Here is a 144,179-nt window from a genome sequence, read left to right as displayed (position 1 = left end):
ACTCCTAGATACGCCCTCTAGACACATTCTAGCAGGAAGACAAGCAGACTGATAGGAAACTGTTCATTGAAGTAACAGCACAAACTTGCAACATCCTAAACGGCCACAGCAGAAAAATGAATACATAACTGGTGGTGTATTAACCCGCTGGAATACTTTGGACTTCAGACTTGAACTGACTGAACTGCAGTTCTCTGTATGAACACAGGCAAATCCCCAAAGCATAACCTTGAACAACAAAAAGGGTAAGTTGGCCAGGCGTGGTGGCTCATGCCTGTAATCCCAGCACTTTGAGAGGCCAAGGTGGGCTGATCACCTGAGATCAGGAGTTCGAGACCAGCCTGGCCAACATGGTGAAACCCTGTCTCTACTAAAAATACAAAAACAAATTATGTATGGCATGGTGGCAGGTGCCTGTAATCCCAGCTACTTGAGAGGCCGAGGAAGGAGAATCCCTTCAACCAGGGAGGCGGAGGTTGCAGTGAGCTGAGACTGGGCCATTACGCTCCAGCCTGGGCAACAGGAATGAAATTCCGTCTCAAAAAAAAAAGGGTAAGTTGCAGAAGGCTGTCTGTATAAGGACATAATAGTTTGTAATTTATATATATATATATACACACATATTATATATTATATAACAGCTTTATATTATACATTATACATGAACTTTAAGAATATATACAGTAATATAACTATTTATGGAGACAGTATTTGTAGTAATAAAATAAAAACATGCCTGGGAATAATAGCCATGTTCAGAGGGAGGGAAGAAAGAGAAAGAATTGGGGGGGGACACACAGGGGACTTCAATTGTGTCTATAACAGTTTCTATTTTTAGAAAATAAAATCTGAAGAAAATATGGCAAAGTGCTAAAATGTCCTAAACCTGGGCATCAGGTACATGGTGCTCACTACATTACTGGCTGAGCTTTTCTGCTTGCTAAAATCATGCGTCCATTTTCAAGGTCTCTAATATTTGATGAATTTCATTCCGGGACCCTTGGGTGCAATATTTTAAACCACCCTTTAATTAAGGAACTTGACTTGCTCGGCTCTAAACACTTTCCGCCTACTCTCAAATCCTGCCTGTCCGTCTGTAAGAAACACTCGTGGGGCTCTCATCCCACTTCCCTGAAATCTTGGAGAGTCCCCTTGGTCCTCGCCCCACTTTTCTGGAATGTTGGAGAGTCCACTGTGGTTCCATTGAGTGTCTGCTTCCGTTTGTTTTAGGAGTCATCTGACACCCAGCCCACCCCAGGAACACTTGGCATACTTCTCCCTCATCCCTGGAGAGGCTTTGAGTGTTGTCACTGGACCAGAGAAAATATTGTTTTCCTCACCAGGTGACTCTTCTCCATCACAGGTACCGGGAAGCCTGAGGACACTTGCCCAGAATCACAGGCTTTCCGGGTCATTGTTGCCAGGCCACACCCAGAAGGGGAGACACTGTGTCCGTCAACTGGGGGTCTGCTGGGGCCCCCGCCTCATCTGCACCCTCAGGAGGTTTCTGGGGGCTGCTGCCTGCCTTTCTCAATAGTGAAAACCAACTCCAGGGTTTTAAGAGCTGCACAAGTGGGGGCAGAGAGCAATCATCCCTCCAAGTTATTTCCCCAAATTCACACTAAGAAAGCACTTAAGGAAATATCTAATAGCTTGGTCTTTGGTCCTGATCAGAAAAAACAAAATCATCTTTCATTTTTCGATATCAGAGGTCCGCCCCACCCATGCCCACACGCATGCGGTTCTCCTCTGCCTCCTCAACTCCTTCTAAACATGACACGAGAACTCATTATCTCCACATGGAATTCTGGGAAGAATCAATGGAAAGGTAGGAGGGCGGGCAGGTGGCTGAGTCTGTCTTGGTCTTGCCACCTCTCAGCACTGGACTCCACTCACCATTCCAGAGGGCACCTTTGGAAGGGTGTTCCCCGCTCCTGGATTTCCACACTGAGCACCAACAGGGGCTACTCTAAGTGCTGGCCTGATGGCAGCAAGTCAGGCAAAGGACTCCTTGCCCTCACGGCGCTTACACTCTAGGGAGGAGAGAGATGATTTACTAAGCAAACAAATAATCACATCATATAGTCGCAGGGAGAGACATGTGCTAGGCAGAAAAGCAATGTGGGAGAATGAGAGAAAGTGGGCTTGGGTGAGGCGGCTAATGCCCCATCTGTAGGATTAGGAGGCCTCTAGGATGAGGCAGTTTTGAGTAGAGGGGACATTTCAGCACAGGGTGGAGGTGAGGCATGTCTAAGAAGAGGGACCTAGGAGGAGGTTGTAGGAGATGCGAGTGGCAAGACAACCAGGGTCAGACTGTGTCACACACCGTGCTGTGAGAGCGAGGCCATGGCTGCCATTTACAGCAGAAGCAGATGGTCTAGGTGGTTATCGGGTTCACCAAGACCACACTGCCAGTTTGTGCTAGCTGAGCCAGGTCATCTAACTCTGAGAGCTATGCTTTGAGTTACTCCATGCTGTCTCTTGGCCCAGGACACATGTAGGTCCATGTCCCTTATGCACAACCCAGCGTTGGCCATGGGCTGGAATCCAGGATGCTCACATTTCAGAAATTTCATACCGTCCAGGCACAGCATCATCTTCGACACTCCTGGGAGATCTGGGATACAGGGCACACCACAATTAAACATATTAATATTTAGGCAGCAAACATAACGATCTTTACACTCAGTATCCTCAATAAATAATAGCTCAGGACGGGTGGGCTTTGGTCACCAAATCCAGGGCACATGCCAAATTAGTTACTAAAACAAAATAACAACTTTTGGTTTCCTGAGCCTCCTGGATTTCCACTAAAAGCACTGGGGGGACACCATTTTAAATTCTGAAAATGACGGCTCTGAAAAGATAGCAGACGACAAATGATAGCACAGCCAACTGGAAACCAGGTCACACACATTTATATCTTGGCAAGGCCCAGACTATGGGAAAAGCCACCAAGGGGATAGAACGCCCAGATGCAAACTTCCTCCTTGGCAGGAGAGACAACAGCAACTGCAGAGCTGCCAGCAACACGCAATCGAAAGGTGACATGGAAGTCCAAGTCCAACAGCCAAGTGAGAAGGGCAACTAGTTAGAAAGGTGGAAGCCCAGCTCTACAAAGGAAGCTACCACATTTCATGTCAGCTCTTTGTCTTGTACTCTTGCTAGACCTGGGTTGGGTTTGAAAATGTGGCCAGAGGCAGAGAAATTATAGGTGGGAGAGATAGAAAAGCATCTCAATTTAAACTAAAAAAAAAAAAAAATCACCTTGGCCAGGCACAGTGGTTTACACCTGTAATCCTAGCACTTTGGGAGGCCGAAGTGGGCGAATCACTTGAGGTCAAGAATTCGAGACCAGCCTGGCCAAAAAGGTGTAACCCCATCTCTACTAAAAATACAAACATTAGCCGGGCATGGTGGCACGTGCCTGTAATCCCAGGTACTCAGGAGGCTGAGGCAGCAGAATCACTTGAACCTGGGAGGTGGAGGTTGCAGTGAGCCGAGACTGCACCATTGCACTCCAGCCTGGGTGACAGCGTGAGTCTCCAAAACAACAACAACAACAACAACAAAACAAAAAAAACCCCTTAGCGTCGGGGTGTTGGCGCCCCTCCTTGAAGTCTGAATTAATTTGCATTTTTCAAAAGTGTACATTTCTCCAACGCTTCTGAGAAACGCAAACCAATTCGGAGACTCCTGCCTGGGCTCTGCTTCTTCACTCTGCTTTACCCCTTTCTCCTCTGCTCCGTGGAAGAGCCAGAAACTGAGGGCAGTTCTGGCCAGATGGTGGCACTGTGGATGGGGAGTGGGGCATAAAATCTAGGAAATATTTCAAAAGTATAATCCAGACTGGATACAGTGGATAAGCAAGAGAAAGGAGAAAGTGAGCCTTAAGCTTACAACCAGGGCATTTGAACTGCGGTCTATCTTAACCAAATGCCAGAAAATTAACACACCAGCATTAACCCTCTTCAGATGACTCCCTCGAACCTCGTGCCAATGGTCATCTCCACCTGTTACACACCGCGATGTTCAGGGCCTGGGTCTACTCTGCCTGTGCTTCAATTCTGTCTCACTGATCAAACTGTGTGGTTTTCTTTTTGTTGTTGTGATTTTTTTCTTTTCTTTTTTTTAAATTTTGGTCACATCTACTACATAAACTTGCCATTTTAGCCATTTTTAAGTGTACTATTCAGTGGCATTAATTACATTCACAATGTTGTACGTGTCATGTTCCTTTTTTAACTTCAGAAAGCCCAGTCCTCTCATCTGTTATGTGGGGGTAACAATAGCACCCACTTTCGAGGGAAACTGCAGGATTATCCGGGATAATTCAAGTGAAATGGCACAGTGCTGGCATATAATTGACCCTCAACAAATATGAGCTATTTCGTTATTTTTGTTTTTGTTTGAGACGGAGTTTCACTCTGTCGCCCAGGCTGGAGTGCAGTGGCACAGTCTTGGCTCACTGCAACTTGCGTTTCCCGGGTACAAGCAATTCTCATGCCTCAGTCTCCTGAGCAGCTGGAATTACAGGCATGCACCACCACGCCCGGCTAGTTTTTGTATTTTTAGTAGAGATGGGGTTTCACCATGTTGGCCAGGCTGGTCTCGAACTCCTGACTGCAAGTGATCCACCCGCCTCAGCCTCCCCAAGTGCTGGGATTACAGGCATGAGCCACCACACCCAGCCAATATTTGCCGTTTTATGCTTTATTACCCACTTCCTCCTCCGTGTGCTCCCAGTTACACTGCCTATCTTGGTGCCCTCGTCACCTCCTACTGATGAACACCTCCCCCCGCGCACCCCCTACCTCCACAGTGACCCTGGGCTCACTCTCCTAATGGGTAAATTAGATCCAGTCCGGTTTCTGGCTCACAATCCCTCCCGCCTACTCATCCTCCTCAGTGGACATGGCCCTCTCACTTGAACGTGCACCCAAATCACCTGAAGGGTAGAACCACCTGGAGAGCGTGCTGACCACACATGGATTGCTGAGCAGGGCCCTGTGCCTGCCGTCTCTGATTCAACAGGTGTGGGTGAGCCTGAGATTTTGCATTCCTAACCCCTTCTCAGGTAAGGAGGATGCCGCTGTCCAGTGACCCCACTATGAGGGCCACTGAGCTGGAGAATGAGGTATGCAGAACCCGACGACCTCTCGTCACTCTGTGGCCACCACCCCTCCCTGTCAGGAGGCAGCTCCTGCTGGGTTATTGCAATAGGCTCCTCACCGGCTTCCCTTGTTCAGCCCTTTCTTCCCTACAGTGGATTCTTAACACAGCTGTGAGTGATTCTTTTACCACAGAAATAGGATCCTGTTCTTCCTCTGTTTAAAATGCTCCAGTGGTGGGCCAGACATGGTGGCTCATGCCTGTAATCCCAGCACTTTGGGAGGCTGAGGTTGGAGGCTCGCTTGAGCCCAGGAGTTCAAGACCAGCCTGGGCAACAAAACAAGACTCCATCTGTACAAAAAAAATAAAATAAATATAATTAGCCTGGTTGGTGGCACACACCAGCTACTCAAGAGGCTGAGATGGAGAATTGCTTGTGTCCAGGAGGTAGAGGCTGTAGTGAGCCGTGATTGTGCCACTGCACTCCAGCCTGGGAGGCAGAGCAAGACCCTGTCTCAAACAAACAAAAATCCTCCGGTGGTGTCCCATCTCATTTAGGATAAAACCTGCTGGCCTTACTATTTCCTCTGAGGTTTATTCATCTGGGCCCTGCATCTCTGTGCACCTTGGGGCCTTTGCTGTTGCTGTCCTCTGGCCCCGCCCACCTACCCCCCATAATCCCAGATATTCACCCAGCCTCCTCTCCCACCTCACTCAGATCTCTTCTCAAATGCCCTGTCTAACCTAAATAGTAACTTCTTCCCTCTTCCTTCCTTTTTCTCTAGCTCCTTAACCTGCCTCACCTTTCTTTGTAAGCTGTGCTGTTATGTGAAATTAGCTTGCTCATGTATTTGTGTACTTGATTATTGTCTATCCTTCCCTCGCCATTAGAATGTAAGACCATAAGGGCAAGGCTTGGGTGTTGATCCGCGCCCACAATGATGACGGCATGTCGGAGGCACACACTCAGTGTTTGTTGAATGAATAAATGACACCCTAACTTTCTAGTATGGCACATCATCTCTCCATGATCTCTGCCCACCTCTCTGGCCAGACTTCTTGTTCCTCTCCCTAAGAACACCCCAACCACACTCAACCTGACTTACAAGTCGGAGGGGTGACCCAATGATTGACACCTCCAAGCTTTTGCACACACTGTGCTTCTGTCTGAAATGCCCTTTCCTACTTTGTCAGTCTAGGGAACGACTTACCTATATTTTCAGTTGAACTTGAGCGCCACCTCCTGGTGAAGCCTTCCCAGGCTCCCACAGGCAGAGCGAAGCCCAACCCCTACACCTCTCAATCTCATCTAGGTGCTTGTCCATCTGTGTCCTCTCCAGCCGCTCAAGGGCAAGGGCAAAGTCTTCATCTTGCATCTGCGGGAGCTGGCACAGAGCCTGGTTCATGGCATATGCCCCGGGAATATTGGCTGAATAAAAGAAACAATCAGCAGAAATCAGCCAAATCTCCTGAGTTTTATTTCTCTTAATATTACCCTTAAAGTGACAGAAATGATAATGCTAATTATCTTTAAAGTAAATGCCTGAATATATGAAAGAAAGTGAAATTTTCTTTTTCTTCTTCTTCTTTTTTTTTTTTTTGAGGCAAAGTCTCACTGACTCTATCACCCAGGCTGGAGTGCAGTGGCATGATCTTGGTTCACTGCAACCTCCGCCTCCTGGATTCAAGTGATTCTTCTGCCCCAACCTCTGAGTAGCTGGGATTACAGGCACCCACCACCACGCCCAGCTAATTTTTGTATTTTTAGTAGAATTTGTGTTTCACCATGTTGGTCTGGCTGGTCTTGAACTCCTGACCTCAGGTGATCCGCCCGCCTCCCAATGTGCTGGGATTACAGGTGTGAGCCACCACACCAGGCCTGAAAAGTGAAATTTTCTAAACTTTCCAGGATGCTTTTGAGCTGCTCCTGACCCCTAAATACTTCCTCATAGCTTGTGGGAGCCCAGGCAGAGGGCCAGGAAGTCCAGGGAGTGGAGCAGGCACCAAGACCCCACCAGCTTCCTAGCAGGGCTCCACCTGGGTGTCAGGCAGAGGTGGGAGTGAAACCCACTGGAGGGGAGGTTTCAGGCTGATGACTCTAGGATTGAGCCCTTTCCTCTAGGAGAAACAGGCAACATCCTCTGCCTTGCCCTCCTCCAGGAATTGAGAAAATGTGTGGGGACACTGCTTTCTTATCACTGCGGAGTAATCTAAGTTGAATTTTCCCAGAGAAGTTAGCAGCATTAGTATCAGTAAAATGAATGTGCTGAATGTTCAGTTTTTTCTTTTTTTCTCTCTGTTTTTGGCCTTATCAGAAACTCCAAAAATAAGCATTCTTTCTCAGGCTTGACCCTCACATGGCCTTGGTGTTCCCCTTCTGAAGAAATCAAACGCAACAATGGAAGGGCTTTGCACAGCCCTGGCCACATGGCTCCCCTTCAAGGCAGGCCTGTCCTCTGGTGGACGTGGACGGGTCAGCCAACTTGTGATTTAAAAGTTGGCATTTCATGTAATCGCACTACAGAGAAAAGAGATCCTGGTGGGTAGACACAGGCTCTGGATTGCTAGAACATTACATTTCTCATTGTAAATTGTGATTTTAAAGGCAATTATTACACTCCTAAAAGAAGGCAAAGAGACAAGGCAAAGACTAGGATGATGATGGTAGTGGTGGTTACGTTGAGGAAGAAGATAATTTTTTAAAATCAAGAGACATAGTGTCAAGCTTAGTGCTTTTTTCAGACCTACAGATGTGAAATCAAAGCGGCAGGCACCATGAGGATCTTTGCTAAATATAATAGAGGCCCATCTGATGCCCAACCTGATGTATGGCTCCCTCTAGTGGTCAGAGAAATTTCTGCATTGGCTCCGTCACCAACAGACGCTCAGGCTCCAGCTTTTGATGCAAGCCAGCCAGGAGTTGAGACTTGGTCATTGGGTTTCCAGGGTGTAATTTTTCCCACTTTCACCTCCTTCTCTATCTTTCATGGCCTCTGGCTCCCAGCCCTACAATTTTCCAAGATCTTCTGTAGGTCCCAAACTAATATAAATAATAATATTGATTTGTCCAGGAACCTAAGGTTTACAGTTTGCTTTTGCATCAATTATCTGAATCTTAGCCTTGTAAGGTAGATGTACCCATTTTATAGGCAAGCAGATTAAGTCTCAAAAAGGTAAAGTGACTTACCCAAAATCACACAACTAGTTAAATTTAGCACTGGGAGTTAAACTGATATAGTCTGAGCCCAAATCATGAGCTTTTCCATTTACACTGCAGCAGCCTTCAAAAGGGGAAAATTATGTGGTTGATTTGAAATACAGAGAAGTAGAAAAGAGGTACTGAATTTCATCATTTTCATAAACATCACACGGGGAGAAAATGTACTTAAATGAGACTTGCCTCTAACCAAATATGTGACCTTGGCCCTGAGGGGCTGATTCATATAGGTTCAATAGTGCTATAATCTACAACTTGATTGCAAGGTTAAGGTCTACTAAAACTGGTGGTGGTAGCTGGGAACTCAAATGGCCTAGGAAAAGCAATAGCCTTTCTGTGAGCCGGGCTGGGACACACTCACTAACGTATTCCTTATGTGTTCTAGCATACCCAAGTAATAGAGAGCCTCCCTGCAGGCATCTTGTCATACAAGGGGATTTTTCAGCTATGGACATCCCAGAATCACATCACAGTGACTCCAGAATCATTACTTGCAGGTACCAAAAGTTTTCAGTAAAATGGTGAATCCCAAGTTCCCCCTGCTTTACCTTCGTCTCTCTCATCCTCTTCTTACTTCGCCAGGCAAGACCCTTAATTAGACTCTTTGAAAAAAGGATTTACAAGCCTGTAATCCCAGCACTTTGGGAGGCCGAGGCGGGTGGATCACGAGGTCAGGAGATCGAGACCATCCTGGCTAACATGGTGAAACCCCGTCTCTACTAAAAAATACAAAAAACTAGCCGGGCGAGGTGGCGGGCGCCTGTAGTCCCAGCTGCTCGGGAGGCTGAGGCAGGAGAATGGCGTGAAACTGCGAGGTGGAGATTGCAGTGAGCTGAGATCCGGCCACTGCACTCCAGCCCAGGCCACAGAGCGAGACTCCGTCTCAAAAAAAAAAAGAAAAAGAAAAAAGGATTTACAAATGGCCAATAAACATATGAAAACGTGCTCAACTTCATAAGTCATATGCAAATACAAGTAAAACCACAATGTGAACCCACTGCACACCAAATAGAATGGCTACAATGAAACAGGTAACACCAAGTCTTGGCAAATAGATGGTGCAGCTGAAACACTCAGACACTGCTAGTAGGAGTGTAAATGGCACAACAGTTTTGAAAAAAACTGTTGTCATACACCTTATGACCCACTCCTAGGTATATTCTCAACAGAAATACTTACACATATGAACCAAAATAAAGGTACAAGAATGTCATAGCAGTTTATTCCTAATAACCTAATAACGAAAACAACCCAGTACCCATCAACAGAATAGATAAAATTGTGGCATATTCAGGCAATGGAATACAGTAAGGCAATTCGAATAAATGGATGGTTGTCACACACAACACAGATGGATCTTACAAAGACAATGTTGAGAAAGAAAGTAAACACACAAACACAAAAATACATGTACAGTGTGGATAAGTCTACTTATAGGAAGTTCAAAGGCAGACGAAAGTAAGATATGGTCAGCATAGCAGTTATCTTTTGAGTGGGGGGCATAAAGCGGGCTTCTGGGATCCTGATAATATTCTGTTTCTTGACCTGAGGGTTGATCACCTGGGTGTTTTCACTTTATGATCATTTATCAAACAATATTGTGACAATTTGCTTCCTTTTCTTAATGTATGTAATCCTTTGATAAAAAATATTTTAAAACGCTATAATTTTAATAGAAATACAGGATGAGGATTTTAAAAATCATGGTGGATTGGAAATGTGTGGACAATGTGGCATATTTTCAGGTTGGCTGAGTAGTCTGGCTGCTGACTAGAGTCATTGATAGCTGGAAACAGCTATGGTACTGCAAATAGGAGTTGAAATAGGAGTCAAAACACAGTGCAGATGGCAAATGGCAGGAACAGCATGTGGCTGGCTGTTGGTCCAGACCATGCCTGCACCTGCAGATATGAATCACTGTTATGAGCCTCATCCAACAGAAAGGAAGACTTTCATAGACCCCAAGAAGTCTCTGCCAAAGCAGGTGCCTGCTGCCCATATTTATTCATTTGGTATCCATCTAGCAACCTATCCAATGCACTGTTTCTCACACTGGGGCCTGAGGATGTTCCAGATGTTCACTGATGGAAGATTCTTGGGGGTCTGTGAACTGTTTCCTGTAAAGGAGGCCATAAATAACTTAAGTTTGACAGTATGGAGATTCCTCAAGGAACTAACAATAGAACAACCCAGCAATGCCACCACTGAGTATCCACCGAAAGGAAAAGAAATCATTATACCAAAAAGATACCTGCACTTGCGTGTTTATACACTATTCACAATAGCAAAATCATTGAACCAACCTACATGTCCATCAGTGATTGACTGGACAAAGAACATGTCACACACACACACACACACACACATATACACACAAATACTATACAGCCATAAAAAATGAAATCATGTCTTTTGCAGCAACTTGGTTGGAGCTGGAGGCCATTATCCTAAGTGAAATAACTCAGAAACAGAAAATCAAATACCAAATGTTCTCACTTACAAGTGGGACCTAAACAGTATGCATGGACACAAGGGTGGAAATAATAGACACTGGGGTCTCCAAAAGAGAGGAGTGGGAGGGAGTGAAGTTTGCAAAGTTCAAGGGTACAATGTTCACTATTTGACTGAAGGGTACTCTAGGAGTCCAGTCCCCACCAGCACACAATATTCCCAAGTAACAATCCTTCACAGGTTCCTCCTGAAGCTAAAATGAAATCACTTTTATTTGAAAAAGAAGCTTAACAGTAAAAACATTATAATAATAACTGAAGATTGAGAAACCTTGAACAAGAGGGCAAAACTTTGCTCCAAAAATCAGCAAGAGATACAAAGATATCTAAGAGTCCCCTGAAAATCACATCACCATATACTGGGTTTTTGTTTGTTTGCTTGTCTTGTTTCATGGTTTTTGTTTTTGTTTTTGTTTTTGCGACGGCGTCTCGCTCTGTCGCCCAGGCTGGAGTGCAGTGGCGCGATCTGGGCTCACTGCAACCTCCGCCTCCCAGGTTCAAGTGATTCTTGTGTCTCATCCTCCCAAGTAGCTGGGACTACAGACACCTGCCACCACACCCAACTAATTTTTGTATTTTTAGTAGAGATGGGGTTTCAGCATGTTGGTCAGGCTGGTCTTTAACTCCTGGCCTCGGGTGATCCACTCACTTTGGCCTCCCAAAGTGCTGGGATTACAGGCATGAGCCACTGCACCCGGCCCTGAGGCCTACTGTTTTTATTCAATTTTTTGGGGGGTGGGAGGGGAATGGACAATGAGAATCTTGTGACGATAGCTGGGAAAGGAAGTGGAAGGAAAGGGAGAATTGAAGGTTCTCTTTAGCTCAGCCTCAAACTCAAAGATCCGTGACTGTTTAGCCTTGTGACAAACCCCTGCAGAGTTCCAGCAGGCCCGAGAATGCAAAGCACAAGACATTTCCTCTAAAAGCTGGACAGAAAATATCAGGCACTGTGATTCAAAGAAGCGATACTGAGATACTCCGCTGGAGTGAGACTCCATTGTCATCACTAATTACATGATCTAAATACAAAAATTAGCCGGGCACGGTGGCGTGTGCCTGTAATCCCAGCTACTTGGGAGGCTGAGGCAGGAAAATAGCTTGAGCCCAGGAGGCGGAGGTTGCGGTGAGCCGAGATCACGCCACTGCACTCCAGCTTAGGTGACAGAGAAAGACTCTGTCTCGAAAAAAAAAAAGGAAAATACAAAATCCTCAACCTGGCTGAAAAGTGCTGCATGATCTAGCCCATTACAAAGGACACTCAGGTTGTTCGGATATCTGGGGATACGATCCTGCAGAACCTCTCACCAGTCGTGCGACGTCAGGCAAGTCAGTTTTCCACTCAGCCTCAGTTTACTCAGCTGTGAAATGGTGATTGTAGTATTGTAGCAAGACATCAAGATGGTGTTCGCAAAGCGCCTGGCCCTGCAACTGTCACCGGAGACACAGTCCAGAAATAGTGTCAGCAGCAGCACAGTGATGGCATAAGGAAGGCTGCAGTGTCTGCACGCGGTTGGTGCTAGTAAGTCTAATGACCCAGAAGAGCCTGAGGCACATGAAAGCAAGGCGCACGCCAGCATAGAAATACTGTGACTTGGGAGGGAGAGCTTGACAGTCATGTCATGGCTAGAGGCAGAGACTTGGGTTTAAATGATGAGCCATAACCTGCCTGATGGGATTACTCACTGGGGAGTTTTCTCTCCCATCTTGCTGGGCCTCTCAGGGTCTCCTTGAAAACCCTATGTCCGGCTTCTCTGACACCCATGCTCCAGGCTTCCTCCTCCTTCCCCAGCTGCCCCTTCTGGGTTTTCTCTCCAGGGCTCATTCCTTTTCCAGAGTCCTGCATCTAGGGCGTCTATGGTCAGGTCTACAAAGACCCTATGTTCTCTTCCTACTCTCTGCTGTCTTGTCAGGAGACCTCATCACACTCCGGCTGATTTCCAAATTTAGATTCCAATTTAGATCCGTCTTCTGAGTGCCCCAGAGAGCAGATGCCTACCCTTGGATATGTCAAAGGCACCTCCAATTCAATGTGCCCACATTCAAGCTGGATATTTTTCTGTCCCCATCCCCACTACTAAACAAAACAAATCTCTGTCCACTATCCTGCCAACCTCTTCCAACCTGGGAGCCATAGAAATTGGGGGGAGGGAGGAGAGATAGCATTAGGAGATATACCTAATGTAAATGACGAGTTAATGGGTGCAGCACACCAACATGGCACATGTATACATATGTAACAAACCTGCACGTTGTGCACATGTACCCTAGAACTTAAAGTATAATAAAAAAAATTTTAAAAAAACTCTCTCCCCCAACCTCCTTACCCAATCACCTGTTCAATTCTGCTCCCTCCTTCACCTGAGTCCAAGCCACCATCTGTTGGCTAGACTCCTATAACAGCATCTAACAGGTGTCTCCATATCCACTCATGACTCTCCCAATTTAGTCTTCACAGCAGGCCCAGAGGTCTCTAGAGAATGCTGATCTGATCATCTCTCTGCTCCTCAAAAACTGCTTCAATAGCTTTCTAATGCCCTTAAAGGAAAATACAGTCCAGGCGCGGTAGCTCACACAGGTAATCCCAGCACTTTGGGAGGCCAAGGCGGGCGGATCACCTGAGGTCGGGAGTTTAAGACCAGCCTGGTCAAAATAGTGAAACCCCACCTCTACTAAAAATACAAAAATTAGCCGGGCACGGTGGCGTGTGCCTGTAATCCCAGCTACTTGGGAGGCTGAGGCAGGAAAATAGCTTGAGCTCAGGAGGCGGAGGTTGCGGTGAGCCGAGATCACGCCACTGCACTCCAGCTTAGGTGACAGAGAAAGACTCTGTCTCAAAAAAAAAAAAGGAAAATACAAAATCCTCAACCTGGCTGAAAAGTGCTGCATGATCTAGCCCTTGCCTACCTCATCACACGCCACTCTCCTCCCACACTTCTGCCTCCAACCACACAGTTCTCCTTTTAATTTCTTCAACCAGCCAGTTCCTCCCTGCTTGTTGTGATAAGAAAAAAAACAAAGTAATTGTAAGACTTCTAGTTAATTGTAATGATAGATTAGGCATACGTATTTACCTCTACCTCATGTAAAATCTCACTAAAATGAGGGTACAAGGATATTTTTTAAAGTACATAAATCCACAAGGCCAAATAGAACAAAGCCAAGATGTCCTAGGCAAAGCCATCCTAGAACACCCAGGCTCCAGCTAGCCAGCACCTGATGGCCAACACCTGAATGAGCACAGCTGAAATTAGACATGCGTGGGCCAGATCACAAGCCACCCAACCAACCTACAGACTTGAGAAATAATAAGCAGTTGTTGTTTGGACCCACTAAGGCTTGGAGCTGTTTGTTACACAGCAATAGCTAACTGATAAAGGACTTTCCCAACATAATGGTCCAGCCAGATTATACTACAGTGAGGCCCAAAGACAACAAGCCTCTTCACATGCAAAGAATATCCCAGTCAGATTTGTTGTACTTGCCTCTTAAAAATGAGCAAATATCACCAGATATCTGAAGTAAATGTCTTATATGAAAAGCAAAACAACTTGGAGGGGCCTGACGATGAATGAAAATAAAAACTAAACACAGCACACACACACACACAAGCCAATCCCCCATATTTTTAGGAATATGAAACAAGATACTGTATCCTTGAAACAAGAAAAAGATCTACAAGAAGGAAGAGGAAAATAGTAATGGTAATCAAGGAACAAGGAAAAGCTAGAAAACTAAAATATGCTAGAAAAAATGAAAATTAAAAGGTTAGAAGACAAAAGTTGAGGAAATCTTTCAGAAAATAGAATGAAAAGGCAAATAGAGCAAAAATAGGAGAGAAAAGATTATTTAAAAAGACAATCAGTTCACACAAATTCCAAAGAAAAAGAGCAGAGAAAACAAAGAAGAAAAAAATAAAAATAAAAAATCTCCAGTACGGAAGGGCTTAAGTTCCAGTAGGAGAGTGAAGCTGTCCTGTTCTGGCTCCTGGAGTCATTTTTTTTTTTTTTTTTTTGAGATTGACTTTTGCTCTTGCTGTGCAGGCTGGAGTACAATGGCACAATCTCTACTCACTGCAACCTCTGCCTCCTGAGTTCAAGTGATTCTCCTGCCTCAGCCTCCGAGTAGCTGGGATTACAGGCACCCACCATCATGCCCAGCTAATTTTTTTGTATTTTTAGTAGAGATGGGGTTTCACCATGTTGGCCAGGCTGATCTCGAACTTCTGACCTCATATGATCCACCTGCCTCGGCCTCCCAAAGTGCTGGGATGACAGGCTTGAGCCACCGCGCCCGGCCTCCTAGAGTCATTTTTTAAATTTTCAGATATAAACGTCATGCACATGTACCCTAGAACTTAAAGTATAATAAAAAAATAAAAATAAAAATAAAAAAAATTTTCAGATATTTTGCAACTCAGTTGTTAAATACAGCTACTATTAAAAAATTACATTCCAGGGCTGGGTGCAGTGGCTTATGCCAGGCAAAGGCATTTAGTGAGCACTTATTGTTTTTCTCTGGCTACTGTGAACCAAGGTGAACACCAAGTGTTTGCAAAAGTGGCGTGACTGCATTGTCCCATGCCTCACCCATATGGGTGCCAGCCAGGTTCAAGGGTCTTCAAACTGATGGCAGCATGGGGCTTCCCAGCAGGAAAGACACCGGGGGGCAGAGAGAGGTGTGGTGCACATGGCTGCTGGTTAGTGCTTGGCACCATCTATTGTGCCCATGGCCATGTCCCAACACTCTGCCTTAGAGCTGCCACTAGACAGCAAAGGGACTTTGTCCAAAACACTCCTTCAGAACTGTGCCTGCCAGTGAGCCCTTCCCCTTGCAAACAGCCACCTTGGGAGTCACACACGTACTCCAGCCTATATTACTGTTTTTCCAAAAGTTGCGGAAAGACATCCTTGGCAGCTGCCAATGGCCCCTGGGGAATATTCTCTCGCTTACACTCCGTGGAGAAAACTGTTCATTCTCTGAGAGTTTGGAGGAGATTCAAAGCCAGAGCTGATGTCAGAGATGATAGTTCAACAGGGAAACTTGCTTTGACCAAAAAGAAAAATTGAACCAAAGCAATGAGGTGTGAGGATGCCTATGGAGAGCTAACAAGGTGAGCGAGTGAGAGCATCAGCTGAGTTCCTGAATGTGAATCTGGGCCAGCACGTTACACAAACATTATCCCATTATCATCTCATTTAGCTCTCACCTGGATGCTACTCAGGGGAGGATCACTGTCACCATCTCACAGATGAGGAAAACCAGACTCGGAGACATTAAGTAGCCTGGTTAAGGTCTCATAGCGGCTAAGTGGCCTCAGAACCTGCTCTGTCTCCAGAGCTTTTGGTTGGGGCTGGGGTGTGGGGTAGAGCAATAGCCTTAGAGCAGGCAGGTGGCATGCACTGGCCAAGGGACTGGCCCAGAGGAGGGAAGGGAGGGAGCAAGTGCTGCAGGGAAGGCTGGGCACCCACATGTACTAGATTAACCTGGGAAGCCTAGGGAAGCAACGAGAAAAACAGAAGCACTTCAGTCTGAGGGATGCAAAAGCTCTGCTGCTTTTTGCAGGGACCCACAATGAGCAAATCACCATAAAAGGATTTGGTTGTCCTGCTTTTGAGTATTTCAGGGTGCCTTGACCAGGTTAAGTCTCCAAGTAGAGGGCTGGAAGAACCACTTCATAAACAGCAAAGAATGCACTGAAATTAGATTTTTATACTTAAGAGGCTTGTGTCACATGGTGCTCTGCAGGTCCTGGAAAGTTTTGCTCTTGACATTAAATATTGCTCGTCCCTGCAAACTTTTCACACAGGACATTTGATTAGCAAATCTTTTTTTATTTTTTCAAAAATAGATCAAAGTTTCCCTATGTAAAATGAATGGGATCTGAATTAGTGCGACGTGGCCCAAGAGAGACGTTGGCTTCAACCTGCACTGAATGCCCACATTGCCCAGAAGGCCCTGGTGGAGAAAACACAGCCCCTGCCTGCCCTGGAGGGGCATCAGGGTGCAGCTAGGAGGCCCTCAGTACTTGGTGACAAATAATCTCCCATTCTAAGTAAAAGCTTGAGAACTGCAGGCAGATCAGGTGTCTGCCCAAAGCCACAGTGTCAGGGAAGTTTCCTTGTTTATCAGTGTCAAGGTCAGCCCAGGAATGGCTGTCATTCGCAGGGCCCAGCTTAAAATGAAAATACAGGGCCCCCTGTTTAGAATTTCAAGACGGTGATAGCAGAGTGATACTGAGTATACACTGAGTATACAAATGGCCAATGGTCAGATCTTATGTAAAAACAGAGCTTTGATTCACAACTTGCCCAGGAAACCAATGCTTTATCTATAGTAATCAGCCCAGGAAGCCAGCCTGCTATACATCATTCTTTAGGAAGTCAGACTGTTATCTCTAGTAACAACCTAGGAAGCTAAACAACTTCTGTAATGATCATCCCATAATGTCCCTGACTTTAATAACTGACAGCTTTGCCAGGCGTGGTGGCTTACATCTGTAATCACAGCACTTTGGGAGGCCAAGGTGGGTGGAATACCTGAGGTCAGGATTTCAAGGCCAGCCTGGCCAACATGGCGAAACCCCATCTCTACTAAAAATACAAAAGTTAGCCGGGCGTGGTGGCAGGCAGCTGTAATCCCAGCTACTTGGGAGGCTGAGGCAGGAGAATCGCTTGAACCCGAGAGGCGGAGGTTGCAATGAGTCGAGATCCCGCCACTGCACTCCAGCCTGGGCGACAGAGCAAGACTCTGTCTCAAAAAAACAAAAAACTGAGATCTTCTTTTTTTTTTTTTTTTTTTGAGACAAGCTCTCTCTTTGTTGCCCAGGCTGGAGTGCAGGTGGTGTGATCACCGAGTACCTGGGACTTTTGGCACATGCCACCGCACTTGGCTAATGTTTTCAATTTTTTGTAGAGATGCGGTCTCACTATGTTGCCCAGGCTGGTCACAAACTCCTGGCCTCAAATGATCCTCCTGCATCAGCCTCTCAAAGGATTGGGATTACAAGTATGAGCCACTGCACCCAGCCATCCCTAAATTTTGTCCCTGCTTCCAACTTAAGACCAACTTGGAAAAAAGCCAATTACACACCCTGAAACAATATATAAGATGCCTCACTTCCAGTTAGAAGCCTCCTGCTTCCCCAGGCAAAGAGCCTCCCATCAGGGCACATCCGAAGCCTTTCCCCTTCCCCCATAAATCTTCCCCACTCCTCTGCCTGCCTTTGAGTCTCTGCCAAATGCAAGTGGTGGTGGCTGTCTCTTGCTATACGCAAGCTCGGAATAAAGAGCCCTTGCCTGTTCTCACTTGGTCTTCATTTATTTCCGAAGAGCATTTAACCAAGCATAGACCCTGATATGGTTTGCCTCTGCGTCCCCACCCAAATCTCATCTTGTAGCTCCCATAATTCCCATGTGTTGTGGGAGGGACGTGGTAGAAGACGACTGAATCATGGGGCGGGTCTTCCCTGTGCTGTTCCCATGATAGTGAATGGGTCTCACAAGAATCTGATGGTTTTAAAAAATGAGTTTCTCTGCACAAGCTCCTTTTTTTTTTGCCTGCCGCCACCCATGTAAGATGTGACTTGCTCCTCCTGCCTTCTGCCATGGTTTTGAGGTCTCCCCAACCATGTGGAGCTCTAAGTCCAATTAAACCTCCTTCTTTTGTAAATTGCCCAGTCTCAGGTACGTACGGACTAATACAGGCCCTCAGATATGGGCCCTCGAAGCCTGGGCCCTGCGTGACTGTACAGATCTTCCATCCAAGAAGCTGACCCTGCAATGAACAGCACCAACAAGCAAAATGCTGCCCTCTGCAAAGGGTTCCAACCACCCTCCAACCTTGCAAGCCAAAACCTCTGGAATCCCAGAGTCTCCTGATGGGGAGCCTCCCAGATGGCCTCCCTCTTTGGGATGTACACCTTCCCAGCTCCGCACCCCGACCTGTACCCCTGGGTCTGGCAGGGTAATGCCCGGCAACCCCCAGACTCAGCCGGGGAAGCCTGTGCTTCGCCTGGGTTTCCTGGATTGAGGCATTCTCCACTTCCACCACTTCAAAACCTGCCACCAACCTCTCCCACAAAGTACCCTCAGAATCCCACGTGGTCAAAGCTGTGGCAAGCAGCTCCCTCCTACTTTGGGTGGCTCAGCTCTGCTGACCTGACCCTAAGGGCTGGGAAGGCTGTGGCATTGGCCGGCTGAGGGATAAAGGTAGACTTCTTAGGCACCAGGGGGCACTAGAGCCTCCAAACAGGATGCAGGGTGTACAGACCTCATCAATTTCAGGGGCAGGGCTGCCCATAGGGCAGATATATTAGTGAGGATCCATAACCAGGCACCTCAGGGTGCCTGCCCTCAACTTAAGGAGTTCACCTGCCAAAAGGGAAATGTGCATTACCTATAATTAAAGGGAGCAGGTAGTAGATGTCAGAAATGTACAGCATGACTGAGAATTTGGACCCCACTCCTCCTAGCTGTGTGACCTTGGGCAAGTTACCTAACTTCTCTGTGCCTCTTTGTCCTCCTCTGCATAAAACGATCAATAATGCTTTCTTCCTCATGGGTGGTGGGGTGGGGGCAGCTAAACAAGCAGTAAACCTGGGGTGTATTCAGCCGAGGACCTTACCATCGTTAGGACTCTGAACACGTGGGTTACGTGAAAACTCCATTGAGGCACAGATGACAGCTAGTCAGGGGCTGAAGTTGGGGAGGTGCTTGGAGGAGTGAAGGGAGGCTGTGAAAAAAGCATTTGAATTGGACTCGGGGGCAGACAGGGAAGGCAATGACAACAAATTTTACTCTAGTTTAGATGGACACATTTCATACACTTCTGTCTTGTTTCAACCCAGAGAACATGAACCTTTTCTTTTGTAAAGATTTGCATAATGTCATCTACTCAAGCAGTTTCTGGCAGTAAGCCATCAGCCATCCCTCGGCTTCTGGAAGTGCAATGGACTAGGTAGTTTGTGTCACTTGCCAAATTGCCTAGTCCAGAGCAAATCTAGTTGTAAATTAGCATTACATTTAATTAAACACAAATGGACCCTTGCAATAACTTGGACACTTTAGAGTGAAAAGTACTGGACTAGAAATTTGAAAGATCTAAGGCTCATGTTTTAACTGCATTGCTAAGTTGATTTGCAAATTTGCTCCTTCAATTTCCGTCTCTCAGATGGAAACTAAAGTATTACATTTCCTGTTCCATCCCAAGACTGTCTCACCCCATCAAGCCCCTTTTATATCTTGGATGGATAACTAGGATATTTGGCTTGTGATGCTCTATTTGGTATAAAAACACTTATTTTCTTGACACTGCATTATCATAGTTCCTAGATCCCAATTAATGCACCAAATGTGTGCTTTGCTGATCTGTATTTCAGAGAGTCATACAGTATTCCTCAAAGTGTTCAGGGCTTAGCATTCTATGATTTTTTAATAGTTTCTCTATTGCAAACAACAAATTTGCCGTCTGTTTCACCCATGTATTCATTCTTAAGATGATTTCTCTCCCTCTTCCCAAGCGCACCATCTCCCCTGGAAGCTCTACCCAATAGAAGTCTGTAGACCAACAAAATGCAAAATCATCCCAAAAAATTGGGAAAGCGGACAGAAAACATGGCAAAAATACAGTAGGAGGCCGGGTGTGTTGGCTCTCACTTGTAATCCCAGCACTTTGGGAGGCCAAGGTGGGAGGACTGCTTGAGTCCATGAGTTCAAGACCATCCTAGGCAACAAGCAAGACGCCATCTCTACAATTAAAAAAAAAAAAAAAATTAGGCATAGTGACACACATGTAGTCCCAGCTACTCAGGAGGCTGAGGTGAAATGCTGTGATCATGCCTGGGTGACAGAGCAAGACCCTAAGACATACATACACACATACACATGCACGCACGCACACTCCGGAGTGGGAACTCTCCCTTCTTTTAGCCTAGAAAGCTGGTAGCCTCTCTGGGGAGAGTACAGTTCTGTCTCCGCGAGACCTGAAGACACAGAAGAGATCTCTTAAGGTGTCCAGCCTGGTCAACAGTGAAACCCCATCTCTAATAAAAATACAAAAATTAGCTTGGTGTGGTGGCAGGCACCTGTAATCCTAGCTACTTGGGAGGCTGAGGCACGAGAATTGCTTGAACCCAGAAGGCAGATGTTGTAGTGAGCTGAGATTGTGCCACTGCACTCCAGCCTGGGTGAAAGTGAGACTCTGTCAAAAAAAAACTCTCTTAAGGTGACAAAAGCATGCAAAAGTAACACTGGCTTTGCACAAGTGCTGTCTTGGAGGAAGGCACACTAAACTACAGGGTCAGAAGCCCAGGTTCTGGTCCGAGGTCTACCAGACATCATTCCCATGTCAGCAGGGAAAAAGCATGACTCCTCACGGCCTGTTTCCACAGAGCTGATGGTGGCTACAAAGGAAGGAGCTTTGAGAAAAACAAAGCTCATCACGAATGCAAGCCTGGCCATCACTGCTGGCCTGTGCCACAAAACCACTCAAGTAGTGCCACTGCAGGAAGACTGAGCTCAGTGAGTGCGGCCATGGGCAAGGCAGCTGGGGGCCAAAGGATCCAGGCCCCAGAAAGGCAACATGTGCAGTGGCTGAAGGCATGAGTCCTGCGGCCAGACTGCCTGGTTTCCCATCCCACTTCCACTCTGCTGCCCGTGTAATTCCTGTGGACAACTTAGTAACGTCTCTTGGTCTCAAGTTCTTCATCTGTGAAATGATGCTAATAATAATAGCACTTACCTTGTAGGACTGTGATGAGGTTTAGATAAGTTATCCATGGAATGTTCTTGGCATGATTTCTGACTCTTACTAAATAATCATGTTAGCAATTATTCTTATCTGGAGTCAGACCACCTGTTTTGCATCTGGGCCATTCCACCTACTAGCTGCGTGATTTGGGACATGTCAAACCAAATCTCTCAACTTTTCTGTAAAATAAGATGAACAATCCCTTTATTGCAGAGTTAGTTGTTCAGAGGATTCTGTGAGAATGTATATAAAAAGCACCTTGCAATCTCTCCCATGCTATTTCTCTTCCACAACCAACTCTGCATAGGAGAACCTGACAAAGCCAAATGCAGACAGGAATAATTTGGGGGAGGGGCAGAGGCAGGTGCAGGTAGTAACCCTTCGATCATGAACTTCTTGTATGGCCAAGCGCACAGGAATTTCATGTACAATTTGGCAGCTCAAGAGGCTCCCAGGTCCAGCTGGGTCTGGGCCCTCCTGGACCTGCTAAGTAGTGAGCTGAAGCCCAGAGCCAACTCCTAGGGGCCTGGGAACCAAGGCCAAGCCGAGACTTGCCTGCCTCATTCCCCAAATGGCCAGAGGTGCCTGGACTGGGCAGTTTCTCTTAAGAAAATCTTCAGACTATCCAGGAAAGGTTTGGCAATATGGACCACATCGGCGCAGAGCTGGGAAGGCCCTGGACTGAACCTTCACAGCGCAGGAGACTGATTGTTCAGTTCGTCCTGCCTCACCCAGCTTCCTGCCCTGGACTATGAGCAGGGACTCACACAGGCCCATTCTCCACGCAGTCATCTTGGGCTGTCTCCTTCCTGTGCCACACACATAATTGTGTCTGTGACCAGCAATGCACTAAAGACAAAATGAGGCAGGATACCAAGCATAAACACCCCCTTCCTAGAACACCTGGGGATTGCTACTGGTTCCAGATTTAAAATAATCAAAAACGACCACTTCTCCCTGCCTTGGGGTTAAAAAAAAAGAAAGAAAGAAGGCCAGGTGTGGTGGCTCACACCTGTAGTCCAAGCACTTTGCGAGGCTGAGGTGGGACAACTGCTTGAGCCCAGGGTTTCAAAACCAATCTGGCTGACATGGCAAGACCCCATCACTTAAAAAAAAAAAAAAAAAAAAGCCAGGCATGGTGGCACATGCTGCTAACCTGAGCTACTCAGGAGGATTGCTTGAACCCAGAAGGTCAAGTCTGCAGTGAGCTATGTTAATGCCACTGCACTTCAGCCTGAAACCTGGGTAACAGAGCAAGATCCTGTCTAAATAAAATAAAATAAAATTAAAAAGTCCACCACCATTAGAGCCCTTAGTCTTACCTCCCAGGTGTGGGGAGCACTAACCTATAGTAGACAGGGATTCAAAGGCAGTGGCCAGGCTTGCAGGTTGGCTTAGTGTTTTTATCCTGTTCCCATGTCCTTTCTAACCACAGGTGTCTGCTAGGAGATCCTCTAGGGCAGTCCAGTCCACCTGGGCTTAGATCCCAGCCTTACTACTAACTGACTAGGTAGGTGCCTGACCCTCCTCTGGGTCTTTCAAGGTACCAAGAGTCTTGGAAGCACAGTTTTTCCTTCCCCTCTCAAACCCCCACTGATGCCTCCTCATTCACTGGTGACCTCAGGATCCAACTCACTGTTATCGTCTCCATCTTTTTTGCAACTTTAACAGCCACACAGATGAGCCATACAAAATCCCGGTCACTCAGTTCTGAATCTACTTGGCTCGTGACTTTCTCCTTCACACCAGTAACAGCTGCCAACTGCCATGGTTATATCTGTCATCAGGGACTTCACCACCTCTCTAAGACTGGCAATTTTCCTTCTCTAGTCATAGCCTCTTTCTTTCTATCCCTCTAAAACTCCACAATTCTCTTTCCAATTTGAGACACCTATTTTCTACCTCTCCTCTCATCACTCTCCATAAAGACCTGAACACCTCTCTCTGAGGGAAAAATGCTACACCTGTCACCCAGTGCTGCACCTGCCAGCATCTGTCCCCAGACTCCCATTAGGGTGGAAGAAAGTCATATTTCACCACCCTACACCCGATCCCTGCATTGGTCACTGGGCCCTAGCCCTTTTAGCCTTCTCAAGAATCTTTCACACATCTTCTTTTACTCTAGAATGCTCAATTTCTCCTTCTTTGGTGGCTCATTCGTATTGATGAATAAAGATGCCTAGTATCCATCCTTTTTAAAAAAAAAAAAAAGTTCTCTGGTGCCATTTCCCTCCCCTGCCACCACTCCATTTCTGTGCCCCTGACAGGAAAATCCTCCAGAGTTGCCTCCACTGACTCACATGTATTCTACACCCATTTCAATAGGGCTCCTGTCAACATGCCTCCAAGTTTCTACCAGGGTCATAACTGATGGGCAGCTTTTCAGAAGTCACAGGCAATTTTCCATCCCGCTGTTTCTCCGCAGCATCTGACATGCCTGACTTCTCTAGCCTGAAAGGTGTCCGTTGAACTGGTCGCTTGGGTGTCCTCCTGCCACCTGGGCCATTTAGTCTCCTCCTTCTCCAGTGGAGAAAATAGGCCCCGCACCTTGCAGGGCCCCAGAACAATGGTCTCAGCCCCTCTGCTATCCACACTCTGCCACTAGATCTTAACCTTCCATCCCAAGAGAACAAGGAAATATATATATATCATACATATAATTTCTTTGAGACAAGGTCTCTGTCATCCAGGGTGGAGTGCAGTGACACAATCAGAGCTCACTGCAGTCTCCACCTCCTAGGCTCAATCACTCGCACCTCTGCCTCCTCAGTAGCTGGGACTGTAGGCATGCGCCACCATGCCCAGCTAATTTTTGTATGTTATAGACACGGGATTTGCCATATTGCCAAAACTCCTGAGCTCAAGCAATCCACTCGCCTCAGCTTCCCAAAATGTTGGGATTTTAGGCGTGAGCTACCATGCCAGGCCCATAAATATTTCTAATCCTTGAATCTCTTCCTGCAACAATTTGGCAGGACAGAGTAAGTGGTGGAAAGGAAAAAGGCAAGTAACATATTCTCAAGGTTAGAAAGTTTTGTAGTATCATGAAAATGTTGACAATCACGAGGCTCATTTATAGCAAGCGGGCCACTCTTCCAGTTTGGGCTCCACTCAGTTTTACTATCCAAACAGTGGACAGAAATATCACTTGAAAGAGTAATATTCACTCTGTAACAGGAATCAGGAACGCAGAAATGAAGAAAAACAGTCCCTAAAGTTTTCAGTCATAAATCTGATGGCAGGAAGCACAAACAACAAACTTGTCTTGTTTTACTGCTTAAAACATAACAAGCCGGTAAACGTAAGTTTCACTTATAGCCATGTTGTGGGACAGATTTATCATCCGTACCGTGGTAACTACACATTACACCTCATACCTCGAGCAGTTGAGTTCAGTCTGACTGCACATACCAGAGGAAAGATGACATTTATTAACTAGAATGGCTGATTACGAGCACAGCCCATACATACCCAACTATCTCCCACTTGGCTGAACATAATCTTGTTAGGGCTGAAATGTGGCCCTAAGGGATCCATTGCTACAATGCTGTAGTGCAGAGAGGGAGTTGGGGTACAATTATACTCACCATCATTTAAACAGATTTATTGAAGTGTGAGCAACTTGCATGTGTAATTAATCACCAGCTAGGGTCATTTTTAAAGAAAAAAAATACATCAATTTTCATTGCATCCAAGGGAACAGCTTATGAACCTACAACTAAGAAATTATAACCATCTAATTTCTAAAACACAGCTTTCATACAAAAATAATGCTTCTCAAGCTTGGTGGGTGTAAGAATGATCAAGTGAGTTGGTTAAAAATGTAGTCTTGGCCTCACCCTCAGCTTCTGATTGAGTAGGCTTAGGGTAAAATCCATACATTTTTAATCACTGGCCCTGGCACTTCTAATGTACTAGTGTGTGTTTCATGAGAGACGCTGTTCTAGAAATTTTCATTTCCTCAGAACAAGAAGTGGAAAGTAAACATTGGCTATCAACCACATTAATAAATCATTTCCCAGGCCCATTTAACAATCGAGTTTCTGAACTGAATATTCCCCATAAGAGATCATTTCTATGCTAATATATTATTTGCTCTCATATAAGGTTTTTGTGACCTTGACTTAGTATAATCCTAAGTACTATCTCCTTGTGCTCAGTGAGGACTCAAAATATTCTGCTGGATAGTCAACTGTACGTTCTAGTAAATGTAAACAGTCTGTAGATAATCACAACATTGCAACTTCAAGAGGTGTCAGAGAAACTGATTTGCTCCTGGTGAAATGCAACCCATGATTTCAATTATAGCATCCTTTAGAAAGAAATGTTTAGCGCATGTCTGCTTGCTGGACTTCCCTCAAGAATGGGAAAATATTTAGATCAACTCAGATATATATAAATTCCCCTAGTTACGGCATCATAAACTCAAGGCTATACCATAATAGTTTTCTTCACATTTACATTCAAATGTTCCAAATTAAGAAGACAGAATATTTTAGCATTTTGCTAAGTGTACAATTTTTACATTGGAAAAAAATCAAGAACAACAACAAAAAAAACCCTACTAAGCCAGAGAATTAGAATTCTATTATAGTTCTATCAAGTCTGGCCAAAAAAGAGGCTAGTTAAGTTTCTAAAAAAACAACACAATTTATGTCAGCAAAAAACAGAACAGAATATTGTAAATAGAAGTGCTAGTCTTTATTGGGTATCTCACATGCGCTAACCACAGTGTTCTACAAGTACCCCTCATGAGTCCTCAAACCCTGAGAGACACTCAATTACCCCACTTTATGGAGACAAAGTGCCAAGATCCACAAGAGCCAGGACCTGGAGGCTCCTCTTCCCAGGGGCCTCACATTCCCACCCTTCACTTGCTGCTCACTGAATTCAAAGCTCAAATTCGGCATCTGCAGGTAAACATACTAAAAGTAGTCAGTGTATAATGCTCAAATTGTTCTAAATATTAAAAGCAAAGTATCTATATTGTATGCTGTACCAAAATATCTCATGTACCCCATAAATATATACACCTACTATGTACCCACAAAAATTAAAAATTAAATTTCTTTTAAAAAAGCAAAATGTCTAATGGTGTCAAGAACTAGAGCATATATCTAAAAATACAATAAAATTCTCTGCTCTATGCATCTTATTAAAACTTAAAGAGATTCAGATGTCAATTTAAACTTTTTCACTTTAATACAATTCTAGTTCCTATTTGCTATACATATTAAAACCATTACTGAAAAACCAATTCTCCCATATTTTATGTCTACGCTGGAACCACAGAAAGCAAATGTGTATATATCAAAAAATCTTTATATCTGGCCGGGCACGGTGGCTCAAGCCTGTAATCCCAGCACTTTGGGAGGCCGAGACGGGTGGATCACGAGGTCAGAGATCGAGACCATCCTGGCTAACACGGTGAAACTCCGTCTCTACTAAAAAACACAAAAACTAGCTGGGCGAGGTGGCAGGCGCCTGTAGTCCCAGCTACTCGGGAGGCTGAGGCAGGAGAATGGCGTAAACCCGGGAGGCGGAGCTTGCAGTGAGCTGAGATCCGGCCACTGCACTCCAGTCCGGGCGACAGAGCGAGACTCCGCCTCAAAAAAAAAAAAAAAAAAAAAAAAATCTTTATATCTAATGCTGAGGTCACAAAGGACAAATTACTAACTAATAAATAACTCATTGCTGATTGTGAAATTGTCGTTCTTTCTAAGATCAGGCTATAATTATTGGTTCCTAAAATCCATTAAAGCTCTTTAAATGTTATATGGTAAATTTGCACAATGCATTCATTCTAAAAATGCTCTACATACCCACAACCTATAATTTTTCAGTAATGTCATATGACAGTTCACTTTTCTTGCTCACAAAAGCTAATTCAAGACATTCTGCACTATACCAGGAACAATGCTCAACCATCAGTAAACATTTACATACATTTGTTAATCGAGTTTAAGGCCTATCATATGCAAGGCTACAGACCAATATAGTCAGCCTCCTGATCACAGTCCTAAATACTGCGTCAACCAACAGTGGCTTCCATTCACAGAGGTACCCTGGAGTACTCAGAGACAGCTACCTATTAAATAGACAAATGACACAGCAACCCTGCAGTTACCCATTAACCTGGTTATAGTATATCCTCCTGCCTAAAGATACTTAAGCTTTAAAAAGTGACTATCAATGAACTGATAGTGGAATTCATCCATTAAATTAATCTCTTTGAAAGTCACACAAGACTACTATTGTACTTTAGGAATGAATGAGCATTAGGAAATCCACAGTAGCTTATCTGCACTACTGCTAGATAACATTTAGTTGCCCTGTTATTTCTCACACTCTCAAGGAGTCAACCAAACAGACAGCTACTGTATGTCCTTGACCGAGTCTGAAAAGGGAAAAGGGCACATCTAAGCACTGCTGATTCAAAGAACTCAGAGCTCAAATGCAGGGACAGAATGAGAAAAGATAACCATGTAGGTGTCAATCAGTGTTTATGTTATTTAAACCATAAAAGACAGGATCCATCCTTTGGTTTAGCATTACTGTAAATCAGTATAATTTATTCTGAAAACATAATTTTAAAATCATTCTGGAGACCCAAAATGAACTAGAAGGGGAGTTGGAAAAATAGGAATGTTGTCTATAGTTTTTAAATCCTAAATGCATTAAAATTTCCAGTGACGAACGACTATTTCAATGTAATTTCTTCCTGATACAGAAACAATTCCTGATACCCACCCTTCTGACAGAAAATATTAGACTTTTTCTTCACATTCAATTTGTTCACTTCCTTTCTTTTTTGAGACACAGTCTCACTCTGTCACCCAGGCTGGATGGAGTGCAATGGCATGATCTCAGCCCACTGCAACCTCTGGCTCCCGAGTTTAAGCGATTCTCATGCCTCAGCCTACCAAGTGGCTGGAATTACAGGTGTGTGCACCACGCGCAGCTCATTTCTGTATTTTCAGTAGAGATAGGGTTTTGCCATGTTGGCCAGGCTGGTCTTGAACTCCTGACTTCAAGTGAGCCACCCACCTCAGACTCCCCAAGTGCTGAGATTACAGGTGTGAGCCATGCCTGGCCCTGTTTTCTTTAAACACTAGTTCTGCACATAGCATTAAAGAGAAATCTCAGAAAAAATAAAGTCTATCATAGTGACTGTATCACTAAGAGAAGATGAAGCAGAATATGAAAAAATAAAATTTACTGTTTATTTCTTTGTTACACAAAGAAAATTAAAGGTGGTCCAAAACATCTTAGTCCATCTCCTATGTTCTTTTGGCCATAATTACACACACAATAATGGCAAGCTAGATTAAGAGTCTAGCTCAGGGTCAAGTTTTTCCACTTTAATGACTATCTCCGGAGCGAAAGCAGCAGCACCAGCTTGTTGGTTCTCTGTCTCTGACTCCGACAACACTTCTTCCTTTATTTTTACAGGCTTATTACTGGCCTCCTCCTCTTCATCTGAGGACTCATCGAGCTCCCATTCATCATCTATGTCCATTTCAAATACTCTCACATGACGAAGATTTGAGCTTAACTAAAAAAGAAAGGCCATAAAAGCACTTTTAAATTAATAGCTTAACTAACATATCATATATAAGGAATTAGAAATCAGAAGTCTGAATCAAAGAATGGTTTTATAGGAAAGACATTCCCATCAATTTACAACAAAATCAATAAACTCAGCCTTCATTTTGTATAAAAAGGTCTCCACATAACAACAGTGGCAATTTCGTGAGATTAAAATCTAGAATTATTATTAACTGCTTAGTAAGCTTCATTAGAGCGAGAGAACTAAAGAGCTAAGTCCACATGACCACAATCAATACAAGCTATAAATCACAGCAAAAATATTTGCACAAAAGGACCTTACATGTCATGTATTTGATGAAAGTTCCAAAGAAGCAATGTTACTTCTTATAATTTCTTAGTTGCTGAACGATCTGTAAACACTTACCACACAGGATACTTTTCGAAAACCATTCCCAGCAACATACTGTGCTTTCATACTTTCCAGTAATCTCCAATGCTTCTCGAAATGCATGGTACGGGTGGGAATAGCACTACATTGTTCATCTAGCCTAAAGAGGGAAAAAACCCACCCAGGAATGAAAAGGGGATCTTCTCCTCCCTCGTTTACTACAGGTGGTATTAGGGTCAATTATGGCTTTGACTTCTACTCATACTTCTACTTCCAATATAATTTTAGCAACTGTTGTATTAGAAAAAGAGCTGTGATATAATATTCTATAAAAATTCCATATTCTATATTCTGGCTGGGCACAGTGGCTCATGCCTGGAATCTCAGCACTTTGCGAGGCCAAGGTGGGAGGACTGCTTGAGTCCAGGAGTTCAAGGCCGGCCTGGGCAACAGAGTGAGACTCCATCTCTGTAAAAAATAAATTAGCCAGACAAGGTGGCACATGCCTGTAGTCCCAGCTATGAGAGGCTGAGGCAGGAGGGTCACTTGAGCCCATGAGTTTGAGGCTGCAATGAGCTATGATTGCATGACTGCACTCCAACCTGGGTGACAGAGAAAAGCTCTGTTTCAAAAAAAAAAAAAGAAAATACTGCAATTCCAAATAGGCAGAATATCATTTTAGCAAGGTTTTTGACTCCCTTTCAAGGAAAGCAAATGGATACATTTTTAAATTAGAGATCTGCTTACTTAAGTCTCAGTCAATTAAAGCCATCTCTTGGAACTGACAGTATACTTCCCACATGGGTGCTGAGGTCTTAATTCTGGAAGGAAAATACTGAAGGCAAATCAAAAATAACTAATTCCAACCAACTAGGGTTAATGCTTTCCTTGAAAACGTAACTAAAAGAAGTCCCATTCTCCACTCCAAATAATTCCCCACCTTGATTCCAGCAAATACTTCCTGATTTACTAGTAAAGCGAAGGGATAAAAAAAGCTATTAAGGCCAGCATATTTTGAATGAAAAATTGGAGCATTTCTGCTCAGCTACCTCTGTGGTTACCCCTAGTAATGAAATAATCATTATCTAGTATACCTGAAAGGTTGGAATTTATAATGTGCATTAAAAAATATTTAACTGTAATATCAAAAAGACAATTTTACTAGTTACCTTGTAGAATAAGTCCCAGTGAACTGATATTCTGCAGAATCTTCACTGTTATATACTAAAGACAATGGCAGCTGGACCAAGAGTCTATCTCTTCCTTCACGTCCTACAGTGTCTTTAAGAACTACTGTTACAGTTTCATCATCATAAAACTGTGCATCTAAACAACTGTAGATGCTAGAATTAAAGTAAGTTTTGTTATATAAAAGATGATCATGACTACTGAGAAAATACTGTATGCATGTCATACTGGCAGCAAGCAGAAAAAAATTTAAAAATTAAGTGACATTCTGTACAGTAACATTTAAAACATACCATTGGTTTGTATTAAAATCAGTTACTTTTTGTACTGATTATTCACATATATAACTAAATCTTAAAAATGGGTAATCATGACCCCCAAAATCTGTGAAGTTGTTTCAGTTCTAGAAAACCCTGGCCATCGATGGTTAGGCCTTAAGCCTGTAGAAATTCTATGAATGACACCTTATATACACATTCAGCAAACAGAGTTGACTAGACTGAGAAATAAAAATAAGATACTACACATGAAAAATAGGCACAGCAACTCCAAAGACTTTATCATAAAAAAACTTCTTTTATGTGAGGAAACAAGTGAGAAAAAGATCAACCTGTGATTAGTCACTTCTTTCCCTTGCGAAGCCTCAGGGATGGCTTAGGTACTGTTACCCTTTTGAATCCTAAGAAAATCTCCCATCGCTGAGAATGGCATCACCTCATTATTTTTTTGGTCATAATAAGAACTTCAGCGCCGCAGGCCATCTGCCCACGGGAACCACATTACTTTCTTTGCTAACAGGGAGCTCGGGAGTAATTATACGAAACCATATGACATAAACTGCAGGGCAGTAAGGTTCTATTCAATCACAAGTCAAATCATTCTCTATGGATAAATACACAAAGAATCCTGCCCTCGATGTGGGACGTGACAAAGCCCCTTTACCTATATTATCACCGTAACTGAGTCTGGCCCTATTCCTAAATATATACACACATCACCCAAACAAGACTCAAGACTTACCTTCTTCTGACTTTTTCCGTTGTGGCATATGTAAAGCTCCCAAATTTAATAGCAATTAGTCCACTACTCACAGATCTCCAAGAAAGAAGGGGGGAAAAAAAAGACTCTGTGGAACAACCTGGATAGTCAATAATCTAAACACTTAAAAGAACATGATTGTCAGGGTCAGTACATTTACTTCTCTAGAACACTGAGAACTGGTTTAAACGCCTAGATAGATAAACCAACTTGGTTTAAAATCATACAGTCACCAAAGCAAATAGATTTAGCCAAAGACATTTGGAATAGAAATAACCAAATTCTTTCTTTTTGGTTACATCTTAGTCTCAACATTTTCTTCAAATTCGGATTTAAAACCATTTTTAAGATACCAATGGAATTCTAAATATGATTTATTTTTCAGAACTTCTACTTTGAATTTCAGAGTAAGTCTCTGTTAGGCAAGGCCTCTTGTTTAATGAAAAGTATACTTAACCCTAGGCAAAAATCATTTCTATAAAGCAGTCACTTTTAGAAGTTTTTAACTACTAAAAAGTTAAAACTTCTTTAACTTTTAACTTTCTATAAGCTTTTAACTTCTAAAAAATGAGATATAATATCCTGAGCTGTCATATTTTTCCTAACTCTAAAAAAAAGTCCTACATACAATGATTATACGCCAATAAAAATTAAATAATCTAGAACAAGATCATATAACTTCCTAATTCAGTGTCACTCTTAATGACATGAAAACTAACAATTAAATGACAAATCTAAAAGTCACAAGGTAGTTTAAAATCTGAAATGCTGGAAGGCTGTATGCTTTATTCTTAAAAATAATAAACTCTTCTGATTCAAACTTCAGATTAATACTTACTGGGAAATATCAGTATGTCTCCTTAAGATGCACATTTTATAAAGTGAATCTTCTAGAATAGTAAAAAGAAGATAATGTAGATTTGAAGTTTTATTATTCCACCTAAGAAAAAAAAATTGTCATAATATTTTTTAACTATTGATGGATAAAACAAAATTGTACTGTTCACTCAAGATAGAAAAGAAATATACGTACAGAAAAGGAAATTTGAACAATCTACGTGTAGAATCCTCACTAAAATAAAAGGGAAAAAGAAATGAGAAAAATTTAAACTGGCTGCTGAATTATACCACCCAATAGGTAAACAGAATTACCTTCTGGTATCTCTATACAATGGAATACAGATTGCTTGATTCATCGATTTTCCAATTACATCCTATATAAAATAAGATTTTAAAATATAATTAGAGCATTAATATGCACACAGATAACTCTACAGAAAGTGACTGACCATCACTGTTCGAATGTAGTAAAAAATCGCCTATATCACCAAACCTTGTACATAAAAAACTTTAATGACTATTGTAACAGTAGGGAAAAAGAGAGAAAATTCTGAGCTAAAAAAGACGTTGGTGCTAAGCACATGGCAGGTTTAAGACCACCTCCCTCTGGTCTCATAACAACCATTCATTCACATCCTTCGGTAGTAAACAGAGACATATCAGCTCTGTAACTAAGACTGTTTACAATGAATTTCTTCTGGGAACAAATAAAATACTCAAGATGTCAACACCTTTAGTAATCTTTATACACACACACACACACACACACACACGTGTGTGTAAGAAACTTAAGTTGGAGTATTAGGTTGAACCATATGAAATTGTTATTTTTCTTAACCAAAAACAGTTGAATATCAACATTTTCATAGTTCATTCTAAAAATTAAGATTGTTTACATAAGTGAGCCACATACTGTAGACACTATTGCTCCTACATAAAGACATGCATTTCTGTTAAACTTACTGCTGGCTTTTGCAAACACTGATCAATAATATTCTCCATCCGCCTTTTCACAAAATGCAATGATTTTCGAGGATAATAAGGAAACAGCAAAGGACTTTCTGGTTTCAAACAAAAACAGAAACAAAAATAAAAGAAGCTATAGCAAACTTATAATTAGAAGAAAATAATCTAACATTAGAGCCAGTCTGCACAGTTTATCTCAAGGTAGAATTTCCACTGACCACTTCATTGGATTTTCACACAACCTCATTAAAAACGACCATGGCCTTCTGCCTTTCATTAATCCCCACTGACAGCTCACTAAAAACAATCTCTCTCACTACAAGCTTAGACTCATCAAAATCCAACTGTAGGTCTCTGCTGACTCTAAGAAGAAAGGAATGATTTGGGAACCATCAAATATATGATGAAATACAGTTCATTCTTCTATTCTTTGCCACAGTGAAACAACAGCAGTCCAGTACTGCTCAGTACTGTTTTTTAAGAGTCTCAAAAACAAGAGACTGGAAACTAGCTCTATATAAATAAGCTCTTACTTTTTAAAAGGTTACTTTATCAGGAGAAAGTAATATATAATTTAGCACTTACCCCCGCTGTGCTAGGTTTCTAAAATACTTTTTTTTTAATTGCTTACAATAGCCACATGACGTAAACACCATATTCTCCAATTTACAGAAGAAAAAAAAAAAAAAAAAATGAAGCTCAACAGGTTTAGGCAATTGCCCAGTGTGAAAATAACTAAGTATCTAGATCTATCAATCAAACCCAAGTCTGACTCTAATGCCCACCCTCTTCCACTGTGCTTTGTAGGCCCTCCCTTAAAGTCATGCTGGATAAAATGAATTATAATCACATTAACATTTTAAGTTCTCAAAGTGACAGATGCTATGGTATCACAGAAAGACATTGATCTTTGTTTCCAGTTCCTAGAACAGAGCTTCCAAAACCCTTGGAATTTCCTGAGTGATAAAGGTGACAGGAACATTTTTTTTTTTTTTTAAGACGGAGTCTCATTCTGTTGCCCAGGCTGGAGTGCAATGGTGCAATCTCAGCTCACTGAAACCTCTGCCTCCCGGATTCAAGCGATTCTCCTGTCTCAGCCTCCCGAGTAAAGGGACGACAGGTGCATACCACCACACCCAGCTAATTTTTAGTAGAGACAGGGTTTCACCATGTTGCTCAGGTCTGGAACTCCTGATCTCAAGTGATCTGTCCACCTCACCCTCCCAAAGTGCTAGGACTACTATGTTTTGTTTTAATGAAGCAACTCTTGGCTGACACCTAGACAGCTTTAGGATAGGGGCTGGCCATCCAAAAGACCAAGCCTTGATTAGAAGTTTGGAACTTTCAGCTCCACCTGCTGGCCTCCAGGGAGGAGAGAGGGGCTTGGAGGTTGAGTTCAATCACCAATGGTCAATGACTTCATCAATCATGACTACATAATGAAACCTCCATAAATACACTGGGACAATGAGGTTCAGAGAACTTTCTCGGTGGTGAATATGTCCAGGTGCTGGGAGAGCATGGAAGCTCTGCACCTTTCCCTCTATACCCTGCCTGATACAGCACTTCTATGTGGCTGTTCCTGAGTCATATTCTTTACAACACACTGGTAAACAAAAATTAAATGTTTCCCTGAGTTTTGTGAGTCATTCTAGCAAAATTATCCAACCTGGAAGGGAGGAAGGTTCTGGGAACTCTTGACCTTATAGCCAAGTCTGACAACAAGCATGGCTACCCAAGAGATGTGGGTGATCTAGAGACCTGACATCTGACTCGAGGGCAGTCTTCTGGGACTGCACCCTTATCCTGTGACGTCTGCACTGTCTGTAATTAGTGTTGGGATTGAATTGTAGGACACCCCATTGGTGTCAAAATTGGTTGGTGTCAGGAGGAAAAAAATTTCTCTCATTTTGTTGTCAGAAACACTGAGTAAAAACCACTCAGACGCAAAGCTACAGACTGCTTCTGTGCTAAGTGCCGGGCCATTAGTCTGAGTGCTTATGCAGATTAATTTATTTAATCTCCACACCAGTTTTCTGAGGGAGGCATTATTATCATCTTCTTTTTACAGATGAGAAACTATGGCACAGGGAGGTTAGGCAACTTGCTCTCAGCCGCATTACTAGGAAGCAGTAGACCAGATTCCAACCCAGACAATCCAGCTTCCAGAGCACCAGCTTTTACCCATTACACAATACTGACCCATGTACCCTAAAGAAAGTACACAGATCAAGTATTTAGCACTTGATTTTTGCAGTGTAAGAAAACAGTTGCACTGATATTTCCTCACTGGAATTCATTATGGAACTCAATAGTGAGTTCCATTAGGTCTGTAGCTAAGATCAGGCCTTTCTTATTCAGACACATAAGATGTAGGGGGAAAAAAAGAGGGTAGGACCTATTTTCAGCCTGGCAAAGTTCCCTAGATCAATAATAGCCAAAACAGCAACAGGGTCCAGGTGCCACTACTCTTGACACACCGCCACTGCCTTCCACAGACATCCTGCCTTATTCCCTGGGCATCCTGATTAAATACAGTAAATGAGTAGCATCTCCTGTACTTGTATCCTCCCTCCATTCAATAGCCAACTTGCACCAATGCATCTCCCTACTGACCTGAAGACTCTCCGGCAATACAAAATAGGTTCTGCTTTGAAAAAGAATTTGGACCATATGCAAAGTTCTGGGCATCAAAGAATTCTTTCCCTCATTCATTCATTCATTCATTCACAGAAGCAGCAACCAAATAGAAGTGGCAGAAATTACTATAGGTTGAGTTTCACGTATCCAAAATGCTTAGGTCCGGAAGTGTTTTGGATTTTTTTGGAATTTGGAGTATTTGCATATACATAATGAGATATCTTGGGGATGGAACTCAAGTCTAAACACGAAATTCACTTACGCTTCATGTACATCTTATACAATATAATTAACAATTCTGTGCTTGAAACAAAGTCTTGACTGCACTTTGACTGGGACCCATCATATGAGGTCAGCTAGGGAATTTTCCATTTGTGATGTCATGTCGGTGCTCAAGAAGTTTTAGGTTTTGGATTTTTGGATTAAGATGCTCAACCTGTACTGCTAGTCTAGTTAAAACCTCAGGCTTTCACATGAACAGAATCCTAGCTCCATCACTAACCAGCTTGTGTGATCCCAGGCTTCTCTAACCACCTGTTTCCTCATTAGTAAACGGGGATACCAAGTACCTACCCACAGAATCCTGTGAAGACTGAAGCAGGTATTGTGTGTATATACGGCAGACTAAGCAACACATACATGTTAGTTACTACCTTAAAGATCTAAGAAATTGCTAAATCTGGTCAGATTATTCTTTCAGACAGCAAAGAAATACAAGATTTAAAATATTTTCATCTAAAATAGTAAGATGTGCTGGCATATTTAATGGTTGCTATTATGTGCTGCATCCCTCATAATGCTGGATAGCTTTACTGTATTAACATTCTGACATCCTAGAAAATGAAAGGCATAACAGTACACATGCACACACACACGCGCACACACACACACACACACACACACATGAAACTACAACCCGACTATACAGTTGAGCATCACTGTGCTTTTAGAAGATAATAAACTGGAATTGGTAAAAAAGACTTTTCTCACTAGTTGGCTCTATAGTTTCTCCTCAAAATCCTATTTTTTACAGGGTGCAAAACACTTAAATAAGAATACTTAGGAATAAGCAATCTTGCTACAGCATAGTTAACTTCAGAGTGTCTATCTATCATGATGATGTCATACACGATTGGTTATTTTGCTGTTCCTATAATTAAATAAAAATAAGTCTAATAAACTTAGATAAGTGTTCAGCAAGTTTTCAGCAAAACTGTTAGCAGAACTATTCAAGACCTAGTCTTAAATAAAAATAAACATGGCCCAAATCTGGTTGGTTCATGAAATACCTTTAAGGTGGCTGCTATTTTGAAGAAAGTCATACCACTGGTTTCCTTCTGTGTTAGGGGGTGACACAAGATCATCATCTTCATCTTTCAAGTACTAGAAATACAGAATTAGAAATTTAAGTTTATTTCTAATAAACTTATTTCCCTTCCATACTAGAAGGAAAAATGGAAAAAGAAAAAAAGTAAAAGACAAAAAAAAAGTTAAGTTTAGTAAATCGAAGAACTGCGGTCTAAAATCTGTTTATATTTAACACTCTTTAATTTAACAAGCTACTTTGTTTTCCTGCCAAGTCCTCTGAAAGTGCATTACTATTATTCAAGGGAGGTAGCCAAAATCTGCTATGTGTATGTGGCAGAATTAAGCCAGCCATAAATGTTACCTAGCTACTATCTTAAAAATTAAAGAAATTGCTAAACAGTCTGTAGTTCGTTTAGTCAAGCAACTAAACAAACTGCAATATATTAAGATTACTGTGTTGTAGATGTAGAGAACACAAATCGAACTTAAATTGTGTTTCTTTTTCATGAACGTATTTTAGTTGTATATACGCAAGTTATTAATTAGCTTCATAAGTTATCAACTGTCAATACACTGTCAATATACTCTATGGCAGTTGTTCTCCAAATGAGGTCTACAGGCCCCTGGGAATCCCCAAGATGCTTTTGGGGATCCACAAAGTCAATATTAGTTTTATAAAAATGTAGATGTCACCTGCCCTTTACACTGGGCTAACATCTGCACTGATGGTGGGGAAAACTGTGTCGCAGTCAAGAATCACAGTAGCGGTTCCAAATCATACCAGCAGTCACTGTATTCTTTTTCTGTCACATACTCATACTTTCATTTATCTTTAACGAAGTCATTAAATTATTATTTTATTTATGAAAATCAAGTTGAACTTTATTTTCAACTTTTGAGTACAAATCTTTACTATTCTGTGTGACAGAACTGAGAGTTATACATAGGCACTTTTGCTACACAAAAACATGGTGGTTATCTTGAGGAAAAGCACTTATGTTAAAAGCAAAAATAGGCTGGGCACGGTGGTTCAGGCCTGTAATCCCTGCACTTTAGGAGGCCATGGCAGGCGTATCACTTGAGCCCAGGAGCTCAAGACCAGCCTGGGCAACATGCTGGGTCTCTACGAAATAAAGACAAAAATTAGCCAGGCATAGTGGTATGTGCTACATTGTAGCCCCAGCTACAAGAGGCCAGTGGGAGAGGTGGAAGCTGCAGTGAGCCATGATTGCACCACTGTACTCAGAGGAAATACCCTGTCTTAAAAACAAAAAACAAAAAAAAAATAAAATTTTTTTTTTTGGAAAACCTGCATCTGCCCCTGTGTGCTTCACAACACAAAGACTTTTCTGATTAAATTGGTGGTGCTATTTATAGGTGGCAGCATTTAGAACAGCTGCATGACTCAGGGAACCAATATTTCCAAAATGACCAAAGCATGTTACAAAATTATGCATGGGCAAAAGATCCGTTCAAAGTGTGAGGGAGATGAATAAATTTTAATGTAAACAATGTTCACTGATGCAATCTTAGATTCCACGCTGAAACGAACCTTTAAGATATTATCACTTGTCCAGATTTGATGTAATAAAGCAAAGTCGCAATTATCTGAAAAAGCTAATAGAATACTTCTTATACACACCTGTGTGAGGCCAGACTTTTTCATATATACTGATACGATAGAAACAACATATCAAAACAAACTGAATGTAGCAGCAGATATGAGAACCCACCTGTTTTCTATTAGGCTGGACATCAAAGAGGTTTGCAAGAATATGAAACATTACCACTCTTCACTAAATTATTTTTATTTTGTAAAATATCCTTTTTCACTAAAAGTATTTATATTAACATGTAACAGTAAGTGGGTATATTCTTTTTTTTTTCTTCTTTTTCTTTTCAGACTGAGTCTCACTCTGTTGCCCAGGCTGGAGTGCAGTGATGCAATCTTGGCTCACTGCAACCTCCGCCTCCTGGGTTCAAGTGATTCTCATGCCTCACCCTCTCGAGTAGCTGGCAAGTAGCTGGGATTACAAGTGTGAGCTTCAATGCCCGGCTGTTATATTCTATTTTTGAGTGAATTAAGGAATAATTTTTTATTATGTTTAATTTTTAATACCTAATAATGCCTATCAGCAATAGATAACTTGCATAAACAAAAGCTCTTTTCTAGTCCTCAATAATTTTTTTTTTTGAGACGTAGTCTTGTTCTGTCACCCAGGGTGGAGTGCAGTGGCTTCATCTTGGCTTACTAAAACCTCCACCTCCTGGGTTCAAGTGATTCTCCTGCCTCAGCCTCCCAAGTAGCTGGGATTACAGGTGTGCACCACCACACCCAGCTAGTTTTTGTATTTTTAGTCCTCAATAATTTTTAAGAATGTAAAAGGGTTCTCAGATCAAAATGTTTAAAAACTGCTGCTCTTTGGTAATTTTACTAAAAGGACAGAGCTCCTGTATTACTTGGTATCGTGTTACTTTCCAGAAACTTTGGATAACAAAGACGAACACTGCTAAGGTTTTAAAATGAGTTCAAAGCCCACACCTGACCAACTCTTTCAACGTTGAAGTATTTTCCTTTTCGATTATAAAGGTCTGGAGCCTGGAAAAAATAAACATAGTTTAATTCTTAAGTCAACTCACAAAGAAAAATATCTTAAATTTAAACCCCAAACTTTCCTTTTCAAGAGAGCTGTGAGTGGCAGTTATTATTTTCTTTTGTAGATTATAAGACACACAAACAAAAGTCTGGTTTATTGACTATGTTTAGAAACATAATTAGTTCAACAGTTTAAAAAAAGTAATTGCTACGGACTTCAATTAAATTGGGTTAAATTTAATTATGTCTTGTCATTACCCAGGTTTACTACAATTTTTTTTAAACTGCATTACGGAAATATCAACTTCTTACCTCATTGAAATGTTCAGTAAGAAATTCAGCAACAAATGTGATATCTTTCTGAGTCATCTATCAACAAAAGGAACAAAAAGAAAACAAATCAAGATAAAAGAAAGCTGCTCAATAAAAGAAATGGTACATAATAATAAATGTGACATTTTCACCATCTACTAAAGGCCATGGGAAAACCGGCAAACTTCTTTCAAAGAAATATAGATTATGCGACTGTGAAAATATGAACGTCTGGGGTTCCAAGAATGTAATTAAACATGTGAACTCATCTTCCAATCAGTTAATCCAATAGTTACAAAACTCTTTATGGCCTAAGGTTATTTATTATTTCAGGCCTTGTGCTAAGACCACATGTGCTGAGGTTCCTCCTTTGGGAATGGGCACTGGACCCCAGATAAGATGTGTCACCCTTAGTTAAGGGCTGCAGGCAAACAGTGCTGTCTGCTTCAGTGCAGGCCCCTGCTTCTTGTGATGACCTGCATTTATCCCAATTTAGTTCTTCAGCCCTCAGAAAATTATACCTTAGGATCCCTTCCAACACCTGACATATTTTACCTCCCAAAATAAAGCTAACAGTGATGTCAGAAAAACAACTATTGTGAAACTTTCCTGGTTTGCAAGGCCAGTCCCCCTCATCTACTTAGCAAATGAGTTGTAGACAGTGGAGAATCCCTTTCTCATCTAGTTCACAAGCCTAATTTTAATGCTGTCCATTTTTTCAGGCTCAAAACTACCTAACCTATCTAAACAGTTTCAGCGGGGGTGAAGAAGAGTGAGCTGCAGGAATCAAGTGGAAATTCCGCCCTATTCTGTAAGACGTCCCTGAAAGGAGATTCCACCACCACTTGTCACAGTCCTTACAGGAACCCTTCCTTTCTTTCTTAAGAAAGAAACTGTTGCTTACCAGACTTCAACACAGGGACTAATATCTAAGCAGCTGATTTCCAAGGAAAATAAGAAGCATTTAAAATTTAAGGAAGTCAAAGTAAGGAATACAAGAATGCTGTCTTACATGGATTATAAAACCTTATCCAAACATGAAGACTATAAATTTAGAAAGTCGTAATAAAGGTATTCTATGAGATGAAACAATACACAAAACATGCACATTTCTTTTTTAAAAAGGTGGTGCTTAAGGGATCTAATGTCTACATCCTGACATCCTGTTAACTAATAACTGAAGAAGAGTACCAAAATGACAGCACAGCTGAGTTCAAACAGGACAATGCGAACACTGTGAAAATGCACTAGTACATACTACCTTGTTCAGCTCGGGAAGCACATGGTCTTCTGTCATTCTCAACATTGCTGGAAATACAAAGTTAAAAAACTATCTTTAAAAGCAAACTACAGACATAATTTTAATTTTAAATACATTTCAAAGACAAGGTGTTTGACTGAACTAAATCTTCAATTTTACACAGCTTTTCACCAACAAAAACATTTTTCTTCTAAAAACTAAGGGGTGCCAGAACTTTAATTTGCTTCATATTTTCAGGTTCAAAATTGTTGGTCTAACCATTCTAAACTATTCTTTTTCTTCTTCAATTCAACCTGTTGCCTCTCCAGACAAATCTAACTGCTGTCTGGGCTAAGACTACGTGTGTAAGGATCCCTCCTTTTAACCTGGTGATGTTTCTGCTCTTAAAATCTGCAAGCCATCCTTTCCTCCAAAGTCTTACGATACCAAAGAAATCTGTTTATTTCCCTTGGTCTTTTCTGCTATGCACTTACAGTATATTTATGTACTTTTCTTTGATCTAGTATCTGTAGTTGACTTTGTCCTTTCACAGGATTGTCCTCATCAGTACTATGTGTTTTGTATTATGTTCCACCTCAGTCAAGACAAAGTACGTTTCATGTACTTCTGCATGGTATTCGAACATGGTTCCTAATTGCAGTTGGTCAGTAACAAGCAAGTCAGAAGTACTTTTGCAAATACATAACTGTTTTTAATTAATTTAAACGTCTAAGTTATCTGAAAGGGAAGCTAAAATCTAGTTCCACTCATTCTTTCCATCCAAAAACACTACTTGAGGTGCTAGCGATACATCAGTATAAAAGATATCCCTGCCTTCATGGAGATCACATTTTACAAAAAAGAAAACCAAGGTTATACAGCTACTGGGGACAGAGCCAGGATTACAAGTAGATCTCCACTTCTCCAATCCAGTGTGCTTTCTACAACATCCTGCTCTAACGAGGACTGAGCGGTAAGTCATTTCTCTTCTAATCCTGATTCTTACTACAGTTAGAATGTGTAGTAAGGATAGACACTGCCTAAATTACATCCAATAATTATAAGTAAAACCAAACTACCTCTGCAAAAAAAAAAGTCTTCTAAGTTCTCATTCAGTTTTAATATTGTAATTTATTTTAATTAACAACATAGATCTTAAACAGGCCCACCTGATAAGCACTCTGGTTCCTCATTCTGGTTAGTATTGGTACCGTTTTCAGAAACATCAAAAAGTATGCAGATCACATTCAGTTTTTAAACAAAAGCAATTATGTTAGGTTGAAAAATATAAAGTCTGTTTTTACAATACTAGAACTGAAGATCTGGACATTTGTTTAAAGGATATCAGCACATTACAGGTAATTTACATTCTATTTTACTCTTTAGAGTTTCAACAGGTGCGAGATAAACTACATTAAAACTAAATTTTGCGTATGTTGGAGGGAAATATATGCTGGATTATTTTAAGGATATTGAGAGTTCACAAAAATAGCAATATAAATGGACCTAAATAAAATATGCATATACTGCAGAGTGAATACAAAACATTTAATATCAAGTCAACAAATACTTATTAACTACCTGCCCAAATGTAAAGACACTGTGAAGATACAAAGACAGGCTATAAGTGGTCTGCATTCTATTTAGCTGGAGCATCAATACACAATAGAAGTGGTCATGGAAATGTTCTACTTCTATGCAGTCAATAACCATCTGTGGCTGCTGAGAACCTCAAATGTGGACAGTATGGCTAAGGAACCAAATATACAGTTGCACAGGATTTCAATCCACTTAAATAGCCACATGTGGCTAGTGGCTACCATAGTGGACAGTAGAGATCTAAAGATAGAAGACCAAATAATCAAACAGAAGATAAGCTACCCAAGGACAGAGACTCACATTTTTTTCTTTTTTACTTTTAAAATCTAGCACCTAACAGTGCCTGATACTCACAAAAATTTTTAAAATGTTATTTTAACCTATGGAGACATTACAAAGTTAAAAGATGTGAACTATCAGTGAGCAAACAGGGATAACACAGGCTACAAGTTAGCTTTAATAGTTCTGTGAGGAATGTTTCCAGCACAGGGAAAAATGTTTAAGGTGACACATATTCCAATTATACTGATTTGATCTTTACAAATTATATGAATGTATTAAATTATCACGAGTACTCCAAAAATATGTGTACTTATTATATACTAATAAAAAAATAAATATTTCTGTGGGGAGGTGGGTGTATGAATAAAGTAAGACTGGCCATGTGTTGATAACTGCTGAAGCTACGTGAAAGGTATAACAGGGATCATTATACAATTCTCTCAAAGTATTTGAAATTGTACTAGATTTATTGAAACTATCTAAGATAATACTCCTATAGTTTTTTTAAAGTATTAAAATAAAAATGCTTTACTCAACTTACCCACATACAGCCACCGAAAAAATGCTTTGAAGTTTTTCATACTACTGTCTATAACTCTAAAGAGATAAAAACAAAAAAATCAGAAATAAGATTATTATGTGGGGGGTTCATATATCACTGCTCAACTATCATGAAATATCATAATCCTTACTGTTCTATTTTATCCTATCCGGGTGACATTTAAGTCTTTAGAACAGCAGATGTTACAAATCGAACACATACCTAAAAATAAAATTTCAAAAAAGAAAACACTGATTCTAAAAATAAAGCAAATAACTTAGATTCTAACTGGTTACAACAGCCTTGCCACAAACTGTGTAACAGTCTTTCTTGTTATTCAGTAAAGCATGAACTCCTTTTCTAACTTTGCAAATAAAAGAAATCAGAAAAAAACAGTTTTCAGCATTATTCTCATTTTAAAAGAAAATACTCATTGGTCAATAAGAAGAAAAAACATCAACTTCAACAGAAAACCATTATTACAAATTTGTGCTATGTCATTACCTCTGATATCAATGGACCATTATTTTTGGAAGCTGATTTTTTATTCTAACAATTGAGATCTCAAAAGTTGAATTTCCCTTGGCTTTACACAAATGTACCCCCAAAATTAAGTGTTATAAATGGAAGTCATCTTCATTTTGATAAAACTGTTTCTGAATAGACAGATGGGTTATCGCTTTTTAAACTATCTCTTTAAGCTCACATGTGTAAGGTAATTACTCTAGACAAAAACCTATGCTTTTCATTCCCAAATCTCAAAGCCCTTTCCACGCATTAAGTTTCATAATACCACTGGAGAGGTAGGTCAGTATCATTAACCTTTTGGTACAAAGTAAAACGCCCGGAATAAAAGACTGAAACATCTCTTATGTTACTAACCAATATAATCAAAACCCTCTTGCAGCAATGATAAAAGAAAGAAAAAAGTTCCTTTGTGCAGTCAGTATGTTCAACCCTATCCCAGGCCACCAGACCAACATCGAAATGCTCAATGCCTCAGTTTCTCCATCTGGAACCTGTAATAATTCTACTTACCTGAAAGAACAATAAGTTAAACTACCTTTCACTCATATGAGAAGTGATCACAGAAAGCATAATATTTTACATTTGCTCTCTGCAAATATGGTGAACCAAAAAATACTTCAAAACACAGGAAAAGCAATGCCATTTTTCCTTGTGTTTTTTTGTCTTCTGAGCACACACATCTACAGCCTCTACCTTCTAAAATACCATGAAAATGGCCATAGGAGGAGGGGGGTACATGTGTTAGAAACTCACAAAAACAAAAAGAACAATAAAAAAGAAATTAAATTTCAGAAACGTCAAAAGTGACAGAGGACTGATGCAGCTCAACAGAAAAAGTGACTGATGCAGATTAAGAGCGGAGGCCCCGTGCCAGGCAGTGCACGGAGAGGGCACCTGGGAAGGAGCCCCCGCCCTGGAGAAGCCCAGGGATGCTCAGACCTTAGCAATGTCAGCTCTAACAGAAGACTTCAGGGTGATGTGTGGGGCTGGACACAGGGGGACAAACTGGAAATACAACACAGAGTGGTCAATATGTTCTTTCCTCCAACGCACGAAGAATGCTTACGGGGCCACTCTCCGGAAGACCTAAGGCACTTTCACGTGGGCACCAGTAGCCTGAAGCAAAGCTCCATATACTCTGGAACCTGCTCCCTGCTGCCCCAACCTACAGAGATTCCAAGCAACTTTAAACTGCCTCCTGAATAAACATGAGTAAGCAACCAAGCATCTGGTATTTAAAGAAACCTTGCAAGGAGAGACTAAGATAAACAGAAAAGTGACCCATCAAGGGAAGATAATTCAGGGAACAGCAATCTAATTAATACCCTCAGAAAGATGTGAGACGTCACATCCACAAAACAAAAGCAAAGTTTTGAACGAGGATTAAAGAAACAGAACACTTTGAGAAATTAAAAGAAAGGACTGCTATAATAAGAAATTGAAGACAATGGTTCAGTTTAATGATCCTGTCCTCCAACCCGACCTTAGACATTTACTCCAAAGTTCACACCCCAGACCCCATCATCACCAACTGCAACCCTTCTAAGTCTCAATTTCAAGCATCCCGCTGACCAAACACCCCCTCCTATCTGTCCAGTCTCTCTCCAGGGGCCCCACCTTCCTCCCACCAGGACGCATCATCTACTGGTTCTACTGCCTTTCACCGTCTCTCGGCCCCTACATGTCCTCACTTCCTTCCTAAAGTAGTTCAGATTCAAGGGCCATCATTTTAATCTGGTACTTGCTTCAATTCCCTTGCTACTCTTGCTTCATTTTGCTCATGAAGACTGGTAAATCTAACTGCTCCCCTGCTCTATGCCCCACTCCTGCAGCAGACCTGCAGTCACGCTGGCCAGCTTCACTTTCCCACTCCCAGAGCCCTCCTGTTCCATTAGTGCCCTTGACCTCCTGCTGGACTAGACAGCTGCCTCACAGCTCTCTTTGTATTCTTAAACCTCCAACACTGCCTCCCCATCCTTGCTCTTAGCTGATGACAGATGTCCTGTTAAGATAATAAAAGCACCTTGAAGGGAATGTCCCCCAGCTCCCATCTGCTCATACACTGGCCTCTGTGACCCTCCTCTCTCAGCCTTTCCTCCCACAACTGATGAGCTCCTGCCTCTGCTTTTCCAACCCTTCCCCTTCTGCATTAGGTCCCACCTCTCTCATACTCTTCAGAGCCTCTCCTCTCTCATCTCAATTTTTTACCTTCTAGATCATTCCATCCATAAACATGCTCCAGTTCTTCCCAAGATAAAAAGAAGAAAAAACCCCAACAATTCTGCTTCCATCTACTGGCCACTCCCTTTACAGCAAAACTCCTCAAGAGGCTATACTTGCTGTCTTCTCTGCATCTGCTTATTCTGTATCAGTTCCCATCACTCCCCAAGGTGACTCTTATCAAGGTCACTATCCTAATAATATTCTAAGACTCTATTCTATTCTTGGTGTTTTCCTTGCTTGACTTAGCATCTGTCAACCAATCCCTCATTCCTTCTTGCAATGCCTTCTTTGCTCAGCCTGCAGGACGCCTACTCCTCTCGTTGTTCTGTCTCTCCCATCTCCTTTGCTAGTTCTTCATTGTCCCCATTCTGAAATCAGGTCGCTCCTGCTCTCTACGCACACTCATTACCTCATCCAGTCCCAGTCGGCTTTAAATAACACCAATGTGCTGATGGCTTCCAAATGCACATTTCCAGCCTGGACCCCTCCCCCTTGAACGTTAGTCTCACATAACTAACACTGTGCCGGACGGCTCCACCTGCAGATCTAATGGGAATTTCAAATTCCACACGCCTAACACACTGACAGGGTGGCCAAAATTAACATCACTGAGAGGGGTGGACGACGGACACTGTGTGTGCTGCTGGATATGGTAACTTGAGAAGGACATACCAATTATGTAGTATTTCTGGCCAGGGATGCATAACCTAAATATAATCATTTAAAAAAAAAATCAGATAACGCTAAAATGAGAAACATAAAATAAAGATATACAGACATACATATACATACATACACCATGGGCTTCTTAAAGAAATGTCAACTTTTATAAAAGACCAAAAAAGTTTGAGAAACTGCTGAAAATTAAAAAGATACAGCAACTAAAACGAATACGTGATCCTGAACTGCATCTTATCATACTGGACATGTTGGGATAATTGCTAAAGGGAAATTGAACCATAGGCTAATATATTGTATTAATGTTAAAATTCCTAAATTCGTTAATTGTACTATGGTTATGTAAGAAAATAATTTTGGCCGGGCGCAGTGGCTCAAGCCTGTAATCCCAGCACTTTGGGAGGCCAAGATGGGCGGATCACGAGGTCAGGAGATCGAGACCATCCTGGCTAACACGGTGAAACCCCGTCTCCACTAAAAAATACAAAAAAAAAAAAAAAATAGCCGGGCGAGGTGGCGGGCATCTGTAGTCCCAGCTACTCGGGAGGCTGAGGCAGGAGAATGGCGTGAACCCGGGAAGCGGAGCTTGCAGTGAGCCGAGATAGCGCCACTGCACTCCAGCCTGGGCGACAGAGCGAGACTCCGTCTCAGAAAAAAAAAGAAAATAATTTTATCCTTAGAAAATATGCACTAAAGTATTCCAAGGAAAAGGCACCTGATAGAAACAACATATTCTCACATGTTTCAGAAAACAAAGTATATGATAAATATACTATAATATTTTTAAATGATGAATTAAGGAGTACGACCAGAGTTGTCTTTATTATTCTTGTAATTTTTATGTAAAATTACTTCAAAATGCTAACTCTAAAGAAGAATCCAGTATGTCCAAACCAAACTCTTGATCTTATTCCACACTCCCCCTCCTAAACCTGCCCTCACATTTGTTCCCCCTTTCAGTAAATGTCAATTCTACTCTTTCAAGTACCAAGGCCCTACACTCATAATTATCTATGACTCCCTTATTATCACCTTCTACAAATAAGCATTGAGAAAATCTTGTTAATTATTCTCTCAAAATATATCCCAATCCTGACCACTTCAGATTCTGACCACCATATTTCTCTCTTGGCTTCTGTCCTTGCCTATCTATGAGCTTTTCTCAACTGTGAGTAGCAAGAGGGATCTTTCTGAAGCCTAAATCATATCCTTTCCACGACTCCTAACTCCCCAAGGGCTTCTCTTTATATCCAGAGTAAAGGCCAAAGTCCTAACAACTGCCCCACAGGCTCTATGCAACCTGGCCACCCTCTATCACCTGTCCATCTACCCTCTACCTTACTCTCATTCAATCCACTTCAGCTACAGTGCCCTTGTCCCTGCAACATGCCAGCCATGCTCCAAACTCAGGGCCTTCACACTTGCTGCCCCTTCCACCCGCAAACATCTTGCTCCCTCCTGTCTCCTTCCCTCTCAGTGAGGCCTCCCTGACCACTTGTATGAAGTTGAATCCCCTACCTTATCATGCTCTAGGTCCTTGTTTCTTGCTTGGTTTTTCTCAACATTACTTATCACTGTATTTAAAATATAGTTAAGTGCTCAACAAATATTTACTGACATTTGACAATAGTCAAAAAACTCAGAAAATAAAAAAGACAAAGATATGAAAAATATAAGAGAAAAAGAAGAGACACAGAAATCAATCCACCACAAATTCTAATATTTGACCAAACAAATTTCTAGAACAAAAATCTAGTTTAAAACAAAGAGAAAGCTTGGCGTAAAGGCATACTCCTGTGGTCCCAATTACTCGGGAGGCTGAGGCAAGAGGATCACTCGAGCCCAGGAGCTCAAGTCTAGCCCAGGCAACACAGAGAGACCCTGCCACAAAAATAAATAAATAACAATAAAGTAAATAAACGAGGAAGGAGGAAATTATTAAAAGAATAATACAAGAGAATTCAGGTTAAAATGGCTTATTATGGCACAATGAATTAAAAGGCCCACACCTAAAAACAGTTATGACAGTTCAACAGATCAAAAATAAACAGTAATGCTTTTACAGCTTTTTCAAAAGGAAAAAAAACAACTATAAAGGGCTAAGAATCAGAAGCACCAGACCTTCCATCAGCAACAAAAAGCACAGAATCCTATGGAACTCTGCTTTTGAAGTTCTATGTGAAAATCAATAACCCTCAGGGAATCCTAAACCCAGCTGTCAATTAAGTGTGAGGGTAGGAGAAAAAACACAAAAGGAGATAAAGTTTACCTTCTATGTCTGCTTTTTGAGAAAGTTACTAGAGGATGTTTTCCAGCAAAATGATTAAATAAGCCAAGAAACAAAGGCAATCCTGGCAGTTCTGGGTCTAACCCAGGAGAGTAATGAAGAAAATGCCTGGGTAGTAGCTGTGCTGGAGAACTGGAGCACAACTGCGGGCTGAGGCAGAGGGGCGGGAGGCTAAAGAAGGCATCTGGAACAGGGGACTCCAGAGGTACTATACCACCCTTCAGAAGGGAAAGGACAGAAGGATGCAGAAAAGACAGACAATGCAAGAAAAAAAGCAAGCCAAACAGTCTAAGAAAAACAAAACAAACAGTTAATTTCTAAAAACTGACAAAAGAAATGTGGCACAGTCATACAATTTAGAAATATGGAGGTAACCCATAGAAGAACTAAAAATAGAAGAGTTAAAATGATTCCCTCTGGGGAGAAGACCTGAGGTGAGGATGACCAGGACAGGAAAATATAGCTTTACTTTATAAAATCTCTGTGCTGCTGGCTTATTGGAATCATATAAAGACATAATTGTGATAAAAATTTAAAAAGTGATTTTAAGAGACTCATAATAGCTTACAAGGTTCTTATTTAGGTCAAAAGTGATGTATTCTTAGGTCAATGATTCCAGGTACTCCCAATACTTACTGAAGAAGTTCATTTGCCTTGAGTATAAAAGAACCCACAGCAGTTATAGCATCTAAAGGGAAAAAATAAATAAATGTCATTTGTCAAATTAAGTAAACTGTGTTTAATGTATTCCACTGAGAAATTACATCACTACCTTCGATTCCTGCAGCATCTAGTCCAAGAGGTTCATATTTTTGCTTCCATGAAGCCATTCCTTTCAATTCACTTAAATGGTATAATAAAGACTCCGAGCCACTATCCAAACAGAGCAGAAATAAATTAGTATCACGACAATCATCAAGTGACTACCTTGCCTGAATACTTCTAAATTTTCAGAAATAAAAACTGAAAAGTAACTTTCATTTTCTTTCCATGAGAAATAATTATTTCTCAAAACTGTTCCTAAAAAGTGCAGCAGAACCATCTGGTCAATGTGACTACAGAGATAAACAAATGACAAGATCAAATTTAGTAAGATGATCAGATTGTGTTCCACAGTTAGTCCTGACCCTTTTAAGATAGTCGTATGGCCATCTTGTTCACCCAACTACTACGCAGTCAATGTTCAATAAATATTTCTTAAGTTCCCATTTTAGGTCAGGTACTGTGCTAGATACCGGGGACATAACGGTGAGCACAATCAAAGGGTCTCATGGCACTGACAGTATAACAGGGAAGACAGTCATGACCACACAGTCATGCAGTGTACCATTCCAACTACCATAAATGCCTTGAAGGAAACACACAGGGTGCAGGCATAATAGAAGAACCTGAGCTAATCTGGGATTCAGAAAGGCTTTTCTGAAGGAATGAATGTGAGCTGAGAGCTGAAGAATGCATGTGAAGAACAAGGTGGGACAAGAGGAATATACAAAAGCCCTAGGTGGGAGACAAAACGTCAAGCTGGAGAAACTAAAAGGCCACCAGTGTGGGCGAGGCAGAGAGGCAGGTATGCTAAAGGCCACACAAAGTTCTCCATTCTAGGGGAAGGCGTTAGAAGTTTTTAGGCAAGAGAGAAATATGTTTAGCTCCAGTGGGGAAAACATTCAAAGGACAATGTGTACTGAAGGAGCCCAACTAGACCAGAGGATGCTACAGTGGTCCAAGGGAGGGGTGATGTAGTTACGGCCAAGGAAGGACTCAGCATATAGGAATTTATCAAAATTTAAACCAACCACCACCTGGTGTGCTGGCTCACGCCTGTAATCCCAGCACTTTGGGAGGCCGAGGCAGGTGGATCACTTGAGGTCAGGAGCTCAAGACCAGTCTGGCCAACATGGTGAAACCCCCTCTCTACTAAAAGTACAAAAATTAGCCAGGCATAGTGGTTCGCGCCTGTAATCCCAGCTACTTGAGAGGCTGAGGCAGGAGAATCGCTTGAACCCAGGAAGCGGAAGTTGTAGTGAGGTGAGATCACACCACTGCACTCCAGCCTGGGCAAGACTCCATCTTGAAAAAACAAAAAACCAAAAATCAAACAAAATAAATCAAACGCTCAGCATCCACTTGTAAACTGCTTCAATGAAGTAGCTATGGATAGAAAAAGCATGAGATCTGAAAATCTAGGATGAAGTCTTGGCTCCGACACTTAGTAACTGGGCCAGCCATATAACCGATTCTAAACTTCTGCTTCCTCTTGTGTAAAATCACCAACACCTTGCCAAGATATTAAATACATAAATATACAATATTCTTGGTAAACTGTAAAATGTTAATCTCACTGTTCAAAAAAGGGATATATGCCTTATTTCAAAATATACTTCATGCTTAGCTGATTAAGAAAAAACCCAGATAGGGTCTAGCCTGGTGAAAAGATGTTGGAAAATTACTTCAAAAAGCAGAATTATTATTGACTCTTTCAATCTTGGGTACAGGAAGATTCTTCTCAAATGCCATGCAACAATTTTAGCTAGAAGATGCTTAAAAGGAGAACGATAGATGAAGAGAAGGCGGCAGAAAGAAGGCCAATGCCAGGTACGTGTGGATACAATATCAAAAAATTCTACGTCACCTTCATACCTCTGTAAGTGACTTATGACCAATTTTTGTATACTGGAGTATGATGACTCTATAGACTGGCCAAGCTTTTTTAAGCCCTAATTAAAAGAAGAAAACATATTTAGCATAAAATCAGGATATTATATGCCACTCGAAAAAAAAATTAAGAATGTGTTCATAGCCATTTAAATACATAGATACGTTAACTGCACCTTTACTGTTAACTGATTCATCAAGAGAGTCTGAAGTTCAGCACTACAATGAAAAACAAAGTATTTTTAGTCACTTCTCTACTGGAAATCCGAATGCATCACTTACAACTTTTAAATGTCAAAACACAAACAAGAAACAAAATAAATAGCCCAACAAAAACTTCTATGCATGTAACATGACATACACCCCATAAATATGTAAAACATTATATATCAATTAAAATATTATGTATCAATAAAAAAATCACATGCTATGACTATCAACTACTTTTCAAATAAATAATTACTGTCAAAAAAAAGCAGAAGCAGGAGCACCTAATCTGAGTTTACTACCTTGCTTTCCCCCATAATAGCAAGTGCATGAACTCATCTTGCACTGATGTGGTGGTGGTCTTTTCCTAGAAAAAAGTGAAAAAAAAATTGTGATATATGTATTTCTTAAATTATAAGCATATTTATTCAAAATTATAGGAGCATGACTCCCTTTCCTTGCCTTAAACTTTCATCAAATCCATAAAGTGATCATCTGAACATCAGTGACTAGAAGACAGCCAATCAGCTGTTCTAACACCTGCCCTTATTGTCAAAGCCCCGCCAGCTCCACTTCACAATCCTGTCCCCACTTAAGTTGTACCAATGGGAAAAGAGCTCTTTTTGCAAATCTGAGAAAGCAGTTTGAAGTTAGACGAAGCCATTTGAAAGAAATCATGATCTTAACCTTTTATGAATCAAACATTTTTCTCATGTACCTCAAAGTAAATACATACATAATGCATAATGCATTAACTCTCTCCATGGGAAACTTCAGCAGCTTTACCTGCACAAACTTGGTGAGACGAGAATCCATCTGCATTAGTATTTCTTCCCATGCTTCACACATACATGTTAGTGACAAATTTATATACTATTAGCAAAAAAGAAAAAAAATTGAAATGGTAAAAAATATTTAAACCAACTTGCTATCTAAATAATATGTACTTATGATCAAGTGTTTCAAAGAAATCTAGAATTTTACTTTCAATCAGTTTTATTTTTATTTATTTATTTATTGAGACAGTCTTGCTCTGTTGTTTAGGCTGGAGTGCACTGACGCCATCTTGGGTCACTACAACCTCTACTTCCCAGGTTCAAGCGATTCTCCTGCCTCAGCCTCCCAAGTAGCTGGTATTATATGTGCGCGTCACCATGCCCAGCTAATTTTTGTATTTTTAGTAGAGACGGGGCTTCCCTATGTTGGCCAGGCTGGTCTTGAACTCCTGGCCTCAAGTGATCCGCCTGTCTCAGCCTCCCAAAGTGCTCGGATTATAGGTGTGTGCCACTGTGCTCAGCCTCAATCACTCTTTTAACTCAGTTAAGATGAAGACAAAGACTATAGCTTGGTCATCACTTAACAATGAAACATTCCACTGATTCTTAGAATTTCATAATAAAACATTCTTAAATTTTTATCTGTTAAAACAAGTATCTCCAAAGCTTTTTATATAAGATATGTCTCATCTACACTAACTGTCAAAATACTGGTTTGGTCAACTATTCAATTTTCAAATAGGATCCTTAAAAAAATACTGATCTCTAGAAACCTTTAATATCAAATAAATTAATGACTGTGGTAGAATGAAAAACACGGCCACAATTTTTTGTAGCTCCTCCAGTCAGATGTAGTAGAGTCAATTTCTTCAGCCCTTGAGTCTTGCTTTGACTAACAGAATGCAGCAGAAATAACACTGTTGACTCCAGGGCCTGAAACGTTTTTGTAGGCTTTGACTTGTACCCTCGATGCTCCATTAACCACCACCATGTGGACAAGCCTGTGCTGGCTTGCTGGAGTATGAAGGATGTGGAGTAGAGACAAGACATCATAGCCAAGGGACACATATCAGCTGGCATGACCAAGTCTACTCAAGAGCAGCTGAACCCTCCCCAGGTCACCCAAACATCTTGGCTGAGCTCAGTCTAAATCACCAATCTACAGAATTGGGAGGTAATTTGGGGTGAGATTATCATGAACAAATGTAAACTCATGTGAAGACTGTTTTTCCCACAATACTTTATAATGTAAATGGTATTTTATTTACAGGAATATTTTAAAAGATTTAAACTCTTTTGGAGGTGGAAAATAGGGTGGAGTGGAAGTAGGTTCTCAATTAAACGTCTTTTTCCTGCTTTAATAGACCTTATAAGATTATCTATCAGACTAGACACCCCTACTTCAGAGAGCTTTACAAAACAAAATTTTGAAGTGTTTTACTTACAGAACCTTAGAAGCCAATAATACATATTCACATAAAACAAGCTCTAAATAAATACCTGTAACAGAGCTGAAATATGAGTAAACTTTCTAGCCATCCGAGTTACTTCAGGTAAGAAAGAGTATAACAGATTGGTTTCAAGCTGTAAAATCAAGAGAGTAAAGTGAGTTATCATCAGATGCACTTGCTGCAAAGTATATAATTTAAAGAATGTAGGTCAAACTATATATCAGAAAGACTATGTCAAAATTGTGCCCTCTTCAAGCAGAACGGTTTGGAAACTAACAGCACATAGCCTTAGGATTTCCTAACCTACACACAACCATACACAAATCACTCTCTCTGGGTCATCAACCCCTTCCGTGTAGAGAGAATAAATGTAATATAACATATTTTGCAACAGTATTACAAAGAAATTTTTTAATTACAAATATATGTAAACACTTAAAGGAAGTATAAGGAATTAAAGGCTACTGATAAATATTGGGAAAATATCAATGGTATATGAATTGTATCTCAATAAATTTGTCATCAAAAATTATCTGTTACCAACTTCACAGTAGTAGTGAATCATTTTATTATAAGCCAAATGCAATCCTGGTGGTCATAGTTTCACATAACCTTAAGATGATGAGCAAATATGAACAACCATTGCTATAGTGAACAGTAAATCAAGAGTTCTCTGATGCTCTGAACACAAAGAGAATGTTGGAAGGCATCACACACACTGCATCTTGCATCTTTTTTCTTCTACTTTTGTTTGAGAGTTCACACATACTTAAGTGGCTGGGATATTTAAGATGAAAACTTTGAAACGATTTCTTGGCAAGGCTATGATCCTCTATGGGAGCCCAATTAGTTTCCTCAGCCTACAATGCAGATAGCACACAATAAAGTGTTTTCCCAATATTAAGTGATCATTTTACACAAGATGCAATGTGCTAGTTAAGAGTACAGACTATGCAGCCAGATTGCCTAGCATCACTTTCCCATCCTGTGCCATCAAGCAAGTTCTGAAGTATTTGTGTGTCCAGATACTTACTTATAAAATGGGGATAACAACAGTATCTGCCTATTACAATGCTGTAAAGATTCAAATCAATTGTTCTGAAGCATTCAGTATATGACACATATTAAACAATCAATAAATATTAGCTTTTATTATTATCAGGGACAGTAGTCCTAAGCAAACACTTGGTACGAAGTCAAACTGGAATAGCAACAAATTAATATGGTCATTAATAGACCATCAAAACACTTTTTATGAAAACTGTATTGGAGCATGGGGAGAATAATATGGTATTCACTATAATAACTTATATTCAATATATTAGGATGTAGAAATTCCAAGTCGATATTTTTGTATTATTTTAATGATCATTAAAATACAGTGAGATGTGGATAAAAACCTATATAAAACCTGTTAAATACATATTTACTCTCTACTGTTATCAAGTTCCAATACTCACCTGGAAGTATGAAACTTCTGAAGCACCACTGGTAGAGACTTCTGTGACCACTGATAATGATTTCAAATCACTTGATAAACATAATGCAAGACAAGTTCCAGCAATCTGTAAAAGAGTCAAACCCCTTAGTATATTATCATTGCTAGGTTGAATCTGATTATCATGCAGAAAGCAAAAACGCAGAGCTTTAAAAAGCAGAAGCATACACTCCGAGCTCCAGCCACACACATGGAGCAGATGAAGGTAGGTGTCTGCCTGCATGGACCTTTCTAGTTACAAGGCAACAAAAACAACCTGGTTCCCTCACCCCTACCCGAGTCTCAAATCAAGTGCTGGAGAAACAACATATTCCACAGAGCCTGCAATCTTTTCTACCCCTTTTCGGAGTGGTAAGAGTCAGATGAAAAAGCTATGGAGAAGACCGAGACGTAGCAACTCTAGTAGATTCAGTACTGGACTTAAGAATGCTTCTGAAGATTTACATTCCAATCACAAATTGAAGCTCTTTTACATCTCACACTAGAAAAACATTAAATCATAATCAAGTGCATCATACTAATCTTTCTGTTAAAAGAAAAAAAAAAACAAACTTGACTAATTACACAAATAGCTCCCAATCTTTATAGACATATCACAATTATTTTATCTTCCTAAGAAAATTATTCTCTGAACATTTAATTCTAAAAACCGAGACTGAAAAAAAACCTGGTGTTTTATTCTTTTTCCATAAGTACCTAGTATATTCTAAGAGAAATAATTTAGAAAGAGAAAATTTTAAAGAAATCTTACCCCCGTGACTCGAGCAATTTTAAACATTCCATAAGCATAAAGCTCAATAAATCCAGAGCTTCCTCCAAGGACAAGAATATTAAGCCTAATTAAAAATAATGCAACAAGCTGAGAACGAATCAACAACACAGATGATTACATTCTTAAACCAAGATATAAATTATTACTGCTTTCATATAATCTACATGCTAAAGCTCCCCTGCAGAGGGAAGTGAAACATCAAACCCACTAACACTCAATACTCAATCGTATCAGGTTTATTCCTTTTTTCAAAGAACATAAATTTTCTCTAGCCTAAAAAAAATCAGCTTATGGTAAAATAAGAATATGTTATTTTAATAACAACTAGATTTATGCACCATCAATAACAAAACAATCCTTTTACCAACTAATACAAAGTGTCATCAGTTTTATCATCGTTATGATGCTAAATACATTAAATGGGCTTTAAAAACATGAATACTTAAATTTTAGAAACTCTAGTACTTATATCCTTTTATTTATTAAACATATGTGCATATTATTATTAGAACTTGATAAAACGAAAGGCCACACAATAAAAACAATAATAGATATTAAAATCTATATATTGTTTGAAGGTATTAATGTCAACAATGAGGCCAGGTGTGGTGGCTCATGCCTGTAATCCCAACACTTTGGGAGGCCAAGGTGGGTGGATCTTCTGAGGTCGGGAGTGTGAGACCAGCCTGGCCAACATGGTGAAACCCTGCCTCCACTAACAATACAAAAATTAGGCCGGGCACAGTGGCTCACGCCTATAATCCCAGCACTTTTGGAGGCCAAGGCAGGTGGATCACAAGGTTGAGAGATCAAGACCATCCTGGCCAACATGGTGAAACCCCGATCCTACTAAAAATACAAAAATTAGAGAGGCCTGGTGGCGGGCGCCTGTAGTCCCAGCTACTCGGGAGGCTGAGGCAGAAGAATCACTTGAACCAGGAAGGCGGAGGTTGCAGTGAGCCGAGATCGCACCACTGCACTCCAGCCTGGGTGACAGAGACTCCATCTCAAAACAAAAAAAAACAAAGAAATAAAATAGCATATAAAGGATTTGCTCTTAAAGCTTCTGAAAACTGCCTCAAACATGAAATAACTTTAAGAAATTAGACTTATTTATCTGTAAGACTTACCTGACGTCTCCCAAGAGCTTAATAATTTCATCAGAATTTTCTTCACTAAAATATACAAATAAATTGGGTCATCTTTCAATTCTATCTTTCAAATAACAACAGATTATCTTACTTAAAAACAAGAAAAGGCATTATCTTACCTAAATATTTTTGAGGTGTTGCTATAGCTAGAAGGAAACAGAGATTAAGGTAAAAAATACTCTTAGCAAAAATACGTATTTTAAAATGTATGAGAAAATTGTCAGTGTTAAAAGCAGAAGAAAGAGAAATCTGCGAGATTAATTTCAAAGACACCAGTGATACATACTTTTTTGGCAGTGTAGGTAGTTTAGGTAAGAGGAGATTTGACTCATCCTCAGCATTATAAAATGATGTGAGAACACTAAAAAGGAAAACATGAAGGTATTATAAAAACGCCAAAGATTTTACTTCTCTTACCATTAAAAATGCCAATTTTTTAAAAAGATACCCAGTTTTACAACATTATCAAGTAAATAGATGCCACAAATACTATACAGTTATAGTCAGTTTAACAGTCCCAAACGAGAAATTGAAAAGTAGGAATTTCTTTGTTATTTTAGGGGAAAAAAAAATCAGCCTGCACGATAATAAACATTTTTCTTAGCATATCAAATGCATTCATACTCAGATACTGAGAATTTACGATTTCTTAACTCTCATTTAAGAACTCACACTAAACCTATGACTACTAAGAGTAATTTTAAAGAACACTGCAATTACTCTATCTTTTATTTATGAGACAGGGTCTCACCCAGGCCGGACTGCAGTGATGTGATCATGGTTCACTGCAGCCTCCACCTCCTGAACTAAAGTCATCGTCCTGTCCCAGCCTCCTGAATAGCTGGGGCTACAGGTGCAAGCCATCACACCGAGCTAATATTTTTTATTTTTTTGTAGACGTGGGGGTCTCATTACGTTGCCCAGACTGGTCTGAAACTCCTGGTCTCAGGCAATCCTCCTGCCTCAGCCTCTCAAAGTGCTAGGATTACAGGCATGAATCACTGTACATGGCCTACCGTATGATTTAATTATCGGTTCTATGACTTATATACACTTGTGGATTTAAGACTCCAACAGGTATATGAGACTACACCATGCCTTTTGAAATAGTCTTATTTTCCCCCTTTTCCTTCCCAATTCTAACTCCAAATAAGGTTGGAAATAAATGAGTGAGCAAGTAAAAAAGTGGTGATTTAGCAAGTATTTTTTCCTACTTTAACAAAAAGGAGCTGTCTTAAGAGACCCTGGAATCTCCACATAACATTTCTAAACTGTCAGTAGAAAGTATGTTGGGAATACACATAGCAGATAACTGGGCTGGAAGAGGACTTACATGGTATGCTCTGACCCTCTAACCTTCTATAGATTCACATAACCATTTGTAATCCTTCATGATCTGATGATGGATTTATCACTCTGGGTTATCTGCAGTGAATTTCAAACCCCAGGTCAAACCCTTGTCATCCAATTCTTTCAGGCTTCCCTTAGGAAAGCTGGCAATTAATATTCAGGATTTACAAATTCATTTGTTACTAACTTAGTATAACTTAATTAGAAAGGAAAAGTTTATACAAAGAAAATTACCATATTTCCCCAAAAAAGAAAAACAATTTTTGTTTTCAATATCAGCCAAAACCACTGATTCCTCCAGTCTTCTTCACTGTAACCCTGGTGTATTACTTGACTATACAGATTAAGGCAGAATTATTTTTATGAAACAAGGAAACTATCAGGACCATGGACAAAGAAAAAACCTGTCCAGCATTAGAACAGAAGGCTCAACTTAGCACTTTTCATATTCTAAGAATACTTACTGAGACAAAAAAAAGTTCAGATGATATAAATCATGAAATGGAAATTAATATATATTAATTAACATAACTTTAAAATTACTGATTGGCAAATTGAGGTTGTTTTCCATTTCACCATTTTATGGAGCTTTGTTTTTTGTCTCAGTAACTATTTTTGGAGTATGAAATGACTAGAAAGAGGAGAAAACTCTTAGCTATTCAGGTTTACCGCTCCAATAAGAAAATACAGGCCTATCTCCTTCAACTGTGCTTCCCTTCATCCTGCTTCCCAGATACTGCATTTTGCACAAATTAAAAGCTTGTGGCAACCCTATGTCAAACAAGTCTATCAGCCAAGCAAGTCTACTGGAGTCCTTTCTCCAGCAGCCATGTCCTCACATGTGCTTCTGTGTCACATTTTGAAATATTTGCAATACTGCAATTTTTTTCATTATTATAGTATTTGTTATGGTGATTTGAGGTCAGTAATCTTTGATGTTACTATTGCAATTGTTTTGGGGGTACCACAAACCAAGGCCATATAAAGTGGTGAGCTTTGGCCGGGTGTGGTGGCTCACACCTGTAATCCCAGAGCTTTGGAAGGCTGAGGAGGGCAAATCACTTGACAGGAGTTCGAGACCAGCCTGGCCAACATGGTGAAACCCTGTCTCTACTAAAAATATAAAAATTAGTTGGGCGTGGTGGCGCACACCTCTAATTCCAATTACTCAGGAGGCTGAGGCAGGAGAATCACTTGAACCCTGCAGGCAGAGACTGCAGTCAACCAAGATTGCACCACTGCACTCTGGCCTGGATGACAGAATGATAACCGTGTCTCAAAAAATAAATAAATAAGGCCAGGCGCTGAGGCTCATGCCTGTAATCCCAACACTTTAGGAGGTCGAAGCGTGCGGATTACCTGAGGTCAGGAGTTCAAGACTAGCCTGACCAACAAGGAGAAACCCCATCTCTACTAAAAATACAAAATTAGCTGGGCATGGTGGCGCATGCCTGTAAACCCAGCTACTCACGAGGCTGAGGCAGAAAAATCACTTGAACCTGGGAGGCGGAGGTTGTGGTGAGCTGGCATGGCGCCACTGCACTCCAGCCTGGGCAATAAGAGCGAAACTCCAACTCAAAAATAAATAATAAATAAAAATAAATTTTTAAAAATGGAGAAATGTGAGTGTTCTGACTGCTTTACTGACTGGCCGTTCCCTCTCTCCCTTCCTTTGCACAAGACTCCCTATTCCTTGAGACACAATATTGAAACCAGACCAGTTAATATCCCTACAATGACCTCTAAGTGTTCCACTGTCTCACTTTAAATCAAAAGCTAGAAATGATTAGGCTTAGAGAGGAAGACACGTCGAAAGCCAAGATTAGGCCAAAAGCTAGGCCTCTTCTGCCAGTCTGCCAAGTTGTGAATCCAAAGGAAAAGTTCTTAAAGGAAATTAAAAGTGCTACTCCAGTAAATCCAAAAATAATAAGAACGTGAAAGAGCCTTACTGCTGATATGGAGAAAGTTTTAGTGATCTGGACAGATGATCCAACCAGCCACAGCATTCTGTTAAGCCAAAACCTAATCTAGAGTAAGGCCCCGACTCTCTTCAATTCTATGAAAGTGCTGAGAAGAAGCTGCAACAAGTTATCCAGAACATCCAGCTAAATGACTGAAGAAGGCGGTTACATTCAGCAGCAGATTTTCAATGGAGAAGAACAGCCTTTTATTGGAAGATGCCATTGAGGATTTTCTATTTATTTATTAAAATATATAGATATCTCATATATGCACATATGACATACATGCATATATATGTATATATATGATATATATATGCATATATGTGTATCTGTGTGTTTATATATACGTATTTTAAAGCCAGTGAAATATAGCACCATCTAGGACTTTCATAGCTAGAGAGGAGTCAATGACTGGCTTCAAAGCTTCAAAGGTATAAGCTGATTCTTTTGTTAGGGGTTAACACAGCTGGTAACTTTCAGTTGAATCCAAAACTCATTTACTGTTCTGAAAATCCTATAGTGCTTAACAATTATGCTAAATCTATCCCATCTGTGTTTTATAAATGGAACAACAAAGCCTAGACGACAGCATATATATATGTTTACAGCATGGTTCACTAAATGTTTTAATCCACTACTGAGGCCTACTGCTCTGAAAAAAGGTTCCTTTCAAAATATTACTGCTCATTCATGACTGGTCACCCAAGAGCTCTGATAGAGAGATATAAGTTAATGTTGTTTTCATGCCTGTTAACACAAAAATCCATTCTGCATCACATGGGTTAAGTAGACTGTCAAGTCTTGTTTTTTTTTGAGACAGGTCACTCTGTCACCCAGGTTGGAGCGCAGTGGTCCACTTACGGCTCACTGCAGCCTCAACCTCCTCAGGGTCAGGTGATCCTCCCTCCTCAGCTTCCTGAGCAGCTGGGACTATAGCTACTATGCCTGGCTAATTTTTAAGAGGGTTTCACCATGTTGCCCAGGGTGGTCTTGAACTCCTGAGTTCAACTGATCTGCCCATCTTGGCCTCCCAAAGTGCTGGGATTACAGGCATGAGCTGCCATGCCTGGTCACCTTTCAAGTCTTATTATTTCAGAAAAACATTTCATAAAGCTAGAGCTGACATAGATAGTGATCACTCTGATGGACCTGGGCAAAGCAAATTGAAAACCTTCTAGAAAGGATTCACCATTCTGGATGCCATTAAGAACATTCACAATTCATGGGAAGAAGTCAAAATATCAACATTAACATGAGTTTGGAAGAAGTTGATTCCAACACTCATGGATGACTTTGGGGGTTCAAGACTTCACTGGAGGAAGTAACTGCAGATCTGGTGGAAATAGCAAGAGAACCAGAATTAGAAGTGGAGGCTGAAGATGGGACTGAATTGCTGCAATCTCATGACAAAACTTGAACGGATAAGGAGTTTTCTTATGGATGAGCAAACAAAGCGCTTTGTTGAGATGGAATTTAGTCCTGGTAAACATGCTATGAGCAATGTTCAAATGACAAAGGATTTAGAATATTCCATAAACTTAGTTGACAAAGCAGCAGTAGAGTTGGAGAGAGCTGACTCTAATTTTGAAAGAAGTTCTACCTTGGGTGAAATGCTATCAAATAGCATCTCATGCTACAGAGAAATCTTTCCTGAAAGAGCCAACTGATGTGACAAATTCCACCGTTGTCGATGTTAAGAAATTGCCACAGCCACCTTAACCTTCGGCTGCCACCACCCTGATCAGTCAGCAGCCATCAGCACCAAGGCAAAACCCTCCACTTCCAGTGAGATCACCACTCACTAAAAGTTCAGATGATCATTAGCATTTTTTAGCAATAAAGTATATTTTAACTAAGGTACATACTTAATTTTTTTAGACATGATGTCATTGCACACTTAAAATGTACCATAGCATAGTACAAACATAACTTTTACATGCACTGAGAAACCAAGAAATTCAAATGACTTGCTTTTATCGCAATGTTCATTTTATTGCAGTGGTCTGGAACCAAGCCCACAGTATCTCTGAGGTATGCCTATAGATGTTTATCAGAAGGAAAAAAAAATCTAAGAAAGCATTAAAAAATTTCATCTTGATAAACTGAAACCAAAATTTAAATGCAACACACATACACTTAATACTCAGATACTCCTAAGTTTCCATTTAAAAAAATTAAAATCTCATGAATATCCTATGCCTACATACGTTTTTCTAATTACCTGCTTTCTACTGTCACTTCCATCCAATGCATACAGGAAACTGGAGCCTCCACGGAAAAAGAGTGTAAGCTCTCAGGTTTTTCTACATCACACAAAACAATTTTCTTGGTATCAGCAAGAGCAAAGGCCAAAACTAAAATAAGAAAAAACAATCAGAATAAATTAGTGTAACATCTGAGAAAAATAAATGGGTATTTCACTTATTGCCCAGTTTTACTCTTTTAAGTTCATCTTAATCATGGCAATTTTTGACCTAAACATCCTTCAATATTTTAAAAACTAAAAAAGAAATATTTGCATATATTGTAGTTACATTATTATCTAAGCTTATTTTCAAGTGCTCAAACTTTATAGGATATCTACTACTTTCTCACGTATCACACTTAGCGTCTTACACATCAAAGTCTCCAGACTGAAACCCTGTTGTCAGGCAGAAAATACAAAAGAGGCTTCCACAAATACACAATTGTATCTTATCACATGTCTAAAAGGTAAGCGGTGATTCCATCTGCTTTGTTCTTGGAATGCTTTTTATTCCTCTTTTATGTTTCTAAACCATGGTGGGAAACGAGGCCATTAAACACACATAAATCTTCCTTTGAGTGTGGCTGAATTTTCTAGTATGGTTTCTGTACGCAAGTCATTATTTCTTCCTAATGTGCAATTTAAGAATTTAAGAATTTCCAAAAAGAGGGCAGTGAGTTTCACCGCATATCACCATCACATGCAACTCTGCCAGATGTGAACCAATCCCAGCCTTCTTAAAAACAATTTAAAATAAACTTGATCATTATCTAACAAAAAACATATTTTACTGTCCAAAAACATGAGATTTTTAAAAAATGAATAACACAACTACTTAAATACATTTTAACACACACTTTTATGATTTATCTTTGAGATTCCATGTTTTTGAATGATTTAGAGCAAGATCTCATAACTTTACTTATAAAAGTCTAATCTTACACATATTCTACATATACTCCAAGCAAAATGACTACAGAATGCGCATAGAATGTTTAAGACATTCCTGGAAATTCCATTTTGGGACTTAATCTAAGGAGCTACTGGCAAAGTTCTTCCCAGTGTTCAGAATGTTTACACAGCATTGTTTATCAAAGCTAAAAACTGAAAACCATCTAGACATCTGGAACAGGTTTAGTAAATTTAGTAAATTTAGTAATTTAGTAGATAAATACAGTGGGTTAGTATGCAATTAACATTAATGTGGTAAATCTATCCACACTGACATGGGAAAAAGTGAGTGGGAAAAAGAAAAAGAAAAAGCTATACAACAAAATGGCATGCACCAAATAACCGTCTTTTGATGAAACTACATACAGATCTCTACATGTATGTATTTTATCGGGAAATATTGGAAAAGATGTTCACCAAAACAGAACAATTGTCATCTCTAAGTGATCTGCTTTCAGGGATTTTTTTTTTTGAAACGGAGTCTTACTCTTGTAGCCCACGCTGGAGTGCAGTGGTGTGATCTCGGCTCACTGCAAACTCCACCACCTGGGTTCAAGCAATTCTCTGCCTCAGCCTCCTGAGAAGCTGGGATTACAGGCGCCTGCCACCACGCCTGGCTAATTTTTGTATTATTAATAGAGATGGGGTTTCACCATATTGGCCAGGCTGGTCTTGAACTACTGACTTCATGATCCACTTCCCTCAGCCTCCCAAAGTGCTGGTATTACAGGCATGAGCCACCACACTCAGCCTAGGGAATTTTTAAGTACTTATTTATATTTATCTAGGGACAAAATTAAGCAATGAGGGCCAGGTGCAGTGGTTCACACCTGTAATCCCCAAAGTCTGGTAGGCCAAGGTGGGCGAATCACTTGAGGCCAAGAGTTCGAGACCAGCCTGGCCAACACAGTGAAATCTTGTCTCTACTAAAAAACACAAAAATTAGCCAGGGATGACAGTGCACACCTGTAGTCTCAGTTACTCAGGAGGCTGAGGGGGGAGAACTGCTTGAACCCAGGAGGTGGAGATTTCAGTAAGCCCAATGTTGCAGCGAGCCAAGATCGCACCACTGCACTGCACTCTAGCCTGGGCAACAGAGTGAGACACTGCCTGGGGGAGGAAAAAAAAAAAGCAATGAGGAGCACATATGTTACAAAAACAATTCACTTTTTTCTTAAAGCACCAATAAAATTTTTAAATAGTTTATATTTATCTACAGAAAAATTAAGCAAAGAACAACACATATTTTACAAAAACAATTCGCTTTTTTCTTAAAGTACCAATGATACAAATGAACTTTAAATTGTAATTTACAGCATTTTACTGCACTGATCGTATGTGTACAACAGTTCCAATACAGACTGTCATTGTAAAAACATTACATGAAGGAGAGTTCAGTCACCAGAGCCATAACAGGCTATAACATAAGAGGGTGCCAGAAGAAAGATCACACACAGAAATGGAAGGTATGGGGCCAAAGTTGATAGTGCCTCAGGTGAGGCAAACACACATGCACCAAGGGAATATGTGCCACCCATTTCATGCGAAAATATATTGTGAAAGAAAAAGGCCATGATGGCTTTGAACTAACTCACTGGCGAGTGGCAAGTGGTGCTTGGGCCAAATAATACAGGACAAGATGACAGTGGAAAGAACAAAACCAAAACATTTTGTATATTTCATCAGATTTCACTTTGGGGTTATCTCTGCCGAGAAGCTAGATTTTATTTAAGAAATATCTTTGCCAAGAAACAAGATAGCAGAATTACTCTGAGTTCTATAAAAATATTTTAAGGCTTTTTTTTTTTTTAAAGTTCTCAAACTGATATTTATAACTAACATATACTAAGAACAATAAATCCTTTCTGAAAATGGGCTTTACAGAATACTCTTTGTGAAAATAAAAACATATTTTTTGTAATATTATCATTACGTTTGCCATCTGGTCTCCATGCCAGACATGTCACCTCCTTTCCTGTATTTTCATTTGGCGGAAAACTCCAAACTCGATGAAAACTGGCCAGTCGATGAAGTAAAACCTAAGACAAAGCAGATATAATGGCAGGAAATTAAAAATCCATTTCCAAAAATAAAATAAACTTAGATCCTTACTAAACATTTTTTTTAAATGACCATCTCTCACTTAGGTATCAGAAGAATAGACAAAGACAACAGTGTCTGAGGAACACAAGGTCTTTTAAAACAAACGGGTGAAACAAGGTCTAATTTAATCCTGTATCGAATCTTTTTTTGTTTTGTTTTCTTTTGAGACAGAGTTTCGCTCTTGTTGCCCAGGCTGGAGTGCAGTGGCGCAATCTCAGCTCACCCCAACCTCCACCTCCTGGGTTCAAGCAATTCTCCTACCTCATCCTCCCGAGTAGCTGGGATTACATGCATACGCCACCACACCCGCCTAATATTTTATTTTTAGTAGAGATGGGGTTTCTCTATGTTGGCCAGGCTGGTCTTGAACTCCTGACCTCAGGTGATCCACCTGCCTCGGCCTCCCAAAGTGCTGGGATTACAGACGTTAGCCACCGCGCCTGGCCCTGTACCTAATCTTTTATGTCAACGGGAGACTTACCTTTTATAAAGAAGAAGGCTGTCCAAGGTGACAACCAAAAAAGAAATAAAAGAACACAAACACCACTAAAAAGGTAGCTAGCTGTAATATAGTCAAATTATACTAAGTTTGGAATTCATCCACGTGGCACCTAATTTCAGCTGTGTCACTCACTAGCCATAGATCTTAGACAAATCACTTAACCATTCTAAATCTCCATTTCCACACCAGTAAATTCCCACCTTGGAAGGTCAACATGTTGCCCAAGAGCTCTACGACTGCCCCTGTAGCAGCTTCTATACAACCACTGACAGTAAGGAAGAAAAGGCCTCACAAAATGCACATGCTCCTCCAAGACCCCTCCCCATCTCCACACTCAGCTTCACCACCATGACCCTGCCTTATCTCACAGCTCATAGCACCCTTCACTCCGGGTTACATCATCTCCTGGACTTGACCCTCTCTTTTCTGAAACCATTCCTGCCATACTTACTTCTGAAACTCTTCCTCTGTGCTTTCTATAGGTCACGGTGAGGTGTCATCATGAAATTAATATCTTCATACTTTTCTCTGAAATGTGCCTCTCACCTGAGGACAATGCTTCCCTGCAGCCTTGCTAGATGGTAGCCATTTTGTATCCCACAGCCCCTGTACTGCTACTCTTGGGCAGATGAAGTAGGTGTCTTCCTTGATGCCTGATGCCATTTCTTCTCTTCTTGAAAATATCCTAACTTTGAATCACATGTAATCACACCCTACCACCGCTATCCCTCTTAACTGCAGTCCTCTACAGACCCCTAGGCCATTCCCCTCATTCCTTGAAGATCTGGATACCTGGCTCGCTCATGCTTTCTAGCAACATACTCATCCTCATTTTTGGTGATTTCAAGAGCTATGATGTCCTAGCTCTCAATTACCTGTCCTCCAGTGATCACATCTTCTACTGCACTCAGCCACTCTCAGGGTCACACCCCTAGCCTGGTCATTACCAGCAACTGCAGGGCCACCAAAATCTCCATTTCAAACTTCCCACTTTCCATCCACCGCCCCTCTTTCCAGCTCATCTCTACAACACTCAACTCCAATTCTTTGACCTCACCAGGATACAGTCTATTGATTCTACCACCTATTTACTGTTCCTCTCCCCTGCCTTCGCTTCCCTCCTTCATCAGGTTAGAACCCAAAGTTCAGAAACACAATCACTCCCCTTACACATAACTTCAACTCTCTTTCATCTTTCTCTTGCTTTGTCATACTTGCAAAGCAACAACCCTGATTAAACCCAACGATGCCTGCACCCACACAGCCAAAGAGAACGGAGAGAGACACATACAACCTCATTCAACCAGTGTCTCTCAAATAACAACCCCGATCTTGTGTGGCTCTTAACACTGACGAGCAATCCTATTAGGCTTCCCAAGTCCACCTGCCTTGTTAGCTTTTTCATACCTCTTCTTTCTCAAACTTCCAATATATTCTTCTCCATCTTCACCCATAGACAATACCCTTGCTTCTTTCTTCACTGAGAAAATGGATATAATAGTGCCCTCTATCACACCTACCCATCTGATTGCACGGATGTGCCTCCTGTCTACCTTCCCTCCTACTTCTGTGGCTGTACCACCTGCTGCTCTCTAGAGCCACAACAGAGTTTCAAAGCATTCCGGCAGTGGAGGGAGACGAGATTTCATGGAGGGCCCTGAAAAATTAGTCATCAATACCCCGGCGACTGGATCATGGTAGATAACATGGTGCTGTAGTCTGCAGGGTGCTACGATTTCCTTATCACCTAGTTTCCAAATTTGGCTCTATACAACTCTCACCTGGCCAGATAACTCTCAAGCCAGAGATGGAAAGATGCACAGGTGAAGGTTTCCTTACAAAATGGCTGGCAGGTAATAACTCTCAGCAGAAAGTTGGGTACAACTGGCTTATACTCGATGAAGTTTAATGTGAACAAGAAATGGTGATAACACTCATGCACGTTCTCTCTGGAATCCAATGTATCCCTTCCTTGTCCAACTTTAAGGTATTTTTAGTGGTGGTTATCCAACCCGTAGTATAAAACGTGGACAAGAGAAGCCAGATTCTTAAATATATCCTCTGTGGCAGCTACATGCATGCACTTCTGCAGCTGAAGTCTGATAATAACTCTTCCTTCTGCCATTAAAACTGTAAGCAAACTTAGGGCAGGGTCCCTGGATCTACCACTATGTTAGCTCATGAGTGGCACATCGTGGGCTTTTTTAAAAGTTCATTTAATTAATAAACCAATGAGTGAAGACGACTTGGGGAAGTAGGATTGCGTGAGGTGTTAAGCTGTGTGAAAACTGTTACTTTAGCCATGAAAGTACCGAAAATATCACAGACATCACCTTTTGCATATATACTTAAAGTTTGCTGCCGACCTGGGAGGCAAGGGAGTGGTAGCAGGTGGCCCGCCATGTCTGCAGAAGGAGAAACTGAGGCTCCGGCCGCCTGTGGCCCGAAAGAACAGGCTCGGGCTCGGTGTTCTTGGGACCCCGGGAGCAGACCCAGCACAGGCGGGCTCCCGCCGGCTCACTCACCTCGCCCGCTGTGTTGGCCAAAGCAATGAGATCCCGCTTGGGCGACCAGACCAGGAAAATAATCTCCTGTGGGAGCTGCTTCTCTCCCACCACCCGGAAGGACGGGAAACAGGTCGGAAAACGCAACATGGGGACGGCCCTGCAACGACACCCCAGTAAGAGGCCGGCAGGAGCTCCCGGCCCTCCACGAGGAGCCCCGACCGCGGATGTACCTGCAAGAGTCCCCACCGGCGACTAACACACCCCCGGCGACCTCACCCCTCCCTCTGCCGGCCGCGCGCCACAGCCTCCAGACCGCCCCGCCCCGCCGCTGTCGCGCGCTCCAGGCACTTCCGGCGTCGAGACTGCCTCGCGAGAGGAGGAGGCGGGGCGGGGCGCGCACCGGCCTTGGCGGGGCTGAGCCAGACGGGGCGGACGGGGACGGGGCGCGGTGGGCGAGGCAGGGAGCAGCGAGGGGCGGAGCGAGGTGGGGGTAGGATGGAGCCCGTGGGCGGGGCAGGGAGCAGCGAGGGGCGGAGCGAGGGAGGGTGGGGCACGTGGGCGGGGCAGGGAGCCCCCGAGTGCCGCGGAGAGGGAGGGAGCGGAGCGCCCGACCCAGGTGCAGGTGGGATATCTGGGCGCCGGGACCCGGAAGGGCCCGGGAAGGGCGGGGCGGGCCCCTGCGGCCACACGCGGGGCTTTTGGGAACGCGTTTGTGCACGTGTGTGGGCATGCTTGCATAGGTTTCCCGTTTTCCCGGAAATTCGCTGCTGTGGGCGACGGGACGTTAGGGGTTTATGGGGTAGGCTTCAGCAACAACGGGGAGATGATAAAGAATAAGAACTTTAGGCCCTGATGAGCTGGAGCCTCCTCTGACAGTTACTAAGCAAGTAGTTCTCATGTCATTCCTGGTGGGTCAGTATAGAATTTTAAAAGTCCCCCTCTCCAAGCAGCACCCCAAACCAATTAGAAGAAAACCCTGGATGGGCCCAGTATTTACTAAAACTCTTCGGGTGATTCCAGTTTGAAGAGAGAAGAAGCGCCTGCCCTAAAACCTCCCTAACAGGAAAATAATACTGTGACACCTCATCCCTCTTAACCCTCAAAACGTATTGATAGTTGTAGCCCCATCATAACGAATAAAGAGTGTAGGCTCACATAACGATTTCTTCTTGGCATTTACTATGTGGAGGAACTGAGGCTACACGAATGCATGGGACAGGAACTCTGCCCGGAGGCTCACAGGTCAGCCTGGCAGACTTGTACATCAGAATTCATCTGATGTTGCTTTATGTAGGACACATTTAAGTGAGTCAACATGTTCACAGTTCCCACAGCTATGACCTCCCTAAGAGAATGTGACAGTGTCATCCTAGGGTTCTTAAACTTAAACCCTGTGGTAGAAAGTCTACTTTTCACTACCTTTGACTTGTTCAAAGAAGAAAGAGACCGCAGGACCTTTAACTTTGAACAGGCCCCATCTTCTAGACCTCTGTCTAGATCTAGCCCCTGGGAAGTAGATGACGGAGGGAGACTCATTCAGCATCAAGTAACTATTTTGTGCCAAGTACTGTTCTTAGCCCTTGAGTTTATACCTACCCTGTTTCCTTTCAGGGGCTTTGCAACCCTTGCCTTTGCCGCAGACGACTTAGCGTGTGCCCCCAACTCTTCCAGAATCAACATTTCTAAGGTAAAAATGCATCTGCCTTTGTTTTTCACAAAACGCATTTTCAGGTGTTCATGTTTTGGGGCAGTTATAATGGATCACCTGGTGGGGTCCAGTATCTATGCACTTGATATTCTAATGGAAATTGAGTGTCCATTTTCCTGGAACTTACCTGAATACAAACACCCACACAGTACGTGAAAATGACTGTTCCCAGAGGCATAAACACCCTACTGCAAAGGACTGAGTATAACCACCTGCACATTAAGTCTTCACAGAATATGAATTTCCTAAGCCTTACAGCAAAATAAACAGCATAGGTGTGGAGTTCCAGGTGTGGGCAGGAAACAGCAGAGTTTTATGCTGCTATAGACCAGGGGTGTCCAATCTTTTGTCTTCCCACATTAGAAGAATTGTCTTGGGCCACACATAAAATACATTAACACTAATGACAGCTGATGAGCTAAAAAAAAGTCACACAAAAAACTCACGTTTTAAGAAAGCTTATGACTTTGTGTTGGGCTGCATTCAAAGCCCTCCTGTGCCGCAGGCTGCGAGTTAGACAAGCTTGCTATAGACCCTCATGTGTGTTGGTAGGCAGTAGGGGGCAGGAATTGTTCTTGGAAATGATCCAAAGTAGCCGTAAGGCAAGAAATATTAACACATCGTGTTTCCAGCCTTTTCTTCTTCCCACTGCCCCATAAAGATTTTAGCTTTACCTCCTCTGTTTTTTTGCCTCCCCCATCCTTAGGAAAATACTGCTTTGTCAAACTGGCTCATTTGTGCATTGGTGACACAGAATAAAGAGAAAAAGGGAAGAAGGCTCAGGGATCAGGCATCAGTGCTTTTTAAGGAGGCAAGCGCAGGAGAAATAAATATTTGCTTAAGTATATTCATTATAAGGTTATTTACGAAAGTGAAAAAATGCAACCACCTAGATGTCCCATCATAGATTTTTGAAAAATATATCTATCCTGAAGAATACTATGCAGACATAAATCGATGTTCACAATATACTTATGAAAAAGCATGGGACATAAAACAGTATGTAATTAAAATTCCATTTTCTTGAGGGAAATTTGTGCATGTGTCTGTAAACCTATTTATGCAAGAACCTATCTTTGGAAGAGTAGACAGGGAAGTTATAAGAGTGGTTATCTCTGGGTGGTAGGGTTAGAGATGCTTCTATTTTTCCTTGATTTACCTGGCTCATGTATTAACTGTAAAGTTAACAAGCAGCAACATTTGTTTTCCTGTTTTTTGTTTGTTTGTTTGTTTGAGACGGACTCTTGCTCTTGCTGCCCAGGCTGGAGTACGATGGCGTGATCTCGGCTCACTGCAACCTCTGCCTCCCAGGTTCAAGCGATTCTCCTGCCCCGAGTGGCTGGGATTACAGGCACCCGCCACCATGCCCAGCTACTTTTTTTGCATTTATAATAGAGACGGGGTTTCACCATGTTGGCCAGGCTGGTCTCGAACTGCTGACCTCAGGTGATCCACTCCCCCCGACCCCCCTTAGCCTCCCAAAGTGCTGGGATTACAGGCGTGAGCCACTGCACCTGGCCTGTCTTAAGCATGTGGAATGTTTGGGCTGACTTCCTCTAGTGTTCTCCCACTCCTCCTCTCCACACTTGCAGACGAAGAAAAGTGGCCCATCTATGCAGGCCTACCATCTTAGAGATCACCGGCTGTTTCACCTCTTCTAGTATCCAGTGGTATCAAGCAGCTAAACCAGGGATCTTGTAACTAACTGTCCCGCCAAAGACAATTGAGATAAAACTCAACCTCTCAGAGCTCTGAGATCTTGTTGCTCAGTGTTGGTGCCATTTGCCTCATCTTGCTGAGTTAACATTTATACTATTGCCTGAAATCAAATAGCAGAGATCTTATCTTTACTTTATTGCAATGACCTTCTTAGCTGACCCTCAAGTAATTTCAACCCAGGCCCTCATGGTCCAATTAAAATCACATAAAATAAGTAAAACTGGATTTTCCTTTCGATTTTGTGGAAGCTGTCCTACCTAGACAGCTTAAAGTGTCCCTGCTTCTTACATAGCATAGTTAGGGTGTGAGGCATAAAGCAGGATATTAAATGGCATTTCCATTCACTCAGTTGGTATTTATGAACACCTACTACCTAGAGGGTGAAGAAATGTGTTAGCTTGGCTGTCTGCTTCCCATTAACTGAGGTCACAGGTGATGCGGCTGGTAATCTCTATCACTGTAGAAAAGGCACAGTTCTCGTGCCTAGTAAGCAAACACAATGATGTCCACAGCCACTGCCATCAGTGAGCTTCTAATCTGTACAGGGCTAAACAAGTATGTAAAGTCATTCTTATACAGGGCATGATTTAAGTACCATAAAAGAAGTATAAAAACAACACACAAACACACACATTTTTACTTCTCTGGCAACAGATGTACCACTTCAGTGGAGAGACCAACAGGGACATTGTGAAGGCAGTGGCAGCAGACCAGGACCCTATGTAGGTTGTGATTTTGTATTTCAAGATTCTTGATGATTTTGTATTTCAAGATTCAAACTTCTCCCAGATGCCTAGTATTTTGCAGATTACTTTGAAGGGGCCTTGCAGATAAGGCTACTCATCTTCACACAGCACATCTTCACGTTTAAAACTTCAGTGTTAGGGTGGTCCTCATATTGACTCTAAGTCCCTCCTAATATAAATCTGTTTTCTTTTTCAGTCCCTAGAAGAAACATAATAGAGTGGGTCCAGTTCGTATTTCAGGCATGCCTACCACTTCAGAGACTCTAGAAAATTCCATTCTTACATCAAATTTTTATTGAGCACCAACAAGGCACAAGATACACAAGAGCAGATGAAATGGGTGCTGACATTAAGAGACCTAAATCTTTGAGGGAAATAAAATCTGTAAAAATAATCACAGAATAATATGTGAAAGGCCTTAAATGTGGTATAGAACGCCAAGGGGCCAAAGAAGATTTCAGTATCAGGGACTCATGGAAGATTCCCAGACGAGAACGGACTGGCCACATGGAGGAACATATTCCAAGCAGAAAGAACAGTATCGGATGAAAAGAACGGGGCATATGGAGTAATAAACTAGTCTAGATACTGGACTAATGTAGGAAAAAAAACATGAAATCGGGCCTACAAAAAGACTTTGTATCTGATTAAATTTCATAATACAAGAAGAAGAATGAAATTTAGCTGTAATTATTTATTAAAAGTATCCTTTTAAAAAGCTTAGAAAATGTTATCTGTCAAATGTCAGGGATTTTCTTCTATTGCTATTTTGAGAAGGTATCTTAATGTTCAGATGTTCAGATTTCTATTAAGAATAAATGACCTCATCCTGCTTCACATTCTACCTCCCAGACACGTTTTTACAGCCTACTAATTAGTTTATTCTCTGAAAAAGGAATCGAGATTAAGTCCTTAAAATTAGTATTAACTGAATGTAAGTGTAAAATCACCAGATTTCCTATTTTTAACTTTCTAAGACAGTAATAAAGTTTTAAAGTACATTATTCCTGGCTGGGTGCGGTGGCTCACGTCTGTAATCCCAGGACTTTGGGAGGCCAAGACGGGCAGATCACCTGAGATGAGGAGTTCGAGACTCGCCTGACCAACATGGCAAAACCCAGTCTCTACAAAAATACAAAAATTACCCGGGTGTGGTGGCGGGCACCTGTAATCCCAGCTACTCGGGAGGCTGAGGCATGAAAATTGCTTGAACCCGGGAGGCAGAGGTTGCAGTGAGCCAAGATCCCACCATTGCATTCCAGCCTGTCTGACAGAGCAAGACTCTGTCTCAAAATAAATAAGTAAGTAAGTACATTATTCCTGATTATAACTATTTCCTCAATTCTAAGATGTGTTTTTTTTTTTTTTTTGCATTTCAGTATTTCTGAAATCAGATAATCTAAAAATTAATTAATGAAGTATTATTTCTCTTCTCCCCCTGAAAAGCTATGATAAAATCAGTGGTGTATTTTACAACTGATGGTATCTTAAAACTAAGGAAATATAGTGATGAGAATAACTTTGGCCTTCAGAACTCAATTTTTCAGTAGTCACAGTCCCTCAGGTGTCTTAGTTTTAGAGGAGATTTCAATAGATTTTATCATGGAATGGTGAACACCATAAAGTCAGGCAATGTCCCTATCCTTGCTTGAATCAGAGAGGGGAACTCTCACAATGGTTTTACAAAGTTCATATCTCACCCAGTCACCTCCAAATGTGCCTCTCCTATCATAGCACTCCATGTAACAAAGGGGAGAAGAGCTTTCTGATGCTTATGAAGTCCAGGGGTATAACTCATCTATTGATGTCAACTGAGGTACACCACTGCCACACTGATCTGGGCCACACTTGAGTATTCTACACCAGGCATCAGTCCTAACTTACCTGGAATTTAAATACCAGGTAGAATGCGGTTCCTCTACCCTTCTTTACAGGGCTCTGGCTAACTCCAAACAAAGATGCCTCCAAATCTGCTTTATAGCAGTTGTTTGGAAACAAGAGAAAAGTCATTATGCAAATATAAGTCATTCAAAACAATTCAGTCTTAAGGAGATAATAACTAGCAGAGAAATGGGGAGATGAACTGTTTGTTCTGGGAGTTCAAATTACTGCCTTAAGTGCTTTGTTTTCAGGCCAAAAGATAATCACCATTAGACCCCAGTAACAATCTTCATTGTTAACATAACTCACCAATGACAGAGGAGAACTGAGAGCCAAGCACTTGGGTCTCATTTAAAATTTAATCACAAAACAAACCTCAGGTATAACTGTTATTCTCCCCATTATAATAATGAAGAAACCAGGGCTTTTAGAGAGAGAGTGGCCTGGCCAAGATCACACAGCCAGGAAATGTTAAGGGTAGGAATGAGGAGTTTCATTACTAAACTATCCTGACTTCTGTTCCGAACTACTTTTACAAAGAGAGAAACTTACTGCATAGGTTAAAAGACACTGGAATGACAGAGCAAGTCTTAGTTCTAAACATCTCACTCATTCAACAAGCATTTAAGTGATTCTAGACCATCAAAGGACAACTGCAAAAAGTACATGGAAAATAAATATTTAAGAATAATGTAATTATAATTACAATCTCTATAGCTATACAGTGCCTTTGTAAAAACTCTCCATCATCTTCAAATTCAGTCTAAAAATAATTGTACACGTACTTTTCAAGTGGGGTTTAAACTATTGTTTCATATTTAACATAAAATATTTTCCTATTTAAATGAACATACTTTTATGTTCAAGGTAGACAAACTTCATAGGTTTTCACTTTCGTTTTCTTCTGACATCTTCTGCAAAAGAATGCTGTCTGCATTTTCTGGATTAAAGAGGCTAGAATAATGTGACAGGATCTGGGTGAGGTGGCTCATGCCTGTAATCCCAGCACTTTGGGAGGCCAAAGCAGGCAGATCCCTTGAGGCCAGGAGTTCGAGATCAGCCTGGCCAACATGGTGAAACCCCGTCTCTACTAAACATACAAAAATTAGCCAGTCACGGTGGCATGTGCCTGTGATCCCAGCTACTCAGGAGACTAAGGCAGGAGAATCGCTTGAACCCGGGAGGCAGAGGTTGCAGTGAGCTGAGGTCATGCCATTGCACTCTAGCCTGGGAGACAGAGCAGGACTCCATTTCAAAAAGAATAAAAATAGAATAATGCGACTGGGAGAGACTTAAAGCGAGGAAAAATGAATGCTGAAAGAACTAGTAAACCGGCTGAAGATGGAACAACTCCCAAGTCCCCAGAGAGGCAGATAAGGGACTGTAAGCCAGCAAATGCCACCTGCCTGTTATCTAGCTCAGAAAGGTGCATACCTCTGGAAGCGGCTGAATTTAAGTCCAGTGTGGCACTTTCAGAAAATGGCATCAAAGGTTGGACCATAAATCTTTCTTATTCTCGAGTCACTGGACATTTAAGAGCCAAGATATTGATGGGCTCTTTCCCTCCTTTTCTTTCTCCTTGTAGCAGATGTATGATTCATGGATTGTCCTTTCGTGGTCTCCATTTTCATCTTATTACTTTTTCTTTGCTTCTGCTTTCTGACAGCTCTGGAAAACAAGGTGCTAAATTATTTCACAGAATGAGTACAGTGAATTATGTAATTATGTTGCAGTTTAATTAACTAGCTGACCAAATAAGAAAATAGAAGAAGGGAAAGAATCTACTGTATTGCAAGCATAAATCCTCATTCTCTTAACCACAACAACAAGGAAAGAGTCAGAGGCCTGACCAAGCAAAATGTTTGAGAAAAAAAATTCTTTAAAAGATGGTTACTATGGATTTAGAACAAGCTGTCTGGGGCAAACACACCACAGAGGTAAATGCAAAGGCAGTGAGATTGGACTTTTTTAAAAAGTTTTTTGTACATCTGTGCTGCTCAACTCAGCACTTCAATCTCCAAATCCTTGAGTGCCGTTTTTTTCCGAGAGGAGCTGATACATGGGGCAGTTAGCAGTGGTAGAAGAATGAAACAGCACAATGGAAAAAACCGACAAGCCTTGAAAGGGCCCGTTTCCTAAGTCCTACAGATTTTCCTTTCCTCAGCGGATCTAAAAGTCCTGACAAGTGCCACGCAGAGTATCAGCATTTTGTGGTCCTTATCTTGAAGATTAGCTTCAAAATAAACAAGCTGGAACTCACCCTCTGAAAACACTGACCCACACCAGACAAAACAGATTCTTTGTTTCTGGTGTTCTCCGCACTAAGTTACAGGCGACCTGTGGCTAAAAAAATTACTGGCCATTCACTTTCTCCAAGCTAGCTGAATCATGTCATGACGCTCATCACATCGAGAACCAAGGAAGGGGCCAGAGCTATAGCACCACCAAACCAGGACTCTTCCCCCGATTACCCAGAAATATCAATGGTTAGGTTCACCTCTCATAAGCTTCTCCATAGGAAAAGCTTATTCGTGATCTTGTCAGGAATAAACCAGGGAAAAGAGCTTCATGAACAATGTATCCCCCAGTGGGTTCAATTTATGCCTCACTTTTTGTTTACTCAGCATATATGTTACCTGTTGAGAATACAAAAATGAATGGGCATAATCTTTGACTTCAAGGAGCTGGCAGACAGAGATATAAGGGGGAGGATAGTCACCCCCCCTCTATCCCTACTTTTTTAGGTGAAGATATTGAGGCTATGAAATCAATGAACATTCCATGAGGAACTGGCAGAACCAGCTTGATTCCAGGACCTGTGCTGTACTATATACTCTAAATTATTTATATATATGCAAACTGCTAACCATATAATAATCACTCAATAAATATTAGCCATTATTAGTTCCACGTGACTATTACGCAGAATTTTGCTTGACAACCTTAAATTTTTTCATATTTAAATTTTGCACTGTGGACTAGGGATACCTTATCAGTTCAAAATAGAACAGTCTACAGAAGAAGTAGGATTGAAAACTTAAACAAAAAAGTTATCTTTATAGTATTATACTGATTAATGCATACTATATAAATCTACTTCCCCACTTTTTTAAAGTAGAATAATTTCTTGGTAAGTGATGATTTAGCAAACTTAATGAAATACAGTATAATCTCTAATGGCAAAGTCAATGAAGCCATGTGTGCCTGTACACAAAATTTAAGTTTCTCTTTGGGTCATCCACTTATAAGCAGGACTAAAAATGAATGAAATTTCACTAGGGGATACGGTAGACAAAAACAGGAGGAAAATATTCGTTTGTAATATGAATATACAAAACTTTCCAGAGATAAAGTCTTTGAATGGTGATGAACTGACTATAAGTCAGTTTTATTTTGTCTTAAAATTAAATTGACCTAGTATTTGTCCTTTAAATTATAGATATTTATGTAACTGATAAAATGAGCTTTAACCACAAGAGGGAGCCAGCATCATTCCAGTTAGCAACTAAAGAAAAATTAACACCAAGGAAAAATAAACTAATATAAGACAGCTGTAAAAAGCCTGAGATGGAAAGACCTTTTATGTCATGTATGCTAAAAAGGTTGTTATTTTTCACTATTGTAAAGAAAAAAATAATTTTGCTTTGTCAATTTCAAAATAATTTTTTTTAAAGCAGTAACTATTAATAGGAGTTTAGATGTCTTCTCTGAGAAAAAAAGTCATATTATTTAAGAATTATCAGGCATCCACATCTCAGAGGATTTGCTCTTGGAATTAAACTTGATAAGATCTAGTACTGAAAGATACTAGATGATTTCCCCTAATGAAATAGTATATTAGTGCCCAATATTTAGGAAGCAATGAAGGGCCTACAATAGAGTATCAAAATGCAAATTCAGTTTCCATGTAAGTTCACAGAATTAAAGGCTGAGCATGTTACTGACTACCACCCAGAATCACACTGACAATGGTACAGCAATCCCAGACCAATATGATTATGAAGTTGTATTCAATTTTTGAAGGTTTATTCTAAGGGAAATATTTTCTAAGATTCTTCAGTAAGCTTCTTTAATTAAGTTTTTAAAACTTTACTTTATCCTGGATTACTCAGTGGAAATAATTATTTAAAGTAGAGTAAATGTAGGAACGAGGCAGTTGTAATGGTAGCCAGAATTCAAGTGGCTGGACCACAATGGAAAAAAAAAAAATTTCACTGACCACAAATAAACAAAACACATGGGAAAGAATTCTAATATTATCATAAATAATTACTAAAGTATCAGATATTTCTAATAAGAATCAATTTTTCTTTAATTACAAGTCATAGTCATATGGTAGCCCAATCTGAAATTTCATATAATGTCATATAATGTCAAATTTAGCTATCTGGTAATCTCCAATTAATAACTGTGTGACATTAGTTTTTTAGCAATAAAGCAAGAGCACTTAATCGCTATCATTCCTTTTAGTTAGGAAAAAAGTATAATCATTCAAATTAGCCTGGTTAAAATAGCAGTGTTTTTCTTTTTTTGTTTTGTTTTGTTTTATTTCGGGGATAACTATTCCAGAAGCAATGCCTTTTCTAAATATGCTATTGTCATTGCTCTCCCTTTACTCTGAGTTGTAATCCATAACTGTAACCAAATATTGGTGAGAGATGTGAAAATAATCACAGGAAAAAAGTAATAAAAATTTCAAATATTTAAGTATTAAGCCTGTCTAAATATTTTTCTTAAAATTTGATATAAAGAAATAGCTTTCTTACAATTTGCCTACTGTGGAATTACTTGCTATTCAATCTGAAGTGCCTTCTCCAGCCTTTCCTGCCATCGTGTGTCTAGATCTGATCTGTTCCTCAAAGCCTGACTTAAATATCATGTCCTTCAATAAAGCATGAACTGTCATGCCCTATAACTTTACACATGAGACGTAAAGCTAAGGAGAGGTAAAGTTAACCACTTTCTACCTCATATTTTGGTTATTTTCATGTCTAAGCTGTAGTACTGTAAGCTCTTTGAAAGCAAGCTCTTCGAATCATCTTTCTCTCCTCTCTCCATCCATCTATGCAACCAGTACATAATAGTGAAAGTGACAATTAACTTGGCACTTTAAGATCCTCCGAATGTTGCATGCTTTTATGGATTACCCTGTATAAAACACAGATGGAATACATTTTTCTAGTTAGGTATTCGACTGACTTGTTAGCTCTTTTAGATGTAGCAATGTTAGGACAAGTACTGCGTTTATGATCCAATTCACCACAAATAAAGCAGCCATCTTTGGGGCCCTCGCAAGAATGATCTGGAACAGCACAGTGATTGCAAATGCTACAGTGGATCCAGGCTGTAAAATAAAAATTAAGTTTTAAAAGAAGTTCATGTAACGTAATTTTTCATCGTATTAACTTTTAAGGTAGGATATATGAACAGTGTTTACTTGAAATATTGTGGCTAGTTTGCACAGCTAGTTTTAGTTTGGCTAAAGAGACCAGGGAGAAGAGGTTAGAATTCCACATAAACTAGCTAACTTCTTTCTGTTACATGCAACAAATTCAGCCCTTCTCCAGTAAGTTATGAGCTGACAGCTACTGTCACAATGGAGGCTGGATGAGTGACACAATGCCTTATTAAAATAAGTCAAACCAAACACCACACTGAAACAGGTTAGCAATCATCTCTCCTGCAAGGCAGAACAAGGCAGAACATACATGTTGATAACTATAAAATTAAAAAGCAAATAAATTACAAGTCTCTACCCTGATTATTTTTTCCCTTATAAATCCAATGAAAAATCCTACTTAGATGGAGAAAAACTCTAAAATGTGTTCATAGGATCTCAAACATTAAGTCTCAATACTTACAAGGCTTTACACACTTTTTACAGAGAAAGCAATGGTTCCATTTCCTGCCATCCTATCAAAAAAAAACAATTTTTAAATTATATTTAATTTGTTATTAAAAATCAAGTTCTACAATTAAAAATTAAAATGTCTTATTAAAATCTGTGTAAATTATTCATTCCTTATTTCTGCCTTTTCTGGGCTTCACAATTAAATACTTTGATTTTAATTTATGCATTTCTCCACTCAACTCAAATGCCTCCTTGATGGGCCTCAATTTCCTTAACTGTAAAACTAGGAGATTTATCTAAATGATCTTGAAAATCCACTCCAGTTCAAGCAACCCAATCTGCACAAAGAAGGACTCAAATGAAAATTTCAAGAGAATTAATGATTCATAATTTTATGTGTCTATACTGCATAATCCTTAATGAAATTCATATTTGAGAACTTTACATAATTTGGAAAGATAGATTATAGGTTAGTGTTTGATTAATTTTAAAACTATGAAATAAAAATATCTAGAAAAGTGCATAAAATATATCCAATTTAATGAGTATTGTAAAGTAAACACGGATAAAACCCACGAGGTCAAGAAAGAATATCACTAGCCCTCTGGAAACTGCCCCATACCCCTACTCAGTTACAGGATTCCTCCCGCCCCTCCAAATAACACCTCTTCAATTTGTGTGATTGTCATTTCCTAGCTCGTGCTTCCTTTTACCACCTTTGTGTGCATCTCTAAATAATAAGTTTGTTTTCCTCAACTTTAAACTATACAATCTGGGCATAATTTTTTTTAAATGAAGAATACACATCATGTCTCAACTAATAAAAACTAAATATAAACAATCAGATGTATTAACATTGTTAAAAACAAGTATAACCAGTAATACCATTCTATAATCATGAAAAATGTACTTTCTAATGTTTATATAAATGCAGCCTCTTCTTTATAGAATAATTTGTGCTTATGAGCCAAACTAAACTTCACATGCCCTTTCTGACCAGATTTAGTTAAAATAAACAAAACAACTTAAGGGTCACCCTGCCTTCCTAAAAAATTAGGTGGTTTATTTATAATTGCCAAAACTTGGAAACAACCAAGATGTCCGTCAGTAGGTGAATGAATAAACAAGTTGTGGTACATCAAAGGAATATCATTCAGAGCTAACAAAAAATGAGCTATCAAACCATGAAAAGACATGAAGGAACCTTCAATGCCTATTACTAAGTGAAAGAAGCCAATCTGAAAGGCTATATACTATATAATTCCAACTGTGTGACATTCTGGAAAAGGAAAAACTATAGAGGCAATAAAAAGATAGTGGTAGCCAGAGACACCCTTCAGGAAGAAGGATGAATAGAGAGAACACAAAAGATTTTTAGTGAAAACAGTGAAACCACTCTGTATGACACTGTAATGGTGAAAACATGTCATTATACATTTTTCATTACATTCCCACAGAATGTAAAACACCAAGAGTGAACCTAATGTCAACTATAGGCTCAGAGTGTTAATGATGTGTCAGTGCAGGTCCATCAGCTGTAACAAATGCACCCCTCTGGTGGAAGATGCTGACAGTTGGGGAGAATGTGCATCTGTCAGGACAGGGGACATATGGGGAATCTTTGTACCTTCTGCTCGATTTTGCTGTGAACCTAAAACTCCTCTAAAGAACCAAGTCTATTAAGAAATAATACCTAAATAAATAAATAGGTATGTCCCTTTGCAGTCCTTCATCTGTAAAAAATCAAGGAGTCACTGTACCTAATAAGGCTGTTGTGAGGATTAAATGAGTTCATCCATGTGAAGCTCTTAGGAAAGTGTCTGGCATATTAAAAGTGCACAGTACATGTTATTAACTATTTCACCAGAATGATGATGGTACCTAATAGGTCAGTGCCTTATTTGAAACACCATAATTTTTCCCTCAACATACACATAATTGAGCATGCATTTAATGCCTTATTTGAAACACTGATAATTTTAGCAGTCCCAAGTACCATTTGAAGATGAAGTCAAATGACTGTTGGTGATGATGAAGGCAGTTAAGTATTTTTAAAAGCTGTTGTACTCTATAATTTAAAATATTGTATTATAGCATAATTAATAAATGATAATACATATTAATACAAATCATATTAACAAAATAACATTTAAAGGGTAATAAAACTAGTAAGCTAAAAATGAAAATATTTAAATAAAAATACATTCTATAAGAACACCATACCTTGGATGTGCAAGAATTACAGTGCTCACAGTGTTGATTCTCTAAAGAAACATATCGTTGACACAGAGAGCAAAATCTACAGAGTAAAGGACAGAGAAATCAGCTGCATGCATTTATTGAGATTTACAGAGTAGATAAAACTTTTCAAAGCACTCATTACAAAAACTGAGTGCAATCTGAATTTAATTCAGTATCAAATTATGGACCTAATTTAAAAGTAATAAAAGAATAACATGATTCAACACTGAAAGCATTTGACTGATAGATATATGTAACTTTATTTTCAGTGACTTGTGTACTTCAAAGTTCCACTTTGATCTTACCTGTACCCTTCTTCAGTAGGAAGGATTATTTTGTTGGGCGGAATGTTGGTGAAAATACGCACGGGAGACTGTTTTCGACCTGTCTTTCCGTGTTTATAAAGTGCATGATTATCATAATCTACCTAGAAAGTTAAAAATTAAAGCAGAAAGAAAATTTACTCAAATTAGTCAACATTAAGATTCTTTAACCAATAAATGAACAAACTGATGCCAATATATGAGTTAAAGTATTTGTCATGCCAAGTGTCAGGTTCCAGTCTAAGCTGAGGACCGAGGGGAGTAGGTGGACCAGTGGTGGGTAGCTGGAATAACACTCAAGGATCATAGACAATTTCGACATGGCTTTTACTCTCTCTCTGGGCATAAGCAAGACTGGGCACAAGCCATGGGTGCAAGCTGGCCTGGGTGAAGGCTGTATGTACAGCGTTAGCAGGTAATTATACCTTTTACAGACAACAATGGCTCCAAGCCAAGCACGAGCGCATGTGGGTGATCACCTAATGAGCCTCACGTGGCATGGTTACATAACGTGTGGAGTTGTGCAACTGCACTCCAAACCTGCTAAGTCACGCTGTGCCAGAAAGCCGCCTCAGCCTACTCCTGACTAAAGCGCAGCCATCTCTCTTACACTCCACCCCCTAGGCCGAGGGTGTCCTCTGGGCAGGGACACGTGCCCATAGGGTGGAGCCCTGAATTCATAACACACAATACCACAGAAAGCAATAGCTCCAGGTTATGGCAGGCAACCACCTCATGGTGACATCACCCCAATGTTGCTTTATACATTAAGCCAGGTTTTTGTTCCCCTACCTTTAAAGGCATTGGGGCAGGCAACAACAGATTACCTTTTGTCCCCATACTTGGTCAGAGGAGGTCATCCTTCCTCCTAGAGGGTCTTGCCACATGGCCTGGCCCCACAGGGGCTGGTGACCAACTAGTCACCTTTGTAACTTCTAGGTAGTGAACCACAAGGTTAACCCTTGATAGACCACCCAGGTATCAGTACAGATTACCATAGGTGTCACCTCCTTGGTGATCACCATCCACAGTGCTCTAAGTTCAGCCCATTGGCTACTTTGCCCATGCCCAGTTCCAAACCATATAGTATCAGTACTAGGTTGGACTGCAACAGCAGTCCAGGCAGCAGTAGCACCTTGGCTAGACCCATCTGTGTATCATGCCCCCCATCAGGAATGGGGGGATGCCCTTCCTTAAACAGCAATGGCTCAAGGTGTAGGGTTGCGTCAGGCTATGCCTTAGGCCCCATGGCCTTATCTTGCATTAGGACTACAGGTCCCAAGACATCTTGCAACTAAGATGCTAAGGGACTTGTACTCAGCATACTCTGCTGCTCCAAGTAGGTGCCCCACTTTGCCAAAGGGGATGTCTGCGCTGTCTCAGTTTGGGAGGTTGTTATCCACCAACACACCCATCACACTATCAGGCAAGTCATACGCACAATGTCTGTAGCCTGTCCTGCCACGCTCTCGTGAATCTGAAGGGCAGCATATGAGTTACTAACTGCTTCTTTATCAATCAACAACGGGGCTCAGCTCCCTTCCACAGCTGGGACCAAAAGCCCACTGGTGTTCTCAAGTGCTCCATGCACTGATATTGGCCCCAGCCAAAACTATCTGTGGTCACATGTACATCCAGTTCAAATGGGCGCCCCTGTCAACGACCTATAGGGCTTATGCCTGCTAAATGGCCCACTTGGCTGCCAGGAAGGCGGTCTCAGCCGCACCATCTTAATTCTAGGCAAGGGGAGTGTTGCTGCTTCTAAATCTGCAAGAGAATCAGAGGTGGGCATAATATCATTAACAAGACCATGGCTAATGGTGGGGCTATGCAAAAAGCCCTGCGGCAACCTGTGAAAGTCCAATGTCATCCTCCCATGAAGGCAAACTGTTCCTGGCTCTCTGGAAAACAATGCATTAGCCAACTCCACTATATAGTGATACTATCCCAGTTCCATCAAGTCGTGTAAAATATCCAACCCCAGAATGTATCTGCGCTGGTGTCCACCAGCACCAGCACTTGCAGTACATTGGTGGGAGACCAGTGGATTGCTAATTTCACATGTGGCCTCCTCGGGAGGGGCACCTCGGCCAGTTCCCTCATCAAACAGAAGACTTTACACCCCCACCTGGCTGCAGCACAGTCTTTGGGCTGGAGTGCCAGGGTGGCACCAGGTCACGCAGAAACGTTCTTCTCCTGCTTGGGTATTTTCTAGAATTGTTGCTCTGGAAACAGCTGTCTCCACGAAGTTCACTGGGCTGCTTATCAATTTTCTCTTGCTCCACCCTAGCCAAAATCAAATCTATCCACATCTGTGAGCATGTCACTCACTGGGACCCCGTTTTCTCCCATTGGGGGCACCCCTGCAGGCGGGGCATCTTTCCCTTCTTTTTTTGAGACGGAGTCTCGCTCTGTCGCCCAGGCTGGAGTGCAGTGGCTGGATCTCAGCTCAATGCAAGCTCCGCCTCCCGGGTTCACGCCATTCTCCTGCCTCAGCCTCCCGAGTAGCTGGGACTACAGGCACCCGCCACCTCGCCCAGCTAGATTTTTTGTATTTTTTAGTAGAGACGGGGTTTCACCGTGTTCGCCAGGATGGTCTCGATCTCCTGACCTCGTGATCCGCCTGTCTCGGCCTCCCAAAGTGCTGGGATTCCAGGCTTGAGCCACCGCGCCCGGCCCATCTTTCCCTTCTTTATGGCACAGACCCCTCGATCCCGCCAACAGCCTCCTTGGTATCAGACCAGGTGGGGGTCTCTGGCCAAGACAACAGACCCAGGCCTGCATCCAGAGCAGCCCCTAATTCCTTTTCCAAGCTCTGTAGCCAGGCCTCCAGGCGCCCTGCCTGTGCCTGGAGGTCCCCATTCATGGCAGCTTCTAACTCTTTTTCTGAGTTGTGCAGCCAGGCCTCCAGGTGCCCCATCTGTACCTGGAGGGCCCTTACCTCTACTGCATCCCTCAGGGACTGGGTGTGTACTTCTTGTAGCACAGTCAAAAATGCCCATCCAACTCTGCTGGCAAAAGCTCATTCCTTCTCAGTGCTCTGCATTTCTAGCTGCTTCAGTGCCTTCTCCATGCTTGCAGGGGACCCATCTACCGCTGCCCAGGTTTCCACTGGAGCCCATTCAAGCAGTACAGCTGACACCGGGCACCAAAACCCATGTTGTGGCCACATGGCTGACCCAGAATCACCAGGGAATAAAGGCTCACTCTCCTCAGTATCCTGTTCATGATGTCAATTGTCACGCCAAGTGTCAGGTCTCAGCCCAAGCTGAGGACCAAGGGGAGTAGGTAGACCAGTGGCAGGTAACTGGAAAAACACTCGAATTGTAGACAGTTTCAACATGGCTTTACTCTCTCTCTGAGTGCAAGTGAGCCCGGGCATGAGCCAACCCAGGCACAGGCCATATGTACAGCGTTAGCAGGTTAATTATACCTTTTACAGACAATAGTGGCTCCAGGCCAAGCACGAGCTCACATGAGTGATCACCTAACACACCTGCAGTGTGGTTACATAACATGCAGAGTTGTGCACCTGCACTCCAAACCCGCTGAGTCATGCTGCACTGGAAAGCTGCCTTGACCTACTCCTGACTAAAGCACAACCATCTCCCTTATAGTATTTAACAAGAAATTCTTAAGAGCAAGAATTTACTTACAAACCAACAGCTTCTGTAGCAGTAAAATTTCATTATTAAAAAGATCTGTTATGGCAAATTTACATTGTCTAGTATTAAAGGAACAACTCTAAGCTTTTATCTAATACAACAGACTTTACAAGAAAGTCTATCATGTATTCAAGAACTTAGCTTTTGGCATTAAAAAATTCAGCCTTTGAAAATGTGTGCTCATTTGGTCAGGGCTTCCCATTTTGTGTGTGAAATTTGCTCTGTGTCATCTTATGTAAGAAGAGGTACTTAAAGTTGCTGTGAAGGTTAGATGAGATAATGTCTGTAAAACACTTGTTCAAGGCCTGGCATAAGGCAGAAAAATGGAGATGAAGACACAGGCTCACAATTATAGTTGTTCTCCCCACAGTGACTATTTCAAACATGTACCTCTCTCCTCAAGGTCCCTAACTCAACTTTTAGTTTCAGCAGATTATCTTGAAAGCAAACCAAAGTGAATAAGTATGACTTCTATTAGCCTCTTGCTTCAGTCTCCTCCTGCAACCTATTATCCACAAGCATTCTCAATTTGGTTTTAAGACTGCTATGAATCCACCTGGTCATTAAATCCATCTTTCTTTACATCAGTAGCTCTCAAAGTGTGGTGTCTGGATCAGCAATATCAGTGTCACCTGGGATCTCATTAGGAATGCACATTCTCACCTCACCTAGGGCCTAATAAATCAGAAACTCTGGGAGTAGGGCCTGGCAATCTGTGTTTTATCAAGTCCTCCTGGCACACTAAAGTTTAAGAACCACTGCTTTAGATTATCCACGAGAATACCATGAGGTTTTTTATGAGGTCAGTACAGGTAAGCCTGATATTCAAATAAGTTATGTACTGAATTGTTTCTATTATAAACAAGAATACGAAAGAACTTACAACAAAACTGGCTTATAAGCTAGCTATTTAATAAGTGAATCACAAAAATGTAAGAAATTGAGGACAAGGGAAAGAGAGGCCTTTAAGGGGAGACTCCCAGGCTTGTTCTCCAGCCCTGTCTAGTTTAAGGCTAAGCTTCAGCAGTGGGAAAAACTACGTACACTGTAGCACAGGATGAGGAGAGCCAAGGGACAGTGTGGAAAAGCCCCTAAGGGTTTCTGGCTGTCAGTATGGTGAGTCTGCAGTCCAGCATAAACTGTGTAAAAGCTGGCACGGACTCACAGTTGGCCTATTTGGAAGTACAGTACCACAACAAGGAAACTTTCAGGTCAGATCACATTTGAAGCCCCGTGTTCAGTCACTACATTTCAAGAGAGACGTTGATAAAACTAGTTCGTTTCTTTGAAAAATAATGGGAATGAACAGAATTTACAGCTTAACACACTGGGGATGTGTATCCAGAAAAGAGACGACTGGGAGGATCGGATAGCTATTCTCTAACTGAAGGGGTGTCATAGGGAATAGAAATTGGACTTATCCTTTATTGCTTCAGAGAACAGAACTAAGACCAATGGTTGGAAGTTAATGGGGAGCATATTTTATCTTCATATGAGAAAATTTTCTAACGATTAAAGCTATTAAATAAATTGCATTGCCTTCTAAGGCTGTAGGCCTCTGCTCACTGGAAGCATTCAAGTGAAGCTGGATGACGGCTGGTCATGAATTTAGTGGAGAGGATTATTACGTTGGGAAGTCAGCCTAGGTTACCTCTGTTTCTTTCCAACTTTGAAAACTCTATGAATATATGTTATCTATTAGAGGCTGGGATACAAAAATAGATTTTACTACAAAATCACCTTAAAATAGTACCGTAAGTCATTTTCTTTTAAAATCATTTAAATTCATAATGTTTCCCCTAATGCACTCCTCTGTGTACTCAATAAATATATGGTACCTTATTAAACCAACAAAGACATTTTGAACATTTATGAGTGTCATAAGAAAAAAATTCTTCCCAAGAGATTCATATGAAGCTTTTCAAATATTGGAGAATAATATTTTAGAAAGATTTCTAGTACATGGAATATTCTATGCAACAAACTAGATAGCAGATGGAAGAGAGGGAAAAAAAAGAACAATTTCTTTATGGTTACCCAAGGAGTCAGAGAATGTATGTGTCAGGAAGGTGGTTGATTGCTTGATTTTGCATAACCTAATTGAGATTATTATTATTTTTAAATGCGGGTTTGTTGTGCTAATTAACTATAAACATATGGTATGTAAAATGCATGCTGCTACAGTAAATTAACGTACCTCTAACATACATCCATATTTCATAGCTTCAGCCACACAAATAAACCTCCTATGGAAGTGCTGTAAAGCAAACACAATTTTGCAAATTGCCTATCACTAGTAGTAGAGCTGATACACCATTTTCCCATCATTATCCCTGACATTTCACTCACAATGATGATGAGAGGCATTTTCAAATAGAAAATTTCTCTCATGGAACTGATTAATGTGATGAAGTACTGTATAGAAATGAGGGAAAGCACAAAATCTCTGCAATTCCTAATTTTTAATTTTATCTATACGCAAATGTCTTCTGTAACATGAGACTGAAACTAGTTAAATGGAGACCAAGACATCCAAGTCAACATTTATTTTGTGCCTACTATGTTCCAGGTATCAGGTCAGGAAAGAAAGATTAAATAAGACAGAGTACTTGCATTTCCGTAACTCCCTAAGGATTGTCTTCTATTGTCAGCACACACAAAAGGTCCCCAGTACCTTCTTCTGCTCCAGCAACCAGCTTCTACCACAGCAGTAAAGTCTATCGTAATCCCCATATCCCATTACCTCTTATTTAAAAGTAACATGTGGACATCTTATACCCCTTTTTACTTCAAACCCACTACATGTTTTATGTTTATTATAGATTAAATTTTAGGAATTTTGGTAGCCATCTTTTAATTTGCAATAATTTTCCAGAAATTGCTGCCAAAATATCTTCATTTCTGACTGTGAAACTAATCTTGAAAAACACAGTGTCCTAACAGGCTGATGTTTAAAAAGGATAGCTTTGACAAAAGCAAAGAGCTATACTTTTAACACCCCAGACAAGTGTCCCATATTAAGTACAGACAAGAGACAACAGAATGTCCCAGGTGGAAAGGAGGTGAGATCATCTAATTCAGACACAAAAAATTCAGGACATGAACACCACCACTCCCTGACCCCACCCCCATGGCGGACACCACTAATCACATTACTGTTTGCTACTGAACCTGGTATTCTCAACAAAGTCTCCAGAAAATCACTAGCAATTTATCAGGCTTAGTACCAAAAGAGAAACTTAACTGCCATCTCTTTTCTGGTTCAATCATTTTATTTTATAGGTAAGGAAACAGAACCTGGAGAGATAAAGTGACTTCTCCCAAGATTAAGTAGCCTCTAAAAGGCAGTGCCAGGACTCAGACTTCTGACTCAAAATCAGAGTTTCCTTTCATCATCACATCCTTCCTTTCTAATCTGTTGTTAATAGAACTCTTGGTTTTCTAGGTCTTGGATGACTGTTTTATTCTGTATTCATCAAGTGTTTGATCACTGAAGAGTCTACATAATTTATGTTTTATGAAGATTTGCAGCATTTCTGCCTTCCTCTTACCTGGGAAGTATTTCCAAAAAAATAGATTTAGTGATTTGGGGATTTTTACTGCATTGTGGTTTGAGGGCTTATAATCATCTCAGGTGATGTCCCCCCTAACCACCCACCAAAAGAAAAGGCCTAATCAAGGTCTATGGGAAAAGATCTGTGAAGGAGGAGAGGGGACTCAAAGTTTTCATTCAATGAAGGCTAATATAAAAGAAAAAAAGTACCACAAAATGAAGTTAGGCCAGGCATGGTGGCTCACACTTGTAATCCCAGCACTTTGGGAGGCTGAGGTGAAAGGATTGCTTGAGCCCAGGAGTTTGAGACCAGCCTGGGCAACATAGAGAGACCCCATCTCTATTTAAAATAATTTTTTTTGCTCATGCCTGTAATCCCAGCACTTTGGGAGGCCGAGGCGGGCAGATCACGAGGTCAGGAGATCAAGACCATCCTGGCTAACATAGTGAAACCCCGTCTCTACTAAAAACAAAAAAAATACAAAAAAATTAGCCAGGCATGGTGGCAGGCGCCTGTAGTCCCAGCTACTCAGGAGGCTGAGGCAGGAGAATGGCGAGAACCCGGGAGGCGGAGCTTGAAGTGAGCCGAGATCGTGCCACTGCACTCCAGCCTGGGTGACAGAGCGAGACTCCGTCTCAAAAACAAGAAACAACAACAAAAAAAATTTAATGAAGTTAAAGTAACATAAAAAAAAGAGGAAAGCAAAATGCTCAGAAAGGAGTAATAGGTCCAGAGAAATTTTCAAAAACTAGAAAAATTGTCCAAGAACGTACATCAAATAATGTTTATAAATAAATACATGAGGAGATATGGCAAAATCAGTTTCTCCAACATAAGCATGTAATCACAGTACTGTTCTTCCCTTTAGCAGGAATCAGGAAAAACAAATTTGCTTTGTTTTAGATTTTATTCTCATTTTTCTTTCCAAAGGTTGGCTTTCTTTTTATTGAGAAGACTGCTTTTTAGCCTGTCAGACACATATGACCTAATCAGAACCTTTCTTCATCAATACACTTAAGTGTATAATTATTGTCCACACTTGGACCTTGCAACTATTTCTCAAAACCATAACCCTAATATTTCCAGAAGTTCTTTCCTAGTAACACAGACTGCCTAACAAGTGATGGCTGGTTACTCCAAAGTTGCCTCTCTCATCTGCTGTATTCTGGATCTGTCTTCTTTTGCCCTCTCACCATTTCAAACTCTTGTCCATAGTGGGGGGGGCGGGGGATGGGACTCCTCTCTAAATATGGATACAACAGTTTTCTAAGGGCATGAATTATTAGATTGGTGCAAAAGTAATTGTGGTTTTTGCCTTTTTTTTTTTTTTTTTTTAGTGGCAAAATTACTTTTGCACCAACTTATACAATTATGCAGTTTTAATTTCTCAGGTTTTTTTTTTTTTGAGGCGGAGTCTCGCTCTGTTGCCCGGACTGGAGTGCAGTGGCCGGATCTCAGCTCACTGCAAGCTCCGCCTCCCGGGTTTACGCCATTCTCCTGCCTCAGCCTCCCGAGTAGCTGGGACTACAGGCGCCCGCCATCTCGCCCAGCTAGTTTTTGTATTTTTAGTAGAGACGGGGTTTCACCGTGTTCGCCAGGATGGTCTCGATCTCCTGACCTCGCGATCCGCCCGTCTCGGCCTCCCAAAGTGCTGGGATTACAGGCTTGAGCCACCGCGCCCGGCCTATTTCTCAGATTTAACGAAAAAGGACCTGAGGAAGAGTTTTACCCCTACCTTGGGACTATCTGAATGATGACAGTGACAGTGATGGTGATGACAATGCCGACAGCAAGAACCTAAACTTAATACTTGCTGTGTGTTAAGGATAGGGCTAAGCCTTTCCATGCATTATTTCATAAAATCCTTAAGACCTTAAGAGACAGATATATTATTGCCATACTCATTTAACAGGTAAGATAAGCTTCAGAGGGGTTAAGTAAGTGCCAGCACCGGATTAAAACTCCAATCCTTTTTGACTCCAGGATTCATGCTTTTTCACTCAATTATCCATTTGACATACACATTAGGTGGGCATGTTGACACATGCCTGTAGTCCCAGCTACTCAGGAGGCTAAGGCAGAAGAATCACTTGAACCTGGGAGGCAGAGGTTGCCAAAGGCAATGAAATGAAATGAAATGAAATGAAAACTAGAACCTGTTTACGCAGTTAATATTTTTAGAATATGTCAGCTATCTCTGTGTTGCAAATGTCTATATTAGAAGCATCCCTCAGACAAGAAACAGGAAACCTGATGCCCCAAAAAGGAGTTAAATGAGCTCTCAGAAAACTTACGATATAAATTTTGCCCAAAGCAGAGCTCAAGAAGTCAAGTTTAAAATGGCTTGTGCTACACACTTTTAGAACAAAACCTGTTAATACTACTTAATAGCCATAAAAAAAACCATTATATTTGATAAAGTAATCTCAGTTTTGGAAATCTATTTTAAGCAAGTTACATAAAACATGAAAAAACTATACGCATAAAAGGTGTTTATAGCAGTGTTATTTATAGTACCTTAAAAGGTAAAAACAACCTATAGTCCAAAGAGAAGGGAATAATAAATAGCCTGCATATGAAATAATTTAGTTATTAAAGCATAAAGATTGGGTAGCTATATTTAAAAATGTATACTTATAAGACATAGTGAAGAAAGCAGAATTCAAAATTGCCTTCTATGATTACAAACCTGTAAAAAGTACTTTTAAAAAAAAGATTGAAAGTGAACACTTTGAAAGTATAGTGTCTGCTGTTTGAGAGGAATCACAGAGTCTTTTACCCTCATTTTTGGTAACAGTTTCTTTCAGAATTTTAAAATAATTTTCATAATGGTATATACCTTCAAGATTAGAAAGATTAGAACCAAGTGCTAGCTTGCAACAGCAAGTGAAGACATTTACGGCTAAAACTCTGCCTTAATCAGAGGCTAGTCGATTATTCAGAAAACTCAAATAGAAACCTCTTACAAAAAGAGGCAGCAGGCTGGGTGCAATGGCTCACGCCTGTAATCCAACACTTTAAGAGGCTGAGGCAGGCAGATCATTTGAGGCCATGAGTTCAAGACCAGCCTGGCCAACATGGCAAAACCCTGTCTCTACTAAAAATACAGGGAAAAAACATTAGGTGAGCATGTTGACACACGCCTGTAGTCCCAGCTACTCAGGAGGCTAAGGCAGAAGAATCACTTGAACCTGGGAGGCAGAGGTTGCAGTGAGACGAGATTGCACCACTGCACTCCAGCCTGGAGTCTGTCTCAAAAAAAAAAAAAAAGAGGAAGCAGTACCTGCCTGAAGACCATACACGGTGATGGCAACAACAGGATTAACTTCAAACACAAGGGAAAAAAAATACAGGAAAGTGGAATTTAAAGCAGAATGAACTTAAAAGACCAGGTGGAGCTACTGTGGACACAAGCCTCATTCTCATTTCAGGCATGGGGAAAATTCCATAGGCATCGCTGTGGAGGCGGAGGTCTACTCCAGTAACTTCTTCCCAGAATCCACACATTCACACAGAGCCATCTCTGCCTTCTCCGACATTCCTGACATCCCAAGAGTGGCGCGGTCAAGTATGCACGGCATTTCACCAACTGGAAAGGTGATTTTCTCTACCCTCTGAACAGAGGAAACCAACATTCATAATGATGAACCTGGGGGGCTGCACAATCTCCTAGTGATGATGAAAGATTAAATCAGCCGCTCTAAAACCTGGCACACTGAGAATCACCCAAGGAGCTTGGTGAGATATTTTTTCTTGGGGCTTTGTCCTCTAATTTTGATTGTGTGGGTTTATTTTGGTACTCAATCTGTATTTTCAACATGCACTCTAGGGATTACAGACATTGAGGAACCACTGGACTAAGCTACATATGGTAAAATTTTAGTGTTTAATACAGTTCATTGTATTTTAATTTACTAAAATCAATGAATAGTCTTATACCTATATAAGTAGAATCTCCATTCCCCAACCATGCCAGAAAACAGAATCTGTACTCTACCTGGTAATCCAGCATCCGGAAGCTTGGAAAAAACTGACAAATTCGGGATTCAAAAAAATAGGGGAAAATCCAGAAAATGGGTAGTTCTTTGTGACTGTCATCTAATGGATCACAAAAAGGGAAAAATAATAGTAAATTAAAGAAAAAAATAGAAGGTTACAATAGAAAAACTTCTGCTAGCATGAGAAATTGCAATGATTCAACACATTTAAATCTCATACAAAAACAGAAAATGTTTACCAGAGTGCCATTTCAAACCTGACTATTCCCAAAGGTCAGTGGAAATATTCCTTTATATCGAAATATAGCTACTAAGAGTATGTAAAAGTAACCCATATGTATATTACTATTGTCTAGGTAAGGCAAAGATGTTACCTAAAAAGTTGAAAATAGAAAAGGAGTGTCACTTTTGAGGCACAAAGGTAGTCATGACGTAGTGGAAGGACCTCTGGACTAGAAGGCAGTAAGTAGGCCTTGGGTGTGAATCCCAGCTCTGCCACAACTCTTTATCTTAGTTTTCAGGGATTAATCAACCTTGACTGCATCACGGAAGATTCTTAAGAACAGTGTTACCAAAATTAGTGTTTGTGAGAGACAGGGAACACAGTTATTACTTACAAAGCACCTAGTATAGGCTAGTACTTATTACAGCACTATTACAACTAAAACTCCAACAGGCTGAAAAGCCTTAATTCAGAGGCAAGCCTTATCATAGTGCTTACACTAAGCTATAATAAGTACTTTCTATGTACTGTCTCCTTACAATAATGCCTAGAATTAGATATTATCCCATTTTACAGATAGGGAAACTGAAGCCATAAGCTATCAAGTCCAATGCAGCTAATAAGTGGCAGAACAGGAATTCAAGCCCACAAAGCTCTTTATTGCTTCCCCAATGACACTGACTTTATCCACTCTAATTAGTGGACTTAAAAACAGCAAATAAGTGAAATACTTAACAATATGAGTCACATTTTATATTTCATTTGCATTCTGTCTCCCAAAGCACTATTAGTGGAGAAGCATGATCACAAAATTCCTGACACTCTTAACAAATTTATCAACTTGTGAGCTAGAAAATGTTTCTAAAAAATGAATATACCAACTAATTAGATAATTTTATAAGATACTCTGAAGCCCTAAGTCACTTTAAACTGAATAATAACCCCCAGCCACTAGACCACCTCTAGGGCTGGGAATCTGTGTCACTGATAACCACAATCAGTCTATGGGATGTCCAACCTCCAACCTCATATCCTGGCAAAGTGTAGAGCCCTGGACCTCAGGCTGAGTGCCCTCTTAGTGTTCTGGGCCAGGCTTTAGGAACAGGGAATGTATGGTCCACAGGGCAGAGGTATGTGTCGGCTTTGTTCAAAAATCTATTCCCAGTACCTCAACAGTGCCTGGCACACAGTGGCTACTCAGTAAATATTTACTGAATGAATGACAGCAGTTCACTGCTGTTCTGCATAATGTCCCATTATCCCCATCAAAAGCATAGTATTTTTCCTATAAGCCATTAAAAAAATCTACATGATTAGAATAATACAAAGTATATCATGATAAAGAAGTTTGCTGCAACATCAAATAAACCTGTTTTTAAAAAGAGAACTCAAGACATGTATATTCTATCAGTGCTCTGATTCACTGAGCTCAGCTAATATTTGACAGAAAGTAGATACATAGATACATGTTTACTTTGCAGTAATAAATTATACACCTTGGCTTTGACCTTCTTTCCACATAGCAATTAACTTCTTGAATGTAATAGCCAAAGGTTCAACCAAGCCACCAAACGGAGGATCTGTCACCATAATGATTCCTTCGCCTTTATCGTCCTGTAAAAATGCTCTGCATACTTCAAGGGCAGTCTGGAACAAATAAAAATTCATTTCTAAATTAGGACTAGAGAGAGGCACTTCATCCTATTTGGAGGAGAATGCATTAGACTCAGTCTCACTCTTAATACTGGAAAGTTTACCGAGTCATCTTGCCACCGCAGCATCCCTCAGTGACATTCCGGAGCCTCTCTTTGCCCCCATAAGATTTTATCTTTGGGTTCCTTGATAAGCAGGTTTTTAAAATTGCAAATTCAAACACCATCACTATCAGAGGACTACACATTTCAAATGGTTAAATTAAAAGGCTAAATTTAGTGTCCTAAAAGAAACTCATTACCCATGAAAACCATCTAAAACGTTAAATTCAATTCAACAAACAGAAGCCGGGATGGTGCTAAGCACTAGGGACACAAAGACGAAGAAGACATTGTTTTCCTATCTGGCTTGTCCACTGCCATGAGTTTGTTTAATAACAGCTACAAATTACCAGTTAAACATGTACATGTTTTTGAGTATCAGGCAGACATATTTGAACATGCACTGTAAGTAAATAAAAAAGGAAAGTTCACAAATGACAAAGCACACCTGGTCCGTGAAACCATGCTATTAACACATTTTCCCAAAGGTTAATTTAAGCTTTTTTAGTAATTGCAAAGTAAACATTAACAGGGATATTTAACGGTTTTTGCTATGGGTGAAGTTATTAAGAGATACCATGTAACAGTATCTCCAGTCAACTGACTTGCAAGTAGCTTTCAAGTACAGTCCCCTTGGTATCCCTGAGGGATTGGTTCCAGGACACCCGCATATACCAAAATCTGCAGGTGCTGGAGTCCCTGATATAAAATATTGTAGTATTGCACTTAACGTATGCACATCCTCCTATATAGTTTTAATCATCTCTAGATTACCTATAATACCTAATACAATGTAAATGATATATAAACAGTTCTTAGACTCTATGGTTTAGGGAATAATGACAAGAAAAAAGTGTACATGCTCAGTACAGTCACCACCACCCTCTTTTTTTTTCCTAAATATTTTTGATCTGCAGTTTGTTGAATCCACAGATGCAGAACCCACAAATGGGGAGAGCTGACTGTACTCATCTACAAAAATAAGTCAACACAGTATACAAAATGACATGAGATGTAAAAATTTAATGGCATTTTAAACTTTAATAAGCCTATATGTACTTTATAATAAAATATATTTTGTTCTACTGCTAAATCAATTTAGAAGACCCCACTGATAAGAGGAAAACCTTTTTCCCTAGGAGAGTCTTCATTAATTTCCTACTGGAACTGCAATAGCAGAGGATGACTTGTCAAGAAGGTTAATCATTTTTCAAGTGCTGTCTGGCACTTCCTTAACCTGCTTACAAGAACAAGGACTGAAAGCACAGATGATAATATTGAAATCTTCAAACTCCTTAGAGTTAAAAGTAGAAAAGAGAAATTACACAAGGAAATGATGTCTAGCTCCTAACCTAACTTTAAAAATATTTTTAAAGGATTTTTTTTCCAGGTGAGAATCAATGGCATCATAGCCCAGCACGAGTTGCTGATTGTCTTAATGTTGATATTCTACAGGAAATAGATACTTGCTTGCACCACCAATGTTCACAGTAATTTGACTCTTTATCTCAGTTCTATCATTTAAAAAGTGCCCGGCAATTTAATTAGCCATCCTCTCTACATACTTTAACTGACTTTGCCATTAAGGCTGATGACATTTTTTAAATACTATATGATTTGCAATGAGAAATCCTATGTGGGGAACTCCCACTTTTGAATCTAGTGGACTGTAAAATGCTGAGGTGTACTAGCAGAGTCTTCTATTCTCCTAAGCACCCTGGACAGCCTCACAGGCACTGAGCGGACACTTAAATACTTAGTGATTGATTAGTGGATGGTAAATCTCTAGTGAAAAACTTGACTCCAGGAGTAGGTAGAAAAAAGGCAGATAGTAAAATCATTAAAACAATGGGTTTCTGCAGATCAATCTCTATAGCTGCAGTGCTATTTAGAGGTTGCTGCTGAAATATAGAGTAAGAAAAGCCTGAGCTGGACAACTCTTTTCTTCAGGAAAGATAAAGTGGAGCTCAATCTTGGCAGCTTATTCCAACCATTATTGTAGAAACTTATAAGGTAATGCTGTACACTTCCTATAAGCTACAAAGAGTTTCAAAGAAAAATCCCAATTACCTGTTACTCTTTAAAAAAATAAAAAATGCTAGCCAACCTTTAGGTATTTAATTTTATCCTTATTTTGTATTTATTGTTCAAAATAAAAAGCAAAACCATAGTATGGTATTAAAACAAACAACAAGAAAATCCTAACTCACTAGTGTAGCATAGCATCAAGCAGTGATTCAAACTCGATTACTTCCTCATTTACTACGACACAGCCCTGACCTCACCTGACGTCAAGGTCCTGTGGTTTCAAGTAGTCAGGCTGGATACCGCCACATCAATATCCTACCAGCCCCACAAACTCAACCTTTCCGAACTTCACTTCCCTCTGTTTAGATGAAAAAATACAAATCCAGGCCATTCCACCAAGTCAGCTTGGACTTCCTTCCCTCTCAGTACAGTCTTCTCACTGCCTCTATGAATGCCTAGACAACCCAGTTCTTTCCTCTCCTTTTCTCACTGCCACTGTCGCAGCTGAGAAGTCCCTCATCATCCACTGGCAAGTGACTTTCAATTCCCACTTTCCTTCACATTCACCTCAACAGTTCTCAATTCTTAGTGATTACCAACCACATAAACTCTTTGGGAAACAGCTGAAATACATCTAATTATAACTGCTGTTTATTTCAATACCTTGTTTTAATGGCTTCACAGCTGAAAAATATTAATATATATCCCAATGCTAAATTGATTCAAATGGAAGGAGTGCTATACTTACTAAATCAGGGGACTCATTTTCAATCCCAACCAACAATTCAACATTTGTTTTCATTTCCTGAATGCTGACTTTTATAAAGTCTTGCTTGGTTTTCATCCTCCTATCATTAGTTAATATCTCAAAGCACAATACATAGCAAGCATGGTTCACAATTTTTACAAAATTGATATATATGCATATATTTATGGGTATGCTTCAAAGTGTCTTGATAATTTCACAGTATTTTTGGTCAGCTTCCTGGCAGGTGTGATTACTTGGTTGGTTACAGATTTTATTTTATAATAGGCCTCACACAGAGCTCAAACTAAATGTATCAGCTCTACTATGCTGTTTATTCTCAGTGACATTGTTAGCCTCATATTGAAAGGAGCTTTTTTTAAGCTGCTGTCCTTTTTTATTTTTAAAGATCTTTTAGTTTTTAGAGCAGTTTGAGGTTCGCAGAAAAAGTGAGAGGAAGGAATAGAGATTTTCCGTACACTCCCAGCCCTGACACATGCATTTAATTACAGTGTGGTAAGTCTACAAAGGAGAACTTGACCCTTTGGGGAGTGGGGGTCGGGGAAGGCTGGAAGAAGTGATTTGGAACAAAGTTCTAAAACATGAGTGGAAGTTATCAAGGCAAAAGACAGCAGAAACCAGCAGGAACAGCACGGGCCTTCCCTGTGGTGCAAAGGCGTCTGACCAGTTCCAGATGAAAGCCCTGTGCCCTGAGCACAGACAGCAAAGGGGAAACAGGGAGAGGGGAGACTAGAGTGGAAATCGGGGTCAGATCACACAGAGCCCCATGGGCCTTCTAAGAATGTGGGCCTTCATCCAAAAAGTAGTGAGAAGTCTTAACAAGGGAATAATAAAATCACCTCTAGGTGCTCAATAAACAGTGAAAGAACAAAAATAAAGACCAGTAAATAGTAGAACAGTCACAATTTGACCGTGAGGGAATTTAGCAAAAGAACAAGGGAAGCACTCTGAAATCTGTTATTCCACAATAAGAGAACAATGAGATAATGGTCACAACTCTTACCTTTCCATCAAAGAAATGATGGTTAAACATATTATAATGGCAAAAGCTATCTTCCATATAAAACTGTGAATACCTGTAAAATAATTACAGAGTTATTTGCCCAGTCACAGCTATAAACAAATATAAGCTAAATTTTAAAACTAAAAATCACAGCTTTATTTTAAAAATTTCATCATTCTTTAGTTTTTTGAAATAAAGAATAATGTCCAAAAATTTCAGGTAATTTTTAACGGTGAATAAATAACAAACTTAAATGATTTTCCCATGTTTAATTAACCAGTAGTAAAACTACAGAATACTCATATATAAAACACACATGTTCCTATGTACCAGGAGGTTATACATAAACAATGAGGTTACTGACAGATGATTATGCAATTTAAGCTTGCAATGGGTTGGCAATTAAGATACATCTCTCATGGTTAATAATTTTAAGGAGAATACTAAATCAACATTTCTGCTCAACAGCTGTTCATTTATTTTCTTCTGTAGGTGATTTTTTTAAAGTATTTAATACAGACCAGGCACAGTGGCTCACACCTGTAATTCCAGCACTTTGGGAGGCTGAGGCAAGCAGACTGCTTGAGCTACTGAATTTGAGACCAACCTGAGCAATATGGCAAAACCCCGTCTCTACAAAAAATACAAAAATTAGCCAGGCGTGGTGATGCATGCCTGCGGTCCCAGCTACTAGGGAGGCTGAGGTGGGAGAATGGCTTGAGCCCAGGAGGCGGAGGCTGCAGCGAGCCAAGATCACACCACTATACTTCAGCCTGGGTGCTACAGCCAGACCATGTCTCAAAAAAAAAAAAAAAGATAATACAAATTACAAATTTTTTTTTGTCCAATGCAGGCTAGCTTAATAAAATATGCTTTTCAATATAATAGGAAAAACATATGGATTTCATATTTACTAAGTTAGTGCGAGGAAAGAGGAATATTTATTTATTGATTGAATTATTTTGTTTTGCTAACACAGTATTTTAAAAAGCCACTGGCAGTGAATGAGAGTACCACCTTTGGGTATTAACATTTTATAAATTCTTGCTAATTTACCAGGAAAAACTCATATCACATTATGACTTAAATCTGCATTTGATTACTTACAAGGCGGAACTTTCTATATTTCTTAACTGTATTTGTACTGTCTGTCCATATGTTTTCCCCATTTATGTATCTGGGTCTTAATGTCTGTATTGCTGATTTCTCAGTTTTCCATATAATATAGAAACCTCTGTTATCGCAATAGGATTTTGAACTTCAACTATTTTATTACATGTAATTTACATATGAATCACATCATCCTTCTTGGGAATTTGTAACCTGGTGAAAAAACTGAAAAAAATCTGAGACATATCCTTACTTACGACTTCTTGAACCGAATCATGATACTGGCAACTTCTTTGCTTGTGTTTCTACTCAGTTATCCATTACTGTCTGTAACTGATCGGTCACCCATGGTGAGTATTTAATGTAAGGGCAGCACTGGTTTATCCTCTTCCCATTAACTGTGGTTAACAGCACAGGCTCCATAGTCAGATGGTCTGGTTTCAAACTATGTGTCTCTCGCTTACTGACTGGGTACCCTTAGTAAGTTATTCAACCTTTCTGAGCCTCAGTTTCTTCATCCATAAAATGGTAAAAGTAATAATTTCTACCACATAGGACTGGATAATAATGAGATAATGTATGTAAAGTACTTAATACAATGCCAGCTACATAGCATGTACTAAAATGTTAAGTACTGTTACTGTTATTTTAATAATTATCAGCTGTAAATATTTATGCCTTAATGCCCCTAATATTAAGAAATTATGTTTATGTTCACCAAAAATAATCCAACCCTATTTCTTCTTGTTCTGTGGAGATGGACAAAGAGCTGCCAACCATTCTCGGTATAATATCCTTTAATGTCATTTAAGACACTATTAGCACATCTCCTAAAATATAAATTTGCACTGAAGAAATAAAAGGTTTAGATAACTGGGAAATATTTAAACTATATACTGTAACCTAATGAACATTCCAAAAATTGACTGTAGGCAATGTCAAATGACCATTAAACAAATATGTCTTCCTATTTAACTAAATTTCACATAACTGCCTTTAAAAAGAGTGTATTAGTACTAGTACAGCCATGTGTAAACATGGTATCATTTGAGGGTTTTCTTCTCTCTTCCACTGCTTTATGAGTATGACCAAAGGAAAATACAATCCCTTTTTAACTTAATCTCTATTGTTTTCATTCCTTCACAAAGATACAATAGTCATTTTTAAAAATTAAAAAAAGCAAATTTGATTTACATGAAATTCAGCACAGCACACCTGTCCAAAACATTCTGGGCAGCAGTGTGCAGAGGCAGAGAGAAAGAAAAGCGAAGATTTCAGTTCTAAGTTTCCATCAAATACATAATTTGAGAGCATAATTATTCATATTTTAAATTATGAAAAATCACTCAACATTGCCCTCTTAAAATGAAATTGGCCACAAAGAATTATTCTCTCCATTGAATAAAGCAAACAAAACCAATCAGAAATGCATGCACTTGAAAAATGCTCAAAAGGACATTCATTTGGCCATTCATTCTCTTTAAATGAGAGTCAGTCACCAAGTGTGAAACACGCTCTACACACAGGAAATGTAATCAAGAGCTGAATAAAATTAGTTCATGAATGAACCTAAGAAATTCATTTTTTGACATAACTTTATTTGGATAATAGTTTGCCAAATAGAGTTTCACATCTTTCATGCTAAAATTAGAGCATATAGAAATCCATCTTAGCAAATGTGAACTTCGTATCTTCTACCCCCTAAAAAACATTTATAGCACATCTATAGAGAACACTGGAGTTTGAGGCAGTTCTCCAACCTTGGATAAACCTGTTGTAAGGCACCAAGAAACCAAAGTCAAAGTCCCAAAAAACTACTCATTGTCACGCTATACTATGCAGAATTTTTTTTCTGATTTAACTGTGGTCTTTATGAGAAATCTGAACCAACCACACACTCTGCCATGCTGAAAATACAGGTAACAGCCTCAAAGAATTCCAGCAACTTATATGTTTCAATAAACCAGCTCTCTCTTTAGTGTTGAGTTTCTATAGAACTGACTCAATAATAGACTACGTTATCAAAAAAACTGAGCTGTGATATCCCCAATAGAACACCACCAGTTTTTGTTTGCAAAGCACACGCAAAAGTTTATAAGTATGAAAAAAAAGTATCAATATATTCCATACATTATAAAATAACTTTATCCACATCCCCTAACCCCTACTCTGACCAGGACATTACAACTACAGGTGCAAGAAAAGGAAAACTAAAAGGCATGGCATTAAAGGTGAAATAGTTAAGGGGCCATATAAATCTTTCAAATTAAATCAGGCAAGATGAAGAGTTCTGGAGATCAGTTACAAACAATGTGAATTTACTTAACACTACTAAGTTGTATATCTAAAGATGGCTACTATGGTTAAATGTTATGTTTTATGTATAGTTGACCTTTGAACAACATAGAGGTTAGGGGCGCAGCAGAAAATCCAAATATAACTTTTACCTTCTGTGTCAGTTCCTTTTGCACTGCTATAAAAGAATACCTGAGATTGGGTAATTTACAAAGAAAAGAGGTTTATTTGGTTCACGGTTCTACAGGCTGTACAAGCATAGCACCAGCATTTGCTGGGCTTCTGGTGAGGCCTTAGGAAGTTTTTACTCATGCTGTAAGGGAAAGGGGAGCTGGCATGTCACATGGCAAGAGAAGGCGCAAGAAAGAAAGGAGGAGGTGCCAAGCTCTTTAAACAACCAGCTCTTGCGTGAACTAATAGAATGAGAACTCACTTATTACCACAAAGACAGCATCAAGCCATTCATGGGGAATCAACCCCATGATTCAAACACCTCCCACTAGGCCCACCTCCAACACTGGAGATCACACTTCAACATGAGATACCAACTCCAAACCACATCAACTCCCGAAAACTTAACTACTAATAGCCTATGATGACTGGATGCCTTACAGATAACAGTCAATTAACACATATTTTGTATATGTTTTATATACTGTATTTTTACTATAAAGTTAGCTAGAGAAAAGAAAATGTTATCAAGAAAGTCATTTGGAAGGTCAAAGTGGGAGGATTGCTTGAGGTCAGGAGTTTAAGACCAACCTGGCCAACCAGCAAGACCCGTTTCTATTAAAAAAAAAATCATAAGGAAGAGACAATATTATTTAATACTCATTAAGTGGAAGTGCGTCACCATAAAGGTCTTCATCTTCATAATGAGTAGGCTTAGGAGGAGGAAGAAGAGGAGCGGTGGCAGACGCAGAAGAAAATCCATTTGTAAGTGAACTTGAGCAGTCCAAAACCATGTTATTCAAGGGTTAATTGTATTTTTGAACAATTTTTAAAAGTAAATCAGAGTACTAGCAATAAACACCACAAAATAAAATTCAGAAAACCATTTAAACTATAATAGCACCAAAAATAATAAAACATCTAGAGATAAATTTAATAAAAGCAGCACAAAACTTATATGCTGAAAACTACAAAATATCATTTAAAGAAATTGAAGACCTAAAGAAATGGAAGGACATCTCATGTTCATGGACTGGACAACTTAATATTAAGATGGCAATATTCCCCAAATTAATCTACAAATTCAATATAATCCCTGTAAAAATCCCAGCTGGGTTTTTTTTTGCGGAAATTGACAAGCTGATCCTAATATTCATATGGAAATGCAAGACACCCAGAACAGCCAAAACAATCTTGAAAAAGAACAAAATAGGAAGACTCATACTTCCCATTTTCAAAATGTACTATACAGCAACAGTAATCATGACTGTGTGAGAGTGGCATAAGGATGGGGATAGATCAATGGAATAGAATTTAAAGTCCATAAATAAACCTATGTATTTGTGGTCCTTTTGTTTTCATTACAGTACCAAGCCAATTCAATGGGAAAAGAAGTCTTTTCAAAAAACGGTGCTAAAGCAACTAGTCATCCACATGCAAGCAGTTAGACCACTACCTCATATAATAAATAAAAATTAGCAGGCCGGGCACAGTGGCTCACGCCTGTAATTCCAGCACTATGGGAGGCCAAGGTGGGCGGATCACGAGGTCAGGAGATCGAGACCATCCTGGCTAACACGGTGAAACCTTGTCTCTACTAAAAATACAAAAAATTAGCCAGGCGTCATGGCAGCCCTTGTAGTCCCAGCTACTCGGAAGGCTGAGGCAGGAGAATGGTGTGAAGCTGGGAGGCAGAGGTTGCAGTGAGTCAAGATGTGCCACTGCACTCCAGCCTGGGTGCCTGGGTGACAGAGCGAGACTCTGTCTCAAAAAAAAAAAAAAGAAAGCTGGAAACAGACTAAGTGGTGTAAAAGCAAAAATTGTAAAACTCTTTGATGAAAACATGGGTATAGATACTCATTAGATTAGGCAAGACTTTCTTAGATATGACACCTAACACACAAGCAACTGAAGAAAAAAGAAAAACTGGACTTCATCACAAGTGAAAAGACAATCCACAAGATGAGAGAAAATATTAGCAAATCATATATCTGATAAGGGTCTAGTATCCAGAATATATTAAGAACTCTCACAATTTAACAAAAATACAAACAACCAATTAAAAACTGGGCAAAGGATTGATATTTCTCCAATAAGATAAACAAATGGCCTATAAGCACATGAAAAGATGTTCAACATTATTAGCCACCAGTGGAATCCAAAACAAAACCTCAAGGAGACACCACACTTCAAAAAGACAGATGATAATAAGCATTGGCAAGGACATGGAGAAATTAGAAACCTCATATATTCCTGGTGAGAATAAAATATGATGCACCTACTTTGGAAAATAGTTTGGCTGTTCCCCAAGAAGGTAAACATAGTTAGCACATGACCTAGCAATTCCATTTCTAGGTATAAGGACTGAACTCTTTCACCCCCAAAATCCTTATGTTGAAGCCCCAATCACTAGTACTTCAGAATGTGGCTATTTGGAGACAGAGGTAATTTAAAGAGGTAATTAAGTTAAAATGAGGCCATTAGTGTGAGCCTTAATCCAATCTGAGTGGTGTCCTTAAGAGGAAATTTGGACGTCGTAAGAAACACCAGGGCTACTCCCACAAAGAGACCTTATGAGGAGACAGTGGCCATCTGCATGCCAGAGAGGCCTCAGGAGAAACCAAATCTGCTGAAACCTTGATCTTGGACTTCCAGCCTCCAGAACTGTGAGAGAATAAATTTCTGTTGTTTAAGCCACATAGTCTGTGGTATTTTGTTATGGCAGCCCTAACAAACGAATACCCAAGAGATCTGAAAACCTATGTTCATGTGGAATTTGTACACAAATGTTCATCGCAGTAGTATTCGTAATAGCCAAAAAGTGGAAGCAACTCAAGTGTCCATCAACAGATGAAAAGATAAACAAAATTTGGTATATCCATATAGTACAATATTATTCAGTCATAAAAAGGAATGAAGAAGTACTGATACATGCTACCACATGGGTGAACCTTGAAAGCTTTACGCTAAGTGAAAGAAGTCTGACACAAAAGGCCACACAGTACATTATTCCACTTATATAAAAAATATCTAGAATAGGCAAAGCATATCCATACAGATAGAAAGCAGATTCATGGTTGTCAAAGGCTGGGGCATGGCAAATGGGGAAGGACTGCCCACAGGGAGAGTGCTGCTTTTGAAGGTGATGAAAATGTTGTGGAATTAGATAGTGGTGATGGTTACACAACCATGTGAATATACTGAAAACTGTTTTATGTATGTAAAATATATCTCAATTTTAAAAAAAGAAACAGGCTGGGCATGATGACTCACACCCTGTAATCCCAGCACTTTGGGAGCCTGAGGCAGGCAAACTGCATTAGCCCAGGAGTTTAAGACTATCTTGGGCAACAGAGTGAAACCCCATCTCTACAAGAAATATAAAAATTAACTGGGTGTGGTGGCACATGCCTGTGGTCCCAGCTGCTTGGGAGAGACTGAGGTAGGAGGATCGCTTGAACCCTGGAGGTCAAGGCTGCAGTAAGCTGAGATCACGCCATTGCATTCCAGCTTGGGTGACAGAGCAAGAAGTTGTCTCAAAAAAAAAAAAAGAAAAATACCTAAAATATCACCAGCAGGAAAAGTTTTCAAGGTTATATATCTACTTTTTAAAGTGTTTGTATACATAAAAAAGGTTTAAGCCAAAACCCATAATGTTTTGGATGGCAGAATTAAAGATCATTTTTCCTTTTTTAAAACCAAAGTAAACCAAGGGATTCTTGCAATTTTAACAAGTTGTTTGAGAAGACACAGAATAATATCTCCTACTCTGTATAAATCAGTCCACTAAAACTAGCTCGAAAAAGCTTGTCTTTAATAACTTAGAATCATTATATAACTTTTAATGTAAATTCAAAACCGTACTATTAGAAAGATCACACTGTACCATTTTCACTGAAGTAAAAGTGCCAAAGGTAGGAATATGAGTGCTGCTGACAACTGTATAGGTTGTCTTGAATAGTTTAGTTATGGACATCTGGTTTTTTGTCTCTCCAGCACCTACATCCCTACTCTTTAAGTTGAACACCTGTTTCCTGTGGAGAACCGACTCCATGTGATTGGTGAGAGGCTGGCTGGAGTACCCCATCTGCCAGGCCACGGTGATGGCTCTGGAATCAGCAAGTGACCCCAGCCAGGCTAATCAGAACACTCTCTGGAGTTTTGCTGCTGGAGCTCTCAGGAAGAACTGCCTCTTTCCACTGGGCAGTTAAGCCGAAGACTAGATAAGCTTAAAGCTGCTGCCACCAACGTCCCTGGCAGTAGGCGGGAAGCTGTCTGCAGAAAGAAATCAATACGCAGAGAAAGGCAGAATGAGAGGTGGAAAGAGAAAGAGGGAGCCCTAGCAACATTGTGTGAGGCTCACTATCTCAACTAGACTACAGCCTGCTATATCCCAGACCTCAGTAATGTGAACCAATAAATTCTCTTTTACGTAATTGTATTTCCAGGTCTCCAAGGAAAAATTCCTGAGTGCCTTATTCTAAAAATATAAATAACCTAGAAACTAGTTTTGATTCATCTAAAAATCTCTGTGGAACAAGGCAGGAGGATACAGGGAGAAAGGGAGAGATGGAAGGATGACAAGAAAGAAACTGACTATATGAGAAAGGCACATATACAAGTTCAAAAGCAAAGTTATTTCCAAAGGATAGCCTAGTTTTTGGAGCCAGACTGCCTTGGCTTGAATTCTAGCTTGGGCACTTATAAACTGTGATTTTCATCAAGCTATTTAACCTCTTCATGCCTCAGTTTTCTCGTCTGGAAAAATGAGGATGATGATAGCATCTATCTTACAGGGCTAATGTGAGGAATGAGTCAGGGCAAGGCCTGAAATATAACAGGCACTCAAAAAACACCAGCTATACCAGGCACAGTGGTTCACACCTGTAATTCCAGCAATTTGGGAGGCCGAGGGAGGTAGATCACTTGAGGTCAGGAGTTCGAGATCAGCCTGGCCAACACGGTGAGGCTGACATCTTTAGTAGAGATCCCCTCTCTACTAAAAATACAAAAATTAGCCACGCATGGCAGTGCACACCTGTAATCCCAGCTACTGGGGAGGCTGAGGCAGGAGAATCGCTTGAGCCCAGGGGGCGGTGGTTGCAGTGAGCTGAGATCCCACCACTGTACTCCAGCCTAGGCGACAGAGCCAGACTCCGTCTTGAACAAACAAAAATACCCGCTATTAATAATACATTTTAAGAACCCAAAAGTTAAACTTCTACCTTTAAAATCATGCATTTAGAATAATTTAATACTTTAGGAAAGGAACACAGAATTTAAAAAAAGAGGTTGCTATCTCCATGCATACTCATGGAGTATGTATGTATGATACAATGGAATATCATACAGCCAGCTATAAGAGGCATGAAGTGGCGCTACATGCATGGGTGAGCCTTGAAAACATGATGCTAAGTGAAAGAAGCCAGCCACAAAGGTCACAGATTTTATGATTCTATTTATCTAAAATGTGCAGAACAGGTAAATCCAGAAAAGAGAGACAGAAAGTGCTTGTGAGGGGAAGTGAACTCTAGGTTTCTTTTCAGTGTGATAGAAATGTTCTAGAAGTACCCAGTGGTGATGGTTGCACAACACAGTGATTACAACAAAAACCACTGAAATATATACTTTTAAATGGTGACTATTAAATGAATTATACCCAATTAAAAATAAATTGAGTTTATCTTTAAGAAGTCTATATCATCATTTGTCAAGGATCACTCATGTTAAGCAGATGTTAGTAAAGTGTGCTAGTCCTGTTAACAAGGGATGAGTGGTTACCAGGCCAGACCTATTCATAAGGAATGAGACAGTATAGGTAATTTCTGAGTAATGTGCTTGTGTATGTTAGACAACTTAGAGTTGACTCAGAAATCTAAAGGAAAATAAATCATTAAAGTTACACTTCATTTTATTTTATTTTATTGAGACAGGGGTCTCACTCTGTTGCACAGGCTGGAGTGCAGTGGCGCAATCTCAGCTCACTGCAACTTCTACCTCCTGGGCTCAAGCAATCATCCCACCTCAGCCTCCGGAGTAGCTGGAACTATAGGCATGTACCACCACGCCCGGCTAATTTTTGTATTTTTAGCAGCAATGGGGTTTCACCATGTTGCCCAGGCTGGTTTTGAACTCCTGGACTCAGGTGATCCACCTGCCTCAGCCTCTCAAAGTGCTGGGATTACAGGCATAGGCCACTGCACCCAGCCAAGCTACACTTTTTTTTTTTTTTTTTTTTGAGGCGGAGTCTCGCTCTGTCTCCCGGTCTGGAGTGCAGTGGCCAGATCTCAGCTCACTGCAAGCTCCGCCTCCCGGGTTTACGCCATTCTCCTGCCTCAGCCTCCCGAGTAGCTGGGACTACAGGCGCCCGCCACCTCGCCCGGGTAGTTTTTTTTTTTTTTTTTTTTGTATTTTTAGTAGAGACGGGGTTCACCGTGTTAGCCAGGATGGTCTCGATCTCCTGACCTCGTGATCCGCCCATCTCGGCCTCCCAAAGTGCTGGGATTACAGGCTTGAGCCACCGCGCCCGGCCTACACTTTTATTATTATTATCTTTTTTGAGACTGAGTCTTGCTCTGTCACCCAGGCTGGAGGGCAGTTATATGAACTCAGCTCACTGCAACCTTCACCTCCTGGGTTCAAGCGATTCTTCTGCCTCAGCCCCCTGAGTAGCTGGGATTACAGGCGTGAGCCACCATGCCCAGCTAATTTTTTTTATTTTTAGTAGGCATGGGGTTTCACCATGTTGGCTAGGCTGCTCTTGTACTCCTGACCTCAAATGATCTGCCAGCCTTGGCCTCCCAAAGTGCTGGGATTACAGGCATAAGCCACCGCAGCTACCCAAACTACACTTTTTAAAGTGACATTTTACACTTTAAAAATCTGTTTGGTGCTCGGTGGCTCATGTCTACAATCCCAACACTTTGGGAGGCCAACGCAGGAGGACTGCTTGAGGCCAGGAGTTCCAGACCCCAAATCTGCAAAACTTTCTTTTTTTAAAATTACCTGGGTGTGCGGGAGGCGGAGCTTGCAGTGAGCTTAGATCCGGCCACTGCACTCCAGTCCGGGCAACAGAGCGAGACTCCGCCTCAAAAAAAAAAAAAAAAAATTACCTGGGTGTGGTAGTGCTGGCCTGTAGTCCTAGCTACTAGGGAGCCTGAGGCTAGAGGATCGCTTGAGCCCAGGAGTTTGAGGGTACAGTGGGCTATGACCATGCCACTGCACTCCAGCCTGGGTGACAGAGCAAGACCCTAAGAAAAAAAAAAAAAAAATCTGCCTGCTTTGTTTTTAGGAAGCAGAGCTAAATAACTGGAAACACAAAGCCTGATTCCTTCAATACCTTCAAGAACACATTAAAAATACTAAGAACATTGTGTCTTATAAATTCAATGTGAACTCCTGGTATTAAACAGTTAACAGAAACTGAGAAGAGTACTTCAAATCTAGAGAATTATAGACACTGTGGACGATGTATTTACCATCCATGTTATAAGTTAAAGGTCTGTATCTTCCAAATTACCACCAGAGGGGAGATTCAAGACCTGTTCCTTCCCCTGTGTCAACTCACAAATCATCAGATGCCATTTAATTCCAACCCTCTCATAAAGTCTATCTGATGGCTAATCCTCTGCTTTGGCACCTATCCCCTACTTAGCACTCCCTTCACTCCAGGCTACGTTCAGTAAAAGACAGTATGTACAACATCCACTAAAATATACTAAAAGAAATGTCTGAGTTCCCACACTTCAAAGATACAATGAAACAAAAATCCTGGAAGTCTGATTAAGTATGAAGCAGTTTAGAATTATCTTCGAACATAATATATGAGAAGAAATCTCACTCAATAGGGATTCATCTCTAGATTATAAGCCAAAGACAAACTAGACACATTCATAGCGAAAATCTAGGAAGCACGCCAGCAAAATGAGAAATCAACTGCCTCCCTGTTTGAAATACAGATTACATGTTGAATTTATTTGACTAAAAAGTTTCCTCATAACAAATTACTACTTCTAAATGTAAAGAGTGGTAACAGAGTATAACAATTAAAAACAGAAAAACATTAAAAAGAAACAGGAGACAATGAAAGGAAATATTGTATTTTGTAAACCTACCGAAAATCAATATCCAATAAAAGGCTTTTAATGTTAGACTTCTTGTCACCTGATGCTGTCAGCCTGATCAGCTCATGCAACCTAAAGCAATTAGTGAAAGCAAATGTAATAAGAAATTACAAATGTCATAGATAATAAGCAAACAAACAACAAAACCATCAATGTTCTTCTGGTATTTATGATATTTCAATGAAACACTGAAGAGAATTTCGCAGGTATAATCAAGGTTTCAATTTTGCAAACATTCTTTTAAGAGCAGAACTTAACTGAAACAGAGAGGTCTAAATTATAAACAATATAGGAGTTAAATCAGAAAGAATCTTCTCCCATGTATCAGAAAGAAATCTATGAAGATTTTTCTCAAATGGAATACAGGTTGCAAACTCCTTAAAAGAGGGACCGTGCTTTACATTTTAAATACTCATGCTTCATGCTATACCTTGCATAGAGCAAATAACTACTTAATAAAATCATACAGTTTCAATCGCGGTGAGAAGATAATTCTTTAAAAAATCATATGACATACCTTGGTGTGCCAACACACAGTACTCTTCTGAATCCAAGGGCAGAGAAGATAATTCTTTAAAAAATCATATCACATACCTTGGTGTTCCAACACACAGTACTCTTCTGAATCCAAGGGCAGAGAAGATAATTCTTTAAAAAATCATATCACATACCTTGGTGTTCCAACACACAGTACTCTTCTGAATCCAAGGGCAGAAAGTAAGTCTACCAAGAACTGACAGCTCCGATCAGCAAACAGATACTGGGCATTTGTCTTCTTGTTTTCCAGTGGATAAAGGAGTTGACTGGGTCTTCTTAACTGGGTGATGGACACGTCACCCAGAACCTGATGCTCACTATGTTGCCCCCAGTCATCTGGTAACAGCAACTGCTGACATCTTTGACAAAACTTTCTCTGAGTCAAGGGCAACTCAATAATCTTCAAGTACCTTCAAGACAAAATAAAACACAAAGAAATATGTTTTAAATTTATTTTGTAAACACGACATGTTTTGCTATTTTTAGCATCCAAAAAGTATTCTTACTTCCTAAAGAGTACTGCATAAAGAAGAAAGGAAGAAATCTGTGGAATGTTGGCTAGAATTTATGTCTGGCTGCATACCTGCAAACAGGAAAAGCATCAGCAATTTCATAAGAATTGAGACGCTCCAATTTAGTCACTGAATGAAGATCAATATCCATTTAAAATGTGAACATAATATATTACTCAACCAACTTAGTAGTAATGACAACTACTATCAAGTTTAAATTTATTGACAAATCCACATGTTCTAACTTTTATCTGTTAAACATTCTGGCTCACTTGACAGTCATTTTAAAATGAGAAATTAAGATCATTCTTCAAGTTCTTATGACATACTTAGCAAGAAAAATCACCTCCTCAAAGAAAAGATGTTTCTCAAAGCTCCTCTGTTCTTAGCAGTACTGATGGAGTTATAAGCTCATCTCCAAAACAGCAAGACAATATTCAAAGCCTTAAAAAAGACTACACTGAATATCCCATTTGATTTCTTCCAAGTCACCCTTATATCCTATTTCAAAGTCACCATTTCTTTTTTCTTTTTTTAAACTTTATTAGAGATTATTGAAGAGAGAAAATAATCATGGTCAGTATGTTTAAAAACTGCTGGTTTTATATATGTGATGCCAGCTATGATACCAGAGTAACAAAACAAAAGAAAAATAAATAATATGATTGAGGACCGTGGAGAGTCAGAAATGTCTAAAACTAAGCAGGTGAAAATAAATAGTGCACTAAACAATCCTTATAGTTTGGAAAGAGTCATATCATTTTTTTCTTTTTTTTTTTTTTTTTTTGAGATGGGAGATGGAGTCACCCAGGCTAGAGTGCAGTGGCACAATCTTGGCTCACTGCAGCCTCCACCTCTCAGGTTCAAGCAATTCTCCTGCCTGGGCCTCCCAAGTAGCTGGGACTACAGGCACACACCACCACATCCAGCTAATTTTTCTATTTTTAGTAGAGACAGAGTTTCACCATGTTGGCTAGGCTGGTCTCAAACTCCTGACCTCAGGTGATCCACCTGCCTCGGCCTCCCAAAGTGCTGGGATTACAGGCATGAGCCATCACGCCTGGCCTAGTCATACAGTTTTGATGGAACTAAATTCAGGAACTGCAACATAAAAACTGTGAACTTAATATGTAATCAAAGTGAGTTTTAAATTTTTTATATCTAAGCACAGTTTCACTTCAAAGCACCCAAGGCAGTGACAAATAGATATTCTGAATGGCTGCAGCAAGAAATAAACTATCATGCCAGTAATTTAAATGTTTCTATTTCTACGATAACTGTTCTTTTGACAGCTTTATCTAAAACTAGAAAGAAAAAAGAGATAGAGGGATATTAGAAGAAACTTCTAAGTAATTCAAAGTGAGAATGCCAGTAAAAGAAAGGGCCCTATGACATGAAATGCAAGGGAAAGAACCAATAAACACTCTTCGGCAACAGAGACACTGAATTTACTACTATTACCTTTCATCACTAAGTACTAACAATGTTGAACAGGCCAGGAACAGTGGCTCATGCCTGAAATCCCAGCGCTTTGGGAGCCTGAGGCAGGAGGATCACTTGAGACCAGGAGCTCAAGAGCAGTCTGGGCAACATAGTTGAGACTCCATCTCTACAAAAAATTTTAAAAATTAGCCAGGTGTGGTGGTATATGCCTGTAGTCCCAGCTACTTAGGAGGCAGAGGCAGGAGGATCACTTGAGCCCAGGAGTTCAAGGCTGCAGTGAGCTATGATGATGCCACCACACTGTAGCCTGGCAACAGAGTGAGGCTCTGTCTCTAAAAGAAAAAACCGTTGACAGCTTCCACAGACAGTTATGATGGAGTAAGAGAGACCAGATTTACCATTCTGGCCTTCAAAAGAAGTTTTAAAAAGACAAAATATATGGAAACAGCAGTTTTAAGATATCGGACAACTAGCAGCCCAAAACAGTGAACCCCGAGGGAAGGGAACAGAGGTGAGTGGTATGGCTGCCCAGCTTCCTGCCTGCGGACAGCCGGCGGCACAGGGATGGGGAGCCGACACACAGCCTAAGGAATTGATGAGACAGAGCTGAGCACTCCAGGAGGCTAGGCGGCCAGAATTCACAGGAAGAGTACTAGGGGGATAACCAGGGAGGACAGGAGAGCAGAAAGCTGTACACTGAGAGAGAGAGAGAAAACGCTCCAAGACTAGCTGACGATTCCCCTCGAGTCTTCGGCTGAGTACTGAGCAGCACACGCATGTGCAGAAACTCCCCAAGGCGAGGGAAAGAACCACTGGCCAGAAGCAGGTGGAATCATCACTGGAAAACACACACAGGTCCAGAATGGTTTGTCTCCCAACAAGCCAAAGTGGAAATGCCTCACAATACACAAGTACTCAAGTACTCAGAAGAGCACTGCCTCAGTAGGGAGGAAAAATTAGCCCTAGAACCATGAAAGGTTGCTCAGTCCTGCCTAAAAAGCTTAAAGACAAGCCTTCAAAAGCAGGGTCAGCAAACTCTCTGCAAAGGATCAGATAATAAATACTTTGAGCTTGGCAGGCCATAAAGTCTCTCAGTCACAACTATTCTGTAGTGATACCACAAAAGCAAACAGTCAAGTGAAAAGGCATGGCCAGAGTTGGCCACAGGTAGTAGTTTGCTAAATCCTGCTCAAGAACGTCAAACTACAACAAGTAACTGTCCCAGAACAAAATAAAAAATATATAAAGGAATTAAAAATATCCAGTATACAACATGGTAAATTCCACACTACTAGTATCCAATAAAATATTACCAGATATGCAAAGAAACAGAAAAACATGACTCATGAGCAGCAAAAAAAAAAAAAAAAAAAAATTAGCCAGGTGTGGTAGCTCACATCTGTAATCCCAGAACTTTGTGAGGCTGAAATCAGTGTCAGCTGAGGTCAGGAGTTTGAAACCAGCCTGTCCAACATGGCGAAACCCTGTCTCTACTAAAAATACAAACATTAGCCGGGCGTGGTGGAGCACACCTGTTATTCCAGCTACTTGGGAGGCTGAGGCAGGAAAATCACTTCAACACAGGGGGCAGAGGTTGCAGTGAGCTGAGATCACACCACTGCACTCCAGCCTCAGTGACAGAGTGAGACTTTGTCTCAAAAATATAAAAAATTAAAAAATCAAAATCAAAAAGTCTAAACAAACCCAGAAATGACATAGGATGATATTGGTAGAGACATTAAAGCCACTCATTGTAACTAAATTCCATGTGTTCAAGAAGCTGCAGGAAAGCATGAGCCTGTTAAGCAAAGACATACAAAATATAAAAACATCCGGCCAGGCACGGTGGCTCACGCCTGTAATTGCAGCCGAGATCGCACCACTGCACTCCAGTCTGGTGACAGAGCGTGACTCTGTCTCAAAAAAAAATAAAAGGAAAATATAAAAAGACCAAATCTACAAAGGTTTGTTAAAATTATTTATTTAAAAAAAAAACACCCTACATGGGAATAACAGTAATTCAGGGGCTAAAGAGAAAAGCTTTGTGAACTTGAAGGCATGGTCTCAGAAAGATAGAAAATGAAAAACTGAGGGGCCTAAATGTGGAAATGAAGCCCTCAAAATAAAGGGGAGGGTGGATTTTGAAAATATTTAATAAATGATAATTTTCAAAATTACATCAAAAGATCCACGAAGCTCGGAGAACCACAGTACAAGAAACATGAAGGAAAAATACAAGACACATCATAATAAAATTACTTATTTATTTTCTTTTTTTTTTTTTGAGACAGAGTCTCATTCTGTCACCCAGGCTGGAGTACAGTGGTGTGATCACAGCTCACTGCAACCTTGACCTCCCAGGCTCAAGTGGTCCTCCCACTCGGCCTCCTCAGCAGCTACAACTACAGGTGCTTGCCACCACACCTGGCTAATTTTTGTATTTTTTGTAGAGACAGGGTTTTGCCATGTTGTCCAGGCTGGTCTAAACTCCTGGGCTCAAATGACCCACTTCCTTTGGCCTCCAAAAGTCTTGGAATTATAGGCACGAGCCACTGCACTTGGCCAGAATTATTTAAAATCAATGGTAGGCCAGATGCAGTGGCTCACACCTGTAATCCTAACACTTGGGGAGGCCAAGGTGAGAGGATCGCTTGAGCCCAGGAGTTCGAGACCAGCATGGGAAACGTGGCAAGACCCTGTCTCTACAAAAAATACAAAAATTAGCCAGGTGTGGTGGCAAGCACCTGTAGTTGCAGCTGCTCAGGAGGCTGAGGTGGGGGGACTGCTCGAGCCTGGGAGGTCAAGGCTGCAGTGAGCTGTGATTGTGCCAAAGCACTCCAGCCTGGGTGACAGAGCAAGATCCTTTCTCTAAACAAAGATAAAGAGAAACCAGAGGAAAAAAGATAGATTGTGGACTGGGCACGGTGGCTCAAGCCTGCAATCCCAACACTTTGGGAGGCTGAGGTGGGCGGATCACTTGAGGTCAAGAGTTCGAGACCAGCCTGGCCAACATGGCGAAACCCCTTCTCTACGAAAAATACAAAAATTAGCTGGGCATGGTGGTGGGTGCCTATGATCCCAGCTACTCAGGAGGTCAAGGCAAGAGAATTGCTTGAACTCGGGAGGCAGAGGTGGCAGTGAGCCGAGATCGCACCACTGCACTCTAGCCTGGGAGACAGAGTGAGACTCCGTCTTGGGGGGGAAAAGAAAAGATAGATTATGTACAGAGGAACAGAGATAAAGATAAAAATGACATCAGGCTTCTCACTGAAAACAATACAAGCAAGATGACATTGGGTCAATACCAATTCTACACAAATTCTTTCAAAAAACTGGAGAACACTTCCCAATTCATTTCATGAGGCCACCATTATCCCAATACTAAAACCAGGGGAAAAAATACAAGAAAACTACAGACAAACATGTCTCATGAACACAAACTCAAAAATTGTTAACAAAATGTTAGCAAATCAAAACCAGCAATATATAAAAAGGTTATTACATCATGACCAAATATAGTTTATCCTAGCAAAGCAAGGTTGTTTAAAAGTTTGAATTCAATCAATGTAATTCATATTAACAGGTTTTTTTGAAAAAAAGATAATTTCATTAGGTGCCCCCCCAAAAAAGCACCTGACAAAATCAAACACCCACTGATGATAAAGATTCTCAGGCTGGGTATGGTGGTTCATGCCTATAATCTCAGCACTCTGGGAAGCCTGAGGCAGGAGGACTGCTTGAGCCCAGGAGTTTGAGACCTGCTTCGGCAACATAGTAAGATCCTCATCTCTTCAAAAAGTAAAGGAATTAGCTGGGTATGGTAGTACATACCGATAGTCCCAGCTACTGGGGAGGCTAAGGTGGAAGGATCACTTGAACCCAAGAGGTAGAGGCTACAGTGAGCCATGATTGTCCCACTGCACTTCAATCTGGGTGACAGAGTGAGACAGATAGAAAGAAAAGAAAGAAAGAAAAAAAGACAGGAAGGGAGGGAGGGAAAGAGGGAAGGAGGGAGGGAGGGAGGGAAGGAAGGAGGGAGGGAGGGAGGGAAGAAAGGAGGGAGGGAGGGAAGGAAGGAGGGAGGGAGAGAGGGAGGGAGAGAGGGAAGGAGGGAGGGAGATTCTCAAAAAACTAGGAATAGAGGGGAACTTCTACAATCTGATAAAGGGCATCTAAGAAAACCTATTACTAATACCATATAGCTGAAAGACTGAATGCATTTCCCCAAGACTGGGACAAAGCAAAGATGTCTGCTCTCAGCCTTCTACTCGACATTGACTAAGGGTTTCTAGCCAGTTTGATAAGACAAGATAAAAAAAAAAAAGACATAAATTGGAAAGGAAACATTAAAACTTATTTATTCACAGACAATATGATCATACATGTATAAAATCCTAAGGAAATCTTCAAAAAGCCTGCTAGAACTAGTAAGTAAGCTTATCAAAATTTCAAAATAAAAGATCAATATATAAAATCAACTGTCTTGTTAGAGACTAGCAATAGACAATTAGAAACTGAAATTTTAAAACAATTCATAACCGCATTAAAATACACGAAATACTTCGTGATAAATCTAACAAAAGATGTGTAACCATAGTACACTGAAAATTACAAAACATCACCAAGAAAAATTAAAGATGACTTAGTAACTGAAGAGATACACCACAGTCACAGACTAGAAAACTCAATATTATTAAGATGTCAATGCTCCCCAAATGTATGTATAAAATCAACACACTCTGAATCAAAATCACAGCAGGATGTTTTGTAGAAACGGAAAACCTCATTCAAAAAATGAATATGAAAATAAAAAGGACCTAGAATAGCCTAAACAACTTTGAAAACAATGGACAAAATGAGAAGACTTACACTACCCTATTTCAAGAAGACATTATAAAGTCACAGTAATCAAGACAGTATGGTATTTATGTAAAGATATACCTATAGGTCGAGGGAAAAAAATAGTCCAGAAAAAAACCCACATATAAAATCAACTGATTTTTGAGAAAGGTGCTGCAGTAAGCTGAATGATGCCCCCTCACTCCCCACATCCTACCAAAGACAATATGGAACCTGTGAATACATGTATAGGACCAAAGAGAATTTACAGATGTCATGAAGTCACGAATCTTAACATGTGGAGATTATCCTGGGTCATCTGGGTAGACTCAACATAATTACAAGGGTCCTTATAAGCAAAAGGCAGTGGAATGAGGGAGAAGATGACGTGGTGACAGAAGCAGAGACTGGAGTGATGTGCTATGAAAACGGAGCAAGGGGCCACAGCCAAAAGATGTAGGTGGCCCCGGATGCTAGAAAAAGCAAGAAATGAATTCTCCTCTCAGTCTTCAAAAGGAACGAGCCCCGCCAACAGCTAAACTTTAACCTGCTTTAGTTGATTTTGGACATTGGGCCTCCGGAACTGGAAAAATAAATCTATGTTGTTGTAAACCACTAAGCTTGTGATAAGTTGTCCCCGCAGCAACAGGAAAACTAATGAAGGTGCCAAATCAATTCAGCGAGGAAAGGATAATACTATCAACAAATGATGCTGGAAAAGTTTTTTGTTTTTTGTTTTTTTTTTTCACTCTAATCCCACGGCAGATAAGGTGCTGGAAAAGTCTGAAAGCCGTATGCAAAGCAATGAACCTTGCCTCTTACCTCACTTCATATAAAAAAAAAGAACCCCGAATAGATCATAGACCTAACTCTAAGACCTAAAACTAGAAAACTTTAAAGAAAACATATTAGAAAATAATAATGACTGGGTTTGGCAAAGTTTTCTTAAATAAGACTCAAGCACAAAGTGTAAGAATTAATAAACTGAACTTCATCATGACTTAAAATTTTTTTCTTCAAAAGATACTCTTAAGTGACAAAAACTAAATAAATTGGACTTCATAAAAAAATTTTAAACTTTTGCACAGCAAAGGACACCATTAAGAAACTGAAAAGACAGCACAGTGGCTCACGCCTATAATCCTAGCACTTTGGGAGGCTGAGGCAGGCAGAGCACTCAAGGTCAGGAGTTCAAGATCAGCCCAGCCAACATGGTGAAACACCATCTCTATTAAAAAAAAAATTAGCCAGGTGTGGTGCACACGCCTGTAATCCCAGTCACTCAGGAGGCTGAGGCACGAGAATCACTTGAACTCGGGAGGCAGAGGTTGCAGTGAGCCGAGATGGCACCGCTGCCAAAAAAAAGAGAATGAAAAGACGACCCAAGAATGGTAGAAAATATTTGCAAATTATATGTCAGGTAAAGGAACTGTATCCACAATATGTAAGGAATAACTCAACAATAAAAAGACAATTAGCCCAATTCAAAAATAGCAAAGGAACTGAATAGACATTTCTCCAAAGATAATACAAAAATAGTCAATAAGCACATAAAAAGATGCTCTATGCCATAAACACAAATTAAAATCACAATTCAATATCACTTCACAATGGCTACAATGAAAAGGACAGATAATAACAAGTGTTGTAGGAGACAGGAAAAAATCTGATTCCTCCTACACTGCTAATAGGAATGTAAAACGGTGCAGCCACTTTGGAGAAGTTTGGCAGTTTTGGAAAAATTAAACGTATATCCACCATATGATCCAGCCACTCTATTCCTAGTGTTTACCCAAGAGAAATAAAAGCATGAGTCCATACAAAGACACATACATCAATGTTCATAGCAGCTTTTTCCTAAGAGTCAGTAGCTGGAGGAAACGTCCATGACTACAAACAGGTGAACGGAAATATCCATACGGTGGAACATTATTCATGAATAAAGGAATGAACTGTTGACAAACACAGCAACATGGATGAATATCAAAAATATTTATGCTAAATAAATGAATGCACCTGCCCTTAAAAAACAGTACATACATTACATACTGGCCAGGCACAGTGGCTCACGCCTGTAATCCCAGCACTTTGGGAGGCCGAGACGGGCAGATCACGAGGTCAGGAGACAGAGACCATCCTGGCCAACATGGTGAAACCCCATCCCCACTAAAATACAAAAAAAAAAAAAAAATTAGCCAGGTGTGGTGCACACGCCTGTAATCCCAGTCACTCAGGAGGCTGAGGCACGAGAATCACTTGAACTCGGGAGGCAGAGGTTGCAGTGAGCCGAGATGGCACCGCTGCCAAAAAAAAGAGAATGAAAAGACGACCCAAGAATGGTAGAAAATATTTGCAAATTATATGTCAGGTAAAGGAACTGTATCCACAATATGTAAGGAATAACTCAACAATAAAAAGACAATTAGCCCAATTCAAAAATAGCAAAGGAACTGAATAGACATTTCTCCAAAGATAATACAAAAATAGTCAATAAGCACATAAAAAGATGCTCTATGCCATAAACACAAATTAAAATCACAATTCAATATCACTTCACAATGGCTACAATGAAAAGGACAGATAATAACAAGTGTTGTAGGAGACAGGAAAAAATCTGATTCCTCCTACACTGCTAATAGGAATGTAAAACGGTGCAGCCACTTTGGAGAAGTTTGGCAGTTTTGGAAAAATTAAACGTATATCCACCATATGATCCAGCCACTCTATTCCTAGTGTTTACCCAAGAGAAATAAAAGCATGAGTCCATACAAAGACACATACATCAATGTTCATAGCAGCTTTTTCCTAAGAGTCAGTAGCTGGAGGAAACGTCCATGACTACAAACAGGTGAACGGAAATATCCATACGGTGGAACATTATTCATGAATAAAGGAATGAACTGTTGACAAACACAGCAACATGGATGAATATCAAAAATATTTATGCTAAATAAATGAATGCACCTGCCCTTAAAAAACAGTACATACATTACATACTGGCCAGGCACAGTGGCTCACGCCTGTAATCCCAGCACTTTGGGAGGCCGAGACGGGCAGATCACGAGGTCAGGAGACAGAGACCATCCTGGCCAACATGGTGAAACCCCATCCCCACTAAAATACAAAAAAAAAAAAAAAAAATTAGCCGGGTGTGGCATGCACCTGTAATCCCAGCTACTCGGGAGGCTGAAGCAGGAGAATCGTTTGAACCCTGGAGGCAGAGACTGCAGTGAGCTGAGATCGTACCTCTGCACTCCAGCCTGGCAACACAGTGAGATTCCGTCTCAAAAAAAAAAAAAAAAACCGGACATACTGTACCTACTGTATGATTACCTTTATATAAACTTTTAGAAAATGCAGACTAATCTATAGTGACAGAAAGCAGATCAGTGGATGTCTGGGGACCCTAGGGGTGCAGGGATGTAGAATGGGGGGGAGGCAGAAACTTCTGGAGGTGATAGTATGTTCATTATTGTGACTGTGGTGATGATTTCATGGGCAGATGTATATGTCAAAATTCATCAAATGGTACATTTTAAATATGTGCAATTTATTATACGTAAAGTATCGTACCTTAGTAAAGGTAAAAATGTTGGGGGAAAAGTGAATTTTCCACTAACAATCCCCCTATCACCAGGGTGACCACACATCCCTGGTTAGCCAGGACAGTCGCAGTTGACATCTTCCATCCTGGAGTTCCATCTGGTTATTGCCTCCTTCCCCTCCAGTCTCAAAAAGTATCTAGGTCTGGATTTAAATTCTACAGTCACCCTACATACAACCCCCATAATATTGTGAAAATTAAATCAAATTCCAAAAGTGCTATATCACAAAGAGTAATAATCTCAAAGAACTACAAAACACCAAATTTTAAAAATACATGTTTTCATAGTGATATTTTTTTTAAAAAATGACCCTGATTAGTCAACTTTGGAAGTTGCTGCAGTACCAAATCATTTTTCTAACAACTAGTTAAAAAGGACAGGAGGGGAAGGATGAAACATTTATCTTTCCTTTCCCACATGAACTGTAACAAAGTACGCTAACAGTTGATGAAACCAAGTTCTTTTTTATAGAAGAATTACAGCTAATGAATGCATAAACAATGACAAGATTCCAAAACCCTTTACAACCTCTGGGCAACGATCATCAGTTACCACTAAAATCATTAGGCAAAGGGCTGATGGGGAGCTTTGTAATGGATGCTTTATCACTGGCTAATACCTGAACACGTGATTAACCTTAATATCACAAAAAGTGAAAAACCAAACATTATCTGCCTTTTGATGTGATGCAAAGAATTAGCCTTAAGAGGCGACTATAGTTGCTACTGGAGAAGGAGAAATGCAGAGGTGGAAACAGGAGTCTTGATTGCTCTTTGCAAAATGCACTCTCATAGAACGATTTGATTCTCCTACCACATATAGATTTTTTTTTTTTTTTTTTTTTTTTTTTGAGGCGGAGTCTCGCTCTGTCGCCGGGACTGGAGTGCAGTGGCCGGATCTCAGCTCACTGCAAGCTCCGTCTCCCGGTTTACGCCATTCTCCTGCCTCAGCCTCCCGAGGAGCTGGGACTACAGGCGCCCGCCACTTCGCCCGGCTAGTTTTTGTATTTTTAGTAGAGACGGGGTTTCACCATGTTAGCCAGGATGGTCTCGATCTCCTGACCCCGTGATCCCAGCACATATAGATTTTTTTAAACAGAGATACAATTCATGTACCCATATAATTCACCCTTTCAAAGTGGACAATTCAGGCCAGGTGCAGTGGTTCATGCCTGTAATCCCAGCACTTTGGGAGACTAAGATGGGTGGATCACTTGAGGCCAGGAGTTCAAGACCAGCCTGACCAACATGGCAAAACCCCATCTCTACTAAAAATACAAAAATTAGCCAGGCATGGTGGTGTGCACCTGTAATTCCAGCTACTTGGGAGGTTGAGACACGAGAACCTCTTGAATCCGGGAGGCGAAGGTTACAGTGAGCCAAGATCATGACGCCACTGTACTCCAGCCTGGGTGACACAGTGAGGCTCTGTCTCAAAAAAAATTAAAAAAAATAAAGTGTACAATTCAGTGGTTTTTAAACAGAAGTCTTTTATAAATTATAAAAAGGTTAAATCAAAAATGGTATGTGGCTATTGTATGATTCTGTTTATATGAAACGTTTAGAATAGGCAAATCCATTGAGACAGAAAGTAGAATAGTGGTTTCTAGAGGCTGGGGTGGCGAGTGGGGAAATGGGAGTAACTGCTGACAGGCATGAGGTTTCCTTTAGAGGTGATGAAAATGTTCTGGAAATAGATTGTGATAGTTGTACATCTTTGTACAGTGAGCCATGATCATGCCACTGCATTCCAGCCTGGGTGAGAGAGCAAGATCCTATCTCAAAAACAAACAAACAAACAAATAAAAAGAGAGCCTGTCAGCCTGCATCACAAAGCAAAATCCAGCCACCCTATTTCATCATTTCTAAGGTATATATTTTTTCATATTTTAGCATCTGCAATATGGAGATAAGATTTATAATTGCTGTCAGCCAGACAAAGGCCAAGATGTAGTTCAGAACTCGTGAAAACTTGGTCCTCGCTCTTGAAGCTGTCATGTCTTCAGGCAAGTGTTGTGCATGGCTGGAACTACAGGTGGAGAGTTAACTGCCATCACCCTGTGGTTCATTACTGAAACACATCGTGTACATTCAGTCAGCCACCAGAACAGAGCAACAGGACATACATTTGATATTAGAGAAGTAAATATCCCTTGGCCAGGTACTGTGGCTCACACCTATAATCCCAGCTACCTGGGAGGCTGAGGCAGGAGGATCACTTGAGTCCAGGAGTTCCAGATCATCTTGGGCAATATATTGAGACCCCAACTCTAAAAATATTTTAAAACATTAGCCAGAGCCGGGCACAGTGGCTCACACCTATAATCCCAGCACTTTTGGAGACTGAGGCGGGTAGATCACTTGAGGCCAAGTCAGCCTGGCCAACATGGTGAAACCCTGTCTCTACTAAAAATACAAAAATTAGCTGGGCGTGGTGGTGGGCACCTCAGCTGCTCGGGAGGCTGAGGCAAGAGAGTCGCTTGAACCCCAGAAGCAGAGGTTGCAGTGAGCCAAGATCACGCCACTGCACTCCAGCCTGGGCGACAGATGAAGACTCCATCTCAAACAAACAAACAAACAAACAAATTAGCCAGGAAGATCCCTTGATCCCAAAAGTTTGAAGCTACAATGAGCTATGAATGCACCACTGCACTCCTGCCTGGGCAACAGATGAAACTGTCTCCAAAAAAAGAAAGAAAAGAAAGCAAAGAAGAGAAAAATAGAAAAGGAAAGGAAGAAAGAGCAGCAGCAAGAGTGAAAGAGAGTGAGCAAGAGACAGAGGGAGAGAGAAAGAAAGAGACAGAGAGAGAAAAGAACGAAAAAATATTCCTGGTTGAAAGAATAACAACAACAATTAAGGCCTTTAGAGGACCTAAGAAAGGAAAATACCACAAGTAGAGGAAGTTGTATGGGGTTTTGTTACTCAAATATGGTCAAAAGGACTACCTATCACCCACTGAGTAACACCAGCTGAAGGCCGAAGTTGCAAAATCACTAGGAAGGGAGGAAAGAAAGTTCAAAGCAATGAGGGGCTGATGTGGAGATGATTCACTCACCATGAGGAGCTGAGTTTAATGATTTTTAAAAGAAGGAACAGAAGAACACTGAAAATGAACCTCCACTTACATGATACATCTTTGTGCTTTGTCAATTACCTCTTTCCTTTACATATTTCCAAACTGCCCTTCAGAAAGCTTCACTGCTAGTTTATTAACCTTTTCTTGATAAAAGATAAACTGAGATCTTGTGCATATTTCTCTCTACTCAAAATCACAACATAATCAGCAACTATCATGCCTTAAATTTAACATTCAGACACACGGCCTTCTAAAAGTTTGGTAGACAGAACATGAGTATGTGAAGCACTCAAGATTACTCAGCTCTCCCCCCTTATTCGTATTTACAACACATTCCCCAGGGGGAGGGAAATTCATTCTGCTGCATGGCTCAGCATGATTCACAAATTGCAGGCTAGCATTTTGAAATGTCATTTTTATTGATCTCCATTTGATGTTCCATTTGCCTTTCCTGGAGTACACAAATTATGTTTATGGCATTTCTCTAATAGCAGACTTTGAAAATCTCAGTTTAAATGAGATCTGAAAAAAAATAACCAAATGAAATATCAACGAAACAACACTATTTGGATGCACATAAATTAATGCTGATTTTAGCATTTAAATATCTTCCCTGAGACTTCATAGGTCACAACAAGGGTGCAAACATACTATATAATAAACATAATAACACATTTCAGAGCATAACAGGCAGCTACAAACTATAAAAAAAAAAAGCAAATCTCAGGCACGAAATGTAAATATGTCAACTGAACACATATGAAACATAAAGCATGGTTCAAAGAGTGAGATTAGAAAAATGAAAATCAAATCCTATTCTGTAAACCTAGAAATCTGTGCAGCGCTACCAGTCCCGTAATAAAAATCAGCTAACAGGTCAATTTATCTTGCTAGCTACCATAAGTCCTTACAAAGATTTTTAAAATAAATTAGTCAATGAAAAGCTATTGTAACCACACAAAAACATGAAAAATTTGCTTTATAGAATATGTACAATTTTTTAAGGAATCAGTATAGTCCGGGCGCGGTGGCTCAAGCCTGTAATCCCAGCACTTTGGGAGGCCAAGACGGGCGGATCACGAGGTCAGGAGATCGAGACCATCCTGGCTAACACGGTGAAACCCCGTCTCTACTAAAAAAAATACAAAAAACTAGCCGGGCCAGGTGGCGGGCGCCTGTAGTCCCAGCTACTCGGGAGGCTGAGGCAGGAGAATGGCGTAAACCCAGGAGGCGGAGCTTGCAGTGAGCTGAGATCCGGCCACTGCACTCCAGCCTGGGCAACAGAGCGAGACTCCGTCTCAAAAAAAAAAAAAAAAAAAGAATCAGTATAAAGTTCAAATGCAGTTTAATATTTTCAAATATAATAGTTGTTTAATAAGCTAACTTATGAGTTACACAAAATTAAATTATCCACATTAGAAAATAATTATACTCTCAAGCAATAGTACATCCTTAGGTCTACTCACACGTAAGAATGAACTGCTAGTCTCAAGCTGAAGACAAAGAGAATAGATTATTTATTATGCCTTTGATTTTAAAAAGCCAAAATTATAAATAGGACTCTTTATCTTAAGATACTGAATATTTTCAGAAGAATGACTGATTTCAAACTGTTTGCTCCATAGAAAGCATGTAAGAAAGCATAGGAACATTGATTACAAACCGATACAGTGAAATCAATGATATTAAATGTCTACCCATCTTCCAAAACCTGTTCAGATGCCCTCTCCTTACCCTGTATTGATCACCTAAGCCACAAGTTACCCCTAAGACTTCTGACTTCCAAAGCACTTAGCCTTTTCTACGAATACTGTGGATACTTAACGCACCTTACTTTATACTAAATAATCTTTATCTATATATCTCCACCCATTACTAGCATTTTAAATGTTTTTTGAGCCTTCAATAAATACCTGCTGAATGAATGAATGAGGGAATGACTGACCAGGTGGACAGATGGTTGGATAGAGACTTCTGGCAACAAAATCCAAGGTAATGGGTCACAGATGGGTAAGATATTGAAAAGCATTTTATTGAGACATGCTGGCAAGAATTAGCACTAGATAAAAGATGAAATTATGGACCCCCCCAAAAAAATAACCTTTTGGAAATTCTTTAATAATTCATATTTTACCCAGTTTTTATGTTCTAATTAATATGAAATATGAATTTCAATTTTTTTTATCAAAAAAACATACTCTGGTACAACAAAGATAAGAACAGTGGTTTAGGCCTGGCATGGTGGCTCATGCCTATAATCCCAGCACTTTGGGAGGCCAAGATGGGCAGATCACCTGAGGTCAGGAGTTTGACACCAGCCTGGCCAACAGGGTGAAAACTCGTCTCTACTAAAAATATAAAAATTAGCTGGGCATGGTGGCAGGTGCCTGTAATCCCAGCCACTCAGAGGCTTGAGACAGGAGAATCACTTGAACCCAGGAGGTAGAGGTGGCAGTGAACCAAGATCACGCCACTGCACTCTAGCCTGGGTGACAAGAGTGAAACTCTATCTCAGGAAAAAAAAAAAAAAGAACAATGTGGTTTAGCTCCAAACTAAAATTTTACTATGCATAGAAATAAGATCACCTAGATTTTCTTACAGAGTTTAATTAAATCATCAATATCCTTCTAACAGAAACATGCTTATCAGATAAAAGTGTTAAGGACAGAATACAAAACTATGTATACATTATGGCTACAAACAAACCTGGCATAGGAAAAAAAAAGCCAGAAGGAAATAATACAAAATGACCAAGGTGAGGACTTCAAAGGAAGAAACCACGGGCCCTGTGTTTCTACTTTCTCCATCTTCAATACTCTATTTTCTCTCAATAATCACTATGATAGATCTCTACATAAGTCCTTACCTTTTCTCTCCTTATATATCCTCAAATTAAATCAATATGCATCATATATTACTATCTGCTTTTACATTTAAAAATAACCTTTTAGAATCAGGCATAAGATGAATCACAGCTTAGTACTTCTCATAGAGTGAACATGATAAAGTATAACTCCTACAAGTCTCAATTTTCTCATCTAAGTAAACCACCTCTGCAGGACTAAATAATATCTCATGTAAAACACCTAGCAGCACAGTGCCTACCTCACAGTAGTGCTCCATTTTCTTTTCTTTTTTTTTTTTTGAGACAGGGTCTCACTCTGTCACCTAGGCTGGAGTATAGTAGCATGATCTTGGCTCACTGCAACCTCTGCCTCCCAGGTTCAAGCGATTCTCCTGCGTCAGCCTCCCAAGTAGCCGGGATTACAGGTGCCCGCCACTATGCCTGGCTATGTTTTGTGATTCCACTGGAGATGGGAGTTCACCATGTTGGCCAGGCTGGTCTTGAACTCCTGACCTCAAGTGATCCGCCCACCTCGGCCTCCCAAAGTGCTGGGATTACAGGTGTGAGCCACGGTGCCTGGCCTCAATTTTCCTTAATTCCCTTTTCAAGATGTTTTGGGTGATGACTGAATTCCCATACAGTAAATACATAGACATCTCTGATTAACCAGTGTAGTTAAGGGGCAATCAAATTATCTTGAGAAATGCCTCCTGTATCAAAGGACTTTAAAATCTACTACTAAACAGCTCAGGAAAAATATTATCAATAGACCCCAGTACTCCTCTGTGCTTAGTCTAAATGAGGCCTCACAATCTTTCTGAACACAGCAGCCCAGGTAAAATGAAGGAGCTGCCATAAAAGTGAAAACCTATGTGTCATCAGTACCCTAGAGAAGAGGCTTTTTAAGGAGCGTCTCCCAGCACATACTGTGTAATGTCAGTGACACAGGTGAGAGACAAATTCTTTTCACAAGTTTGTCAAAAAATTAAATCTATGACTCTTATCCACCCAATAAAACATTTCAACAATGTAGATTTTTTAAAATAGATGTTTAGAGATTTTTCAAGTTTGGTTTAGTATTTCAAAAAAGAAACATCAGAGCAAATCTTCATGACAATGGATCTGATAATGGATTCTGATCTGTACACCAAAAGCACAAGCAACAACAAACAAATTGATAAACTGAACTTCATTGAAATTAAAAACTCTTGTGCTTCAAAGGAGATCAAGAAGGTGAAAAAACAACCTACAGAATGGGAGAAAATATTTGCAAATCATATATTTGGTAAGGGTGTAATATCCAGAACATATAAAGAACTCCTGTGACTCAACAACAAAAAGATAACCCAATTAAAAATGGAAAAAGGACTTGAATAGACATTTCTCCAAGATCATACATAAATAGCCAATAAGCACATGAAATGATGATTCACATCATTAGTAATTTGGTAGAAAACAAAAATCAAAGCTGCAATGACATACCGCTTCACATACACTAGGATGGCTATAATCAGAAAAACAAGCAATAAAAAATGTTGGCAAGGATGCGGAGAAATTGGAACACGTATACCCTCCTGGTGGGAATGTAAAATGGTGCAGCCACTATGGAAAGCAGTTTGGCGGTTCCTCAAAACACTAAACACAGAATTACTGACAATTCCACTCCTAGATATATACCCAAAAGAATTGAAGACAGGGTCCCAAACTGTATACCAATGTGCATTGAAGCATCATTCACAACAGCAAAAAAGTAGACACAGCCCAAGTGTCCATCAACAGATGAACAGATTTTTTAAATGTGGTATAGACAGACAATGGATATAATTCAGTTACAAAAAGGAATACAGTTCTGATACATGCTACAACATGCATGAACTTTGAAGACATTATGCTACATAAAATAAGCCAGACCCAAAAGGACAAATATTGTATAATCTCATTTATATGAGGTACACAGAACTGTCAAATTCATAGCAACAAAAATAGTTGGGCACAGTGGCTCATGCCTGTAACCCTTGCAGTTTGGGAGGCTGAGGTGGGCAGATCCCTTGAACCCAGGAGTTCTAGACCAGGAGTTCTGGGCAACATAGGAAGACCTTGTCTCTATGAAAAATAATAATAAATTAGCTGGGTGTGGTGGCGCGTGCCTTAAGTCCCAGCTACTCAGGAGGCTGAGGTGAAGGATTGCTTGAGCCCAGGAGGTTGAGGCTATAGTGAGTCCTGACAGCACCACTGCACTTCAGCCTGGGCAACATAGAGTGAGACCCCGTCTCGAAAAAAACAACCACAAAAATAAATCAGAGGTTACCAAGGTTTGGGAGGAGGTGGAATGAGGAGTTACAGCGTAATGGTGGCAGTTTCTGCTTGGAGTGATGAAAAAGTTTTGCAAATAGGGACGATGGTTACACAACACCATGAATGTACTTAATGTCACTGAATTGCATGCTTGAAAATGATTAAAATGGCAAATTTTATATTATATATATAACTACAATAAAAATAAATAAAAGAAATTAAACTTAAAGGCACAGAAAAAGGCAACAACAAAGAAACATGACAGCTAAACTAATAAAGAAAAATGGCACCCCGTCAGTACCTTTCCACACACTGCCTTCGGGACAGGGGAGGCTGACATCTTCGGTTGTGAGCTTCTCGGGCAGCAAGTCTAGCTCCTGACAACTGAAAGAGAGTACAAAACCCATTGAATAAACTGGAAATCTCTATCATCCTAGAAGAACTGGCAACACATTCTGACATCAAGAAGCCAGAAATTCAACCAATTCAACAGGCATTCATTTTAGGGGAAAACAAAACAGTGAAAACTGGGTAAATTCTAGAGCAGCTTGAAGCAGTATCCAGCATATTAAAGCACTAAGAGATTAACATATGTTCACTGTAGCATCATCCACAATAGCAAAAAGGTGGACATAAGCCAAGTATTCACCTTAATGGGTTTGCAGAAGAGTGGTATATGATACTGTTTTACCATAAACCTAACAAAACTGAAAATTCTCTTGTCAAAGCTTTCAGAAACTTCAACTGGAGCCGAGTTCACAAGAATACCAAGTTCATAACTATATCTCTAAATGTCTTCATTGGTCATCTAATAGCTGTATAAGGGATGTTCAATGCAAATGTTCAAAAAAAGTGTTTTTTAACACTTTCTGGAATGATCATGATTTCTCTTTAGTGAGAAATCCATATTAGCCAACAGTGCTATCGACTGAATGCTTGTGCCCCCTAAAATTCATATGTTGAAGCCTTAACCCCAATGTGATGGTATTTAAATGAGGGGCCCCTGGGAGGTAATTAGGTCAAGAGGGTAGAGCCCTCTTGAATGAGATTAGTGTCCTTCTAAGACAGACAGTACTTGCTTCCTCTCTTTGGGAAATGAGGAGATAATGAAATGATGGTCCTCTGCAAATCAGGAAGAGGACAGGACCTACACCAGATACTAGATCTGCCAGCATCTTGATCCTGCACTTCCCAGTCTCCAGAACTGTGAGAAACAGATGTCTGTCGTTTAAGCCACACAGCCTATGGTACTTCTGTTATAGAAGCCCCAGCTAAGACACAGAAGATCAGTCACCCAATACTACTGCCTCAGAGTCTTATGGGGAATTAAGGCTTTGAGACAGTAGTTTAAGGTATCAGTTTTCAGAGTAAGCATGAACTCCAGTTTTCTGAACCAACAAACATAGTATCTCCATCTCTCTTAAGAGATTTATCTTATATGTTCAGACCGCATATTTTTATTGGTTTACACATTCTCAACAAAATTGTCACATATGCCAAAAATAAAAAATAAATATCCAAAAAGTTGATATACCTTTTCATCTTCCCACTGAAAAAAATTACAGTCTTTTCTATCTCTACAGGCTGAACAGGCATAAAACCTCCGAGTTTCTTCTTTCCCTTGAGTCACCTTTACAAACAGAAGAGTGGGTCCTAGAAAAAAAAAACAAAAAGTGTCAACGGTCATTTATGTCAAGTTCTTAGTTTTCACCGCCCTTAAATAAAATTTGTTTGAGCTTTATGCACAATTTATCATAATTAAATCCATCTCTTTGGTTGGTTGTTTTTTGTTTTGTTTTCTTGAGACAGGGTCTCCCTCTGTCGCCCAGGCTGGAGTGCAGTGGCAACATCATGGTTCACTGCGATCTCTGCTTCCTAGCCTCAAGGGATTCTCCCGCCTCAGCCTCCCGAGTAGCTGGGACTACAGCTGCGTGTCTCCAGCTGTTTTTATTTTTTGTGGCGATAGGGTATCACCATTTTTGCCTGGGCTAGTCTCAAACTCCTGGGCTCAAGCAATCTGCCTGCCTCGGCCTCCCAAAGTGCTGGGACTACAGGTGCACGCCACCACGCCGGCTTCTCTGTTTAATGAATGTTTCTTTTCTCTCTGTTACAACATTCGGGCAGTGACTACTCTTAAATAATTTTTGAAAACAGGTCTCTCCAGAAAGAAAATGCTACTGTCAGTATAGCTGCTGTCTACGTTGTGAATGTTACAAACCTGAGACTAAAACAGGGAAGGGACTCAGAGAATTGAGGACTTTGACATCTCTTGCGCGTTTACCCTTGCAGCGAAAACCTGAGCTTTGAGTTGGACACGCCCACTTTATGTAAGTTAGACAAAAACAGTCTATAGTTTGCAGGCAAGGATTACACTCTGTCTTTCTCCCTAATTTTTTATTTTTGAACGGACAGCAAATCAACAAATGAAATCCCCAAGTACTTGTCAACGAGAACTATTCAATACCATGCATCCTTCTCTTTGCCTACCTTTCTGCCCCTTCCCCCCAAAAAGAGATGAAATAGTCCTGGAGCCAAAACCACAAGAGTGGAGACTTGCTCTGAATGTTTCTCAAGTAAGTTGAAAAACACCACGTTCCGAGGAAGGACTATTTTCTAGACTGCACACTGGTGAGGGAAAAGAGGCTGATAAAAATATAGGAGCCCCAAAAGCCACTTCCAAGCCAACTCACACCCTCAGCGCCCGGCAGTTAGGCTAAGCCCAGACTCTGACCCACCGTGAGGGCACAGCGGGGCGGGGACGGCGGGATCCGAGGGAAGAACCACCTCCATTCTCGAGCTCCCCCGGCACCCTGCGCTGCCCTCTGCCTCCACGGCTTCAAACCCATCCCTGGGGGCCGCCATCTTCCCGCCGCCGTCCCGAAAGCCTCAGTACGAACCAAGAATGCTGAGAAAGAGCGCCCCCGCGACCCAAAGCGACCGACAGCGCCCCCAGGCGCTTAGGAGGAGCTGGGGCGGGGCTGCCACGGCGGAGGCCACGCCCAGAAACGCAGTCCCCGCTCACCTGGGGGCTGCACCTAAGCGGCCCCTAGCGGTGGGGCTCGCAGGTCACTCGTGGGACCTGTGCCATGAGCTCAGCGCCTGAAAGCACCCTCTTTTCTTAAGAATATAGCCAGAGGCCGGGCGCAGTGGCTCAAGCCTGTAATCCCAGCACTTTGGGAGGCCGAGACGGGCGGATCACGAGGTCAGGAGATCGAGACCATCCTGGCTAATACGGTGAAACCCTGTCTCTACTTAAAAATACAAAAAACTAGCCGGGCGACGAGGCGGGCGCCTGTAGTCCCAGCTACTCGGGAGGCTGAGGCAGGAGAATGGCGTAAACCCGGGAGGCGGAGCTTGCAGTGAGCCAAGATCGCGCCACTGCACTCCAGCCTGGGTGGCAGAGCAAGACTCCGTCTCAAAAAAAAAAAAAAAAAAAAAAAAAAGAATATAGCCAGGAGGTGAGATGATTCGAACAAAGATTTGGTTGTATTGTAGGTCCAAAAGGCAGCATTACCACCTCTGCCAAATAGCTGAAATGGCTGCAGCAGCTGCGATTGATGGACCATTCTTTGTGTTTCAGAGTCACAGTCACTGCATCATCCTCTGTAACTTTTGGACAACGCTGAAAGTTGCACATCATAGTTGCACACTCATTGACACTTATACATTAGAAAGAAAGAAAACCGTGCCAATTTGCAGATGACATGATTGTCCACATTTTTAAAAATCCCAAAGAATCTATCAGGAAAACACCTCCGATTTAAACTGAGTTCAGCAAGGTTGCAGGATATGAGATAAACATACAAACATCAACTGGATTTCTAAATATTAGCAATGATCACAAGAACACTCAAAAATAGAATACCACTTACAATCATTCAAATGAAATAGGTGTAAATCTAGCGAAATATGTACAGGGTTTTATGTATGCTAAAAGCTCTAAAATGCTTGATTAAAAAAAATCAAGGCTGGGTGCAGTGGGTCACACCTGTAATCCCAGCACTTTGGGGGGCCAAGATGGGAGGATTGCTTGAATCCAGGAGTTCGAAACCAGCCTGGGCAACAAAGCGAGACCACGTTTCTAAAATAAATAAACAATTTTTAAAGTTTTTTAAAAATCAAAGAATAGCCGGGTGCGGTGGCTCACGCCTATAATCCCAGCAATTTGTGAGGCTGAGGCAGGTGGATCACGAGGTCAAGAGATCAAGACCATCCTGGCTAACACGGAGAAATCCTGTCTTTACTAAAAATACAAAAACAAAAAAAGTAGCCGGGCATGGTAGGGGGCGTCTGTAGTCCCAGCTGCTCGGTAGGCTGAGGCGGGAGCATGGCATGAACCTGGGAGGCAGAGCTTGCAGTGAGCCAAGATCGCGCCACTGCACTCCAGCCTGGGTGACAGAGCGAGACTCCGTCTCAAAAAAAAAAAAAAAACAAAGAATAACTAACAAATGCAGAAACATGCTGCACTCATAAATCAGAAGACTCAACATAGTAAAGATATTGGTTCTCCCCAGGTTTAATGCATATACGGTTTAGCACAATTGCTATGAAAATCCCAGCCAGATTTCTTTGTAGATTTAGACAGTATTCTGAAATTTATATGGCAAGGCGATGGAACTAAAATAGCTAAAACAATTTTGAAAAAGAATAATGAAGTGGGAGGAATCAATCTACTCAATTTCAAGTCTTTTTTTTTTTTTGAGACAGAGTCTCGCTCTGTTGCCCAGGCTGGAGTGCAGTGGCCGGATCTCAGCTCACTGCAAGCTCCGCCTCCCGGGTTTACGCCATTCTCCTGCCTCACCCTCCCGAGTAGCTGGGACTACAGGCGCCCGCCACCTCGCCCGGCTAGTTTTTTGTATTTTTTTAGTAGAGACGGGGTTTCACCGTGTTAGCCAGGATGGTCTCGATCTCCTGACCTCGTGATCCGCCCGTCTCGGCCTCCCAAAGTGCTGGGATTACAGGCTTGAGCCACCGCGCCCGGCCAATTTCAAGTCTTATAGTACAGTAATCAAGATGCATCTACATGTCTGTGATTGTAGACGAAATAGTCTCCTTATGTTATTTAAAGAACCATTGGGGCATGTGCCTAGTTAACATCACACATTGATGCTATGGTTTATTACTGTAAAAACATGGCTGTTTTTCTCTCACATTTCATGTAACGGTTTTACTCAAATTCTCCATCTGCACCAGTAGCATCTGTGTGTTTGATGTACCAGTGTCCCCTTTTTCAAGTTGTCCAGCACACTTTTTCAGTGTATATTATCTGCACATGTCTGGTCTTTTAAGATAGGCAATTTTCTACAGCTATGACGTGATACTTTTGGATACTGTCTCAAGACCTAACTAGCTGGGCACATGTGCTCAGGACCTCTTGAGACAGCGCCCCAGGCAGAATAAAAATTAAGAGACCTAACTACCTACTCACATGAACTCTAGCACTTTTATTTACAAATTTGTTTTAGATGTACAAATTTGTGATCTTAAAAGACTTGTTTATAAAATTTGCAACTGAATTTGTGAACTCATAAAACCAGAGTTACTGAGTCCATATTTCCTCTTTCTCTTTTAAATAATGCTGATTCTGTGAGGCAACGTCTCTAAACAGCCGAAACCAGTATGGATGTGCAGCCTTTACAGATAAGCTTCCCCAAACAGTAAAAATACAACAAAGGTTGATCCAAATATGATAAATGGGAAGGCACTGCAAAATGTGAGAGCTGCCGAAGGTTTCAAACAGGCCATTTTCTTTGCAGAGGGATAATTTTGGGGAGAAAAAAAACTCACCTTATTTTCAGATATATATGGTAAATAGCCTGTGTTAAATATTACTGATGGGGTTATGAATATGACCAGTAAGTTATAAATGTTTCATTTAACTTCCTGATAATGTTTTGAGTCTGTATAGGAAAATGCTTGAGTAGAAACATACCGAGAGATTCAGCAAGGTTCTCAAAGGAAGCCAGAGACATAACATAAGCACCAGGAGAGGCCTAAGCACCAGGAGAGACCTAGATTACACTTATCACACAGAGCGTGATCCTGGGCTGCTAAGATTGCTGGAACTCAGCTACTCTCCCAGCAGACTGTCTGGTCAAAGTGGTGAGCTTTCTTTCTTTTTTTTATTTTTTTTGAGACAGAGTCTCACTCTGTCGCCCAGTCTGGAGTGCAGTGGATTAATATTGGCTCACTGCAACCCCCACCTCCTGAGTTACAGCAGTTCTCCTGCCTCAGCCTCCCAGGTAACTGGGATTACAGGCACATGCCACCGTGCCCAGTTAAATTTTTTTTTTTTTTTTTTTTTTGGTGTTTTTAGTAGAGATGGGCTTTCACTATGCTGACCAGACTGGTCTTGAACTCCTGACCTTGTGATCCACCTGCCTCGGCCTCCCAAAGTGCTGGGATTACAGGCGTCAGCCACCGCGCCCAGCCCAAACTGGTGAGCTTTCTAAGAGGGCTGGTAGTCTCCTTCCTTGGCTTCATCAACAGAACAAATCAGTGTCTTTTGAAAATCTTCAATTCCCAAACCTCCTTCAGAGAAAATGGTGAAGCCAGAGGAGAGTTCTGTAGTGGAGCTCTGACCATCTTCTCTATCTTCTGGTAACAGGACCCCAGTTTTCCTTTGGGAAGCCCGCCCTCCCGATTTTAGCCTACGTAGTTGTGAGAGGTGTAAAAAGTGGCAGGGACTGGCTTGGATTTGGGCAGGTGGCTTGCAGCTTCTGCTGGAATGGCTGAGAAAAAAGGTGTCTTGGTTACACGTTTTCATCTCCGTGGCATTCATGACGTTGATTCCTCATGTGTCCGAGGGGTTCAGCTCTCCAGTGTTACCTGGGCTGAGTCACACGTCTGGTGGTTAGCTGATCCAGGATCATCTTAACCCATTTATGCCTGAAATTGCAATTTTTTGAATTTTTGCAATCAGACCTTGGCAATGACTTTGAGCATTAGGATATAAATAACTCCCACATGCTTAGTGTTCCAATAATGCAGCACTAGTCAGCTCTGCTCTGTGTATCTTTCCTCCTCCTCCTGGAACCACCAGGACAGCCTGGGCGTATCTTTTTCACGGGGATGTCAGATGCACAAGAGAACTAGCAGAAGCAGACAAGTTCCGTGAGGCCTGGGGTTGGAATTATACCACTCTCACTTCCATCTCATAGTTTTGGCTCAAGTAAGTCACATGGACCAAGCATTGCAAAGTTACATGGCAAGGAAAGTGATCAGAGAATGGTGAAGAATCAGGGTCCATGACACAATCAACCACATAAGCCTTCTTCACCAGGGTGACCAAGGAGCCAGTGGCAATGTTCCCTACCCCTTGAGGAGCACCTGCCTTATAAGGAAGCCAATAAGAAAAAAGCAGAACCGGGAGACAGGAAGGTCTGAGGACACCATGTGAGCATCTAGATTCAGCCATGCCTGAAGTTTTCTTTTCTTTTTTCTTTCTTTTCTGTTCTTTTCTTTTTTTTTTTTTGAGACAGAGTCTCACTCTTGTCTCCCAGGCTGGAGTGCAGTGGCACGATCTCCACTCACTGCAACCTCCGCCTCCTGGGTTCAAGCAATTCTCCTGCCTCAGCCTCCCAAGTAGCTGGGATTACAGGCACCTGCCACCACACTAATTTTTTGTAATTTTAGTAGAGACGGGGTCTCGCCATGTTAGGCAGGCTGGTCTTGAACTCCTGACTTCAGGTGATCCGCCCGTCTCGGCCTCCCAAAGTGCTGAGATTACAGGCGTGAGCCACTGCACCCAACCAGCCTGAAGTTTTCAGTTACACAATTCATAAATTCCTCAGTGGCTCTTTAAGCCAGTTTGAGATGGGGTTGGTTCTATCTCTTATAATCAAGAATGCTGATTAATGTTCTGTGGCTGCAGCCATACTATTGGATGGATGTATCTGTCCTTGAAGTCCTCCAGTCAAGATCAGGTTACTCTGACCTTCCTTCTCCCTGCCACACTCCCTGTAGACCTGCCTGTTTCCCTCCCTCCATCTTTCCTCCTTCCATCCTCTCCGGCCTTTGTGGAGGAACCTGGACTCCTTGGTGCTTTTTATCTTGCTGCCCCAAAGTAAGCACTCACAACTGTTTTTTGTTGCTGTTGTTCTGTTTTAAGGGGAAAGCGATCAGGGAAGACCAGCAACAAGAATAAAACCTGCAGAGACCTTACCACAGCAGCCTCTGCTTTTCAGTTCTGGATCCCGGCACCCCTGCTGAGATGGCCCCGCAATCCCCTTGACTTCATCTCTCTAATTTCCAAGAGTAAAGCTCACCAAACCTTTTTCCAGCCCTGAAAAGTCTCAACTGTGAAAACTTGGCTGGGAAAGGATTTGGATACAAAGGGACTCTGTGTAGCCTTCCTTGGATCTTTGAAAAACAGCCACAACACTGCTGAACCAAACACCCTGAAACTAAGGACGCTTTCTGATAAGCTATTGAGATTCACTGGTCATTTCTGCTGTGCTGGACAGAAGCCTCGATGGAATGGGCCTTTCAGAAGCCAATAAAGACCTGTGGCATGGAACTCCTGGGACTTCCTCCATCCACATCTCAAGGAGCTGCCCTGTCCCCTGTCTTCCTGCCTGAATATGATGCCTCTCTGGCATGAAAGCTGGGAATGAAGTGCAGGAGAGAACGTGTGTGTGTGTGTGTGTGTGTGTGTGTGTGTGTGTGTACATGACTGCTTCTTGTAAACGCATAGAAATTAAACCTCAAGATAAATACATCTGGCTGGCACGATGACTCGCGTCTGTAATCCCAGCACTTTGGGAGGCTGAGGCAGGCAGATCGCTTGAGGTCAGGAGTTTGAGACCAACCTGGCCAACATGATGAACCATTATCTCTGCTAAAACTATAAAATTTATCTGGGCATGGTGGCAGGCCCCCTGTAATCCCAGCTATTGGGAGGCTGAGGCAGGAGAATCACTTGAGGCCAGAAGGCAGAGGTTGCAGTGAGTGGAGATCACACCACTGCACTCCAGCCTGGGCAACAGAGCAAGACTCCATCTCAAAAAAGAAAAAAGAAAAATAAATCCGCTGAAAAGTAAAATACCATGTGTAGTCGGTTGTTCCCCAAACATTCATGTTCATTCAGAACATCATATGTGACTTTACTTGGCAGTAGGCTCTTTGCAGAAATAATCAGTTAATGCTCGAGATGAGATCACACTGGATTAGGGTGAATCCTACATCCAATGACTGGTGTCCTTATAAAAAAGAGGAAAGGACACAGGGAGACAAAGGCCACATGAAGATAGAGGTGGGCAGAGGTTGGAGTTATCTGCCGCAAGTCAAGGTACGCCTGAGGTCTCCAGAAGCAAAAGGCTTCTAGAAGCTTCTAGAGTTCCTCTAGACACTGAGGCAAGAAAGAGGCAAGAGGTGGTTTTAGCTGAAGGTGTGGCTTCCAGCCTCAGCCTGCTCACACAGGAGGCTCTGGGAACTGCAATATTGCCTTCTTTGAGGCTGGGGCTTTTATAAACCTCTATCAGTCAGTCACAGGCTGTGAGTCTCCCTGTCACAATCCCAGACATAAGCAGAAATCCTGCACGGGACTTTAGAGAAGCCCCTTATAGGAATTGACTAGGTCTATCTCCTTGTTCTTTCCCCTCTCCTCCTCCCTGCAGTGTGGATGCAGATCTGAGGACTGAAGCTCTCTAGCAGCCACCTTGGATCATAAAGTCACCTGGAGACAGAGGCCAAAAAGATAGGAGGAACTGGACTACCTAACTCGGCTTCTTTGACATGAGAATAAACCGTTGTTCAGCCGGGAGTGGTGGCTCATGCCTATAATCCCAGAACTTTGGGAGGCCAAGGTAGGTAGGTCACCTGCCTGGTTAAGAGTTTGAGACCAGCCTGACCAACATGGTGAAACCCTGTCTCTAATAAAAATACAAAAATTATCTGGGTGTGGTGGCAGGCACCTGTGATCCCAGCTACTAGGGAGGCTGAGGCAGGAAAATCACTTGGACCCAGGAGGTGGAGGTTGCAGTGAGCGGAGTTCACACCTTTGCACACTTCAGCCTGGGTGATAGAGCAAGACTCCATCTCAAAAAAAAAAAAAAAGAAGAATAAACCCTTGTGTATTTAAGTCGCTTGTATTTTGTGTTTTCTGTTACATGCAACCCAATATAGGCTTGGGTTTCTTTTAAAGCCAAAAACAGTGTGATTTGTAACTAAAATTATGTATACTGTATACTCTCCAAATGATTACTTTCCTCCCTTAAAAAGGGAAGAATTACACCAGTACACAATATATACATGTAACCAAACTGCACTGGTGCCCCCTAAATCTATAAAATTAGAAAAAGAAATATAATATGAAACACATATGTAATTTCAATTTTTTCAGTAGCCACATTTTTAAAAATACAGGCAAAAATTTTTTAAGATCCCAATATGGAAGAATTAGAACTTGGATCATTTAAATTTTTTTTTTTTAATTCTACCAATGTGTCTGGTGCTTTAAATATAGAAACCACTTCATCCACAAACTATAAATTCACAGGAGCTGTGATTGCACTCATCTCAATGAGGAAGTAGGATCAGAGAAGGTTGCCGTGTGGGGCGGTGGTAAAGAATGTTGGCTCTCAAGTCACATTTGTCTTCGTTCTTTGTTTGTTTATTTTTCTGTTTTTGTCTTCGTTCGAATCACAGCTCCACCACTCCTAGCTTAGGCAAGTTACTTATTCTTTCTGTGCCTCAGTTTCTTATTCTGTAACACAGGGATGATAACCATAGTAGCTACCCTTTTAAGGTACCGTTGGGAGGATTAAGAGTAATAATTCATATAAAGTACTTCCCACAGAGCCTGGAACATAAGAAGCAATTAGTAAAGTTTAGTCATTATAAAGGCTCAGGATTAGAGTTGAGCCAGAATTTGAACGGAAATCTATCCAAGGCTGAGGCTGTTGCCCCTTTTGTAGTCTCAGTAGATGCATTATAATGACCCTTTCTATATGGGATGGAGCATGCTGCCTGCTCCCTCGCCTCTGTTCCACCTCTCACCGCTGCTTGCTTGATTAACACCTACTCGTCCCCCAGGAGAGGGAAGCGTTCTCTGAGCCCCAAGATTGGGTTAGATGCTCCTGGGCTGTGCTCCTGCAGCATCCTGAATGTATACTCCTGGTATGAATTATCACTCCACATTATAATTGCCTAATTGCTGACTTGCGCTCCCCTCTACACTGTAAGCCCTTTGAGAACAATGGTTGTGTATTTTTCTTATATCAACAGTACTGGCTAGTGGCTCATAGTAATCCCAGTACTTTGGGAGGCCAAGGCAGGAGGATTGCTTAAGCCCAGGAGTTCGAGACCGGCCTGGGCAACAAAGTGAGACCTCATCTCTACCAAAAATTAAAAAAAAAAAAAATTATCTGGGTGTGGTGATGTGTGCCCGTGGTCCCAGCTACCTGGGAGGCTGCAGTGGTAGGGTCACTTGAGCCTGGGAGGTTGAGGCTGCAGTAAGCCATGTTCGTGCCACTCCAGCCTGTGAAACAGAGCAAGATCCTGTCTCAGAAAAAAATTACTGGCACATAATATTTACTATCTATGTATTGATTAAATTACTACTATAATCAGATTTTTTAAATCTGCAAATATTTGAGCTGGAAGGGACCACTTAGACATCTCATCTAGTGTTTCCACCAAGGCCACCTGGGGGAATTTTGGAAATGTGTGGAGGTGTTTTTGGCTTTCACAAGAATTGGGGGACAATTCTGGTATTTGGAGGGCAGCTGGGTGCTGACTGACCTGTAATAGTTAGGACAGTTCCACCTAATGTCCCACATACTTTTATTGTCTGCACATTTATGTAGATCAAAAAGCTGCTATAATGTCTTCAGCCTAGAAGACTTTATAACAGCTTTGATTTACACTGTACAAAAACAGACTATTTTTGTACAGTTTTAATGTATCTGAATATTTCAGAAACGCAACTACTGTGTGTATGAAGGGGA

The 144,179-nt window shown here is 40.8% G+C and overlaps 2 protein-coding genes and 1 long non-coding RNA gene across 9 annotated transcripts; 1 reads left to right on the top strand and 2 right to left on the bottom strand.

Moving 5' to 3' along the window:
- Positions 1 to 28,786: 28,786 nt before the first annotated feature.
- ANAPC4 (anaphase promoting complex subunit 4) lies at positions 28,787 to 70,369 on the bottom strand. 4 transcript variants are annotated; one of them, XM_033213914.1, is made up of 29 exons: positions 70,150 to 70,363; positions 69,938 to 70,076; positions 66,741 to 66,846; positions 63,833 to 63,965; positions 58,584 to 58,658; positions 58,417 to 58,443; positions 58,277 to 58,321; positions 57,126 to 57,210; positions 56,337 to 56,441; positions 54,926 to 55,009; positions 53,436 to 53,522; positions 52,952 to 53,016; positions 52,619 to 52,661; positions 52,428 to 52,504; positions 50,563 to 50,663; positions 50,427 to 50,478; positions 44,075 to 44,130; positions 41,671 to 41,720; positions 40,413 to 40,469; positions 40,047 to 40,103; positions 37,486 to 37,579; positions 33,554 to 33,651; positions 32,903 to 32,964; positions 32,784 to 32,822; positions 32,589 to 32,690; positions 31,733 to 31,807; positions 30,694 to 30,867; positions 29,561 to 29,684; positions 28,787 to 29,140 (listed from the first exon to the last, which is right to left on the bottom strand). In XM_033213914.1, exons 2-29 carry the CDS (start codon positions 70,064 to 70,066, stop codon positions 28,913 to 28,915), a joined length of 2,430 nt encoding a protein of 809 aa, XP_033069805.1. In that variant the 5' UTR covers positions 70,067 to 70,076; positions 70,150 to 70,363; the 3' UTR covers positions 28,787 to 28,912. The 4 variants fall into 4 exon arrangements, with proteins under 4 accessions (XP_033069805.1, XP_033069807.1, XP_033069806.1 ...); XM_033213916.1 differs by having other exon boundaries at positions 41,674 to 41,720; positions 70,150 to 70,362; XM_033213915.1 differs by having other exon boundaries at positions 28,796 to 29,140; positions 70,166 to 70,363.
- A 104-nt stretch (positions 70,370 to 70,473) lies between these two features.
- Positions 70,474 to 109,913, top strand: LOC117085227. 3 transcript variants are annotated; one of them, XR_004437881.1, is made up of 5 exons: positions 70,474 to 70,541; positions 71,531 to 71,606; positions 95,039 to 95,204; positions 102,629 to 102,839; positions 108,952 to 109,913. It is a non-coding gene; the product is annotated as an uncharacterized LOC117085227 (long non-coding RNA). The 3 variants fall into 3 exon arrangements; XR_004437882.1 differs by lacking the exon at positions 102,629 to 102,839 and having other exon boundaries at positions 108,952 to 109,912; XR_004437880.1 differs by lacking the exons at positions 95,039 to 95,204; positions 102,629 to 102,839 and having other exon boundaries at positions 108,952 to 109,910.
- Positions 76,637 to 135,127, bottom strand: ZCCHC4 (zinc finger CCHC-type containing 4). 2 transcript variants are annotated; one of them, XM_033213919.1, is made up of 13 exons: positions 134,967 to 135,127; positions 133,766 to 133,884; positions 132,533 to 132,615; positions 113,750 to 114,025; positions 113,070 to 113,150; positions 101,380 to 101,452; positions 97,325 to 97,475; positions 95,605 to 95,705; positions 84,371 to 84,492; positions 84,048 to 84,123; positions 81,835 to 81,886; positions 81,173 to 81,317; positions 76,637 to 77,641 (listed from the first exon to the last, which is right to left on the bottom strand). In XM_033213919.1, the coding sequence occupies exons 1-13, from the start codon at positions 135,091 to 135,093 to the stop codon at positions 77,506 to 77,508; spliced, it is 1,542 nt and encodes a 513-aa protein (XP_033069810.1). In that variant the 5' UTR covers positions 135,094 to 135,127; the 3' UTR covers positions 76,637 to 77,505. The 2 variants fall into 2 exon arrangements, with proteins under 2 accessions (XP_033069810.1, XP_033069811.1); XM_033213920.1 differs by lacking the exon at positions 133,766 to 133,884 and having other exon boundaries at positions 134,967 to 135,114.
- Between the last annotated feature and the right edge of the window lie 9,052 nt (positions 135,128 to 144,179).

The sequence above is a fragment of the Trachypithecus francoisi genome, unplaced genomic scaffold (genome assembly GCF_009764315.1).
Source record: "Trachypithecus francoisi isolate TF-2019V2 unplaced genomic scaffold, Tfra_2.0 Lachesis_group1, whole genome shotgun sequence".
NCBI classification, from domain to species: Eukaryota; Metazoa; Chordata; class Mammalia; order Primates; family Cercopithecidae; genus Trachypithecus; species Trachypithecus francoisi.
This window is presented reverse-complemented; position numbering and strand designations above follow the sequence as displayed.

What these genes read in the sequence shown, in the direction of transcription:
- ANAPC4 (XM_033213914.1), bottom strand. Translation starts at nt 70,066, where the DNA reads ATGTTGCGTTTTCCGACCTGTTTCCCGTCCTTCCGGGTGGTGGGAGAG. An exon ending in CTATTATGGGGGAAAGCAAG is followed by an intron (nt 52,662 to 52,951) that starts GTAGTAAACTCA and finishes TTTTCATTGTAG; the next exon opens with TGCTGAACTTCAGACTCTCT. An exon ending in ACTGGGACTTATTCTACAAG is followed by an intron (nt 29,685 to 30,693) that starts GTAACTAGTAAA and finishes TTCCCTCTTTAG; the next exon opens with GCTAGATGAACAATGTAGTG.
- ZCCHC4 (XM_033213919.1), bottom strand. Translation starts at nt 135,093, where the DNA reads ATGGCGGCCCCCAGGGATGGGTTTGAAGCCGTGGAGGCAGAGGGCAGC. An exon ending in TTCAGTGGGAAGATGAAAAG is followed by an intron (nt 132,616 to 133,765) that starts GTATATCAACTT and finishes ACTCTCTTTCAG; the next exon opens with TTGTCAGGAGCTAGACTTGC. An exon ending in CGAAGGCAGTGTGTGGAAAG is followed by an intron (nt 114,026 to 132,532) that starts GTACTGACGGGG and finishes TTTGTCTTGAAG; the next exon opens with GTACTTGAAGATTATTGAGT.